The 140,871-nt window shown below is 44.2% G+C and overlaps 10 protein-coding genes, 1 long non-coding RNA gene, 1 other non-coding gene and 4 pseudogenes across 24 annotated transcripts; 7 read left to right on the top strand and 9 right to left on the bottom strand.

Moving 5' to 3' along the window:
• Positions 1-6,515: 6,515 nt before the first annotated feature.
• Positions 6,516-8,936, bottom strand: LOC136471119 (F-box protein At5g03100-like). Its single transcript, XM_066468846.1, has 3 exons — positions 7,725-8,936; positions 7,482-7,643; positions 6,516-7,377 (listed from the first exon to the last, which is right to left on the bottom strand). Exons 1-3 carry the CDS (start codon positions 8,694-8,696, stop codon positions 7,012-7,014), a joined length of 1,500 nt encoding a protein of 499 aa, XP_066324943.1. The 5' UTR covers positions 8,697-8,936; the 3' UTR covers positions 6,516-7,011.
• A 2,503-nt stretch (positions 8,937-11,439) lies between these two features.
• Positions 11,440-13,585, bottom strand: LOC136471120 (myosin-2-like). Of its 6 annotated transcripts, none has more exons than XR_010761928.1 (5): positions 13,155-13,585; positions 12,821-13,042; positions 12,323-12,731; positions 12,041-12,253; positions 11,440-11,956 (listed from the first exon to the last, which is right to left on the bottom strand). XR_010761928.1 is itself a non-coding variant. In XM_066468850.1 (4 exons), exons 1-4 carry the CDS (start codon positions 13,422-13,424, stop codon positions 12,243-12,245), a joined length of 876 nt encoding a protein of 291 aa, XP_066324947.1. In that variant the 5' UTR covers positions 13,425-13,585; the 3' UTR covers positions 11,440-12,242. The 6 variants fall into 6 exon arrangements, 4 of the variants coding, with proteins under 4 accessions (XP_066324947.1, XP_066324946.1, XP_066324945.1 ...); XR_010761929.1 differs by having other exon boundaries at positions 11,440-11,982; XM_066468850.1 differs by having other exon boundaries at positions 11,440-12,253; positions 12,359-12,731.
• Positions 13,586-21,869: 8,284 nt separating this feature from the next.
• On the bottom strand, positions 21,870-24,264 carry LOC136468573 (uncharacterized; annotated as a pseudogene).
• A 1,260-nt stretch (positions 24,265-25,524) lies between these two features.
• LOC136475757 (DExH-box ATP-dependent RNA helicase DExH11-like) lies at positions 25,525-42,231 on the top strand. 2 transcript variants are annotated; one of them, XM_066473346.1, is made up of 22 exons: positions 25,525-25,698; positions 25,795-26,340; positions 26,433-26,513; positions 26,609-26,726; positions 26,904-27,109; positions 27,280-27,387; positions 27,975-28,076; positions 28,425-28,625; positions 28,740-28,850; positions 30,146-30,213; positions 31,149-31,515; positions 31,765-31,914; positions 32,018-32,128; positions 32,507-32,560; positions 33,007-33,264; positions 37,114-37,223; positions 37,994-38,147; positions 38,963-39,425; positions 39,736-39,950; positions 40,404-40,642; positions 40,768-40,894; positions 40,985-42,231. In XM_066473346.1, the coding sequence occupies exons 1-22, from the start codon at positions 25,567-25,569 to the stop codon at positions 41,195-41,197; spliced, it is 4,134 nt and encodes a 1,377-aa protein (XP_066329443.1). In that variant the 5' UTR covers positions 25,525-25,566; the 3' UTR covers positions 41,198-42,231. The 2 variants fall into 2 exon arrangements, with proteins under 2 accessions (XP_066329443.1, XP_066329444.1); XM_066473347.1 differs by having other exon boundaries at positions 26,609-26,711.
• LOC136478642 (U2 spliceosomal RNA) lies at positions 42,010-42,206 on the top strand. Its single transcript, XR_010764362.1, has one exon. It is a non-coding gene; the product is annotated as a U2 spliceosomal RNA (small nuclear RNA).
• A 142-nt stretch (positions 42,232-42,373) lies between the features above and the next one.
• On the top strand, positions 42,374-62,715 carry LOC136475758 (protein SCO1 homolog 1, mitochondrial-like). 3 transcript variants are annotated; one of them, XM_066473351.1, is made up of 6 exons: positions 42,374-42,978; positions 43,160-43,250; positions 45,818-46,030; positions 46,327-46,416; positions 46,554-46,686; positions 62,419-62,715. In XM_066473351.1, the coding sequence occupies exons 1-6, from the start codon at positions 42,631-42,633 to the stop codon at positions 62,426-62,428; spliced, it is 885 nt and encodes a 294-aa protein (XP_066329448.1). In that variant the 5' UTR covers positions 42,374-42,630; the 3' UTR covers positions 62,429-62,715. The 3 variants fall into 3 exon arrangements, with proteins under 3 accessions (XP_066329448.1, XP_066329447.1, XP_066329446.1); XM_066473350.1 differs by lacking the exon at positions 62,419-62,715 and adding an exon at positions 47,084-47,474; XM_066473349.1 differs by lacking the exon at positions 62,419-62,715 and having other exon boundaries at positions 46,554-46,859.
• Positions 62,716-67,247: 4,532 nt separating this feature from the next.
• Positions 67,248-71,529, bottom strand: LOC136471122 (uncharacterized). Its single transcript, XM_066468852.1, has 6 exons — positions 71,309-71,529; positions 70,698-70,830; positions 70,391-70,494; positions 69,501-69,645; positions 69,272-69,412; positions 67,248-69,151 (listed from the first exon to the last, which is right to left on the bottom strand). The coding sequence occupies exons 1-6, from the start codon at positions 71,347-71,349 to the stop codon at positions 67,646-67,648; spliced, it is 2,070 nt and encodes a 689-aa protein (XP_066324949.1). The 5' UTR covers positions 71,350-71,529; the 3' UTR covers positions 67,248-67,645.
• A 756-nt stretch (positions 71,530-72,285) lies between these two features.
• On the bottom strand, positions 72,286-75,571 carry LOC136471123 (protein FAR1-RELATED SEQUENCE 5-like). The gene is made up of 4 exons (XM_066468853.1): positions 75,080-75,571; positions 72,846-74,979; positions 72,549-72,740; positions 72,286-72,459 (listed from the first exon to the last, which is right to left on the bottom strand). Exons 1-4 carry the CDS (start codon positions 75,091-75,093, stop codon positions 72,424-72,426), a joined length of 2,376 nt encoding a protein of 791 aa, XP_066324950.1. The 5' UTR covers positions 75,094-75,571; the 3' UTR covers positions 72,286-72,423.
• A 6,812-nt stretch (positions 75,572-82,383) lies between these two features.
• LOC136471124 (SNF1-related protein kinase regulatory subunit gamma-like PV42a) lies at positions 82,384-84,291 on the bottom strand. The gene is made up of 3 exons (XM_066468854.1): positions 83,721-84,291; positions 83,265-83,613; positions 82,384-83,071 (listed from the first exon to the last, which is right to left on the bottom strand). The coding sequence occupies exons 1-3, from the start codon at positions 84,221-84,223 to the stop codon at positions 82,631-82,633; spliced, it is 1,293 nt and encodes a 430-aa protein (XP_066324951.1). The 5' UTR covers positions 84,224-84,291; the 3' UTR covers positions 82,384-82,630.
• Positions 84,292-85,407: 1,116 nt separating this feature from the next.
• LOC136471125 (protein PECTIC ARABINOGALACTAN SYNTHESIS-RELATED-like) lies at positions 85,408-90,496 on the bottom strand. The gene is made up of 11 exons (XM_066468855.1): positions 90,006-90,496; positions 89,839-89,889; positions 89,660-89,750; positions 89,284-89,360; positions 88,701-88,789; positions 87,652-87,771; positions 86,958-87,074; positions 86,609-86,752; positions 86,339-86,462; positions 86,027-86,218; positions 85,408-85,899 (listed from the first exon to the last, which is right to left on the bottom strand). The coding sequence occupies exons 1-11, from the start codon at positions 90,354-90,356 to the stop codon at positions 85,540-85,542; spliced, it is 1,716 nt and encodes a 571-aa protein (XP_066324952.1). The 5' UTR covers positions 90,357-90,496; the 3' UTR covers positions 85,408-85,539.
• Positions 90,497-92,767: 2,271 nt separating this feature from the next.
• Positions 92,768-96,967, top strand: LOC136471126 (uncharacterized). Of its 2 annotated transcripts, XM_066468856.1 has the most exons (3): positions 92,768-93,097; positions 94,409-94,564; positions 96,350-96,967. In XM_066468856.1, exons 1-3 carry the CDS (start codon positions 92,939-92,941, stop codon positions 96,713-96,715), a joined length of 681 nt encoding a protein of 226 aa, XP_066324953.1. In that variant the 5' UTR covers positions 92,768-92,938; the 3' UTR covers positions 96,716-96,967. The 2 variants fall into 2 exon arrangements, with proteins under 2 accessions (XP_066324953.1, XP_066324954.1); XM_066468857.1 differs by lacking the exon at positions 94,409-94,564 and having other exon boundaries at positions 92,769-93,097; positions 96,350-96,956.
• A 5,041-nt stretch (positions 96,968-102,008) lies between these two features.
• LOC136468574 (uncharacterized) lies at positions 102,009-105,283 on the top strand (annotated as a pseudogene).
• LOC136471127 (uncharacterized) lies at positions 105,105-108,984 on the top strand. Of its 4 annotated transcripts, none has more exons than XR_010761930.1 (11): positions 105,105-105,360; positions 105,457-105,549; positions 105,649-105,762; positions 105,850-105,909; positions 106,191-106,351; positions 106,477-106,527; positions 107,267-107,586; positions 107,662-107,836; positions 107,919-108,037; positions 108,138-108,760; positions 108,832-108,984. XR_010761930.1 is itself a non-coding variant. In XM_066468858.1 (9 exons), exons 1-9 carry the CDS (start codon positions 105,297-105,299, stop codon positions 107,982-107,984), a joined length of 1,104 nt encoding a protein of 367 aa, XP_066324955.1. In that variant the 5' UTR covers positions 105,105-105,296; the 3' UTR covers positions 107,985-108,141. The 4 variants fall into 4 exon arrangements, 1 of the variants encoding a protein (XP_066324955.1); XR_010761931.1 differs by having other exon boundaries at positions 108,704-108,760; XR_010761932.1 differs by having other exon boundaries at positions 105,649-105,705.
• A 3,386-nt stretch (positions 108,985-112,370) lies between these two features.
• On the bottom strand, positions 112,371-113,735 carry LOC136471129 (uncharacterized). Its single transcript, XR_010761933.1, has 3 exons — positions 113,630-113,735; positions 113,401-113,535; positions 112,371-113,300 (listed from the first exon to the last, which is right to left on the bottom strand). It is a non-coding gene; the product is annotated as an uncharacterized lncRNA (long non-coding RNA).
• Positions 113,736-123,308: 9,573 nt separating this feature from the next.
• Positions 123,309-124,022, top strand: LOC136468575 (protein IRX15-LIKE-like; annotated as a pseudogene).
• A 3,519-nt stretch (positions 124,023-127,541) lies between these two features.
• On the bottom strand, positions 127,542-132,797 carry LOC136468577 (uncharacterized; annotated as a pseudogene).
• Positions 132,798-140,871: the final 8,074 nt, after the last annotated feature.

Genomic DNA, 140,871 nt, shown 5'->3' on the forward strand with positions numbered 1-140,871 from the left:
CAGTGTCCGGTGCATCTCAGGTCCAGCGTCCGGTGCAACATCAAAATTGGCGACCTCTCTGCCAGCTCGACCGGACATAGCCTTTCAGCGTCCGGTCGCTGAGTGACCCAGCGTCCGGTCAGTAGACCGACGCCAGCATCATTTCGACCAACTCCATTTCAACTCTAACTTCTTCACCCTTGCTCAAATGTGCCAACCACCAAGAATTTTACATCCGGCGCAATAGAAAATAGACATTTCATTTTTCCAAAAGCGCCGAATCTCAACCCTGCAAACACCTTGTGCACATGTGTTAGCATATTTTCACAAATATTCTCAAGGGTGTTAGCACTCCACTAGATCCTAAATGCATATGCAATGAGTTAGAGCATCTAGTGGCACTTTGATAACCGCATTCCGATACGAGTTACACTCCTCTTAATAGTACGACTATCTATCCTAAATGTGATCACACTCACTAAGTGTCTTGATCACTAAAACAAAATAGCTCCTACATTTTATACCTTTACCTTGAGCCTTTTGTTTTTCTCTTTCTTCTTTTCTAAGTTCAAGCATTTGATCATCACCATGCTATCACTATTGTCATGATCTTCGTCATTGCTTCATCACTTGGAGCAGTGCTACCTATCTCATAATCATCTTGATAAACTAGGTTAGCACTTAGGGTTTCATCAATTAACCAAAACCAAACTAGAGCTTTCACGAGGCCCTCGAAAGTTGGATCCGGAACACGAGCCCGATGACGCCCTACGGCGGGTGGATGGAGCCGAGGAGGCCCGTGAGCCCGTCGGTGATGACCCACGCGTAGCCCTCCGCCATCATCCCGGCCTCCACGGCGGCGGTGAAGACGAGCTCCGCGAGCGCCGGGCGCGCGTGCACCACGAAGGTGCGCGTCTGCTCGGACTCGAGGCGGTACATCGCGATGGCGACGGCGTCCCTGGTCGCCCCGGCGGGCAGCGCGTAGCGGTAGGGCACCTCCGCGCGCGCCGTCGTGAGCGCGTCCATGAGGAACGGCACAAAAAGGTGTCGTAGTCGTCGTCTTGGTAGATGGGCATGACGTGACGCCAGCCGAAGTAGGCGGCGAGCGCGGCGATGGCCTCCGCCGGCCCGACGTCGCTAAGCGCGGCGCGCACGAAGAACCGCGCCTCGGAGTGGGACACCGAGGGGCTAGTCACCGAGAAGGACACGACGGGGACCTCGGCGCGCGTGGCGACGTCCGCGACGAAGGCGGACTCGACGGAGGACTCCGGCCCCAGGATGGCGCGCACGCCCTGGGCTGTCATCAGCTGCAGCGCTACACGCACGCACGCGCAAGCGACGAGCGAGACAACGTCAGAGAATGGAGGCGACGCACTGTTGTTTGCTTGAAATGCGGGGACAAGAAACAGAAAAAGAGAAAGGGAGAGAGGAAGAAGAAAGCGGCAGGGGCAAGAATGTCATTTCACCGCTGTTCTCTCTCCTCAACCGGCTGCAACCGGTCTGCTGTGTCTTATGGCCTAATTTCACCAAACCAGAGTATCTTTTGGCAAAATGCTCCAAAGTGGGTATCCACCAATGAAGTACCATCACTTTGGATGTTCAACAGACAATTGTCCCATATATATTTCAGGGTATCGGTCTCCTATAGGAAAAGGCATTGTTTAATCAATATTTTATTTTCAAATTGTTCAAATTTATTTAGAATTTGGTCTGATCTATTGTATGTATATCCTGTTTATCGGTAACCTCCAATATAACTTTTAGTTTACAGCTATGGCTGAAGGGAACAAATCAAGCGTGAGCAAATAGCCTAAAAGATGGTGTAGCAAGAGGAGTACTGCGGTGACCAGTTGCGGGCAGAGCTGAGTGGCGGCGCTCGCGAGCCTAGGCCACGGTGACTAGTCGCGGGCGGGGGGCGGGAGGCGAGGCCCGACGGCGCACGCGGGATGGGTAAGGAGGAAGATGGGGAGAAGGTGGAAAAGGCTGACGCGTGGGGGCCATCCGTCAGGGATTTCAACCCACATCTTTAATCTCTAGAACAAACAGAAAATATGGGACAACCATATCCCTCAAACCAAATACAGAATGGGTCCAACCCAACCCAACCCACGGTCCCCGGACCAAACACACGCTAAAAAAGCATAGATGGAATCCCATAATTTTTAGTTTACAGCTTCGTATTTATAGCCTCTACTTGTAGCCTGTTTGTTGGTAGCCACACCTTCCCACTCCAGTGCGCCACACTATAGGCATACCTTTGGTTCATGCCATAACTACAGCTTGCCAAACAATTTGTAGCCCCTTGCTACATGCCATTGGCTCATTTTTGTCCCAAACTTGCCACAATGGCTCCGTTCGCTTTGCTGACAAAACAAGTCGAAACACTGTTCCGGCTGATTTGTTGCGAAAGAAAAACACTGTTCCGGCTAAAAAAACAAGGGCCACTCTTTTTGGCAGCCACACTTCATGGCTAATAAGTTAGGCATCAACCAACAATCTATGCTCTAGCGACTGTGGATGGGGTAGGAGTGTAGGACTATTTGCTAATTCAGTAATTATAATAGATTGGTCATGCACTCCATGCTATGCTCGCAACTTTGTGGATGGGGTAGGACTATTTGTTAAATCAGTAATTATAATAAAATGGGCATGTAGTCCTCCAAGACTGTAGCACATAGGCCAAGGACTAGACAATGAAGAATACAAATAAATGCAGCCTTAATTCTGAACACAGACCCCCCACCCCACTAGTATCACAGACCAAAAAGTCTGATTGGCCACACAGATACTGTTACAGTGTAGCGGAATAGAAGGACCAGCGAAAAGCATGTACTAAGAAAGGACAAAAGGAAATTTAAGAGAAGTTCGGAATGCATTAGTGCATACTAAAAATGTGTAACTGATCATGATTTTACCATAGATGCTCTTGGAAAGTTTGGAAGTAGAAGCCACCTGAGCGCCATTGCAGTAGACAACCACGTTGTATCACCATGCTAATAACCCTGTCTAGTAGGTGCATAAAGTCCAAAATAAGGGAAGCCCAAGAGCAGCAGCCTAAACATCCACGATCCATGTCATATGCATTGGCATTTCATCATCCGAGATATGATTGGTTCTCACTACACTCAGACTCTCTAAAAAGTTAGAACTTCCCTTCAGTAAAAATGGAACATTTGTTTACCAAACATTTAAAATAGAGTGCAGGACCATATAAGCATTCATCTGACCACCAAACGTTAGAAACATGAGTGCAGGATCATAAACACATTATGCCGAAATGACAGGAAGGACAAGATAGAACTTGAAGACGGCCGACACACCTGAATACTAGATAGTGCAGACGCAGATTGCCAAACTTTACAGACATCTGAATATATCTCAAGTTTTTTCAATTCTTCATAAAACTGCTATGTAAAAGCTAAATCAGTATGTCCATGTCAAATTCAATGTTTAGGTGTAATAATGTATGTTCATTTACCAAACTGGACCCAATGACCTCTAATTGTGAAAAAGATGCATCATAAAAGTTGGGTTACGGATCTTCTAAAATCTAGAGTTATTCATATCGTATAAATAATGGCATGAAGGTCAACACTCACAATGGGACTATACTTTGGTTATGGTAGTCTCTCACAAAGAATTACATAAAGCTCAAGCCCAAAACTAACACACAGGAAATATATTGAGACTGCAGCAACAATTGTACCACAAAAAATGGAACAAAAAAAGAAATTCATCTCTGAGGTCAAAATAGAACCAGAAGTTGTGTACTAGAAGAGCCCATCACCCATGGAATCCTAAATCGATAAATCCCCCAATCCTCGGAGAACATTTCTTTCATGTTATTCTATAGTTACTGCTAACCCAACTTGTTTGAGACTAAAATGCTTTGCTGCTGTGTTATTCTAGTCACTCTAGGTAGACCAGTTATTCACAGACACCATTACGCCTGTTAGTTAATTACTTAAGCGTACGGGCCCCTTCAATAGAAAATCATTTATGAAGTTGCAAGAAAGTTACTCAAAAGTGCTAAGGGCAGTGTTGCAAATAAGAGTTGTCTCCGCCCTTAAAATAAACAACATATCCTTCAGATTGAATAACACATGTCTTAACAAAGTTTGGAGTGTGGATATACATCTAGTCATCTACAAGGGTTCAATAATAAAATCATGCCCCTCCACTGCAAGGTCAATCCCACTAGCCCCACCACTAATTTACACAAAGTAGGATATACCTTCTTTTCCTCACCAGCATAAGCGATCTTTTCTGAAGCAGCATATGCATATCACTCTCTTTTAAGATATTGTAAGCATCCTCTTATTCCTGTGTTTTACAAGCTGGCAATATAAATAGAGAAAATAGATAGGTAAAGTACTTTTTTCAACAATCTGTTCTATAATGATTGCAGACCACACAATAGCAAATATTAATGAAAAAAGCTGGCATTAATGAAGATACCACAATAGACTAGTGGGTTCCAGTGTCGGTATTTAAAATGTAGTAAAGATGCTTAGTGGTTACTGAACACAGCTTGCTCCGAAGGTATACTTCCAAGTGTGCATTTCTATTGATATTAAAACAAGTCTAAAAGAGTATGCTGACTTACATTTCCACATCTGAAGCAGTACACATAGATGCATTGAGTCAAAAAGCAACGGTATATTGCTCATTAATAGTCAAGTGGTCAACATGTTGCTTACAACAGAACCACATAAATTTTGTCACTTGTAATATATCTTCAAACACTAAGCTGCATAAATAAAAAATCCATTTCCACAACTTCACATCAAGTATGATTCCTTGTACCTGGACATCATTAGGCAGCCTTAAGTTTCAAAAATAATTGACCAAATTCAAAATATGAAGGTTATGCACGAATATCACTGCTTCAAACATGCAAGTGCATAAGAATGCTCAAAGATACTGGACACCTTTACCAACATTATCCATATCATTTCACTATGCTGTGTGGCTCTATAGCTCTGCATGGTTTGAACTTTGAAGGATAAGGCAAAAGTGCAAAGCACTAAGGTGATATGGCTTTCACTTCACAAAAGGAGCACCATAGAATTTCCACAAAGATGGTTTCACCGCCAAGGTACACCCCAGGAAGTACTTCAGTGGCTCCATCCTACAAAGCTAGTTAAGAAAACCACAGCATTTCATCTCGTCTAGCTCCACCACTAAAACTCAATGACCTAAACATTGAACAAAAACAATTACACCTCCTTACCAGTACCAGGTATAGCATTTTAAGGATGTAAACCAATAGTATCAACAACAGACTGTCAACTATATATTATTTTTTTTAACAAAAAAGGCAGGAGCTCTGCCATTCAGTTAAGTAGAAACAGAGGTGTTCCAGGTGTTGCAGGCAAGCGTCAAGCACAAAGGTTGCCCCCAAGCTGCCCACCAAACAGGACAAGAAACTGCCTAAGAGGAAGAAAAATACACACAGCCCCAAAAAAACAGCACTAGGCACAAGGAAATTGACCAACGAGCAAGATAGCATTACTGATTGAAATAATGCAGAACTTCTGGCAGTGCGTCATCTCAAATTTCCAGTAGGCTCAAAAAACATAAATTACTAAGTAGCAAAGCTCACTTACACATCTGCATCTGCACAAAGTCAATACTAAATTATACTGGTTATAGTAGCCACACCAAACCAAACTGGAAGGTAATTTTAAGACAATCAGACACACATGAGCACACACTCACACAAAGGAGGTGGGCCACACAATATACACACACCATTCATCTCGAAGGCATTTGTGTAAAAAGATTAGAAGGGAAAAAACAGAATCATCCAATTATCCCAGACACATCCAGTAACAGCAGGATGCAATTTCTGTTGTTTTGGCATAAATTCATAACAGATGACATCGGCAGGCAAGTCTGTTGTTTTGCCATGAAGGTAAAACAATCAACATATTGCAGTTTTCTTTTTAGTATAATGATACGCAGTCCTCCTGCATGTTCGAGAAAAAATCAACATATTGCAGTGAAATTTTCAAGCTACTCGTGTCAAGCTGTTGCTCTGAACCATGGTCACCTTTATGAGCGTCAACTACAAGAAAAAGAATCATATGTGGTTCCAAATATTACATTTATTTTCTTACAAGACTCCAAGGGAACTGCAGTGTCCATAACAAGATGCTAGATAACAATACAGACAATGCAAGATACACAAGACAAAACCAGGATGCAAGGACCACAAATGATAGTTCCCTTAGAGATGTGCAGTATCATGGATACAATATGGAAGAAAGCTTTAGCGTACAGAAATCCATATGATTGTATCGATTTAAAACACACGCCCCGTGCTGCCACTGCTATCTAAGCAACCATATTTTTACCCATACAACAAACAGAGAAGGCAGATGTAGAGTCCATATATACTAAGTTAATATAATCCTATCCGCCCAAAAAGACAGTCTTACAAGATTCCCCTGATGCATCTTTTTACAGGAATGACTCAAGACAGATGACAAGTTATATGAAACTTAGCTTGGAAACTATACATATTTAGAAGAAACCTGGAAAGAACAATATAATGCAATTCCTAGAATAACCAAGAGACATGCACATGCTCCATATCTATCTGGAACTACATAGCTAACCTACCAATTTAATTGTACGACAAAACTAATCCACCTCACTGGATTAGAAGTCATAATTCCACACAGATTGTAAAGGTGCCAGATAAAATGAAGGTGGTTGTGTTCCAATAGATGGTTAGTTGTGTACAACAGCAACTTATAATAAGCCAACTCCAAAGAGCTCATGAACACAAACAGGGAGAGAAGAGAGGGATGAGAAGAAGAAAATGTGGCAGATCAGAACAGCTCGCATTTCAACCAGTATGCATGACTTCTTTAGTAATAATAATATATGAATTGCAAAGAGAAAACATATATCAAACTCTGTATGCCTTGCAGACACTTTTTCCCCATGTCTGTTATCTAACAGCTAGAAATCTAAAACTATAGGAGCAGAAACTGGACTACAACAACATTTGCTCATTTCAACCTAAAACCTGACAAAGACCTCCGAATGCAATGGCTGGGTCTGAGCATCAGGCTCACTGAAAAATATCTGGGCATTTGCTGAAGCTCTTTCCAGATGCAATATTTCTTTTTTTAAAAGATCAGGCAGCATATCTGACTGAATCTTGTGGAGTCCTTGGGAGTGATCCTCCTTAGGAGCAATCAGAAATAGTTTATTCAGACTACTAGACTTTCTAAGCAGAAATCCTACTAGTTGCATCTCATTACGGTGCCCCTTGAAATTTGTCATCTTGGCTAAGCAAAGGTTTTCTAATCCACCTTTTGGTGGGTCCTCCTCCGCCACCTTCAAGAAATTCTCCGTGAATGCATCACCAGTGTTTGTCGGGAGCTGCATGTCCAGTGGAGCATGTTGAGAAACAGATCAGATATCCATAAACAAACTAAGCAATCGAATGCAGTTTTTCATGAAAATAAGAAGAAAAAAATAGATACCTGCACAAAGAGGCGCTCCAACTGAGGACAAGGGCAGGTCTTGAGGAAGCTATAGATGTCAGCAAGGTTGGAGTTGGCCATCCCGAACATGAGCAAATGGAGCTCCCTCAAGCCATGCAGGTTGCTCTCCATTACAGCCTTGGCTGTGAAAGAAGAAACATACTACAAGGCAAGGCAAACAAGTATAAGCGTAGAGGCAGTGAAATGTGCTGAAAAGAAAATGGCGCAAACGCCTGAGCAAACCTGGAGGGCAATGCTGCAGAGGGTGAGGACAGTGAGGTTCGACAGGCGAGGAACTGCGTAGGGCAAGTTGGTGGTGGGAAGGCCGGTCTCTGGCCCGCCAGAGCAGAGGTACAGATGCTCAAGAGAGCCCTTGGCACCAGAGAGGATGTTGCTGGAGAGGAAGGCGCCGCTGAAGCGGAACGACCGGAGGCGGGGCGCGACAGGGACCCGGAGCTCGGTGGTGCGGGAGCAGTCGACGACGGTGAAGCTCCTGAGGTTGGGCACCCCGACGTTGCTGAAGTCGACGCGGCGCAGGCGGCGGCAGTAACGGAGGTCGAGCTCCCGGAGGCGGGGGCAGGCGGCGACCATCCGGCGCAGCGCGGCGTCGGTGAGGAAGACGGAGTGGAGGTGGATCACCTCGAGCGTGGCGACCATGGCGTTGTTGACGGCCGTGAGGTTGAGCCCGCGCATCGACAGGCGCGCGAGCAGCGGGCTCCCCACGGGGAACTGCACGGTGAGCATGCCGGGGCGGCGCGTGCCCCCGCGCGAGCCCCGGCCGGCGCCCGCGCCGCCGTCGACGCGGAGGTGCAGGTCCTCGGCCTCGCACGCCGCCGTGTAGTGGACGCAGCGGTTGAGGTCCGCCTGCGTGAGCTGCCCGCCATGGAAGGCGAGGGAGAAGCCGTCGACGCGGCGGCGCCCGCGGCGGTCAATCCCCGCGAGCGCCTCCGCGCGCGCCGCCGCCACCGCCACCGCCCCCGCCGCGCCGCCGCCGGGAGGGAGGCGGATGCTCACCGAGGACGGCTCCGGCCAGCGGTACGCCCAGAGGCGGCGCCACCGCGAGGAGAGCGCGCCGGTGCGGATGGCCGATTTGAGCGGCAGCAGGCTGAGAATCTGCAGGCGCAGGACGTCGGGAAGGTCCGAGATGCGGTCCTCCTCCACCGGCTCCTCGTGGGCCCCTCCCGTCCGGCGCCGCTTCTCGCCGTGCCCCGCCATTCCCGCTCCTCCGCCGGCCTCTATCGGCGCCGCATCGGGGGAGGATTCCACGGGGGTAGGGCCGTAGGGGGTTCGGTCAGGCTCCGCTACAGAGGTGTGAGCAGAAACGGAAGGAGAAGGGAAGGAGGGGGAGAGACGTGTGGAGGTGTCTCGCTCGCCGCCTGGCCGCTGCGGTGGCCTCTTGTGCTCGCGTCGGGCCGGGCGGGCTTCCCCCTCTCTCTGTGCTGTGCGTGCCGTGTTGCGTTCTGGCTGGCTGGCTACTTGTTGCTGTTGGTGGTGGACTGGTGGTGCCCTGGTCGTCCGGCTCGCGCTCCTCCGCCCGCTCGCGTCGGAGGTCGGACCCCGCCCGGCAGCCCCTTTGCGTTGCGTTGCCTTGCGCTTGCGGTGGGCTGGCGAGTGGCGACGTTGCTTTACCATCCCGGCTTTTCGCCGGGTAGCCACGCACCACAAGCCCACGCCGGCCATACCCGCGGGACTCGCGCCTCGCCTCCATTTTTCTCTCGCCTGCTGCCGTTCGCACCGCCCCCTTCTCATTTCCCACCCATTTTTGCTCTGCTTGCCTTTCTGCACACTTCTCAATGCCTGCTAGTTTTGAGCCTTCAAATAAAATGCCTGCTACTTCTACGAGAGCAAGAAATACTTGCCTGCTAGTTTTGAGCCAACATATAAAATGCCGGCTAGTTTTGAGCCTTCAAATAAAATGCCTGCTACTTCTGCGAGAGCAAGAAATACTTCTTCCCTTCTTTAGTGCTCCTGCTTGTTTTTTGAGAGGATCTTCCATGTGTTTTTTATGATCCCTTTAGCTAAAATCTACTATATCTATATGCACTTTTGTAGCTCTTCATGACTTAGGCCATGTTTAGTTTCCCCAATTTTCTGAATTTGGCACTATGCAAAAAGAAGATTCTCCGTCACATCAAACTTGCGGTACATGCATGAAGTACTAAATGTAGACGAAATCAAAAACTAATTGCACAGTTTGATTGTACTTTGCGAGACGAACGTTTTGAGCCTAATTAGTCAATATTTGGACAATTATTACCAAATACAAACGAAATGTTACATTGCGCTACAGTGCATCTTGATTTCCGACGGCGCCAACTTTGGCCGGAACTAAACGCGGCCTTATGTATAACTCGTCTAAAGAAAGAGACGGCCTAAAGAGTTGCTGAAGGAGATTAAGGGTCTCTTTGGAGTGTAGGAATTTTACACAAATTGTATAATAAAAAATTACAGAAATCGATTTATTTTCTCATGAAAAAATAAGGAATGGAAAAAATCTGCATTCCAAAGGGGCCGAATTTTAGAGTTTTAGGAATTTATTGGACGTAAAACTTATAAGAAAGGTAGGCCCGACTATGGGTAATGGGTGGTACTGCATTAAGTGGAGGAGTTGACTAGATTAGAATGAAATGGTCATTGTCCGGAGCGGTAACAAGTGGCTATGACGAGGCTCTAGCATTGATGATAGAAAGCAGAGGTGGGATAATTAGCGGAGTTGTGACAAGTCACGGGTGGTACCATTGCTAGGATAGCTTTGAGGCTAAAATAGAGACGCCGGAGAGAAAGAAGACAGTGTGTAGAGAAAAAAAAGATAAAAAAGGTTGCAACCAATATCCTTGTATTTGAAAAAGAGTTGCTTTTTGGTTGATTGTGGTTGTTTTCTACCAAGATATTTATTAAAACAATCAGTGGCTAACCCACTGTAGCATCATCACTAAAAATAGAGCTATTGTATCATTTTTCCTCCATAAATCATGAGTGCTACATTCAAATCACCATAAGATTACGAGTCGTAGGATCTTTTATGTGTCTCTTTTGGTAATATAAAACACAAAATAAATAATTTTTGCTAAAGGAAAAGCTTTTCAACACGAGCTCCAGCACTCCTCGTGTAACAGTTTCTCCTTTTCGTGTCCTTGCCTCCCTCACATGATGACTCATAATTCTGCTCTAGAATAAATATTTATCTCCTCCCCTTTCTATGTCTCTCCTTGTTTTAGAGAGCATCTTCCATAATATTTTCCAGATGATGATCATTTTAGTGAAAATCTAAATATATTTCATGCCCTATGCATCACTTGACCACAGAAAGATGACAGCCAAGGATGCTTGTTGAAGGTAATAAGGTTTAGTGTTTCAAGAGTTTCTTGGACATAGAAGCTATGAGGAAAGTCGGCCTAGCAATGGATGACACTGCAACGAGATGATAGATTGGGGCACATGCATCACGTAGAGCGCTACAGAGGAACAATGGGCAATCACAAGGTGAGGAAAGGTGGTGGGAATGCCACAATGGTGATTGCAGAGGCAGAGTCATTAGCGGCTATGGTAGGTGGTACACCATCGTTAGGCAGGGGGTTATGCTGGCCGGAAAAAGAAGGCGTCCTTGGGAGGAAGAGGTGTGGCATGAAGAAGAGGAGTTGTTTTACCAAAAAAAAAACAATCTGTATATGACCAAGATCCCGGGTCTAAATAGATTCATATAGACTCATTGGTTATCATATGAAAAACAGTTGCACCAATTTAGTTGATTGTGATACTGCATCCTACTAGGATATATTAGAGTGAGGTAATCCCATGTAGCAGCATCTTGACAATCAGGCCATATGATCATAATTGATCTAATGATTGTAATGCAACTATCAACGTTTTCATGTAATCATTTCCTTTTCCTCCCCCTCCACAACTTTATCCTTTGACAAATTCCTCAAAGCACCTATATGAGTCACTTATTTTTCAATCCAACAAGGCAAACACGTCTCATTCTCGTTTATATTCCCCACTACCACAACAATATGCCAAGTAAATACTCAAAGGACAAATGCTGTTTACGTCGATGACGGTAGTACTTCCCATCGCTTTCATTACACCAGAAAATTTTCACTCTCGAGTGAAAGAATCTACGTGCGCCGTCCAAATCCAATAGCCACGCCGATGCCTGCTTTCTTTTCTTGTTAATCTCAAATTCGTTTTAACGACAAAACAAGATCTCAGCAGGGGATGGTGGTATGGTAATGACTTTCAAATATTCTCCACAGTAACACACACACACACATTGCCAAAATGTCCGGGACGAACCTTCCGCCCGGTCTCCTTCATCCCCTCATCCTCTCGCCGTCTTGGATATTTCCCTGACGTGACACCAATAGCTGTGCCACTAACGCTGCGGAGAAAATGGCCGCGTCTTTCGTTGTCCACTGTTCCATTCCATCGGCCACACCGTCACAGGTGGTACAGGGCCGGAAGGCGCCATCAGCCTGTGTTTATCCCCAGCCGTCAAATCCTGCAGCAGCTTTCATCAAACAAGCAGGTACAGTAAACAGACCGGTAAAAATTCTCACCTGAAATCTAAGCCTCATCATGCGCTGGGGTTTAGCTGCTGCATGCTACTCCAGTGGTTGAACAACTAAACTGTGATGAAAGCAACTGCACCTCAGCATCTGCTCGATCTGCGTTCTTGTATGGCATTTGCAAATATCTTATAACGTGCGCATTTCTTTTTTTCTACTCCATCCAAAGGTGATCTGCTTTTATGAAATTCGTTCATGGGAGCTCTGAAAAGGATTTTCGCATCAAAGAAACCCGAACAAGAACTGCACATGTGCGAGATGAGATGTTTTTACATGTGAAAATCGTTCAAATCCAGCAGCTGCCCCTACGCCGTCTGTCCCTGTCGATCTCGGCCTGGGCCCTGCGCAGCCGGGCCTTGTAGTCCTTGGCCCACGCGCGGAACTGCGCCTTGAGCTTCTTGAGGTCGTCGGCGGAGGTGGCGGCCGGGGATGCCGCCGGCTGCCACGGCCCCGGCGGCGGCCGCTCCACGGCGCGATCCAGCGTACGGCTCTGCAGCCGGAACTCCGCGCCGAGGCGGCCCACCGCGCTCCGCCTGGCGCCCACGGACGACAGACGGTCCCGGCCGTGCCACAGCCTCACCACCGGTTCCGCCTCGGCCGCCGTCGTCAACGTATAGGGTTCCGATGATCCGCGGCGATCGTACGCTGTCTCTTCGGCTATTCGTGCAGCGTCCTGAGCCATCTGCATGATGAACACATATAATACGCAAGCGTTCACGGTTTCAGATGCATACAGCTTTTTTTGGCAGAGCGTTCGAGACTCCGGCGAACCTGCAGAGCGGCCATCTGTTCATGGAAGGCTTCCTCCAGTGACTTGGTCCTGATCTCGTACTCCAGCCACCGGATGTGGTAGCTCTCGATCCGCCGCCTCAGCGCGGCGTTCTCCTCCTCCTTCTCCCGCAACCGCGCCTCGATCTCCACCGCCTTCCTCTCCAGCTCCTCCACCACCAAGGCGGAAACATCCTCCGTCGCCGTCCTCGCGTCTTCCGGTTCCTGCGCCATTGATCACAATTCACAAGGCATTGTAACCTCGAACAGAACAGTCACGTGCATTCTTCAAAATTGCCAATGATGGCCGATGCTGAAGTGAATTGAAGGACGGAACCTCAATAGGCGACGGTGAAGGAGACGACGGCAGCGGCGGAGGCTCCGATGGCCCCGCGACCTGGACCCGGACTCTGCGCCGCGGTCGCGAAGGGTGCCGGCCTCGCGGAGTCGGCCGCGCGGGAAGTGGCGGCGGCGGCGAGGCGAGGGTGTCGTCGATGGGCGCGTCGTCGTCATCGCCGCCCCCCGCTCCTCCTCCGCCTCCTCCTCCTGATCCTCGCATCAGAGAGTGGAGCATCGCCTCCAGGGAGCTCAGGGCGGACATCGCCATGGCCGGCGTTCTAGACAACAGCAGAAATGCAAACGAGGCAAGGGCACGGCGGCGCGCGGGTGTAGTCGCGAGCCGATTCTTATATCCTCGTCAGATCGCATCAAGATTTCGTAGCGCCAGCGCGCGATGCGTGACGAGTTTCGGGTGAGGAGAGCCGAATTCGCAACGAGTTGCTGCAGCATCGATAATAGGAAGCCGTTTATTGATCGACGAGCGAGAAGGTGCATGCGCGCATGCATGGAGATGTTTTTTTTTTTAAAAAAAAAGGAAGCCAAAGCGATGGGATTATTGAAGAGAGGAGAGGAGAGGAGAGCATCCGGGAATATAGGATCTCTTTGAGAATAACCACAGTCCACAGACATCGGTGTAGGCCTGGCCTCTTCACACTTCCTCAGCCAAAAGGAAACATGTTTATCATCACTGGTACAGTGCCCGTGTTAACGTTACATCTATATATATTTAATAATGCAAATCAAACAACCAATAAAACTAGAATGATACTCTGCGTGTTACTGGTGGAACTTTCCTAAAAATAAAATTGTTGCATGTATAAATTAAACCTATATGTTCTTACATCCATTCTTACAAAAATTAGCAGGCAATGAAAGAATCCAGTGAAAAACTAACAGAATTAGATCAAATTATAAGATGATGAGATGGCAAAACAAATAACAATATATGAATGTCCTCTTATTTCTTATATATTGAAATTAAATTGTGGTTAGTGGAAATAATGGTGTGAACAATGAAAGAATCCGATAAAAAAACTAACAGAATTTGATCGAATTATAAGACAATGTAATGGCAAAACAAATGGCAATATATGAATGCCCTCTATATTTCTTATATATTAAAATTAAATTACGCTTAGTGAAGATGGTGCGAACAACTTGTATTAAGAGATTGAAAACATGATTATTAATGGAAGGTGATGTGGATAGATAGTGGGAAATGATGTAGATGTCTTGCATGTTGAAAAAAACTTGTAGTGGGGTTTAGCTTTATAAGAGATATAGATAGATATATTGTCAATGGGAAAAAATGCATGGAAAATAAAAATGAGATGACAATAAAATATATTGCCACTGGGAAAAAGAATAGGCCATCTAGAAGATTCCAGAGTATTATGCTCCAAACTTCTGATTGCTTTCACTTGAAGCCGGCGAAACATGAGAGTTCCCAACATAGAACAAACATTTTACCAAATCTCTTGCATGTTTCAAAAAACATTCTGAGGACAAATAATGCAACAAACTAAAAAGTCATGTGCAAAATACACCACTTGTGTTGTGTCTCAATGATCTTGGCAAATCTTAATTTGGGGCTCGCCTGGACTGACACCGGCTTCCTTTACATAAGAATTTGGCATGTTCCACTATCTTGTATTTGGATGAGTGCCAGATGCTGCTGAACCAAGCCTTATGCAACCCAGCATGACGTGTCTTTCTTGCCAATTGGGAGCTGGCGGCCTGATTCCTGCACAAAATAGTATATACTTATCAATGCAAATTAGATTGTATATTAGCACACAAAACTTTATAGTGACCAAACATTTACAGGAAAATGGCAAAGAAATGCTAGGTAAGTTATAACTGAGTTCTTGATGAACTTGATCACTTGGAGACGGTTGCACCCTACATATCAATGTCAACGGCGCGTATAGATTGATTGAGCTCTTTTGTTCTGAATCTTTGGATACAGTCTAGGCTTACACACTATCATTAGTAAAGTGGGAAATTGCAAAAGGTAGTTGTAGAAGTATCGGTTAAGTTTATATTGCTATGCATCTTTTGTTGAAAAGATGTATCCGTTTGTGTTCAGCCTAAAGAAAGCGAACTTAAAATCTTGCAACTTAAATTACTATCCATGTGCATATAGCTAGAGCGATGTTCCTGCTTTGTGGATCGATGGAGGCAGTGTAAGCGAGCGGCAGTGCTGACACGAGAGAGTGGTATATTTTTTGTGAGACTCTGACATGCAGGTCCCACATATCCAAGGGATGATTTTTTCTCGATTAGCTATGATACATCTCTCCTAAAAATCTTATTTTCCTCAATTAATTTAACTGGACATGGCAAGTTTTAGGTATGGACAAAGGCAACATTGTCCATAAAAGTTTTCTCGGTTTGAGCACAACCTAAAACATTATTTTTAAGAGAAATGCTACAGGACACTCGGTTGTTTTGACAGGTTCCGACACCTGATTTTTTCTAGGCCGTGGCACTTCGCTCGACGCCCTTTCGCCTTCGCCCGTGACCTGATCGCGAGTGCTCCTCCGCATTCTCCCCGCTGGTCCCCACACCGACGCTCCCTCCCCCGTCCCCGACGCTCGCCCCCCGCACCGCCGTCGTCATCCCCTCCGGCCCCGACGCCTGTCCTTCTCCCCTCCGCCGTGGCCCCCCAGGTCGCCCCCGCGCCGTCGTCGTCGTCCCCTTCGGCCCCGACGCCCATCCTTCTTCCCTCCGCCGTGACCCCCCAGGTCGCCCCACGCCGCCGCCGTCGGCCCTCCGCCGCCACCACCGCGTCTCCCTCCGCCCCTGCTCGCCTGCTCTCTGTCTGTGCTCTGGTTGGGTGGTTGTCTCCCGTGGAATTTGTGAAGAATTTGATGACATTTGTGCATAATTTGGCATATATTTCTCTGATGTCTGCATTCCATATAAATAATTTATATTTTTTTTGAAAAAATTTACATATATTTGTCTGAGATATGTAATAAGTTATGTTAAATATAGTAATAAAAACAATATAAATACTTCATCCGTTCTAAAATATCTATTGTTTTCACTTTTTGAGAAACAACTTTAACAAAAAAAATATATTAAAAAATATTAATATTTATGATATATAATTAATATCATGGCAAAAATCTTTGAATCTGGTTTCTTCGTAACGAAACCGTTTCTTCAAGAGGCTTTTCCCTTTGTACCATTAAAAAAGATGACCTTTTTCTACAGGTCACTAAAAAGTTTGGACTTACCTAAGTGCCATGACACTTTATTTCTTTGCCCCTCAAGCCATTCCGTCCATTTTCGCTGGTAACGGTGTGTAATAGCGAGGAGAAAAGACCGAAGTATCCTCGGTCAAGAGAGGATGAGTGAAATTGTCGTTTGCCCTGTGTGCCACTCTCTGATCACGCAGGTCAAGACGCTTTTTTTAATCTGATATCTGATGCTGGGGCCGTGTGGGGGCTGGCCGGCTGGGGGAATATGCTGTGCAGCCCTATGCTTGACAGTGTTTTTTTTTTTGTAGAAGTGCTGCACTGCAGTGGAGTGGACGGTGGAAGCTGGAGAAGACAAACCGGATGGCTTTCTTTCTCTTCTATTCTGCCTTTCTTTCTTTTTCCCTGTGATGATGAGTGTGAGAGTACAGCCATACAGGGGATTCAGGGAACGATGGATCTTGCCATCTTGGTACCGAAAGAAACCTAAATAAATAAATATACAGTACCATTTATAAAAACATCTTATAGCTTAGAGTAAAATTGAAAATAGATCACTTACTTTCTATATAGGCCATGTTCGCTTCTCTTCTAATCCATCTTTTTCAGCCGAAACAATGTTTTTCTCTCCCAACAAATCAGCCGGAACAGTATTTCGACTTGTTTTTTTAGCGAAAACTTGATTTCACCATTATATCTTCATGCAAATCAACATCTCCATTGTTTTAGCCCTCCTTATCCCGCATCGTGCATCCGCCACTGCGGAGTAGTATCTCACTCGTTCATGAGTCAAATATTTTTAAATTTATTTAAATATATAGAAAAACACTAGTACATTCGGGAAACAGGTCACGCTTCTCATGAACACTGTTACACGATCATTTGATTTAAGGTGCTGTTTGGTTCGGCCTTCATGGCCTGTAATCAGTTAACAACGGTAATGGGTCTCGTTGCTTGTTGTTTGGTTGCTTCGGCCTGTAACCGATCACGACGTTATCAGATGACGGCCTGTAACCGATCACGACGTTATCGCTTCCCGCCCGGCTGCAAGGCACTAAAAAACTGAACCAAACAAATCTCGGTTTGCCTTCCCGTGCAACAGGTACCACATTACCGTACCTACAACCAATGAAATTAGACCTGGTTATGGGTCACTCGACCGGTCAACTCAACCCATCTCATAAAAACTCGAACCAATCCGGCCAACCCAACTTGTCGGATAAAAACTCGACCCAATCCGATTTGCCGGTACATCGAGTTGAGTTCAGGTCATTATTTTCAACCAATTTACCAATCCAACTAAAAAACCTCAACCTATAAAGTATAAGGGCAATCCCAATGATGCATTGATGATGGTTTCTATCCTCATTAAATGACTTGCCACGTAGGTAAAATGCTGACATGGCAACGTAATTAATGAAGAAAGAGAGCAAAAAATATAGAAATGGTTTCTTCATGAAGAAACCAGGTCTACTCTTGACCCAATGCACCAAGAAACCATGAAATGTCATTAGGGAGAAACCACCAGTTTCTAGGGAGCTCGTGTCGCACTCCCATTGGAGAAAAAGATAGAGTTGAAGAGAGAAAGAGAAAATAGTTATTACTCATAGAAACTATGGGTTGGAAAGCAGTATTTTTTTGTGCGATATCCTATATTATAAAAACTACTAGTTTCTTTCGTTGGGACTGCCCTAAAAACCTGAGAAATAGCCTGATACCACTAGACCTACCCATACGTTAGGTCGGGCTTACATCAAATATTTTAACTCAAGTCGACCTTACCTGGCGTTTGATCAGGTCTAAACAGACGTTTCATGATGTTCGAGGAACTCCAAAAACCTTGTTATATATTTTCGTATTGGTAGAAACATATAATTTTTTGAGGAAAACAGATCCCGCCAATAATTTTTTTCAACAAAATTTTTAAATACTTCCATCCTTTGTTTTTGTTTTCCCGCTCATTGAAGATAAATTCACATTATGTGCATCAAATAGTTAAACTCTTTTAAATTTGACTAGTTATATAGATATTTATAGCTTTAAATAACTTTATTATAAAGGTATATTTCATGATATAAGGAAATTTGACGTTGCGTGGTCAGGGAGTGGCACATAGGGCAAACAGCAATTTCACTCATCCTCCCTTGACTGAGGGCACTTCGGTCTTTTCTCGTCGCCGTTACACACCGTTACCAGTGAAAATGGACGGAATGGCTTGAGGGACAAAGAAATAAAGTGTCATGGCACCTAGGTAAGTTCGAACTTTTTAGTGGCCCGTAGAAAAAGACCATCTTTTTTAATGGTACAGAAGAAAAAGCCTCTTTCTTCAAACGAAACCGAGTGTCTCTTGTACCGATGCGCTAAGAAACGACGGAATCAGCGATGGGAGACTCAGCTCGTTTCTTCCTCTCGTCCGGATCCCTTGCGCCGCTGCCGCCAATTTCCCTCGCGCGCCCCTGCTTGGCTGTTCCCTCCGTCCGCGCACCACCGCTCGACGCCCACTCGCTCGCGGCCGCTCGCGACCCGCCTCGGCCTCGTAGATGCCGGCCGCCGCGCCCGGTCGCTGCTGCCGCAAGCACGCACGCCGTGGAGGACGCCGCTCCTCCTCACGCGCAAGCTGGGTCGGCCTCTCGCCCCTATTCGGCGTCCGCTCGGAAATCGCCGCCACCGCGCAGGATCTGGATCTCCTGCGCGCCTTCCTCCGCATCGTCGATTCCCTCAGAGGCACGGACGTCTTCGCCGCGGAGTGGATCGAGCAGGTTCGCGACACCGCCTTCAAGCTAGAGGACGTCGCGGACGAATGCTGCTACCTCTCCGGCCACGACTGGGGCTGGGTCAATGTCAGGGCCTGGTTCGCTCGCACTCTCGCGGAGACTGCACAAGGCACGGCCGCACGGGAGAGGCTTCGCTAGCTGTCCCCATGAAGGGGGCAGTACGGCATCCGCCAGGCCGATGAGTCCAGCTCTGCTCGGGAGGCTTCGTGTGGTTTCTGCACAAACAATCTTGAGACGAGAGAGGAAGATGGCGGATGATTGGTCATTTTTTTTTCTGGACACTGCAAGAAAATTTTGCATTGTGAATGTTAGTTTCCTAGTACAATGTTCTGTGCTATTGAAATTACTCCAGTTTTTTTTATTAGTATTGTTCTAATAAATTTATTTAAAGATACAAATGTTGTACGTATTTTATACAAATCGAGTTAAACTTATGACACGGAAATCCAAAGCGATAGATAATTTGAGACGAAGAGAGTATAGTTAAAAGGTAGTGTAAATGCATGGCAAAAAATCAAGTGCTAGGAGCTCCCTAAACAGTCAAGGTGTTGGATAGACATGCTCAGCTTTTTGTAGATCTAGACATGAGAGATTGCATTTTTTATCAAACTTAGGCCCCGTTCGATTTACCCCATATTCGGTTTGTTCGGCTTGTTTTTTCAGCTGGAATAGTATTTTTCTCTCACAATAATTCAGCCGAAACAGTATTTTTTAGCCAGTTTCAGCCAAGATTCAGACCAGCGAACGGGCCTTACGTTTGACTCGTTTGGTATAACTCTACTTTTAATGATATTTTTGTTTCAGCTTCACAAGAAGCTCCACTGCTAAAACTAAAATTATTTTAAGAAAATATTTAGTAAAATAACTTTTTATAGTGGAGAGAAATTGATATTTTCCAGCCCCATTAGGCCTTCAGAAACTCTACTCGACAATTGTGAGAGTTGAAGACTGGTACATTTTTATCCGTTTGGTATAAAAAAAATGTGAGAGACAGCTTGGCTGCTGGACAAGCAGACAAGGTCCAGTTTAGTTTACAAAAAATTTTACAAAATTTTTCACATTCCCCGTCACATCGAATCTTTGGACGCATGCATGAAGCATTAAATATAAATAAAAAATAAAACTAATTACACAGTTTAGACGAAATCCACGAGACGAATCTTTTAAGCCTAATTAGACTATGATTGAATACTATTTGTCAAATAACAACGAAAACGCTACAATACTCATTTTGCAAAATTTTTTGCATCTAAACAAGGCCCAAGTTGTGCCATCAATAAAGTGGAACCCCGGTATCCCTCTTAACTCTGAACCAGTTCCGATGAAACGGTAACGTGCCGGCTCACCGCGCGGGCTTTTTGGAATTCGACCATTATGGAAAGTGGGCTTTGGCGATTTGTCATCCCGCAACGGGGCTTCGCCACCTAGCCATTACAAAACGCGACCCATCCGCGAGAATGCTATCCGATGACTTTGGAACCCTTTTCTTCCTCTTATGCGCCTGTCCCTTTCCTCTTTCTTTCATCGGTGCTTGCACGGATGGAACGGAGGGGCGCAGAAATGTATCGAGCTTGGCTGTTGCTGCTTCTCCGAGCACCGAGCGAGCCCCCCCACGGTGAGCACCCCCCACCCACGGTGAGCCCCCCACGCCCCAGCGCCCCCACCCACGGCGAGCAGGCTGCTGCTGCTTCTCCGAGCACCGAGCGAGCACCCCCACGACGAGCACCCCCCATCCACGGCAAGCCCCCCCCCCCCACGGCGAGCACCCACCCCCACCCACGGCGAGCGACCCAACGCCCCTAGCGCCCAGCGCCCCACCCATGGCGAGCGCCCCCAGCGTCCCCACTGCCTGCGCCCCATGGTAGCGCCTCCCCGTCGGCCATGGAGTACAGCACGGCAGCGACGCCTCCAAGGTCGGCCATGGAGAACAGCAGGTACTCAGTACCTCGAAGCCAAAGAATTTCAAACAATGAACTCCCTCTTGTTCATTGCGAGTAATGTAAGTGTCGGTTTCTCAAGGTCTTGACAACGAAGACGGACAAGAACTACGGCCGCCAGTTCTACATTTGTCCAACTCGAACGGTGAGAACACCTAACTGTAAATTTTGTGTGATTTGATAACTGAGTCGATTTGATTGGTTTCCCTTTATTTGGCGACAAAGAGAAGGTGTTGGTTGTCCATCTTAGGAGTGGGAAGAGGGGTATGAGCAATACTTGGTTGACAAAAAATTGGTGCCTTCAGATTATCAATCTGTTTTCGAGTCTACTAAGTTGCCGCAACAAGTCCTAATTGTCGAAAACAAGGCGAACTGTGGAGAATCAAGCCAGGAAGAACAACTTAAGCATTTTAGGGAGATAGTAATGTTGCTGAAATGATTGATTCTTGTTTGTGGACTTGTGTTAGTTAGCAATTTGTATGCAATTGTCAAGAGTGGGTGAATCTTGTGTACTTGTTATCAAAATGTATCAGTTGTGCCAATGTATCAAAATGGCACTAAACACTTCTCTGCTCCTACCATTTGCAGTAGTAGTAACAACATACAATTAAGTTTCAGAAACACACAAGTCTGGTAGCACATATGTTTTCAAATGAAAAAGGTTCACAAACTCATACAGAACACACACAGGTTATGAAAATGACACCGGTTCTTAGATTTTTTTTTTCATTTTCCTTGGGACCAACTTCTTCGGTGTCGTTCTCTTCGTGTTCCTTGAGTAGTGTTGGGCGACCCATCAGTAGGTTGGCCATCTGTGCCTTCTCCCATCAAGAATACCAAGTGGCTGAAAAAAGGAACAAAATTAAGTAACTGAACATTGCAACTTTCAGGAAGTATAGATGGCTGACATTACTGTCTTTACCTTCTTATCAGCCTAATTGGGTTGTCTTGCAAGATTGTTTCATTGGTCGGTTTGGTGGGGTTGGTTACTACAATTGATTTTTTTGAACAAATGGGACTATAGCAGTATCATTCATGGCTTGCACAGTTGCATTTTTAACTTGCACAGTTGCATTTTCAGCGTGCACAATGTCATTCTCAGCTTGCACAGTAGGGTTTTCAGGCTCCTTATCTTGCTTCTTTGCCCTTTTTGTTGGGACTTTAGCATTTGGCCCATATCTAGTAGTGTTTTTCCTGGGCTTCCTTTTCCTGCAGGGAGGAAAATAGTAAAAAAATTTAAAACAACATGGTGCAATCAATAAATAAATAAAATGAAGAAAAAAAAGATGCTACATTTTCTTTGTCCCATTTAGCTTGCACTTTTAGCTAGTTTCTCCATGACCCAATTCACCGCACCACTTGCACTTTCTTTTTCCTGCAATTAGTTGTCTCTTTCCCTTAGCATCTTCCTTAGCTTCTATTTCTGCATCCTTATCGGCCTGATTGGCAGCATCCTTTGTATCTTTTTTGCTCATGCCACCACTTCCCCCCTCCAGACATCCTTTGATTCGCAGTTTTCTAGGCTTTCCAGCAGGTCTTGTAGCTAATGGGGCGTTAACTGCAAAGTCAAGCACAACTTCAGGCCACTGGGTCTTATCTAGAAGTGGCTCTATCAGTCTCTTATAAGCATTCTTGAACCTCTCCACTGAGTAATAATCATAAACAAAGTCTTCCATCTTAACATCAGAACTTTGTTGTGTTGTTACGAGGACCAAGGCATGCTGACAAGGTTTTCCAGTGTGCTGCCACTGAACACAGGTACATTCATGCAAATGTGACTTGACAATATGCCTGTTATGTGTGCTGGTTGTGTCATGTATCTCTACAGCAAAAGCACCTGCCTTCACAACTGTTAGGCTTCCTAAACCTCTAGTCCTTGCTTTTAATTGTTGTAGTACTGCAGGTAGGATCCTACCATAAAGCTTCTCTAAAATTGCACGTCTCTTGTTCTATAGTGTCATTATCATCTCTCTAATCTTGTAAGCAAGCTCAACTATAGGTAGGTCTTTCCAATCTTTGATTCAATTATTGAAACTCTCTTCAAGGTTGTTGGTAACATAGTCATACTTAGATTTCAGGGTTGAAGGCACTTCTCATCCATAACAATTTGTGATGGTTTTAAAGCCATTCCAATACATCAGGGCTAGCTGTTACAATTTGGTTCAAGAAATAACTGAATACTTGAGGCCTATATGTTCTTGCTGCATGATACATCTTTGAAAAAATATCTTCCCCAAATCTTTTAATAAAATTCTGCATTAGATGCCTAAAACATTCTCTATGTTAAGCTTGAGAGAACACATCTTTTACTGCTTTTTCTAACCCTTTGCATGCATCGGTGCAAATAGCAAATACTGGTAGGTGTCCTATGACCTTATGTAGCTGACTCATAAATCATGTCTAATTATCTATTGTCTCACCATCTATGAAACCAAAAGCAAGTGGATACATCCAATTGTGACCATTTATAGTAGTACTGTAGCCATATGCCCATTCCATCTACCATTAAGTGTTGTTGAGTCTATGCTAACATAAGGCCTACAACCCTCCAAAAAACCATCAATGCAAGGACTTAATGCACAAAAAAATCTATGGAAGTAGAATTTCTCATCTACCTGCTTTATGTCAATTTCAATGACACTTCCAGGTGATTGCTGCAGTACCTCTGCCCTTCAATTGAATAACATTTGGAAGTTCTGTTGCCAGCTGCCAAACAACTCCTCCAAGGCAATCTGTCTTCCCTTACATACGGTGTTATAGTGAATCTGACACTTGTGCTCATCTTATAGCAGTTCTGCATGTTTTTGGTGCCTATGGTGGAATCCTTCTTAAGGTGATGAATGACCTTTGATGCCACCCAGGCACTTGATGGAGTGGTGGTCCTCCTCCTTGCGCAGTATGCAGAGCAATCAAAGCTGTAACATGCAACAAGCCAATAGCCAGAATATTAGATATTTACAACCAAAAAAAATGGTGACATACAGTTAGCAAAAGTTATACACCTTGACGATCATCTCATCAGGTTATGTTCGCCCATTAATATGCCAAGGGCAATCATCTGCATTGCAATCAGTAATATATCTCTTCTTATTTGTTTTGACTAAGTGCACTTCAAACTCCTCATTTGTTGCAAATTGTTTCATAGCCGGTCTAAACTCCTTCATGTTTGGATACACGGTGTCAATATCCATACATGGCCTGTTAGGATCATAAGCATAGAGTCTTTCCCCTAGTACGTGATCATTAATAGGAATTGCAACACAAGTTATGTCAATATCAATGTCAGCAGTTCTATTTCCAGCTACGCTGTCCCTCTCAGCAGCAGCATGAGACTCAGCCTCACTAGGCCTATCGTGCTGATCATCATCAGTTCTCAAACCTAAAAGACAGAACAACTGATCCTCTTCAATTATATCTAGCACACCCTCACCCTCTTCATCAACTGTATCAACAATCTGCAGTCTGTCTCAATCAACACCTCCATAACATTCTATAGCCTGTGAACTACCAAGGACATCACATGTTTCCTGTTCTACAGGCTTATCATTGCTACCAACATCTCCAATTTATTCTGCTGCATCTACACTAACCTCAGGCTCCGCATCGAGGCCCGGAGAAATTGATTTTTTTGACAAGGTCACTGTATTGGCTTCCCAAACTAAGTTTGAACAATACAAACACCGAAAGAAAGAGGAATCATACCGAATGAGGTCACTCCATTTGCAGTCCATGGGGATTTTGATTGCTCTTTGTTACCCTAGCAAATTCAACCATGGAAGGCAGGGCGCGCGCACATCTGGAGAGGACGACGCGTAGGGGAGAGGTAGCGCGCGGGGAGAGGCAGGACGTGGGGGAGCTGGCCGTGGGAGAGGTGGGCCACCGTGGGGGAGCTCGTCGTGGTAGAGGGCACCCGCTCGCTCCTCGTTCGACGCTCGGAGAAGAAGCAGCAGCGTGCTCGCCATGGGTGGGGGCGCTGGGTGCTCGGCGCTGGGGGCGTGGGGGGCTCACCGTGTGTGTGTGTGGGGGGGGGGGGGGTGCTCGTCGTGGGGGGGATCGCTCGGTGCTCGGAGAAGAAGCAGCAGCCAAGCTCGATCCGTTTCTGCACCTCTCCGTTCCGTCCGTGCGAGCACCGGTGAAAGAAAGAGGAAGGACACGGACAGAAGAGGAAAAAAAAAGGGTCCAAAGTTTATTGGGGCTTTGTTTAGATTGAGGTTAGGAATCAGTATTTGGCACTGTAGCACTTCCATTTGTATTTGACAATTATTGTTCAATTATGGCCTAACTAGGCTCAAAAGATTCGTCTCGTAATTTACAATCAAACTGTGTAATTAGTTATTTTTTTATCTACATTTAATAATCCGTACACGTGTCATAAGATTCGATACTGATGGAAAGAGAGTGAAAAAACTTCAATCTAGCGCGAAGCCCGTTGCGGGAAGGCGAGTTACGGAAGTCCACTTGGAGTTGCAAAAAGCCCCACCGCGGGTTTCTCCATGTCCATGGACGGCCCTGCCACCTCGCCGGCGAGCGAGGTGCCGTTCCGCATCAGCTTCTCCGGCCACGGCGGCCACCTCCGCCTCGACGCTACCCCGCACACGCCCAGTCCCATTCCGGACTTCGTCCTGGTACGCTTGCGATCCCCGCTTCCGCCCTAAATCACTCACGGCGTTCAATGCAACTTGTAAACCCTAAACCCACCGTTGTGGCGATGACGACCGCAGCCGCCGGCTTACCCGGCCGAGAGCCCGAGCAGCGTGAAGGAGTACCTCGAGAGGAACTACCTCAACCCCGAGCTGCACCTCCCCACCGCGGCCGATAGCGGGAGGGTGTGGGATGTCGATTGGTTCGCCCTGGCCAGGCCGCCCCTGGAGCCCTCCGCCCCCCGCACCACGCTCGCTCCCGCCTGGGTACCGCCTTTCCGGCGCGGCCGGCAGAAGCTGCAGTCCGCGTCGGAGTCCGCGTCGGAGTCGCAAGTGTGGGATCCTGAGTCCGTGCAAATGGATATGGTCGACGTGTTCGATTCGGGGACCGGGGGTATAGCGCCTCGGATGCCTGGTCCGGCGAAGGACTTCGTCAGGGGGAGCATCAACAACAGACCTTTTCGTCCAGGCGGTCTGCAGGATGACACCGCTGAGGCGTCTGCGCTGGAGAAGGCGTTCCCAGAGGGTGCACGGAATGGTGATTGGGTGCGTGAGCTCATGAGTGGTGGCCCAGCGCAGGTTGCTCCTCCAGGGTTCCGTAAGGGATTGGAGCTGGGTCAGTTGAAGGTTTGATCCTTACTTGTGTCTCTTCCGCCATGTAACCACAATCACTGATGTGGATGTGCCAAACTGTACGGTGGCTGGTACTTTTCTTGTAGGAGTATAAAAGCCATTGGAAGTGTTTCCAGAATGGAGAACTTGTAGAGGAGCAACCTGCACCATCATCGAATGACACAATGGTAATCAGAGCACATATTTTGCATTTGAACATTCCACATTTGTGCTTACTTTGCCATTGTAGAGTTGTAGTCTCGATTATCCCTTTGTTCTGCAGGAAAAGTACTCTGTGCAGTTTGATGATCTTTTCAAGATAGCGTGGGAGGAAGATGCTGCCAACAAGTTGTTGCAGGAGGGTGTTGTTGAACAATCTGCTGAAGGTGAAGGAATCAATGGTACTTTATTGTTCTCATACATCATATGTTCAAGTTACATGAGTACACTGTCTTGGCAAATTGTAATAGCTAAAAGATAATGGGACATTATAACCACTGTTGCTACTAGGACATTAGCATTTCAGTTCATTTGCCAAAGCCTGGTTATTTGTTAAGCTTTTCATTTTCCATTGGCAGAAATTGGCGAACAAAAAGTTGATGCATTGCAGGATGCTTCCGAGACTATAACAACTTTAGATGCTGAGAAACAGGAAGTTGATGTCATAAGGGATGTTCCTGAAACTCAAACAGACTTGGATCAAATGTTATCTTCCGAAGTACAGGCTGCTGCAGGCAGAGAACCAGGTGTATCAGGTGATGAGAAGCCAACACAGGATGGCATGGTAAGCACTCTTTATGCCTTTTCTTCTATCTCACTTCCTATGCTGTGCTTCTTGTTCCGTAAGCTTCAGTGGTGGATAGCGTTGCAGAAATGATAAGTGGTCTGGTCTCACAATTCTCTATAGATCATGGATGAAGCAATAATGCCAATGTATCTCTATTTCACCTATAGGTTTGGGCACTTGTTGGTGGGGACGAAGACATAGCGACTAAGTTCTACAAACTCGTTCCAGATATGGCAATCGAGTTTCCATTTGAATTGGATAAGTTCCAGAAGGAGGTAAGGTACTCATATGCATCCTTTTCTGTTTCAATGTATTCTCCATATACTACATCATCCAAGTGCATACACTGCTTTTTTTACTTGGACTTTGATAGGCAAATTCACACTACAATACATGCTTATAATTGTAAATACTTCGTCTATGTTTGGCAGCCTTAGCCTGCAATTTTACTTCACGGTATACACTCGGTCGCGGCTTGATTTGTATTAGGACATACTGACATAGATACTTTCGTAGTATACATTCAGCCTGTGGCCATCTAAACAATTTTACTTCTATTGCGTTGCAATACCACATTAGATATTTCCTTAAAAGAACACAAGTTTGCATATCTCTGTGAGAAGTTTAAAAGCCAGTCCAGTCTAGGGTTGTCCTTCCTGGAATACAAGATTACCAAGGAATTTTAAATGAAAAGAAACATCTAGTGAACCTATATACCCTTTCCTCTATTTCCTGTGGGAACTATTTGTTACAAGGTGTCTTAGTTGGTATCACTACCTATCTGCTTTTGAACTCATAAAATTATGTTTTTAAATGCTTGGTATAGTTGCTAATCTATATTTCTTTTGTCTACCAAGCACAGGCTATATATTATCTCGAGAAGGGTGAATCAGTCTTTGTTGCAGCCCATACTTCGGCTGGAAAGACAGTTGTTGCTGAGTATGCATTCGCATTAGCAACAAAAGTATGATTTCGTTTGCTCTTTCTTACTTTTTGGGTAATTTTGCTCATTTTAAACTGCCTAGCATCTTCCACACTTAATAGCTTCTAAACCCTTGCGTTGAGCCCCCAACTTATGTTAGGAGGGAAATCTTTAACTTAGCATTACATTTTTTAGTTGCCTTGAGAAGTATTCAGTTCTTACTTTCTGATAAGATTCATTTCTGCTTTTCTCAGTAGATTGATCTTTAGATTACATGCTCCAGTGCACTCTCTCAGAGTTCCTCACCGTAATAGTTGATTTAAACCCACACCGTAATAAAAAAGAAAATGTTAGCATTGATCTTATGATGACAGATAATTTTGTTTGCAGCATTGCACTAGGGCTGTCTATACTGCTCCTATTAAAACTATCAGCAACCAGAAATACAGAGATTTTTCTGGGAAGTTTGATGTGGGACTTCTGACAGGAGATGTTAGCATCAGGCCAGAGGCAACTTGCTTAATTATGACTACTGAAATATTGCGTTCAATGCTCTACAGAGGTGCGGACATTATACGTGATATTGAATGGGTAGGCCATCACTTCTGATTTGTTCACTGTGTTTTACTCTGTGCCTTCAAATTTCACTTTTATAATCTTGTAAACGGATCGTGAGTGCTGATGTGTGTTTAATTGTACACTCAGGTAATCTTCGATGAAGTGCATTATGTAAATGATGCTGAAAGAGGTGTAGTCTGGGAGGAGGTTATTATAATGCTCCCGACGCACATTAACATTGTTCTTCTTTCGGCAACGGTACAGATTTAGCGTAAACAGCACTTTTACTCACTATGTTCACTATCAACGAAACATTCTGTGTACTGCCTGTTGAAACAGTTGCTCAATAATAGCTAGGCACAGTATGACATACTAAGGGCACCCACAAGGCCACAACAGTATAGTAAGCTGCCCCCTATAATAGCAGTCCTCATCTACAGACAGGATAAAAGAACACTTGTCCAATAATCTATCTATTGGCACAAACTGCAAGAAATAATAATGCCCACAAGTAAGAATGATAGTTTGTAGAGTGGTTTCTAGAGTGGCATGGCATGGAAACTAGTTAGTGGTGTCTGGGTTAGGGTTGTCCTAATGCCATTTGCAGTTGCTTTTGATCTTTTGAAATAGTTGGCGCATAACTCTGATCTTAGGTGAATTTTGGTAGCAAGTGTGATTGTCCAAGATTTATAGCATGCAATTATGGTCTTATATTGCTATTACCCTGTTTTTGCGTTGGATTTGCGGTCATACAAGAAGGGATCGAGTTCGGAACGATGATATACATGAGAGAGTAGGGGTAGCGCCAATTGAAGAAAAGCTTGTCCAACACTGGTTGAGATGGTTTGGACATGTGCAACGGAGACCTCCAGATGCACCGGTGCGTAGTGGAATCCTAAGTCAGGATAGTAACGTGAAGAGAGGCAAAGGAAGACCGAAGTTGACTTGGGTAGAGGCAATAAAAGGAGACTTGAAAGGATGGAATATACCCAAAGACTTAGCCTTAGATAGGAGTGCTTGGAAGACAGCTATTCACGTGCCTGAACCTTGATTGCTTCTGTGGGGTTTCAACTCTAGCCTACCCCAACTTGTTTGGGACTTAAAGGCTTTGTTGTTGTTGTTGTTGTTGATTGCTATTACCCTGTTTCTTGATATACATGCAATAAAGTGACATGTCTGCTGATGTTAATTGTGCAACTTTTGGCTGGCAGTATCCAACCACAAATAGTACTGCATGAAAACAATATAATTGAAAACTGGTCCTCTAAATATGACTTTATATGATAATTTGATATCAAATTACCATTTGAATGCATTGCAAATAATCAATTTTTTTGTATATTTTTTTATCTAACCCTCAAGAGAATTGCATATCATTTCATTAAGAGAGAAGAGAGTACACAAAGGGAGGGCATCTCCCCCCCCCCCCCTATCGGTTCAAAGAACAGAATGACACCTGGCCTTTTTCTACGAATATCTAAAGTTCGAAAACTTTGTATTGTTTCACTTGTTCAAATTTGCTTTGCAGTTTAACCCTATTTGTTTCTTCTCAGGTCCCAAATACTGTTGAATTTGCTGACTGGATTGGTCGGACAAAGCAGAAGAAAATTTGTGTCACGTCGTAAGTGCACTTAGTATAAATTTTATGCTAATCAATTACACTCCAGGCCCTTTGAACTATATTGTCACTAGGCTGGCTAGAGTCATCCAATTAGCTCTTTTGTTCATGCTAGTGAGTGAAGCCTGGTAACATATCATAGTGCTCCTCTAGTTCCATAATTCTTGTCATTTTGGACAATAATTAAGCTCAAATTTTTAGAATTTGACTATCGATGCCTTTTAAAAAATTACTTTGAAGGCACTGAGGTAGCAATAGCATGTGTAGATTAGTTTTTAAAAGTACATTAATGAAATTTTATATTTATTGATTTTTTATACAACAACAACAACAACAACAACAAAGCCTTTAAGTCTTAAATGGAGATTTATTGATTTTTTATAAATATTTAAAATCATAGTCAAACCTATGTCCGGAGACTGTGTTGCTTCCCAAAATGACAAGGATTATGGAAGTAGATGGGTTTTTTTGGGGGTGGGGTGGGGGTGGCGGGTGTTGGTGAATGTGGGGATTTTACATCAATTTGCATCTTGGTGGCAGTTATCCTAAAAAGCCTAGTGTTCGAACTACATATTAGTTAGGCAGAATTTTGAATTTAAGATGCCAGTCTTGATTGATTCAACATAGTGTTCACACCACTTCGAATATTAGTTAAAAATTTGGACAAAATCTGAATGGAGCAACTGAAAGGGCTACACTTTAATAAAACAAACTCAGTTGAGGGGCAAAAATTAACACACTTAGTTTAAAGGGACTTGCTTATACATATTTGGATAGTATATGGGGTCAGATCAACAAAACTAGAATTTAGGGGGTTTGGTTGCAGGCTGACCATTTAAGTCGATAATAGTTTTGTTTTGCCTTATGTGCACTTTTGAATATACTTGGATACTTGGACTATAATTTTGATCACAGTTTGGTCATCATGTGTTCACCAGGACCAACAAAAGGCCTGTTCCGCTTGAGCATTGCTTGTTCTACTCTGGAGAGGTGTACAAAATATGTGAGAGGGACATGTTTCTTACTCAAGGATGTAAAGAAGCAAAAGATGCTTTCAAAAAGAAAAATTCGAATAAGTTTGGAGTGAAACCTGGTCCAAAGTCAGGAACCCCTGCAGTACGTGCTGGAACTCAAGGCAAAAATCCAGATACATCCAACAAGGGGAGAGATCAGAAGTACCCAAAGCACCACAATTCCAATTCAGGAGCAGCCACAGTTCAACAAAGCTCCTCAGGGCCAAAGAGATTTGAAACTTTATTTTGGATGCCACTTGTGAATAACCTTCTGAAGAAATCCCTTGTGCCTGTATGTGAGATAATAGCTTTTGTGATGTCTCTATCATGCAATTATAAATTTTGTTGGACCTTTTTTTCTTTTCATCGTTTACACTGAATTCGTTTGATCCTTAATTTGAAATCTGAAGCCAGTCTCAATATGTTATAAAATGACAAGTAGTCTCAACATTTTGGGAATGGACTTGTCTCTTTTTATCATAACCATGTCATTTCACATTTGACAAATTCCTTTCTGATCATTTAGATGATCCTTTAACAGGTGGTGATTTTTTGTTTCTCAAAGAACCGCTGTGATAAATCGGCAGATAGTATGTTTGGCGCTGATCTCACCAGTAGTTCGGAGAAAAGTGAAATACGTGTCTTCTGTGACAAGGCGTTTTCACGTAGATCTGATAGGAACCTTCCACAGGTGATCTAGTGACATGTGCAAATTTTAGTCCTGTACACCTCACCTTGTAAACCTATGCTTCTGTTAATCAGTTCAAAGTTTTAAACTTTGACCTCCTCGATAGGTTGTAGGAATACAAAGCCTTCTGCGAAGAGGAATTGGAGTACACCATGCTGGACTTCTCCCTATTGTGAAGGAAGTTGTTGAGATGCTATTCTGTCGTGGTGTAATCAAGGTTATGCTTTGAACATCTGGTATATGTACGGCATTTAATTACATGATAGATGCTGCTGTACCTAGTACGAACCTTGGTGGAAGAATTGTATTGTTGTTTGTCTTAGATTGTAAATGCTAACCAGTGGCCACTGGCTTAGTCCATCCTGTCCAAAGTTATTGCAGTCATGCAGACTCTAACTTTAGCAACCTATACCATACGCAGTTGTTCTTTAACTTGAATGGACAGTCCAACAGAAAAATGATAGTCCTAATAACATCATAGTGCTCCTGAAAAGTTAATTTTGTCCAACGCTCCAGCGACAAATATAGCATGTTCTGGTACATTTGTCTTGTAATTAACAAATGGTGAACTTCTGACTTCTTGAACTCATTGTAGGTACTGTTTTCCACTGAGACATTTGCAATGGGTGTTAATGCACCAGCAAGAACGGTGCGATTCTATTTTTTTTTTTATATTTAGGGTTTCAATGCTTTGGCATCTTGAACAAATCGCTCTAGTATCTATTTCTAGGTTATGTGGTACCTCTTGCATTCTACTGTCTACATATTAATTTTACTTATGTTACTTCAACCATGGGAACAGAATTCCTTTACTTATCTTGTCTCTTTTTCCGCATATTCTGTTGTTTGTTGTTCTTACACTTACACTTACACTTACACTTACACTTGATGCATTGCCCAGTGTTTCTTTGTTGGAAAGAGAGCTCATTTAACATAGATGCTTGAGACGCACAGATGCATGCCTTAATTTCCTTGTTTCTTTCTGCACATTTGGACTGAGCTAACTGTGCATATGTCACACTTGCTTTTCCCATGCCCTTTTAAACTCATGATCATGAAGCTAGCTCTGAGCCTATCTCAGTTTTGACCCAACAGGTTGTGTTTGATTCTCTAAGAAAGTTTGATGGAAAAGAACACCGAAAATTGCTTCCAGGGGAGTATATTCAAATGGCTGGGCGAGCTGGTCGGAGAGGACTTGATAACATTGGTACTGTGATCATTATGTGTCGTGATGAAATTCCTGAAGAAAGCGATTTGAAAAATCTGATCGTTGGAAAACCAACTCGTTTGGAATCTCAATTTCGATTAACATACACTATGATACTACATCTTCTGCGTGTGGAGGAAATGAAGGTATATCATTATGCTTCCCTGGTTAGATATGTTTCTATTTTCAATTCTCAACTTCATATTTTAATGTGGATCTGTACCTGGGCCTGCCTACACATTTGAAACCTTGTTATAAGAATGAAAACAAAATTAGTCAAGACATTTATGTTGCTCCTGCAGCAGTGCTCATGTTCTTTTTAAAAATACTTTGTCTGTGCGTGTGCATTTCTGCAATAAAGGCATCCCCTATTTATTCAGCGCGAATTGTAGTTGTGTAATAGTATTTGTGGCAATACTATTACTGTCCTTGTACAGTTTAGCTCTATATGATAGTCCATTGGGCTCATGGAATGCCACATGGTAGCAGTGCACCAGGTGAAGCCTTATCAGACTACTGCACCACTACCCTCAAGGCCTTAATGTAACTTAGTTCCAAGGCTGTCTTTGATTGACTATCTGCTCAATACTGTATATTCCACTGGTCTTTTGATGTTTACTGTTACAATTGGCACTGATCTTTTATGGGCAAAGGAGGAAAACACAATAGATTCTGCTATAGCAATTTTACTTTCAATTGAAATGTACTCAATACACAACGTTGTTAATTAAATTTAGATCTAAATAAGAACTTGTTAAATTACTATAATACAATCTGACTATTCTAGGTGGATATGGTCGCACTTTTTTATGCTATATAAGTAAGTTTTATGAGCATGTGCACTCCAATAATCAGCTTTTGGAGATCAGGTTTTCAAATCCACAATCTTGAATCAGCATTTTCAAAGCCACAAATTGGAATAAGCTTTTCCAAAATCTGAAGCTCAAACAAAACAGGCCCTTAGTCATGCTCATGTATAATTACTTTCATCTCAAGTGCACAATCTGTATGTTGTAACTAGGTACTTCACCTAAATTCGCAGTGTTCTTATTTCTGAAAAACACTTTTTTTCCTTTTCCACAACGGACAAACCGAATTTCATTACTTATAAGCAACGAAATTACAGGAGTTCAACTTTCTGAAAAAACACTTGAAGGCTACATTGTGTATGTTAGATGTATAGGATATATATGTATTTCCCCTCTGTTTGGAGGGTTTCTTTGCACATTGTACATTGTGTATCTGCCCTTTTGGGCCTGGCAATACAGTTGGTTGGCCTCATTCTAGTCCTTCTAACATGGTGTCAAGCTCGGTTTTCCATCCTTACCTTCTGCTGCTGAGCGACGCCGGCGATTTCTGCCCAACCCCGCCGGCCTCGGCATCCCACCCTCGCGCTGCTCCGCCCCGGCCATCCGCCCGCACGCGCGGCTCCTGCGCCAGCTGCACCTGCGCCGGCCACTTCCGTGTCGGCCCGCGCCGCCTAGCAAGCTGCCCGCCTGCGCCGGTCCACCCCTCGCGCGGCCACCTGCGCTGCCACGCGCGGCCGGCCGTGCCACCTCACGCGCGCCTCTCTGCTCGGTCCGGCTCTGCAGCGTCTCAGTGAGCAATTCTTGATGTCTGATTTGGGTCCTCTTCGTTACTTCCTTGGTCTTGAGACCACCTCTAGCTCTGATGGTATTTTCCTCTCCCAGGAGAAGTACACTCAGGACCACCTTTCTCGTGCTGCCCTCACTGATCACTGAACCGTTGATACTCCTATGGAGCTTGGTGTTCACCTAAGACCCACTGATGGTGCACCACTTGCTAATCCCACTCGCTATTGTCAGCTTGTTGGGAGCCTTGTTTACCTTGGGATCACCCGTCCTGACATTTCTCACCCTGTCCACATCTTGAGTCAGTTTGTCTCGGCTCCTACCCAGCTCCACTATGCTCACCTCCTTCGTGTTCTGCGATATCTTCGTGGAACTATCTCTCGCCGCCTTTTCTTCCCTCACTCTAGTTCTCTTCAGCTTCAGGCGTACTCTGATGCGACCTGGGCGAGTGACCCCACGGATCGCTACTCTCTCTCAGCTTATTGTGTTTTCCTAGGCTCTTGATTGCCTGGAAAACCAAGAAGCAGACTGCTGTTTCCCGCTCGAATGCTGAGGCTGAGCTGTGTGCTATGCGACTATGACTGCAGAGGTGACATGACTCCGATGGCTCCTCGAGGACCTTGGTGTGCCTGTCACTGCACCCACTCCTCTTTCTTCTGACAACACCGGTGCGATCAGTATTGCTCGGGACCCGGTCAAGCATGAGCTCACCAAACACATTGGCGTTGATGCTTCCTACATGAGATCGCAGGTGCATGATCAGGTTGTGACCCTCCACCACGTGCCTTCAGAAGTTCAGCTAGCAGATTTCTTCACCAAGGCACAGACACGGGCCCAACATAGATTCTTGCTCTCCAAACTCAGTGTTGTAGATCCACCATGAGTTTGAGGGGGGTGTTAGATGTATAGGATATATATGTATTTCCCCTCTGTTTGGAGGGTTTCTTTGCACATTGTACATTGTATATCTGCCCTTTTGGGCCTGGCAATACAGTTGGTTGGCCTCATTCTAGTCCTTCTAACATGGTGTCAAGCTCGGTTTTCCATCCTTACCTTCTGCTGCTGAGCGACGCCGGTGATTTCTGCCCAACCCCGCCGGCCTCGGCATCCCACCCTCGCGCTGCTCCGCCCCGGCCATCCGCCCGCACGCGCGGCTCCTGCGCCAGCTGCACCTGCGCCGGCCACTTCCGTGTCGGCCCGCGCCGCCTAGCAAGCTGCCCGCCCGCGCCGGTCCACCCCTCGCGCGGCCACCTGCGCTGCCACGCGCGGCCGGCCGTGCCACCTCACGTGCGCCTCTCTGCTCGGTCCGGCTCTGCAGCGTCTCAGTGAGCAATTCTTGATGTCTGATTTGGGTCCTCTTCGTTACTTCCTTGGTCTTGAGACCACCTCTAGCTCTGATGGTATTTTCCTCTCCCAGGAGAAGTACACTCAGGACCACCTTTCTCGTGCTGCCCTCACTGATCACTGCACCGTTGATACTCCTATGGAGCTTGGTGTTCACCTAAGACCCACTGATGGTGCACCACTTGCTAATCCCACTCGCTATCGTCAGCTTGTTGGGAGCCTTGTTTACCTTGGGATCACCCGTCCTGACATTTCTCACCCTGTCCACATCTTGAGTCAGTTTGTCTCGGCTCCTACCCAGCTCCACTATGCTCACCTCCTTCGTGTTCTGCGATATCTTCGTGGAACTATCTCTCGCCGCCTTTTCTTCCCTCACTCTAGTTCTCTTCAGCTTCAGGCGTACTCTGATGCGACCTGGGCGAGTGACCCCACGGATCGCTACTCTCTCTCAGCTTATTGTGTTTTCCTAGGCTCTTGATTGCCTGGAAAACCAAGAAGCAGACTGCTGTTTCCCGCTCGAATGCTGAGGCTGAGCTGTGTGCTATGCGACTGTGACTGCAAAGGTGACATGACTCCGATGGCTCCTCGAGGACCTTGGTGTGCCTGTCACTGCACCCACTCCTCTTTCTTCTGACAACACCGGTGCGATCAGTATTGCTCGGGACCCGGTCAAGCATGAGCTCACCAAACACATTGGCGTTGATGCTTCCTACATGAGATCGCAGGTGCATGATCAGGTTGTGACCCTCCACCACGTGCCTTCAGAAGTTCAGCTAGCAGATTTCTTCACCAAGGCACAGACACGGGCCCAACATAGATTCTTGCTCTCCAAACTCAGTGTTGTAGATCCACTATGAGTTTGAGGGGGGTGTTAGATGTATAGGATATATATGTATTTCCCCTCTGTTTGGAGGGTTTCTTTGCACATTGTACATTGTATATCTGCCCTTTTGGGCCTGGCAATACAGTTGGTTGGCCTCATTCTAGTCCTCCTAACAGTGTACACCCTTAGTCACGCGTAGGGAAAGTAATATACTGTAACCAAATTTTTTCTCATAGGTCGAGGACATGCTCAAGAGAAGTTTTGCCGAATTCCATGCTCAAAAGAATTTGCCTGAGAAGGAAAAGCTACTTCTGCAAATGCTTCGTCAACCTACAAGGACAATAGAGTGAGACACTGATTTTTACCTGTTGATACAATGGATACCAACACTTGCAGAAATCACAAATTCTGCTTAGAATATAAAACTCAAAGAAGTAAAGTTTCATGGAACTACCACTGCTGTAGCACAATAAAGTGACAGGCAAAAATCAAAATTTTGATAATGGAAAACGCCATTTCTTCCTAGAGTCTAGCCTCTGTACAAATTAACACAAGAAGTAAACTATCTAGTAATCTCGTAGTATTATTGTATAGCGCAGTTTAGGAGTAGTCATGATTATTTGGTTACAAGATTGCAGAAATGTGGATACTGAACCTGGATAGGCTTAGAAGTTAGAACTGCACATTCATTGTACATGTGAAGACTAGCAATTTAGGCATTTTTCCGTCTGCTATAAAGTTGCAACAAGGTTTATTTCGTAATTTCTTTGTCATACGTTTGTCAATGTTTTAGGGCCTGTTTGGATGCACAGGACTAATTGCTAGCGAGCTAATTTTTAGCCTTAGCCCATCCAAACAGGGGGCTAATAGGTGGGCTAATTTTTTAGCCAAGCCTCCAACTAATTGTTAGCCAACTAGCTGGCCAACCCTAACTAATTTGCGCTAATTTTTAGCCCTAGCTAATAACTAGCCCTAGCTAATCCAAACAGGCCCTTATAAGCATTCATTGTACATTTGAAGTGCTGACAAAAGTTTAGTATCCAATATCTCTATATGCACTAATCTTAGCTTTTTCTTAATCTCTTTGCCTTGTATTATATATTCTTTGATTATCAGGTGCATAAAAGGAGAGCCTTCTATTGAGGAATACTATGAGATGGCTTTAGAAGCTGAGGAACATAGGGAATTTATAACAGAATCAATTATGAAGCTGCCTAATTCTCAACAGTTTCTTACGCCTGGGAGATTGGTGGTTGTTAAATCTGATTCTGTATGTATTCATCGTATTTGGTTCTCTTTACACACATTTGCAGTTCCTTTCTGCAATTATTTTTATTTACGTAGTTCTATTACTTTATTAACCACCATTCAACTGCTATAAAGCTCACTAAAAACTGCCTTCCACTTTGGGTCTTTATTAGGCCTTCTGTATGTATTTAGCAAGCATACAGAAGTAGTGCATACAGAATATGGGAAATTAGAAGAAACAAAAGCAATTTAAAGTTGGAAAAGGACCTGTTGATAAACAAGCACCAAATATCTGAGACCAAGCTCCAAAGAGAATTACTAAAAATCATGTGATTTTAGCGTACACCATGATATTAGCTCGATGAAGAATCATTCTTGAGCTTTAAATCAGCCTGATCTTATCGTATTCCTGGTTCAAGCCGAACTAATTTCGAAATATCTCAACTTGTGCTTACCGCCTTAGAGTTTCTTTCTGATAACTAAAATTGACCAGGGAATTTAAGTAAGCTACTTTAGGAGGGCGGGCCTGGTGCAAGCGGTAGAGTCTTACCGCCTATGACCGGAAGGTCCCGGGTTCGAGTCGTGGTCTCCTCGCATTGCACAGGCGAGGGTAAGGCTTGCCACTAACACCCTTCCCCAGACCCCGCACAGAGCGGGAGCTCTCTACACTGGGTACGCCCTTTTACTTTAGGAGGTTCTGGCACCATAACCATATGTACAAAAACCTGATTGTTTTGAACATTATGATGCTCTACTGCTCTCTAAAGGTTACTGTTAATGTGCAATAGTTGCATCTTTTCCACATTTAAACCCTCTTCTATTTGAACATATTGGCAGGATGATGATCATTTGCTTGGTGTTATACTGAAAAATCCATCTACAACGCTAAAGAACTATGTTGTTCTGGTATTGACCGGTGATTGCAGTTCATCTGTACTAGCCCCTGAGTTTAATAAAAATGAAAAGGGACCTGGGGATTTTCAAGGAGGACAATTTATTGCTCTGAAAGGAAAACGTGGCATGGACGATGAATATTACTCTTCTTCTGTTAGTTCACGAAAAAGTTCAGGTGTAATAACTATCAAGCTACCATACAAGGGGGATGCATCTGGAATGGGCTTTGAAGTAAGAGCAATTGAGAATAAAGAAATCATGAGTATATGCACCAGCAAAATAAAGATTGATCAAGTCAGACTCCTTGAGGATCCTAACAAAACTGCATACTCTAGAACTGTCCAACAGCTTATAAAGGAGCAACCAGATGGAACTAAGTATCCTCCTGCTTTAGATGCAATAAAAGGTACAAATTTTCTGCATGGCTAGACTATCCGTCTTGTGCTATTATGTTCCGTCTGTCTAGGAAATTCTTTCCTTAGTATATAGCCTGTGAAGTTCACTAGCCTGCTGACAAAGTATATACTACCCTAGTGAGAGGGAAGGATGGAGGGGCTCTTTAGTAATATAAGCATATATGTTTTATTTACCTTTTTTTGGTTTTGGAATCTGATCATTGTTGTGCACTGGTGCGTCATTTATGCCCTACTCTTGATTTTCTCTAGTTGATTCATATACTTTATAGCTGTTTAATGTGTCCACCCAATGCAATACAGATCTAAAAATGAAAGACATGGATCTTGTTAAAAGCTACCATGCATACCACAGACTACTGCAACAAATGTCTGAAAACAAGTGCCATGGTTGTATAAAACTAAAGGAGCATATATCATTGATGGAGGAGCAAAAGATGTACAAGGATGAGTTGAATAAATTGCAATTCCAAATGTCAGATGAGGCACTTCAACAGATGCCGGAGTTTCAAGGCAGAGTAAGATTTCTTCATGCACATTTTTCCTCGTCTTTTGTCCTATTGTGTGCTTGAAGAGAAAAAAAAAGGGCTAAGGGATTATGGCCATTGTCTCTGCAGCATGGAAAAACAATAAAAATAGTGTCATTTCTTTAATTTCTTTGGGTTGAGTATACATGGGAGATCTTTCTGGTTCCAGCTCTATTGCTGTACTGTACCAGGAGAACAGTTTGGACATGGATTCTGAATGCTGGGCTTAATATGTTAATGAGTTGTATCCATCCAATCCACAAAGGATCAGGAAGCTGCACATTTGTATTTTTGTTGTTAACACATTTTCTTAATTTGCTTAACATGGAATGGTTGTAGGGCTATTATCAGCATTTTCAAGAATGAAATTTTATTCCGTGAACCACATCTGACTTCATTCCTGTACTTCGAAGTACTTTGCTAACACCTTAATTTTTTTTGCAGATTGATGTACTAAAGGTAATCGACTACATTGATTCTGATCTAGTTGTGCAACTTAAGGGTCGAGTAGCATGTGAAATGAACTCCGGTGAGGAGTTAATATCAACAGAATGTCTGTTTGAAAACCAACTGGATGACCTAGAACCTGAAGAAGCTGTGGCTATTATGTCTGCTTTCGTCTTCCAACAGCGGAATGCTTCAGAACCATCTCTTACTCCAAAACTGGCTGAAGCCAAAAAGAGGTTAGACGTTTTTTTGCTCCCCTAGTTTGGTTCCTGCTATGGTTCTCTTGATAACCTCGATTGCATTTTCTGACAAGGGATGTTACAAGCACCTTTTGCTATCGTGTTTTTCTATGTATTATTAGGCTTTATGATACAGCAATCAAATTAGGAAAGCTCCAAGCAGATTTCAAGGTGCCCGTGGACCCTGAAGAGTATGCACGTGATAATCTCAAGTTTGGCCTTGTTGAGGTTGTCTACGAGTGGGCAAAGGTATACTAGTCTTCATCACGTCATGAGAACTCTTCTCCAGTGTACGCATGCTGCAGGATTATAACGCTGCCGCTTGTTACATCAATGCAGGGGACGCCTTTCTCAGACATATGTGAGCTGACTGATGTATCCGAAGGGATAATTGTAAGAACAATCGTCCGTCTGGATGAAACATGCAGGGAATTCAGGAATGCAGCTTCCATCATGGGGAACTCTGCGCTGTTCAAGAAGATGGAGATCGCGTCCAATGCTATTAAGCGTGACATTGTGTTTGCAGCAAGCTTGTATGTCACAGGAATCTAGGCTGTAACCTCGTAGTCTCTTTTGCCTTTTGTTAGAGAAATCCTTGTGGTAGAATGCTGCTAACCTAACCTTAGACAGCACTAATGCAGTGGTCATTTTTTTCAATTCTGGATTCTCGCTTTTGCTAGCTCAAAGTTTTCTGAAGCGGCGATCGGCCAAAAAAAAAAAAAAAACCGAAAGCAGGTGGGATTCATTGAGAATACGTAGGATTATAAGCGAAAGCAAACCGTGCTCGTAGTCAAGACTCCTGGAATCTGTATAGTAAAGCAATACTCTCGTTTGGGAAATACTGAGATGCATGCCTAGCAATAAGGCGTAACTCGAGCTTTGGAACCATCGTTAAGACAAAGTGAGTCGAGTAACTCGAGCTTAGGAACCATGAACCATCGTTAGGATCGTTGCTTCCTCGGTTGATGACAAAGTGAGTCGAGTAACTCGAGCTTAGGAACCATCGTTAGGATCGTCGCTTCCTCGGTTGATGATTATCCTCTCGTTGTGAGCAGATGTGTGCCCGTGCTCGATGAACGCCCACATGTCAGCGAGGTTAGTTCTCATCGGAGCGGAGACAGCCAGCCTGTCCTAGTGCAGAAGGCGACCTGCTGGGCCGTCCGAGCAGCGTGGGCTGCAAATTTTGTAATGGGCCGTAAGCAAACATCCAACTCCGAACGGCTGAGCGCCTGAGCCACAGCGCTGCGCTCCGCAGCTCCGCCCCCGCTTCCGGTTCCCTGCACGTTAGTACCACCTCGCTAGCTGAAGGGCCATGAGACGGTCGAACGCGCTATAAAACAAGGCGCAGGGCTCCGTCCCAACTCATACCTTTCTCGGCCTTTTGGCTAAGATCAAGTGTAGTATCTGTTCTTATCAGTTTAATATCTGATATGTGGGCCATGTGTCCACTTCGATATTAAATTTATTTTTTGTGGGGGAGGGGTCACCACAGTGGCTTGCCACTGGGCCCCTCGAGCGTCGCCCAGCCGTTGCACTGCTGGCAGGGCCTGGCGCACCCCAACCAATACCAAATTAGATTTTCTTTATCTGGACTGAAAGCTCTTTTTCTGGGCTGAAAACAGTGGGATGGATCCAGCAGCAATGTAGATAAACGGGATGGAGAACCAAAAAAAGAACCAAAAAATTTAATCATGGTTTACATGTCTCAAAACAATTTTCTGTGTCGAAGTTCTTGTATTATATATTATGTATTGTATTTATTTCTATAAAAAAATCACGTAACTAACGCCTTTAAACCCTGTGCTGCCTGCGATTATCGGAACGTATCGGAAGCAAAGCAGATCAGCGAAACCAACCACTCGGTAGAAAAGCCCCTCAAAACCCACGGCGCCGCCGCAGCCGCAGCCGCGGTCACGAGCTTGCGGAGACGAGCACCCCACTATTCCCACTCCGGCGACGAGGCGCGAGTGACGACTGAGGAGGCGATGAGAGGCCGCGCGTCCCATCTCCGCGCGCTCCTCTCGCGAGCGCTCTCTCCCAGCCTCCCTTCTCGCGGTCGCGCTCTGCCTCAGGTACTCGGCGGCTCTCCCCCGTCCTTGGCGTGCGTCGAGCGATGGATCTCCGCTCGCCCTTGTGGGAGTGGAGCTGAGATGTTCGGAGCTGGGTTCCTGGGGCGCGCGCGCTTCTTCTCCAGCGACGCCGCGGCTGCGACGCAGGGCGGGTCGAAGCCCCCTGCGCCGGCGGTGGCGGGCAGTGCGGGCGGCGAGGGAGGGGATGATGGTCAGTCTGGGAAATCTGAGCAAGCGGACGCCGGAAAAGCCGTCCGCGGAGGTGTAAGTCATGGATTGCACTAACCCAAAGCTATTGGATCCCCCTTATTCAGGACGATTGCATTGAAATGGTTCATATGGCACGAATTAGTAGTGATCTAGAGCCTAATGAAACAGGACAGTCCTTGTTTCTAGGTCATTTATCTTGCGTGCTAATTCAGAAGCACTTGCTACTTCCTTGCAGCCGGTGTCTTGGCTCAGTTTTCTACTACTGCTCGTGACTGGAGGAGGGATAATTGTGTACTACGACAAAGAAAAGAAGCGTCACATTGAAGGTAGATTACGATGGTGAGTTGTTGTTGTTTGCTGCCATTTAGCGGTGCATGGGAAGATCTTTCAATGTCCGTGTTGTATCAAGGCATATTGGATGTGGAGTAAACATCAACATCAGTTAGCCAAACCGAAAAGTTTATGTTGGAGGCAATCAGTAAACAAATCTTGAGGTGTTTTAGGTGGATAGTTTGCATGGGTTCAGTCCAGTAACTAAGTGTTTCCAAAGTTATATTCAAGTGGTAGTTCAACCTAGTGTTTATCTCCACTTTACCATATATGCTGTTTCATATAACTATTGAACTGTCTAATCCTGAATTCGTATGCTTGAGTACACTCAAAATATCTAGCTACCCTTCTAAAATGTTATGCCATGGCTACTTGGGATGTTGCTCTGGAAACAAAGGTTTCTGTGGCCTGTGGCCTGTGGGTGTGGTTTCGACATGCAACCTTGTGTCTTCAAGTGTCATGCTGGTGGTCAACTGTTAGATGTAAAATGAAATTGAAATTGTAGATGTGTAGTGTATCAGCTTCTCTGTCACTAATTCCCAATGTTAATAGCTTCTGATTTGGCTGCATGAATGTTGCACCTGGCTACATACAACATACCTACTTACTAAAACATGATGCTTCTGGAATGCATTATTCACACCATAGTTTTTAAGTCGTCGCCTAGGCGTCGCCTAGTCGTCCAGGCGCTGAAAAAAGTCTGGGTGTCCTCGACACCACGACCAAAACCAGCAAAATGAGGGGAGCAGGGGAGGGAGGAGACATAGGAAGAACTGGAGGAGGACCAGGCAAGGCTAACCACTAATCTCTGCTCCCATCCCCATCAGCTCTGCTCCCATCCCCGCCAGCTCTGCTCCCCAGCAGATCTGGGAGGGGCTCTTGAAGGGCAACAGCAGGGGATCTCGCACAGGGATCTAGAAGGAGGGCGGCAGCAGCAGTGAGGAAGGGGAGGGGAGATCTAGAAGGGGGCGACAGCAGCAGTGAGGAAGGGTAGAGGAGATCTTGAAGGAGGCGGCTCCAGCAGTGGATACTGAGAAGGTGTTCGAGAGGGAGAAGAAGCACTTGGAGAGGAGCAGTGGCAGCCCTAGATAGTTCAGGATAGTTGGGGAGGGCTTTTATGGGCTGTCTGCTGGACTGGGCCTTTTATGTTCCTTGTCCTTCTTCTTTTACTTTTTCATTTTTCATTTTTATCCCTTCTCCATTCTCCTGCCTTGAACATATGGTGTCGCCTTGCCTCGCCTTATGATCGCCTAGGCGATTGGAAGGGGGTGGCTCGCCACGTCTCGCCTTAGCGCCTTAATAACTATGATTCACACAATCAACACATTGTCTCATGTTTATTGTTATGTCCACTTATTATGAGTGCTGAACTAGGAATTTTAGAGCTTTTATCTATTCTTCAAGAACCTACTTTTCATGTCTAGCATTGTCTATCTCAGCGTTTTCATATAAAAGCATCTCCAGCAGATCCCCTTTCCTTAAAAAAAATGTGAGTTGAGTTTTTCCCTCTTGCTCCAACAGATCCCCCTTCGCATCCCTTTTTAATGGTGACCACCAATATTTCGCGCGAACTCCCCTCAAATAGAGGGAAAGATGGACCTTTCCCAATAGCTCCCCCATTCCCCAATTACCGTATTAGTGATTTGCAAAAGCATCTCCCCAATAAATGTAGAAGACAATATCGGTGCACCCCAATATACAACTCTATTGGGGGAGTTGTATTGGTGATTTGCTAGAAACTCCCTTCCATAAAATCTCTGTTGAGCATATACATCTCTTAGACTGAAAATTCTCTTTTTAGTTTTGTTGAAAAAAGATGGTTACTATCAATGAATGAAATCATTAAAGCAGGAGACACCTTACTGCATTTGTGACCTCCATGATTGAGCAAGCTAAGGACCACTCTATGTTTCATACGTTCCTTGACAATCATCAATTCTTTCTTCATTGCTGTATGCAAAATGGAGAACCATAACTCAGCCAGTTGCCTAAGCTTGCCCTGCCTTACATACTGGCTTGCCTTTTAACAACAAATTTGGCCACAGTCTACACTAATGAGAAAAATAGGTTAGCAATGATTCGTGTGCATTTTCATTTGTAACCACTGCTTGCATTTTCGTACTATTGTTAGCTTTTCTGTAAATATATATGCATAGCTTTTAAGCAGTTATAAAAAAGTTGAACAGAAAACTAAGCTTGTTAAACAAACAATATAAAGGTGTCTGTTCCTCTTTCCATGCTTCCTAATGACATCAGCAAAAAGCCAGAAACCATTATAGGGACGGTGGAACCATTGTCAGAAGACTTTGTGCCAATTGTAATTGTATCTTATATTGTAAACTGTATTTTTGTTTTGACACCATTGCACTATGACAAAATCATTACCCTCTGGTTTAGAAACAGATCGCCATTTACTATTTTAGCGAACATTTCAAACCTTTCCCTACTTTTTTTTCAAATGGACACGTGTCTTTTGGAAGTATTTATCTGAAGTGGGAAGGTATTAGCTCGAATTCTGATAGCTGTTTATCTTGTCATTTTTTTTCTCTTCCATCTTACCCAGAATTGAAGAATAGAACAAGTGCTGTGAGGCCTGGGCAATCAGTAGGCACTGCAGCCATTGGTGGCCCATTCAAGCTTCTGAATCATGATGGAAAACCTGTTACTGAAAAGGATTTCATGGGCAAATGGACTCTGTTTTATTTTGGATTTACACACTGTCCTGACATTTGCCCAGATGAACTCCAGAAAATGGCTGCGGCGATTGACAAAATTAGTAAGTCAATTTGATTCTTTTGATCCTTGGATATAAGTATCCTCATAGATCCTGTTGTGTCTGCTTATTGTCTATCAATAATATGCATTATATTGTCACTTAGAAACTAGAAGGCATATTATTGTACGCAAATAATTGGGTAAATGGGCAAGCCAAAATGAGATGTACATATAAGGTTATGTATTTTTGTTTGACTGGACTTGGTGAAAATTTCCACTGAAGCGCCCAAGTGGACTTAGTAGACAGTTTAAGTTAAGCATATTTTTTCAGTCATTATAATATGTTCTTATATGCAGAGGAAAAGGCAAAACTGGATGTTGTGCCAGTTTTCATTACAGTTGATCCTGAAAGAGATACTGTTGAGCAGGTTCGGGACTATGTTAAAGGTGTGTGCTTGCAATTGTCCCTTAGTTCTTAATGCTTGTAATCATTCAATATTGTAGCCCTTTGATCTCTTATTACTATTTTGCAGTATCTTATTCTTTTGATTGCTCATTGCTGATGAACTATTTGTGATTCACAGAGTTCCATCCAGATCTGATAGGACTCACGGGCACGACAGATGAAGTAAGACAAGTTGCACGTGCTTACCGAGTTTACTATATGAAGACAGAGGAGGAGGGTTCTGACTACCTTGTTGATCACTCAATTGTCATGTATGCTATTTCTAATCTCCTCCATCTTGCACAATGGCTTTGGGCATTAGCTAATTTTGATTTTGATAATGTTCTGCAATTGGGATGGTCTAGTTCAAATCATTTTATTATTTTAAGATATGGCATACCTACAGCATGCAAACTAAAATGAAGAAACCCGCTAATTTGGCTATTGTTTTTTAACCAATTCTGAATATTATCTTGCGAGGCTCGAGTGAGTATCTAGTAGGAATTTTTTATGATATTGGATACTGTAAATTACATGCTTTTACATGCTGGCTGGTAGTTTTATCCTGCTTGAACTCATTGCTGTTACTGCTATGTGCAATCATTATGATAGATTAAATACAAATATTTTCTGTCAAAACACTGACTGATTGGTTCCTCATTTTTTCAGGTACCTGATGAACCCGGAGATGAAGTTTGTCAAGTTTTATGGCAAGAACTATGATACAGATTCCCTTGCTGACGGTATCATTAAGGAAATTAAAGAGCACAAGTAAACAGTAGTTGGAATGCCACTCTGCAGTGTCAGCCTTGTTTCTGAATTTCGACGAGAGTTTTGTCGAAGCAAGCAAAGACCAAACGACACAACGCAAGATCATGTGACGATAACTGCTGCTTGTTAATTTCTGATGATATTTGAATCTCGTTGCAGTTTATTTCAGCAGATTCCGGTGCACGTTTTGCGGTTTTGTGCACGTTTTTGTCATGGCAAACTTCTGTGCTGACAACTTGGAATACTGTTCATTGCTGAATCTTATTTTATTTGAATCTTCATATACCAGCTGAATATGACAAAGAGCCCATCGATTCTGAAAACCCTTTTCTCATTTTTCTTCTGCTCGCGATTTTTTTTAAACCTTTGTCTAAAACAAATTCCAGATCTAACACTATCGCTTTTTTATTTTCAAATCTAACACTTTTGGCCGCGCCAAAGTCCGTGGCGCGGCTAAAACACGCTGCCGCGCCATATGCATTAGCGTGGCACGATCTGCTAGGTCGGACAACGATTTTCACGTGAAAATCGTTGCCGCGCCACTGCCGTTGGCGCACAGCACCGAAGTGCCACGCCATCTAGACTGGCGTGGCGAGGCGTAACCTTAGAAAAATTGTATCTTTTTCATATGATATTGTATGAAGATGATCTTTATATGAAAAGTATAGCTCTCGACGAGATCTGCAACTTTCTAGTTTTGAGTTTTTTTCATTTGAGGTCGGTAAGATGCTTAAAAAAATTAAACAAAATTTCAGCAATATATTAATCACGTAAAAGCGCTTGTCGTCTTGGAAAAATCATATCGTTCTTACATGGTGTCAAATAGAGATACTTTCTCTATGAAAATTATAGCCCTAGATGGGATCTACAAATTTGTAGTTATGAGTTTTTGCATTTGAGATCATTAAGATGCTGAAGAAAAATAATATAAAGTTTCAACACATGCACTTATCGTCTTGCAAAAATGATATCTTTCTTATATGGTATCAAATAGAAATATTTTCTATATGAAAGTTATAACTGTCGGTGGGATCTACAAATTTATAGTTTTTGGTTTTTGCATTTGAGATCAATAAGATGCTTAAAAAATAATAATATAAAGTTTTGGCATCGTATTAATCGCGTACACGTGCTTGTCGTCTTGGAAAAATCATATCTTTCTTATATGGCATCAAATGGATGACTGATTACTAATCGAAAGTCGACTCGGGAATTCGAGTACTACTAAAAAACGGATGAAGATGATTGATTTGTTAGGCTGATGGTAGATAGTTTAGTCACATACTATTACTATCTCGCTACATTTTCGTCATTGCTTCGCATAAAAGTTTTATGCAAAGATGGTGAAAAAAGTTACGCAACAATAGACATCGTTAATTGTAAAATTGGCGAGATCTAATAAACTTAGAAATTAAACCATGATTTTAACATATTCCTTTTATCGCTTAGTGTAACCGTATTCTCGTCATATTTTCTTGTACAAAAAAGAGTATTTTTCTCTTTAACTAATGGTCAAGCATGTGTGGCAGGTACCACAAAAGATTTTTACGAGGAGTTAAGCTCAAATACATAATTAATATACTGCTAAAACTTTATATTATTATTTAGCATCTTAATGACCTCAAATGGAAAAATCAAACTATAAAGTTGTAGATCTTATCGAACTTTGAGGTGGTGAACTAGACTCGCCCTAGGAAGCTCAATAATTTATTTGATCTAAATTTCTTTGGGTAGAATTTGAATTGTGAACTCGAACTTTTCACGTACCGCGGAAGTGCCGCGTGGGAATTTAACACTTGTTCAAGTTTGTTTTAAACATGTATAGTCACGTCGCGCGCCTAAGATAACGACCTCAAATGAAAAAAACTTAAAACTATATATAAAGTTATAGATCTCACCAAGAGCTACAACTTTTATGTAGAAAATATCTCCGTTTGACACCATATAAGAAATATATGATTCGATTAATACGATGCTGAAACTTTCTATTATTTTTTAAGCATCTTAATGATCTCAAATGTAAAACCCCAAAACTATAAATTTGTAGATCCCACCGAGAGCTATAACTTTCATATAGAAAGTATCTTCATTTGACACCATATAAGAAATATATGATTTTTCCTAAACGACAAGTGCTTGTATACGGTTAATACGATGCTGAAACTTTATATTATTTTTTAAGCATCTTAATGATCTCAAATGAAAAACCCCCAAAACTATAAATTTATAGATCTCACCGAGAGCTATAACTTTCCTATAGAAAGTATCTCCATTTTACACCATATAAGAAAGATATGATTTTTTCAAGACGACAAGTGCTTGTACGCGATTAAATGATGCTGAAACTTTATATTATTTTTTTGAGTATCTTAATTATCTTAAATGCAAAAACTCAAAACTAGAAATTTGTAGATCCCATCGAGGGCTACAACTTTGATATAGAAAGTATCATCATTTGACACCATATAAGAACGATATGATTTTTCCAAGACAATAGCGCTAGTACACGATTACTATACTGTTAAAACTTTGTTTAATTTTTTTGAGCATCTTAACGACCTCAAATGAAAAACCTTAAAACTAGAAAGTTGTAGATCTTGTTGAGAGCTATAATTTTTATATAAAGATCATCTTCATCCAAGATCGTATGAAAAAGATACAATTTTTGTAAGGTTGCATCTTGCCGCGCCCAGTGACGCGGTAAAGATTTCCACGTGGAAATCGCTGTCCGACGTGGTGGATCGTGCCGCGCCGATGCATGTGGCGCGGCAGCGTGTTTTGGCCGCGTTACGGACTTTGGCACGGCTAAAAGTGTTAGATTTGAAAATAAAAAAACGTGTTAGATTTAGAATTTGTTTTAAGAAAAGGTTAAAAATAAAAAAGAAATCCTGCCCGCTCGCCATTTGTAACGCATGGCAGGAATTTCACAGGTGGAGTAAACGGGCCTACCCTCGCCTACTGATATCGGCCTAGGTAACATCCGTTGAGGGCCTTTGCCTGAACGGGCCCAGTCGTTTTGTTCGGCTAGCTCTGGCAAATAAAGCGCGGTTCCCCAGATGTTTGTTTGCTATATATATAGTGACTCGTGGATGCGGCACCGACTAAAAAACAATAACTGTAGCTAATTTTTCACTATATTCACATACTCACGATAAAATCTATATATGCACACACATGATAAGCACACCTCCTTCAAATTTGCTTTAGCTCTACCCCGTTGGTGCCCGTGCATGGATGGTGAGATTTTGGGTTCCTCATTCGTTATTGCCTATGGTGGCCAGTGGGATGATTGAGTTGCAGCTTTGGGTTTGGTTAGCCGAACAATGCATGGGGACCCCAGACTTTCAGGCCATTGTCATAAAAACATAAAAGAAAAGATTTACATGAGTTACAAATGCACAGATTTCATTTGTTATAAGAGGTGTGGTCGTGGTCGTGCACCCGACCATCTAGATTCAAACCATCTCTGCTTAAATTTGGAAGCCTATTAATTCTATTTATTTCTCTTTTAACTAATGAAAAACCGTCTAGTTGCTAAGCTACACTTTCATTGTTTTTGTGCACTAAGTTTATATTGCTAATATGATGGCCGATCATAGACCTCATTAGTTAAAAAACTAAAATGGACTTGCTTGTTGGACTAATTAAGATATTCTAAGAGTACTCCTATTCTAAATACATTTATTATTTCATTCATATAGGATCTTGTTCCCTTGCCTCTACTTCTCCTAGAATATTAACCGGTCTGAAATTAGGTGTGGGCTATATCTCACAAGCTTATGTTTTGACAATCTTCACAGGCTAAGATTCATTATGGCTTGTTCGGTTGTCTAAGAACAGTTCACTGGAACGATCGATTCCTAGCTGGAATGATTGACTAATTTGTATATATAACAATAATTTGTATAACAATTGATCAGCTGGAATGGTTCTCGACCCCTAACTCCCATCTTCATAAAAAGCACGTACGGGAAACGAACCAAACTGAAGAAAACTTTCAGCATCAGGACACAAAGACAAGTTTCAATAAGTCACAAAACTCACAATGCGACACCTAGTTCATGTACGTCGACGTCGATCGATCAACTAAACTGCTGGTGCAGATAAAATAAAATCACTGAAGAGAATTACAGTAGCTCGCTAGCTATAGGTATCTCATTTCTTGCCGCTGCTATTCTTGAGCCCGGCGCCTCCGAGCGGGCCCTTCTGCGCCGCCTTTGCCCTCAGCTCCTTGAGCGCCTTCTCCTCCTCCCTCTTCTTCCTCTGGTTCTCCAGATCAGTCTGCACGCGTGACGCGCCCACAAATTAAACGAAAGCCACAACTCTGTCAATGCAAGCTGCATGCTGCTAGTATAGTAGCTAGGGCGACCCGGCACTGGTGAGACCCGGGCATACCTTATCGTACTCCTTCTTGGGTGCCTTGAGGGGCTTCTGCTTGCCGCCCGACATGGCCGCCGGCGCCGGTGTGGTGGATGCCTGGATGGAGATGCTCCCTGCCGGCCTCCGGTCTAGCTAGATGCCACGAGCGTCGACGACGAAGAGCTTGCGCGCGCGATCTGGCTAATTAAGGTGGCGTAGCTAGCTAGGGAGCACCAGATGAGGGCAACTTGTCTGCTACGTATATGTATATATAGAGAGAGAGAGAAGGAGAGATTGTACCGGAGCCGTATGTATACGTAGGCGACTAAAACCCTAGCACCGTAGGAATCCTATCGGATTAGGCCTTCGTTTACTCGGATCGGATCCCAATCCCATGCACATAGCACATGATTATGCATGCATGATCGTTTTTATTTGTCCAGTCGGACGCGTGAGCGAACACAGGAAGGAAAGAAAGGGCTCTAGCTGGACCTGGGCCGTTAGAGATGTCCGGGCCAGCCCACATCATGTACCCCGCAATTGCGGAATAATGCCTGTCTGGCCAAAGTTTCGTTGTACGAATTATGGAAAGCAAATACACACTACTGAAATGCCCAGGTTTGCCGTGTGTTCACGGCACACGGCGCACGGCACACGGCGAAGCCCAAAAAACACTCGGCAAAGCTTTTGCCGAGTGTTACACTCGGCAAACGGCACTCGGTGTACACAGAGTCGGCAAATGTTTCTTTGCCGAGTGTTTTTTATCGGGCACCCGGCAAAGACTTTGTCGAGTCCTAAAACCGACACTCGGCAAAGACTTTTCAAAAAATATAAAAAAACCCATCCCCCCCCCCCCCCCCCCCCCCCCCCCCGCCGCCGCCGCCACCACCACGCCCGCTGCCTGTGGCCGAGGCGAGGAGCCGGCCGGCAGGGCGCGGTCCTGGCCTGCTTGTAGCTTACCCACCGCGGCAGTGGACAACTCGATGTCTGTCCGTGTTCGACGCAGAGGGGGAGGGAGTAGCAGCTTGCGTCGGCGGCTTCTGCAGGTCCGGGAGGAGCGGCGGCTGCCGGACCCAAAGAAGAGAATAGGGAGGAGATGACGGCGCGGCTACGGATCTCCAGGCGCGACGGCGGTTGCTGACGTCGAGGCGGGTTGGCTTCCTGGTGGTGGCGGCGGCTCCGTCCTGGAGCAGACGTGTGCGCTCGCCATAGGGTTTGGGGCAGGCCTGCTCCTGGTCGATGCCGACTCCAACGTGTGTGTCGCGATGTGGGAGGAGGGCGCGCTGCCGCCCGCAAGCTACGCCTCGCCGCGCGTCTCCTCCGCCACCGTGCAGATCCACCCGTCAGCCGCGCTTGGCTGCCCCTAGCCGTGGTCACGCCGACGGGAGAGGGAGGGGGCGCGGGTGGGAGACGGAGGGAGGGGGGCGGCCGGGCGAGTTTATAAGGTCATGAGTTTGCCGAGTGCCAGATCGGGACACTCGGCAATGCCACATCTTTGCCGAGTGTAAGATCGGGGGCACTCGACAAACACTTTTTTTATTTTCCTTCTTTTCCACAACGTGTTTCAATGTCAGAAGAGAAAAAAATAAAATTATTTGTCGAGTGCCAAATAATTACACTCGGCAAACATATTTCTTTGCCGAGTACTAGACAATTACACTCGGCAAACATATTTCTTTGCCTAGTGCCTAGTTTTGCCGAGTGTTTTTTTAGTTTGCCGAGTGTCGAACTTTGCCGAGTGTTTTTTGCCTCGTTTGCCGAGTGCAATTATTTTGCCGAGTGTTTTTTTTTTGCAGCACTCGGCAAAGAGCTTGTTTGCCGAGTGCCCGATGGATTGCACTCGACGAATCCTCTTGCAGTCGGCTTACCTACTGATTCCTGTAGTGACACAAGCTACGACATGTGTTCATCAGGAAACACGGTCCTTATATATGTTTTGTTATAAAACAACAAGTGGTTCGGCCCATGCGATTCCTTTTTTTGGGCCCTTGTTGTGCATGCATATGCCCAATGAAATAAAGGCCCCGAGCAGCCCAGAGATGCGGGAGTTAGATCTTGTATGTTATTATCAACTAGGGCATGTTTGATCCATTAGTTGCTAATAGTTATTAGCTACCTAATATACCACAACTAATATTAGCTGCTATTAGCTAGTTTTGTTCAGCTAGTGAAATAGTTGTTAGTTTGGTATTCAGTTAACAATTAGCTAAACTATTAGTTAGACCTGTTAGGATTTAAGGAGTTAATTATTAGCAGCTAACTATTATCTCTTTGGATCTAAACAGGGTCTAGATAGAAGTTCGGAATATATAGGAGTATCTAAAGTCTACCTAAAATTTGCTCTTAAAATTAGAATTAGAAAAATATATAGTTATTCACTGCCTAAACCTTTGGCGTCCAAGAGCAAAACGAAGTGACGCCTACAATATATTAACCTGCTGTACTGGGCCAGACATTAATATATCCTACTAAAGATGCAACATACCAGACCAGACCAGGTGCAATTTGCGTGGCAAATCCATATATAAGGTGTGACAGTCATATGGTCGGCATTAGTTTCCTGCCAAACAATGCTGCAATGCATAGTAGATTATTGTAGTATAGCACGAATTAATTTCTGCCAATGATGCTCCCTGATGTAGTAGTAATGTTTATCTTATCCCATAAACAATGCAACTAGTGTTGACCATTGACTGTCGAGGGCTGCCTATATAAATAGACGCACATAGTGAGTGACTCCAATAGACATCAGCTCACGATTCAAAAAAAAAAAAGAAAAAGAAAAGACATCAGCTCAGCTCTCTTCCTCCTCATAATGATGATCAATCGGTCTGCAGCCATGGCTCTGTTCCTCCCTCTCTTGTGCTACTCTTGGCCACCGGTAAGCCTGCGAATTATGCATTCGACAATTTAATTAGTAACACTGTTACTGGTTAATTTAACAGATCTGATTACTAGACCACACTACAGACACTCCATTTCACTTGCTCAGTTAACTATGCTATATGTATGTAGGTGGTCAAGCCAACGCCGATGAGCCATCAACATCACATCGCGCTGCTCCAGAGCCGCCGCCGGCGTTGAAGGGCTACGAAACCTCGAGGGGGCCACCGGCAGCAACCGGCGGGAATAAGAACATGGCCATATTACACATTTTTTATAAAGTCGTTGCGCATGTATGCATCTAAATATATAATGCATGTAGCTGGTTCTTGGTCAAGCTTTTTAACTGAAATTCGTTCATCTGTAAAGGTCACCGTCACCGGGAGATCAAGATTGGTCCATGCTTCCCCAGCACAGACGGCAATGCTCTCTCCGACAGAGGCAATGCTCCCTCCTGCCTCAAGCGGTGCACAAGCAAAGGCTATGCCGGCGGGCGCTGTGACACCGTGTCCGCCGGCCTTCCCGGCGACTGCTTCTGCCTCACGCTTGATGGCCGTGCATAGGCTGCTGCCCAATGTCATTCGGTATCACCGTCTCATTTGTGGTTACCCCTCCTAAATTTTAGTCGCTGCCCTATCGAATGCTCATGTATAGAGTATTAAATAATAAATATAAACTAATTATAAAACTAATTACATAGTTTACGACTAATTTGCGAGACGAATCTTTTAAGCCTAATTAGTCTATGATTTGACAATGTGGCGCTACAGTAACTTTAAGCCGACGTTCAACTACTCTATTAAATATACTTGGCCCCGTTCGGCTGGCAGAATTTTGGCTGAAACTGGCTAAAAAACACTGTTCTAGCTAAATTGTTGTGAGAGAAAAATATTATTCCGGCTAAAAAAAGAAACCGATTAAGTTGAATATGGGGTAATGCCGACTCATGGTGATGTACTTCAGGATAGAATATTTTTCCCGTGCATGCCGATAACGAGGGACTGAATAAAGAACCTCAAACCTCATCCACCCCAATTAAGCCACTACGAAACCGCTCATCCCTCGTACAATTTTTTATTCACTTTAACCAATATTGTAATGAATATTTGAACTTCTTTTTTTTTGAGACTCAGTTATAAACGCAGACAATCACATACACGAGTGTCCACTCATCCCTATGAACGTACGCACGCACATCCTACCCCTATGAGCACCTCCGAAGAACAGAGTTGGACCGATAAATCTCAAAATTGATAAAGTCACCACAGACGTCTCGCTGTCGACGGACACGTCACCTACCACTGAAAAAATAGCGCCGTAAATCCTAAAATAAATCCAGAAAATATGAGCCCCCGTGTCAAGTCGGGGCCTTAAACCCGAGTGAGTAGGTTCTAACACACGGAATGACGGAACCCAACCAGCTAAGCTACGCTCACTTCACAAATATTTAAACTTCTAAATGAATTCAGAAAAAAGTTTGATTTGAAAAGTTTTAGATTCCATCGACTACTAGAACTTTAATATATGTTTCTACCTCATCCCATGCATGATTATGCATGATCGTTTTGTCAAGTCAAACGCGTGAGCGAACAGGAAGGAAAAGAAGGCTCTGGACTTTGGCTGCTAGAGATGTGCGCATGACCAGCCCACGTCATGTGCTACTACCACGTCATTGTCTACCCGGTGATATAAAGTTATCACTGCTCATGCGTCTTGGTATCACTGCTCACGCGTCCACGTCCGATATGAATCATCTCTACTCAGAGCTCACGTGCCCACGTCCTATCTGATTCTGATGCGAACATCGGATCATGTGTCCGCGGCCGATACGAAGCTTCAACGGCGCGGATGACCATTGTGTACGGAGTGAAGGGCGTGCGACGACGTCCCGGCGGACAAGGCGGCTATTGTGGTATTATTATTTTTTCGTTGCAACGCACGGGCATGATTCTAGTGGAAATTAATGCATGAATCGCCAAAGTTCTATCCTACGGCAATTATTAGGAAAGTAAATACCCAAGCTAGCTACAACATATGTTCAGGAAACAAAAAAGAAAGATTGCATGGTTACGGTGGGTAAAAGATTTTTTATATATATATATATATATATATATATATATATATATATATATATATATATATATATATATATATATATATATATATATAACAACTAGGGGTTCGGCCCATTCCTTTCCTTTGGGACCTCGTTGCGCAAGCATGATGAATGCTATGCCCAGTTAGAGGCCCAGAGCAGCCTAGAGCAGGAGTTAGATCTTGCATGTTATCAATGGTAAGTTGGTATCTCTCTCTCAAAAAAAGTTGGAAGTTGGTATATATAGGAGTATCTAAAACCTACCTAAAGAGTTACTCTTAAAATTAGAATTAGAAATATATATAGCTATTATATATAGGAGTACCTAAAATCTACCTAAAAGTTGTTCTTAAAATTAGAATTAGAAAAAATATATAGTTATTCACTGCTTCAACAATTGGTGTCCAATGAAATCTTCAAAATCAAGTGACGCCTACTACATATTAACATGTACAGTGTCAACATTAATTTCCTACCAAAGGTGCAAACATTCTAGGTGTAATTTGCATGGCAATACTTAGGCCAAGTTTAGGTGTAATTTGTAATTTGGCAGGCATCGATACTGGTCGCCAGACAACCAAAATCAACGGCCTGAGATCCTTGCCTGCTGACAGGTAAAACTACCTCGTTGGCCGCCAACCAAACAGGTCTTTATTGTCATGCCATTGACGCATCCATACATATGGCAGGTGTGGTATGAGCGTAGGGCAGGCATTATATTAGTTTCCTGTCAACAATGCAGTAATGCACAGTACACTATTGTAATATAGCAGGGATTAATTTTCTGCCAATGATATGCACCCTGGTGTTGTAGTACATACTAATGTTTCCTTGTATTATTCAATAATAACAATGCACCTAGTGTTGACCAATGACCATTGATTGACTGTCGAGGGCTGCCTATATAAATAGACGCACATAGTGACACCAATGGGCATCAGCTCTCTTCCTCCTCAGTGCTCACAGTGATGAATCGGTCTGCAGCCATGGCTCTGTTCGTCCCTCTCTTACTCATGCTACTCTTGGCCTCCGGTAAGCGTACGAATTATGCATTCGACAATTCAACTAGTACCTCACTAACAGATCTAATTACTGGACCGAACTACGTACAGACACTCTATTCCTCACTTGCTTGGTTATGCTGCATATATGTAGGTGGTGGTCAAGCCAACACTGATGAGCTATCAACATCGCGCCGTGCTCCGGGGCCGTCACCGCCGAAGGGTTACGAACCCCCTGAGGGACCACCGGCAGCAACGACCGGCAGTAAGAACATGGCCATATTGCACATTTTTTTTCTTTGGATAAAGTCGTTGCGCATATATGCATCTAAATATATAGTGCATGTAGCTGGTTCTTGGTCGACTCCTTTTTAACTGAAATTCGTTTACCCCAAAGGTCATGGGACGATCAAGATTGGTCCATGCTTCCCCAACAATGGCACTGGCAATGCCCTCTCCTGCCTCGAGCTGTGCACGAGCAAAGGCTATACTGGCGGGCATTGTGATGTCCTGCCTGGCGACCTCCGCGGCGACTGCTACTGCTTCACTTCTTGACAGCCTATATATATATATATATATATATATATATATATATATATATATATATATATATATATAGGCCATAGGCCACCCAATGTCATTCTATATCACCGTCTCGGTTTCACAAGGTTGGAGCTAGCAATCATGGCGAAAAGAATAATTATGGTTTATTTTGATAGCTTCACTAGGGCAGACAGATTCGTCTGCATGGAATGTTGAAGTCATCATGTTTGCCTGACTAGTGTGAAACAAGTGCCTATGTTCAGTTTACTTATTAAAGACTTACTAGTAACATATGCATGACTCGTGATGATGCACTATATAACTATTTTTAGTGACGGTTATAATGGTTTCTCAAAGACAACTGCTATGCCGTGGCTAGAATGGTTTTTCAAAGGTGGTTGCTCCGCTCACTTGTATCTAGAAACTGATTTCTAGAGGTGGCTATCGCGAGAATGATTTTTAGAGGTGGCTATCCAGAGAGCGAATTCTAGAGGTCGGCCGATGTAGCAGCTGCCTCTAGAAATCTTTTATAGAATATACAAATGGAGCTAAAAAAAACAAAAACAACACAAGCTAGGTGATTTTCACGTGTGTGCCAGCCAGGGGGTGATTGAACTCAGAATCTGAAACCTTGCATGCTCCTTCCATACCACTCCACAAAAAAGTAGACCTAATAAAACGTCAGATCGGGTTGAAAAAATGGTCATGTCAAAGTCGTTGGCTCGAGCCTTACCTCACACATTGGCATGTCGACCGGGCTATTTCTTTTTTTTTTTTTTGGATTTTCGCACTTTGGGTTGGGTTTTGTTTGTTTGGGTTAGACCATGGATAAAAATCATAGGCTAAAAATGACCTGACACACTAGTGGATCGGCTTGGGCTTTTTTCGAGCGGGTCAAGTCGGGTTGGTTAGGTCGGGTGGCCCATGAATAGGTCTACTACTCCAAAGCCACTTATAACCAAACAGATGATATAATCTTTTTTTATTCACTTATTAAACAAATGTTATAATGAATATTTGAAATACTAAATGGATTCAAATGAAAAAAGTTTGAACTGCAAAGAGCACTATAACTTTGGTTTATGTCGTTTCTCCATTCGAAAATTCCGAAAATGAATTTTAAAATTTGAAAGCTTAAAACAAAATTTTCGAGCCCTAAATGGTTTCAAATGAAAAATATGTCAACTACAAAGTTGTAGATGCCTTTGAGATCTACATTTTTGATATAAAGTTTGTCTTCATCCCAGTTTATCTAGAAAAGCTATGAATTTTACTGTATTCTACCTATTTTTTTAGAGGCGGCGCAAATTGCTAGCTGCTTCCAAAAATTCATTTCTAGGGAAGAGTAGAATTTAATTCATTTCTAGAGAAGAGTAGAATTTCCAGACGCTTCTGCTGTGAGGTTATGCAGCACGAAGCCATCGCAAAGGCTTAGGGCAGCTCGCTAGAAAAACTATTGTTGGAGAAGCTGGCTACAACTAAATCTAGCCCTGCGCCAAGGTCCAATCGTGTTGGTGAGTGCATTCAATGGCGAAGCTAGAGGAGATCGAATGGGGATGATGCATAGAGACTTTGTCATGGATGGTGCATATATATATGGTGGGATTTTTGCCATTATAACTGATTTTTTCAAAATTTAGGGGTGCATTTGCCCCCTACCCCCTAATCATAGTGCAACTTCGCCTCTGAGTGCGTTAGAGGGCAGTGTCAGGTTTGTTAGCTTGGTGGCGAAATTAATGAACAGCCCCGTGACCGATTTCACCAACAAATCTAATTATTGCAGCTTCAACTCCCCAAATTCCGTGGGATAAAGCTAGTGAAATTGTTGCTAAAGAGGTTCACAATCTCTAGCTCCTTTGTCTTTCTAACCTCGGGTGGAATATTCCCGGTGAAACATATTGCCTTGGACTTGGAATGAGAATAAGTATTCCCGGTGAAACATATTGCCTTGGACTTGGAATGAGAATAAGTCCAGTCAGCTCACAAAGAGAAGCCTCAGGGTATCGTCAATGAGCTTGTTTGATGAAATGTTAAACTCTCGCCTCTTCTTCATCCCTGCAAGCAATGTTGATAAGGTCCCGACGAGCTTGTTCGCGGAAAAGTCGAGGAACTTGAGCTGCCTAAGTTTGCCAAGCTCTAGCGATAGAGCGTCCATCCCTTAATGAAATACACACCTAAGCACGTTCTCTAAAAAAAAGATAGAGTGCTCACAAGCCCTGCGCCCTTGATGTCAAGGCGCTATAGCAGACAGAGCCTACGGCCTAATTTGAAAATAAGGGGAAGGCAAACCCAAAAATGGAAAGCCTCTTATATAGGACTAAGTGGCTAATTAAAATGACATGTCTATGGATTGTCTACTGCGGAAAAAAAAAAAACAGGATCCCGATGGGGTTGAAATTTCCAAACTAGCCACAATGGGGCTCTAGCCAAGCTCTAGTGACCTGAGTTGTGACATAGGGCCCAAGAACTTAGGGCCGCTGCTCGCGAGTGATGTTGGTATGGGCCCAGTGAACGTGTGGGCGGACAGGTTGAGGTGCCAGTCATTAGCGATGCGTCCGGTATCGGCACCATTCTTGTAGTAAAGGTAGAATCTTCGTCTTCGCACGCCATAGGAGCGAAGATATCTCAAGCTTGAAAATTGCCCTGCAAATCTGAACTGTTGGAGTGGTGTTCTTGAAGATTTTGTTGTTTCTGCACATCCAAATTGCCCATGACATCAATACTGTGATTTCCATGAAGAAGGGATTGTTGATCCGAGTCTTCAGCCGTTCCAGGTTTTGCTGTGGGCTTAAGTTTGCAGTGACATGCAGCCCAATTTTTTCCCAACAGGGTGAGGCAAATTTGCAAGTGATGTACAGGTGAGTTGTGGTTTCTGCTGTGTTTGCATTGCATAAGACACAGTTGTAGTCTAGTAGCTCCATGCTTTTCTTCTTCTTAGTAAGTCTCTTGTGCTTATTCTGTCCTTCAGAAGTAGCTAAAAGAAGATCTTGTGTTTATTTTGATAGGAACTTTTCCACAATCACTGGAATGCTGGATCTGAATGGGCCGGCATGCTTCCACTTAAATGATTGTAGGCCCTTTTTGAGGAGAAGTTGCTCGAACCCCAGATGTAAGTCTAGGAATCATGATTGTCCTGCAGTTCTAGGATATTCAGGGTGTCCTTGAATGGGTGTAAATGGAACCGATTGCGAAAATGCTCTGTATTCTTTGCTTCAAAGATGGTGATGGACTTATTTTTGGCAAAGGAGTAAAGGTGTGGGTATTGCCATTTTGCCATTTTGGAATAGAATCATTCCACAAGTTTTCCCACAGCATACTGCCATTTCTTCACTAGCTTCGTGGTAGTGGACCGGCCTTTCTTGTTGCCAGACAGACTCGAGCGAGCCATACCAATTACCAAATGCCAACCCTCGGCAGGTCGCTGTCAACTGTCAGCGTCGGGGCTTTGCGACCCCGACGAGGTAAAACGCAGCCACTCAGGAGAGCAACCAAAACCGAGAGCTGGAGAAGCACAGCGGCGAGACAAACAAGCAACTGCCGGTGCCCAACGCGACAATGGGCGCCCGTCGTTGCCACCGCCGCCTGCTTGCAGCCTCCGCCTCCCAGTAGATGGTTCCGATGCTACCTACTACTTGTATATATATAAACACCGGCGGCGAGCTAGCGCTTGAGATCTCACATGCATCGTCGAACGCAGCCGGGCGGCCACAATCTCGCATGGTGAGCACGTGGTTTCTCACTGCGTTTTGTGCTAGCTCTAGCTAGTTTGCTAACGCGTCGGCGTTGTTGCGTGCGGCACGCGCAGGGCCTCCTGCCGCTGTTCCTCCGGGCGGTCGCGCGGCTGGCGGCGTGCCTGGCCACCAGACCGGTGTCCGAGACGGCGGCGACCGTGCTGTACCACGCCGGGGCGCTGCCGAGGGACCCCGCCCTGGAGCGCCTGGTCTGCGACGACATGCTCGACGGCGGCGGCGACGACTGCATCCTGCATTTCGTCGTCGGCGTCATGAGGTCCTTGGGCTAGCCACACCTGCCCCTGCACGACCCGCCGGAGTTCAGGACATGCGCTGCTGACTTTGCTTCCCCTTCTTTTTTTTCTTCCTCCCTGTATTGACGACAAACTAGTATCTATGACCTACCTAGCAGTTTGGCCTCGGCGTCAATGGTCTCTGAACCCATCAAAATCACATAGGAGGAAAAAAAAAGTACTTCCACGATTTCTTTTATTTTTCTATTTATAAATAGGCTACGGCTCCCGTACTCCCTTTTTAAAAAATAGCACAAATCCCAAAACAGACAATTAAAGAAATTAATTATTTTATATTATTTTGCACCTGGGTCCCGCTTGGGCCCAGCCCGTCCTAGCGCAGCCCAAGGCCAGCACTGATCCATAGTGGAAGTAACGTGTGTGCAAGTCTCCGTGACTCCGTCTTCAGTCTTCACGCCGCTGTTTCTCTCGCGTCCTGCTTCTTCTTCCTTTCTAGAGCAGCGACGGCCGGTGGACAGAGCCAAGTGCCGCGCCTCCTTCCCCCTCCGTCCTTGCCCCCACCGCACCACGGGCCACCGGCCGCCGCGGCGCAGGGCATAGGAATATCAATTCTAAATCCATGCAAACCATAGGAATATCGAAAACCCTTTGACAAATCATGTTGTGTAATAGTCATCAGGATCTACTATGCGACCACATGCCTTGGATAGTCCCATAATGTCTTCAACGTCATCATAAGTAACGTGGATTGCCTTTCCTCGACCAAATCTAAGACATTCGTCCTTAGCATCCTAACTTTGGGGGTGTTCGGCTGGTATGGTTGTGGAAGAATTTGAATGGTTTAAAGGAATTATGGAGGAATTTACGAGAAGAAAATACTGTTTCGGATGAAAAAATAAACGGATCAAGCCGGGTTTAAGAGCACGCGAACGGAGCCTTTATAGTAGAAACTGAATAAGACTCAGACGCATCTTAATGGGTCTAATATACAGCATGCATCCAAGTCCAAAAGCTACAATTTCCCTTTTTTGATCACAGTCTAATTTATCCACTATATGCCAAAAACGCTCAACCGGGCAAGGAATGTCGCCATAATTGTCTGACATTTTTTCTGTTCAAACAAGAGATCAAAGAAGTCTAGATGCAAGAATAAAGAGAGACAAAATAAGTCTACTGTCTAACAGATTTACCATAAAACAGTGTATCGTAAAACTAAGAAAAAATATTATCGGATGTAACTAGTAATGATGATCTTACGGCGTGCACAAAAAATTAGTAATGATTAATCCTGATCTTACGGAATGCAACAGAATTAATAATTGAGCATATCGTGAGCAAGTGAAAAAAATAGATCTTAAGAATCAATCACTAATCTTACGGCACGCACAGAATTAATAATGATTAAAATTAAACTACCATGGAATAATCAATTCAACAATAAATATATCGAGAGCGAGTGAAAAAACAGATCTTAAGAATCGATCACTATCTTATCATCATTTCCTCCCCTCCGTACCCTTCCCCTGTTTCCTCCCCCGAGTTATCCCCTCCATCCCGCCCGCGTCCCTCACCGCTCCTCACCGACGTACCTTTGCACTTTGGATCCGTATCGGCGACGAAGGAAACGGGAGGCGGATCCGGCAGCGACGGCGGAAGCGGCGTCCGACGACACGTGCGGTACGTTTATATTAGGTTGCATGCCGTTAGATATAGATAGGGTTCATCTCAGAGTCCGTGAATGTAATCTTTGCGGATAGGATCGTTTTCGTTAGGATTTTGATTGCACAGGTAGTTGTGATTCTTATGCATGGGGTGAGTCCGGGGAAAAAAAATGTAATCTTTCCTGATAGGATCGTTCTGGTTACGATTGGAGCCGGCGATGTCTGTTTAGATTTCGGATAGGGAAAAAATCAGATACTGCCGTGTTTGTTTGGATTTCTTTTTTTTAAGCAAATGTTTAGATTTATTTTGGATTTTACAGATACTACAGATAGAGCCCATGTCTCTGCAGGCTCGGCAACCGGGCAGGGCAGACTTGTTCATCTATGCCAGTCGCAGTATAACCTGACCGGGTGGTATTTGATTTTCAAGAGCTGAACACCAAGTTGTCATAAATTGATTACTTACAGCAATTTCTGAATCTTCCATTGCACATTTGGACCTGAAGATTTAACTAGCAATACTCTCCTACGTTGCAGCAGCTATCTCCAACGGATAATCCATATATGAACCCAAAGCCCAAAATGGATATTGAATGGTACTGTATCCTCCAACAGAGTATTTAGGTGCGAGACCCATTTTAGGGTCTAGCAGAGTCAATATGAGTATTCTCTCTCTGGAGACTCATTTGCAGAAAGGGTTCTTTTTTAGGTCACGTTGTTAGAGAATAAAAAAATAGATATTGAATATTTTGTGAATAACACTACCAAAACGTAGAATGGGTTTTGTATTTTGGGTGATGTTGTTGGAGACAGTGGGATGCCTTGCATCCATGTATTTTGCAAATATTCAGAACATCATAAACATTAACATGGTTGCCTTTGTATGCAGGTGCTAGACGCTTTCTTAAAGACATGCAAGCTTGTATATCTTAGTACCAAGTGAACCAACAGCTTCGTTGCTGATCTTCTGCAATGCAAGTATCTGCAATGATTGCCAGAAATCTGAAACCAGGTGCAGGACAGAAGATATGTACAGATGGCATTGTGCTCACGTGTACTTGTTTAGTTAGCAGCCTAGGCCTTAGAATAGAATGGCCAGAAACCTGGTTGTAAAATATTTCTTTTATTTTTTTCCACTTTATTCATGATTCTACTCCACAAATTTGGAGGTGTTGTTCTAAGCGATTGTTGAGTATCCGAGTAATGAATTCATGAAACTAATTCCTTCCGGACAGCAACTACTTATAAACAAGTTGTAAACTTTTGTGAAGCCAAGTTGTAAACTTTTGTGCAGCCGTTACTTAGTATAAGTTCATCTTGACCTGCTGATAGTATTGGTTGAAGTACAGGATGAAGCCAAATCATAACTGTAGACATGTTTTCCAAGATACAACCAAATCATAAAGTGTAGAAACGTTTCCAAGATACAAGAATTATTAATCTGGCACCAAATAGCAGCAAAATGGGACATGAAGTTGCAAATGAGCTGGCCCCTCGTAGGAGGCCCCTCGTAGGATCTGTACACGAGCTATTGCTGAATTTCAGTTGGCATCCAACGCAGCATTAGAGCATCTCCAAAAGACTCTCCATATCTTTACTAAGGTCTCGTTTGGCAGGATTTTTTCACCGGCTTCAGGAGCCGTTTTCTACCAAACGGGGTAAAGTAAAATAGCTTTACTTGTGAAGCTCCTAAAAACATGCTCTCACAGTGATTTGGGGTGGGATGGAGCTAAAAAAAAAAGTGGCTTCTCCTAGCTCCTCCTCCAGGTCCCTAAAAACATGCTCTCACAGGGAAGCCATTTTGCTAAACGGTTTACCAAAACCGCTTCAGCTCCACCGGTGGAACTGTTCGTGGAGCTGAAGCCAAAAAAAAAATGGCTTCACTAGTGAAGTGAAGCCCTGCCAAACGGGATCTAAATGTGAAGAATACAGCTTCTCTAAATGGTCATCTAAATATAGTCATCTAAATATAGCTTCTCTAAAAGGTATAAAAACGATTTTTATGTAAATAATTTTTTAAATAATAATTTAAAAAGTAAAATTTAGAAAGGCTCTCGGAGATGCTCCTAGATCGTCCGCAGCTCCTAGTAGATCGTCCGCAGCCTCTCCTCCGGTCCGAGTTTGGAAGATTCATCATCAGTCCCACCCTCGTTGCACCTGAGAAAAAAGAAAAAAAAAACAATGTCACTTTTACCCTATAATTATACAGGCACACACATCACAGATAGCACAGTCTTCAGCACAAGCATGTAAACCATATATATTACATTTAAATTATTTAGGGGCCATTTGGATCCCTTTATTTTGAAGGAAATGAAATCTACTCAATGAATTAGACTATTTGATTTAGAATTTGATATTCCACAACTTTTTCAAGCTCACAAATAAGCCTATCTTAAATTCATAGGGTATGAGATGGAAATGGATTGTATAGACACCATACTATATTTCTACTCTCCAACTTATAACACATTTTTTTAACTCGTTTCCCTACAATAGAAATGCAGCATCTAAGTAATACCCCTTGTATGACAAACAATAATATACAAATATATTTCATATACAACTATATTAGCTTAATTAATCTATGCTTAAATTATAATTATTAGACAATTCCAAAGATCGAAATGGGCACTTACTTGTTTGACATATGTTTTCCTGTTATGGCCCTGCTGCTTGCATACAGTGCACTTATATTGTCGTTTCTCGACAAATGATTTGTACCTCTTCTTGGAGAAACCATCTACATTCGGTGGGGCGCGGGCGCCCAGTGGCGCGTGGTGCGGTGGGGGCAAGGACAGAGGGGGAAGGAGGCGCGGCACTTGGCTAGGTCCACCGGCCGCCGCTGCTCAGGAAAGGAAGAAGAAGCAGAACGCGAGAGAAACGACGTACTCAAGACGGAGTCATGGAGGCTTACACACACGTTACTTCCACTATGGATCAGGGCTGGCCTCGGGCTGGGCCTAGGCAGGATTCAGGTGCGAAATAATATAAAATAATTAGTTTCTTTAATAGCCTGCTTTGAGATTCGTGCTATTTTTTTAAAAGGGAGTACCAGAGCAGTTGCCAAATAAATAATAATGAAACAAGGCCAGCCAGGGGCGGATCAAGGGGGGCTGGAGCCCCTTAGAGCTGGTGCATCAATGAAAATATAGGAAAAGTGAGGGAGAAGAGAGAGAGAGAAAAGAAGAAAAATGGAGAGAGAAAGAAGAAAAAACTAGCCCCCTACAATCCTGTTCTGCATCCGTCACTGGCCAGCGGTTGATTTGGTTGAAAATTCAGTAGCACAGCAGTAATATGATTGGTTCGAAGATCCCAATTGTTTTTTCCTGTATTAATAAATGTAAAAGACTGGTTGGAATATTCAAGAAAGAAGAATATAGTTGGCAGTCATTGCTCGCGAATCCACGACGCAAGAACGTGCCCAGAATGATTTTGCAGCTCTGCTGAGCAGAAGCTTTCGGCGTCGGCACCGCTAGATGCGGCAACCGTCACATGCCCTTCCTCCCCCAGGAGAAATTAAATAAGGAATCAGACAATGCCGCCAGGCTGCGTAATTGTTGCTCAAGAAAATGGCATCTGCTCCAGCCTCATCAACAAATGGAGGAAAAACTATAAAAAAGAAGAAGAATATTTGTTCTATGAGTACAACAATGACAACCACATCCAAATCGTTGTAGCTGACTACTGGTATAGTATGTGGTATCCCTATGAATTGCCACATTTAACTCTTCCTGATGACAATACCCTACCAAGACACACTCCGAGCAACACAACCAAGTATACCACCAAGATAAAATGCTGCAAGAGCAGGCCGATTACATCTCGAGCGTCCTCTTATTCCCATGACTCGCAGGCACCATCAGATTTCAGATTCCATGGTACAAGTTCCTGAAAGAACAGAAGCATTGCAGAAGACAGTCGTGTGGCAGCTCATGCGTTCCTCAGAGCACTGATCCGGGCAGCCAGTTCCTCGAAATCTGGCATACTTGGATGCACATTCCCTCTTGACATTTCTGGCTGCATGGACAAGGACCGAACAGGGGCCTTCGACTTCGGCTTCGCCTTTGGGCTTGCGGATTCTGAAGGTAGAGATACAGCTCTTTCAGGACGATGTGCAGATGCCCCTTCTTTGTTAGACAGTTCTCCAGCTCCATCATCAGCACGTTGATCAGCTCGAGGCCGCGGGATCCGGGATTTGACTCTTTCTTTGTGCTCCTCCCTGTCCAGCCTTTTCTTGCTGTAGTGCATCAGAAGCTTATCCATCATCTTTTCCTCATCATCACGGCCTCCCTTGCGAGGATCAGCACTCCGACTCCTGTGTTTCCTATGTGAACTAGGGGCTCGGGGCAGCAGATTGCCGAAATCAATTGCTGTATTCACATCATCACCGTCTGACTCGTGGTCTTCGCTGGCCCCATTGTAGTCACTGCCACTTGTCGATCCGTTCCGCCTGCTTCTGTGCTTTCTTCGCTCACTAGGAATCCGGTGAAAAGGCCTTGCGTTGTTGATATCATCATCGACCCCCATGCCTTCTATGGGTAGCACATGACCACCTTTATGGTCATAATTGTCATAGGCTCCATTCCTCTTGCTTGAATGTCTTCTTCGGCCATCAGGTGCTTGGTTTGCCATCTTTTCCTCGTTAGCCATTCCAGCATAATCATCAACATGTGCAGGTGGTTTTGGAATCCTACTTCTGACCGAAACAGGGTCATAAATTGGTTCACGCTTCTGGTGGCCTATTTCTTCAGCGCCACTATGCTTGTAAGCATTTGCACCTTGATTTGCATGCTTTTCAAATTTTGGCTTAACATAAGGAGGACGCATATTGGCTGCCTTCTCTGGCACAGGCTGTCTATCTTGCCTATCTTCAGCAACCTTCTCACCCATTGATGCTGTGTAGGGCTTAGAATAAGGAGGAGCCTTGTTCACTGTTTTACCATTCAAGGTGCAAGTTGAATCAATTTCTTCCTTTTCTAGGCCCAGAGTTTTAAGCCCCAAGTCAGCATGTCCCCAACTACGATCAGGTCCACCAGAAAGTTTCACGACACCAACATCCTGTTTTTTTAAGCCATTGAGGTCCAACACCTCCGCATCCATTAGTTCCCTCCGATGGTGACTATCTTTTTTGTCATATTTCTTCATTTCTTTCTGACCATTCTTTTCTTTCATGTCCAAAGGAGGCAAAGGATTATCCATGTGCCTTTTCTCACTAGGTTTATCTGAGTACTTCTTTCTGCTTTTTTCGCCTAGCTGACCAATGCCATCAGGAACAACATGGATATCTTTGGGCTTTAGGTTTTGTTCCTGCTTCTGTTCATAGCCTTCAGGCATAGCTTTAGTTTTTCTTTCATGAACAGCATGCCTATCAACCTTGTGTCTATCTCGTGCTGATGCTTCCATCTCCTGTTTAAGTGAACTCTTCTTTGGAAGATCCTAATGGCAAAAGAATGTGAAGATTAGAATTGAGTGACCCATATATGCTTAGCAAATGATTATTCCTTTGGTAAGTCCTTGCATGTATTTGATAATGCAAAAGGTTTACTAAAACCTTACATGCTTATTTTGAGAGCCACAAGTTATCTTCCATTCCAATGCCCTGCTATCAAATGGAACTGAGAACTCTTCAGCAACACGTTTCATTACTCGCAACTTCTCTTCATTAGTAAATGATTTACTCTGGAGGTTCTGAACAAACTGTTTCACAGAAAAGTTAAGTTAATCCATATGTTCCAAACGATGGAGATCAGCTCAAATATAAGAAAAGTAAAAGCAATTTCAGCACCTCAGAATTAACAAAAGGCTCGACAGAACTCCCATATTTCTCTGTAAATATATGTCTGAGGTCACACAGTTCAGGCAAATCAGGAAATCTAGCAGCAGCAAATATTAGAGTAGACACAGCTTCCAATGCTTCCTGAGGGCATTCACTGTTAAGGAACATCACAGATTCAGTGATCAATTTGGAAGAAAGTCTTATTGTAATATTAATCGAATTGATAAATAAAAGAACTAGATATTTTGATAATGATACAACTAGAAACAACCAAAGTAAAAAAAAATATCTAACATCTGCATATCCCTAAATGTGAAAACAGTGGTATTTTTTTTTGCGGGGGGGGGGGGGGGGGGGGGGGGGGGGGCGGCAGGGGTGAGAGAAATGGCAGTACACATGATTATAGTAAGCAAGGATCTGGTGTATGTAGGAATATCCAAATCTTGTACAATCTTGGGATACTATGGAAATTGCTAAACCAGAAAAAACATCAAGTCGGTGATTAGCTACCTTGACTGAAAGAATTTTCAATCTTAAATGCGACATATGCATGACAACAGGAGTATGGCATGCCTTGAGCACAAATGAACAAGAAAATCAAGTTATAGGCACTGAAGCAATTATCTCCAAACAAGCCACTTAGGGTAGGAATCCATAGAGCACTGATCAAACTGAATATTCAAAAGGGATGATGTCTAAGTCTAAGCCACCTTAATCAGCTACAGCATACTAGAAATCAGAGCTACTGCAACAAAAATTGGATGGATTATGATGTTTCCCTTTTTCTTCCTAGCAAGAACACAAACACATGCAGAGCACATGTGTATGCAGCACTAAAACAGATATTCACAAGATGGAATCAGTGCATCACTTGAAGAAGGGTGGCAACTGACAATTACCTCTCTTTCTGCATGTGGTTGAGCAGCTTCACAATATACTCGCAGTACTGCTCTATCATATCATAGCACGATGCTTGGTTCATCTCAACGATCAGCCCTTCCATCTGCAGTTCAGGGGGAAACAGCTAAGTAACAGCAATCAGGAACATATCACTACAAACACCATCACATGGCTCTGCATTTCGTCATAAATTTCGTGCAATTCAGCTTCGAAGAATATTTCCATTTCGTCAAATTCGCACCAACGCAAATCTGTCCGACACCACTAAACAATTCAAATTCAAGCCTTGAGAAGTGAAGACAGTACCCGTGCGAAGGCGTGCGATTCAAGGCCGTTGGTGAGGAGGTCGGCGACGTCCTTCTTGAGAAACTTGACCATGGCTTGTTTCTTCCGCCGCAGCAGATCCAGCCGAGTTCGGGTGCACTTGATTGCGTGCTTGCTGCACCAAACAACAACGAATTCAGCGGTTAGGAGGGGGAATAGCAGAAATCAAACAAACACAGGTCAAATCGAGAATGCAGGAATCTGGACAAACAGCAGGAAAGCAGAACATAGATCGAGAACAGGACCAGATTCTCTGCTACAAAAAGGAGGGGGGAAAGGCGCTCGCAAGTCCGGGGAACAGTTCCTTGAATTCGCAGATGAAGATGAGAAGTGGAGCTAAACAATTCGGAATCCGAGGAACGCAAGAACCGAGGGACGCAGCTACCCGACTAAGCGACCGAATGCAGCTAAACATTCGACTTCATTTTCTCCGCGCAAATCGGAAGGCTGAACAAATCGTCGGCAAAAGGAAGCTCAAAACAACCGATTTCGAACTCGGCTGTCCAGAAAAACAGGCAACGAACTTCGAGAGCAGCCGGGCCCGAAGCTCCCAATCACGCATCAAACCGAATCAACGGGAAAGATCTCTGTACCATTTGTTGTAGAACTTGGAGTTGAGCAAACTGTCAAACATCTTGCCCGCTCCCTCGGTCCCCCTCTCTTGCGCTTCTCTCTGTTCTCTTCTTCGGTTCTCCTCCTACAGCTCCCCCCCTGCTTTAACCAGTGGCAGAGGAGATGGTGGGAGGCAGGCAGAGGCGGCCAAAGCGGCGAGCTGTGGCGTCAAAGCATCAGAAAGAGAGGAGAAAAAGGAAGAAGAGAGAGAGAGAGAGGTGGTGGTGGTGGTGGCCTGGAACGAGATCGTCTAACTTCACCTCGAATGACTGCGCTGTGCAGTCACGACATCGTAGACGTCGGCTCACGATCGGACGATGGATACGCTAAAGTGTAATGGGCTGCCCAAATGGCAAGGCCCATCTAGCCCAGAAAGGTAATCGCAGTCGTTGTCTTCCGTAGTTTCACTCGAAGGCGTCGTCGACTGCTGCGCCGTCGGAGTCAGGTCGTCCCGTCGCGGTCCTCGCCGAGAGCTGCGCCGCGCCGTCAGCGTCCGGCTGTGCCGCGCCGTCCTCGCCAAGAGCTGTGCCACGCTGCCCTCGCAGACCGCCGCTCGGTTGCCGTCCTTGACGAGCAGCCATCCTCGCCGAGCGTGTCGCCGTCGCTGTTGCCGTCACCGGCCTGCGAAATTTCCATGTCGCCCACCTTCTGCACGTCTTCCGCCTCTGCAGAGCTCCGGACATGGCTGCTGTTCCACGGCCTTTTTTCCCCTTTCTAATTTCTATTGCTAGCTTGCCTGTAAATTGACATTTGTGCAAGAGCTAGTACTGTGTAACTTGTGATTGTATCGAAGGCAACAAATCATGCAAATTGTATAGCTTTCCATTGTGTTGCAAATTGTCCTGGAATTGTAATGCTGATTGTTGCAAGTTTGATGAACAAAAGGCTCTGCTTTTCACAGATGCAATTCCCTGAATGTAGGTTCAGAGATGCACTTGACGCTCTGTTGTTCAGAGATGCAGTTCCCTGAACTTACACTTCAATGACAAATATTTCATGAGGCTATTCTTCAAAAGCTACTCTCCTAAACAATCTATGTTTCAGGAAGCAACAGATTTAAAAAAATATATTCAGATTGCAGCAAATGTCCATGCTACTAGAAATCAGCAATAACATCATCTGTGACTGTCCCCTGCAAAATAAAAGGTTGAGAACATTTGAGAGAATGTATTGACGGCCATGTATGTTTTAGTAGAATGGTGTAATAGTTTGAAATATTACCGTCAGTATCTGAGAGAATGTATTGATAGCCATGTACTGTTCAGACATTTCTTCCATGGGCAAAGAAATACTTGGAGAGATATTTTGCACAGCTACAGTTTCTTGTACTGCTCCTTCTTTTTCTTTTTTCTTACCTCCCTTCTTTACAGTTTGTTGTTCCTTTGAACCATTTTCCTTTTTCTTACCTCCCTTCTTTGCCGTTTCTTGTTCCTTCAAGTAAAAAAAAAACAAAACTGAATATATTTTCTTATTGAACATGCTGAAAGAGAATCAAATGTATTTTGTGTTATCACTTACCTTTGAACCATTTTCCTTTTCCTTACCTCCCTTCTTTGCAAATTTACGTCTTTTGTCAAGCCAATTTCTTTGGCGCCTTGAGGTTTTAGTTTCAATGTCCTTTTTCTTTAGGCTTGCTGTGCTCAGCAAATTAATTGGGGGCGAATCATTTGTAGGAACATTGATAGGCTCCATTGCACTAGAAAAACCTGTGATTTCTTCTTCGACTTGCTTGCTAACCATGTCAAGTGCATTGTTTACTAATAAGACGCACCGTGGATGACTTGCAGCTCGGTGTACCAAATTAAGAAATTTGCGAGTCATATCTTTGTAGCAAAGCATAGTATCTAATTTTGGATCCTCTACTATGTTTCGGCCTTGGTTGTCCTGTACTATCCCACTACGTGCTTCACGAGTCCATCGCTTCAATATATATTGTTCTGGGATTGACTTGATATTCATCAAATCAAGAACTTTCAGAGCATGGGCACACAATATTCCGATTCTATTGAACTGCCCACAGCTGCATGTGCTTGTTTGGTCTGTAGGGTTACCAGTAACTTTGTATTCCTTCTCAAGGGTAGGATTTTCATCAAGACTCCCAATTGCTACAAGATATTCATTTTTGTCTTCCAATGGGGTGGTGTATGCTGCCATGGACCTCTCATATTCACATTGGAAAGCTTCAAATATAATTGGTGTGTACAGCTTGCTAGCTTGTATTAACATATGTGTCCTCATTTTGAGTCTTGGTAATTTTTTCCTTGATTCAAATTCAGCTTGCAATTCATTATTTCTTTTATATTCCACAACCCTTTCAAAATGCTTAAGGAATCGAATGATATCAAAATCTGATTTGAAATGCCGCTTCAAGTCGCTGTTTAGGCTCTCACTCAATTGTGTACTCCTCATCCCTAATGTGTACACATTTGTCATATAACATTCAGCCCACTTTTCTTTTACCTTGTAGATACTATCCAACCAAGTTTGCTTGCTGGCCTTTGTCCTCATGATGTTAAATGCTTCTTGAAATGTTGCTTCATCTTCATACTCATACATACATGCACTAAAATCTGCGAGGATACTTGGTTCTTCCTTGCTATCTTCGGCCTTTCTTTTTGGAGGAGTACATGATTCTTCATCATCAGCTTCAGCTAGATTCTTGACAGCATTTTGCATAATATGAAAAGTGCACAGACCATGCCAAGCTTCTAAAAAGACCTCCTTGACAGCCTTTCCCATTGCTGCATCTTGATCAGTATAGATTGTTTTAGGCTGCTTACTATTATGTGCTTTTAGGAAGGTCTCAAATAGCCATCTAAAGGATTCAAATGTCTCATCATACATGAGAGCAGCACCAAAAACTACAGTTTCTCTAAAATGATTGAACCCAACAAATACTCCAAAAGGCCTACTCTCTTTGTTTGTTCCAAAAGTAGTATCAAAACTGACAACGTCCCCAAAATGTGCATAGTCAGTGAGCATTTTAGCATCAACCCAAAATATGTTCGCTATCTGTTCTTCCCGGTCCATTTGCAATGCATACTGAAATGATGGATTCTCAGCAATTTTTTCTCGAAAATACATGAGCATGCTTCCAGCCTGTCCATACGCCATCTCACGTTGGCGCTTGGCCCTTAAATAATTCTTGTGGTCTCGAAGAGTGTAACTGAGATTAACTGAACCACCAACTTGGATGGATGCCAACTCATGTGCAGCTTTTGGCCCAATTCCTGCATCATCAGCTGTCTCAATTTCAAAACCTTGTATCTCTGAAATTTTCCTCTGAGACACCAACAAATGTGAGGTTTCCGGCAACTGGAGGGTGTGATTGTGTTCTAAAATCACCTCACTGACTTTATAATTTCCCTTCTCCCGATCTAGTACAAGACCCATACGAACTTGGCAATCAGTTCGTGTTTCAGCTCTCGGACACTTTATTAAATGATCCCTTTTATCATTCAATCTGTGACCTTCATTGGCACAAACAAATCTGCATGACGTAATTGTTCCATCTGATTTTCTTTTGTTTGAGTATCTTTTTCTAACCTCAAATCCTTTTTGACCACCATAGCTAACCCAAAACATCCAAGCCTCATCTGTATTGCTGAATTCCATGCCAACTTGAGGTAAGAAAAGAGAAAAAAACCCATCCCTACAGCAAATGAAATATTTTATTTGGTAATGGTATACTAAGCAACTAAAATATATATCTGACCGCATTTGGGAGAAAGAAACAAGTATTGATTACACACCTCTTTTCTTCCATCTCGTATACCCTGATTCTATTCTCTGATGTACGGAAGATGATGTTTCTTTAATCGAGTCTAACGTGAGCTGATGGAGTACGGGAAGGCAAATAAATTACAAAGGATGCAAACGCACGTGAAGAGACAGAACACAGAAATCTATACAGGTAAAGAGATAGAATGCAGACCTGCAAACATGTTGTTGGCGACCGAAACAAGCACCATCCGATGGCCGCCGAAGCCTCACCGCCGCCGCCGATGGCTCACCGCCACCGTCACCGCCACGCAACCGCGGGAAAAGGAGAATGCGCTCGCGCCAAAAAGAAAAATATCGCGGCAAAGAGGAGCAGCAGACTCGGTTTTGGGCAACCACGGGATAGCGGGCGACTTGATTTTGGGCCAAGGCCCAGGTAGCAGACGAGTAAAACAGATGGATATACGGCCAACGGGCACAGGCGTCCGATCGTGAGCCGACGTCTACGATGTCATGACTGCACAGCGCAGTCATTCGAGGTAAAGTTAGACGATCTCGTTCCGGTGGCCTGGTGGGGTGGGGAAGATGGCTGGGCTGGGTGGAGGTAGTGGAGAAGAAAGAAAAATGTGAGCTGTTGCTGAGGAGAAGCCAGGTGGCCATGACTCATGAGGTATATCATTCGGTTGCATTGCATGCACGAGAAATGGTGAAGAAATTTTGGCTGCCAAAATGGATAAAAATAAGCCTTTTTACTGTAGTAGTCGGATTCCAGATTTTATACGGGGTGAAGAAGCAACAGCGGTTACTGTTTCCGGAAATTTAATAAGTTCTTCAATTGCAGTTTGTGGTGCAATTACCACGTGAGTGAGGGGTGGGGTGTAAATTTCTATAACTCTTTCTGGTGGCCGTGGAAAGTGCAGAAAAACCGGGAAACAGAATTCAAGGATCTTTTGTTCAGTCAAGTTTCTTTTTTAAGGCCCACTTTATAACAAAGGATTAATTGCCCTGTTCGCTGGTCGATTTCTGAACTGATAACGGAGGAATTTTGTAGCCTTTGAAACCTATAGAATTTTTTCCCAAATGGTTCTTTGGAAGAAAATATTGGCCATCCTGAAATCCTACCAAATTCCTATAGAATGACTTAAACCATAGAAATTTTGGAGAAAATCTAATATGAGGTCCAATCGGGGTTATAACCCCGGGATGTCTCAAGGCACCGATTAGTTAGCACACTACGCGGCCTGCAACGCAACAGTCAGCAAGGGCCCAAAAACCAAGGCCAAGCAGGAGCCGAGCAGAGCAGGTCAGGCGCTAAAGATGGGGTTAGCCCCGACCCCTTCCACCCGCCTTAGTCACACAACGCTTGCAAGACGCACGCCCTCTCCCCATCACGACCCCCGGGAGGGATGGGGGAGATCGAGCGTAGCTAGGCGCGCCTGCTCTGACAAGAGCAAGCATGGCGCACTGACCCCGTAAGGATCGAGGGGACGGTAGTCACCTCGGCCCGGTCAGACACCATCCCTGTGCCATGCCGCACCAAGGAGACAACACCGCACCACGGTGGCAACGAGTACAATACCCACCGTCCAAATACGGACAGACTAGACGCTTGTACGATCAACTCTAATCCTATGTGTTTTTCTATTCCTATATTTTTGGATATCCTATGTTCTAAAGGGGCCCTAAATGTGTGAGTAGCTGTGAAGTTTGGAAGCATCTAGAATCGAACATGTTATACTACCTCCGTTTTCATTTACTTGTCACCGAATTTTTACTGTAGCAATTTTGACCATACGTTTTTTTTCTGTAAAAGATTTTTAGATACATCAAGTTTTTACATATATGATTCTTTATCGAACATACTTCATTAGTGTTATATACATTGAAGTATCTAAGATTTTTTTAGAAGGAAAAACAGATAGTCAAATTTGCTACAGTAAAAAATTGCTGACAAAGTAAACACAAACGGAGGGAAGTATATAAAAAAATATTAACAATTATCATACTAAATACTCATACTTTAGGAGTTTTACGTGTTGACATTAATTCCATATTATAGATATGAAAGGGTACTCTTATTATGACTATGATATAGAAAAAAGAACTATATAGATATGAAGCTATAGTACTCTTCTCTAGTTGGAGGAGTTAAGGAACCATGGAGCCACCGTCTCTGTTGCTTGATCTATCTCCCTTTTCGCTGAATTAATTCGAGCCACACTTTTCCCTTGCCTTTCTCACGAAGTAAAAGCGCAAAACAAAAGAAATGGAAAAAGAAACTGCATTGAATGTGCTCCCCTTGTACGCTTTGGCACACACACAATGACACGAACACAATTAGTGGTGCACTCACCACCAGAGCGTGGGCCCCACGGGCTAAAAATGAAGGGGGGGGGGGGGGGGGGGGGGGGGGGGGAGAAAAAGGTCCAGCTTAGGCCCCGTTTAGTTTAAATTTTTTTTGGCTTTTGGCTACTGTAGCACTTTCGTTTTTATTTGGCAAAAATTATCTAATTATGGACTAATTAGGCTTAAAAGATTCGTCTCACGATTTCTCGGCTAACTGTGTAATTAGTTTTTTTTGTCTACATTTAATACTCCATGCATGTGCCGCAAGATTTGATGTAACGGGTACTATACAAAAAAAATTTTGGTTTTTGGCTTCAACTAAACGGGGCCTTAGCAGCGCTACGTGCCATCACGGCCAAATGCCCACTCCAACTTCACATGCAACAATGGTTGCAGGTGGAGAATCTTAATCACACTCATGTAGGAGTAGGAGTATAGAGCTCTTAATGATAATAAAGCTGTGACCGGTACTAATAATATACTACTGGCGCAATTGATTACTGTAGAATAGAATGGCACCCACAGAATAGTGTTTTTCTCTCACAACATTTCAGCATAAAGATCAACATAAGCTAAATTTTAGCATAAGCAAATATGACCAACCTGTTCAGTTGGCTGGTTCGTATTGTTGCTAATTCGTGAAGAAGTACTGCTGGCTGGTTTATGTGAGAAAAAATGTTAGAAATTTATTATCGTTTACGACAAGCCGCAGTAAAACGAAAAGGCTGGATATTATCTCCACTCCACCCGACACAATTGCTGACTAAATCTGCTCCACGGTTCACCCATTCATCAGATCAGATGGAATAGTTAACTGACAGTGACAGGAACCAGTGCAGCTCCAGTCACGTAGAGTGAGTACCACACGACGACACGACATCGTCGTAATCCAACCATTAGAAGCTATTGGCACCCTGCACGACGACTGCAACTGTGGTTTGGTTTGTACTGATCTGGATTAGACGAGTATTAGCTGCACACGTGGCAGATGCCCAGATGAGGCACCTCCATGTGAGCCGTCGTCGCTAGCTAATGGAAGCAGGAGTAAAGCTTGTTAAGCTGTTACTCCAAGTTGTGACGTGGGAGATCAAGAGATGGAGCGGCTCGTGGCTGGCTTCAGCGACACACTCAAAAGGGGGGGGGCGGACGACGCTGGACAGCACGAGCAGCTAGTAGGAGGCGCATCGGTCGTACCACTCCGTTAGGCTGGCTTCGATGGGATGGTGGCGACGACCAGGAAGAGGGAGAGGAGAGGCAGGCTGCACTGCAATGTAATGTAAAGATCAGGGACTCATATCCTGTGCAGGACTGGGACTGCAGAGGATCTAAGGACTCGATGGCACGTCACATGTGGGCTAGGGAGAGTGGGCCCACATGTCAACCGCTCTTTAAACGCCTCTCCACAGCTCCACTCCACAGTGCGAGAGGATTTATGAGTGCGTACTCAGAGTGGGAGTAATCGCGCGATCCAAGGTACTGTGATATCTGTACCACTCACTCGATTGCCTAACCATACCGGCTCCGTTCGCTTTACTTGAAAAAAAAAGTTTAGAGTAATGTTCTCAGAGAAAAATATTATTCTAACTAAAAAAATAAATTAAAAAAAAACGAATCACAAGAGAAGCGAAACGGACCGCTTAACAAAACCAACCATGTTACTAGTACTACGATGTTAATGAGCCTCTGCGACGTGCCAGGGCACTGGACACACACAGACAGGGCGGGCGCGTGATGATCAGCAGGAACGCCGCTGCTCACATGCTCTCCGCAGTCGGCGAACCTGCGCCTGCGCCTGCGCCACGTGAATCTTCTAGGGTCCTCCCGTTCGGCTGGGCTGGCTGGCGGGGGCTGGCCAGCCCCTTCACGCCGGCACTGTTCATATAAACAGTGTCTTTTAGCTAGAATAGTATTTTTCTCTCACACAAATTAGCCAGGAGTACTTTCTCACAGATTAGCAACGAACAAACCGGTCCAGCCGAACAGTCTTAAAAGACTGGATTTTGTTTCCTTTCCACTGTTTTGCTTGATCGAGCAAAACTATCGCGACTCTCGACACTGCAGGCTGTAGGAGCAGCGTAGCAGGGCCAGGGTGTGTAAAACAGCAAGTGGGCCCCACCCAACCCAAGCCTGCAGGTGCAACGGACTGACCGCACAACTGCTGTTGCCTGGTGTAGCCGGATTTGGAAGGACAGGACAGGACAGGACAGGAGAAGCTGGAAGCAAAAAGCCAGACTGCCCGCCGGGCGCAACGGTCGACCCGGGCCGGAAACGATAGGCAGCGGGGACGGCACGGACGGGGAAAAAGGACGTGGGCGCGCGCGCGCGCTCTGTCGCCGCCTCTCGCTCTCGGGCTCGGCTTTTTGGTTCTGGGTGGGTCATCTATCCATCCGGTCCAGCGCCACCCTCCAAACTCCAAAGTCCAAATCCAAACGGCCAGACCGCCAGAGCAGAACGGGTCGGGAAAGCCGGAAAGGGACCACCCGCCCACCCGTCGGGTGGCAGTTTGGCGTGCGGCGGTGCGGGACGCGGGGCCGGCGGACCGGATCCTGGCCGCCTGGCCGGGCAACACACATGGGCCATCTATCCAGGCATGGGGAGCTGGCTAGGGCGGCATACAAAACAGACCCTGGCCGCCACGTCTGTACATGAACGAGGGGGGCTGCAGAACAAGGGGCTGCCCGGGGTTCAGAGATGGGTCTGACTGGCGCGATTTTGGGCCAAGGCACCAAGAGAACTAGAATCTGAAGGTGGACGAGGACGAAGGTACTCAGGCAGAGAGCGACGGCGTACGGCTGCGCGCAACGGTTGACCGGAGGACCTCCGGCCCCCAGCCAAGGAAATGATGAATGAGGAGCCATGCGTGCGCCTCTCGGCCCTATCCGATACCATACTATATTCTAGCAGCTTGTTCGGGAGGCCGTAAATGATCATGGATTATTTACTACTGACTGGTTTGGTGTGAGAAAAAACACTATTTTCAACTGAAAATTTATGATCGTTTACGAGCCAGCAAACAGTCTGCAGGCCTCCAGGGGCCCTGCGCGCCGCGTACACGTCGCTGCCGGCCGGGCCGGTGTCTGGTGGCCCCACGCCGACAGACGAGTGGACCAGCACAGCCAATGAGCCAAAGCCACTCACCCCACGTTGGCTTGGCGTGCGGAGGCAGCACTCACCCGCCGTGCCGTCCCTGTCACGCCCCGAGTTGGATCGATTCGATCGGCGGCGCGCCACCACGAGGCGACGAGTCGCCGGTGATCTGCATCGACGTCCTGGGATCCTGTGCCAATCTGCTTCTGCCATAATGCCATGCACGTCTATCATCGCGTCTATCTCTATGATGTTTTCTCGCGACAGGCACCGCCCCCATGCTCGATCGAGCGCCTGCATCTTTCGAGGTCGCGGCTCGTGAGGCATTTCAGGCACATCACCATGACACCGGTTGATCCTGTTCGGCTCGTGAGGCAGCCTATAACCGCATAAATTTGGTTTGACTTATCAGCCAGTTAATAGTATTTTTCTCTCACACTAAACTAGCCAACAGTATTTTTAGTCCATGGCTTATAAGCAAATCCAGCCGAAATGAACAAGCTGCGTGTCGTCTATCACCGAAAATATATGGGTTAATTGGAGAAACACCATTATAATTTTCACGGTTCGGAGAAACACCATTACTATTCATCTATTTTGAAACATGCCATTATAATTCTTCGTTTTCCACAAAATACCACTGAATACGTATGGACATAACCTGGGCTTAGCTTCAGGCATATACGAAGACGTATACTTCATCTCCCCTGTCACTGACACGCGGGCCCCACACGTCATCTTCTTCCTCCTCTCTCTCTCCATCTCGACGAGCAGCAACAGCACGCCGAGCAGCACGCCGGCAGCAACACGCGGCCGAGCAGCAGCAGCACGCCGCGGGCGAGCAACCTGCGTCGGGGACGAGCTCGCCATGGCCGGAGCGAGCTCCCCATGGCCACCGGCGCCGAGCTCGCCATGGCAGCTGGGGCCGAGCTCACCGGGGCAGTCTACGTCGCTCCCCATGGTCGCCAGGGCCAAGCTTGCCCGCGGCAGTGCTGCGCTCGCCATGGCCGCCAGGACCGAGCTCGCCTGCGCCTTGGACACTTGGGCTGACCTCGCTGGGGCAGTCTGTGCCGGGGACGAGCTCGCCGGGGCAGCCTGCGTCTGTCGGGGGACAAGTTCGCCATGACCGGGGCCGAGCTCCCCATGGCCACCGGCGTCGAGCTCGCCATGGCCGTCTGCGTCGGCGCTGAGCTCGCCATGGCCGCCGAGGCCGAGCTCGCCTGCGGCCGTGCTGCGCTCGCCGTGGCCGCCAGGGCCGAGCTTGCCCCTCCCCCATGGCTGGAGCTCGAGTAGAGGTCGTGCTCGCCTCTGCCAAGGCCTTGCGTGCGCGTACAGCGCGAGTAGAGCTCGCCCTCGCTGTCGGTGCCGAGCACGCCCGCGGCGGCAAGCTCCCGTTCGGTCTCGAGCGGCCACTGTGTCCCGAGCCGGAGAGATGAGAGGAGGAAGAAGATGACATGTGGGGCCCACGTGCCGCTGACAAGGGAGATGAAGTATACGTTTTCGTATACGCTTGCAGCTGCACCCAGGCTGTGTCCATACGTATTCAGTGATATTTTTATGGGAAACAAAGAATTATAATGACATGCTTCAAAATGGACAAAGGCCTTGTCTAGTTCGGCCGATTCGGCGCCGACGAAATCACTGTAGCTGCAGTGACGTTTTGTTTTTATTTGGTAATAATTACCCAATCGTTGACTAATTAGGCTCAAGACTACAACCAAACTATACAATTAGTTTTTGATTTCGTCAATATTTAGTACTCCATACATATACCGCAAGTTTGATGTGACAAAGAATCTTCTTTTTGTATAGTATCAAAGTTGGGAATGGCCGGATAGTAATGACGTTTTTTCGGACCGCGAAAATTATAACAGTGTTTCTCCGATTAACCCATCATATATTTATGGTTGATCAGTAAAAAAACGATGCAAAAACAGACGTGACGATGAAGGCCTGTCAACGCCTGGATCGGAGACAAGGGCCCAACAAGCAACAAGGCAAAACAAGCTCGCCGGCCGGCCGGCCGTCGCGAACACGTCTCCATCGCCCTTTGCCCCCTCCTCTGCAGCAGCACGACACGACAGGCGGACGGACACGTACTACGGACAGATGAGACAGCTACCAGCTTCGTCTTAGGACAGTGCCACGACTCACGACACGATGCTGTTCAGCTCCCTGTCTTCGCCGAGCGCGGCCTCACGCACCGCCCGGAGGATGTCGGTGAGCGACACGACGCCGCAGAGGAGCCCTTCCTCGTCGACCACCCACAGCCGGTGCACGTGACTCGACGCCGCCGCCTCGATCGCCTCGCCGAGGGTGCTGTCCGGGGAGCACGTCACCAGCGCCGACTCCTGCTGCTGCTCGCTCTGCTCGTCGTCCGTGGCGACGGCGGCAGCCGCGGGGGTGTCGGCCGGGGTGCCGGTGTCCGTGGCGTCGGCACCGGGGACCACGGGCCTGTTGCTCGCCCGGTACTCGGCCACCTTCCTCTTGAACTCCGTCACGCTGATCCCCAGCCACGGCTGCAGCCGCGCCACTGGGCAGTCCCGCAGGTCCGTCGCCGAGAACGTCTCGATCGCCCTTTGCCCGTTCCCCTGCAGCAGCACAACAGGCGACACGGAGTTTCATTTCAGACAGGAGACTCAGCAAGTCAGCAAGAAATGAAACATGAGGCTGACCTCGCTAAACATGAGGCTGACCTCGCTCCCGTTCCCCTGCAGCACCAGCCAGCCCAGCCAGCCAGTCAGACATGAGGCTGTTCGGATCGGAGGTGCGTGCGGTACTCACGTATTGAAGGGTCTCTGTACCGCTACCAACGGCGGCGGCGTCCACGACGGGCACGGCGGTTAGCGACGCCGCCCGCATCGCCCTGATGGCGTCGATTACCTTGGTGCCGCCGGCGACCGCGAACACGGCGTCGTTCACGGCGCCGAGCTCGCAAACGGTGCGCGACAGCACGCCCCCGCGCTCCGCGCCGTGCGCCCTGAGGAACCTCACCACGTCCATCTGGGTGAGCATCCGGTACTCCGGCGCCGACTCCACCAGCTCCACCGCCACCACGTTGTCCGCCGAGCTCTCCAGCGGCACCAGCGCGCGGTGCACCCCCTTGCTGAACGTCTCCATGCAGTCCAGCACGCTGGCGCATGCAACAAACATGTCGCACCGCGCAGAATTCTACCAGTCGTTCGTTGCATACGATGCGAGGGGAAAAAAAGTGTGTGCACTGGAGATGGGCCGGCGTACCTGGTGGTCGGGTGGAGCGTCCACAGAGTGAGGCCCTCGAGGGAGTGGCCGATGACGGAGGACACCGGCACGGCCATCCGGCGGTCGAGGTCGACCCCCTTGCCGTCGGCCTCGGCGTCGTCGCTGGCCTCGGCGATGTGGGCGAGGATGTCGAGCATGTTCACCATGCCGATGTAGTGCTTGCGGACGGCGCCCGTGGCCGGGTCGGACTCGAGGATCATGGACCCGCCGGCGCCGATCCAGTGGCCCGGCGGCGCGGCCACGGCCACGCCCGAGACGCGCGCGGCCAGGAGCGCGTTCGCCGTGTGCGCCAGCGTCGCGGTGTAGGGGACCTCCACCAGCCGCCGCTTGGCGCGCGCCAGCTCCACCACCTTGCGCTCGCGGAGCACGCCGCAGAGCCCCGCGCGGGGCTTCTTGTTGCTGCTCTCGTTCCCGCCGACGGCGACGCCGTGCAGCGCCTCCTGCTGCCGCTGCTCGTCGGCGGGTGCTCTAAGCTGCGCCATTGCTGATCACTCCTTTCTAGCTGCTCTGCTACTTCTCCTTTCTCTCGTCTGTTCTTGTTCGAGAACCAATCCAGTTCTTAGGCCTGGGTTAGGAATCAGCGGGTGGTATTGTAGTATTTTTTTTTTTTTGTTTGTATTTGATAATTATTGTCTAATCATAATTCATTAGGCTTAAAAGATTCGTCTTATAATTTACAATTAAATTATATAATTAATTATTTTTTTATCTATATTTAATATTCTATGTGTCTAAAGATTTGATGAGATAAAGAGAGAGTGAAAAAACTTATAATTTAAACGAGGCCTTAATAGCTTTTGAGTACTTCGAGAGTCGAGTTGCAGGAGAACGTTGCGAGCAGAGAGGCGGCATGGCTCTGCGGAGCTGCCGCGTGGAAGAAACGTCACGACTAGCGAGTTCACGGTATCCCACGTCATGTCGGCAGCCAAATCTCAGGTGAGTCATTTCTTGGCTCAGTTTGGGCCCAGTTTAGATTGCAAAAAATTTGGCAAAATGATATTGTAGCGTTTTCATTGTTATTTAGCAATTAGTGTCCAATCATAGTTTAATTAGGCTTAAAAGATTCGTCTCGTAGATTTCGTCTAAACTGTGTAATTAGTTTTATTTTTTTATTTATATTTAATGCTTCATACATGCGTCCAAAGATTTGATGTGACGGGGAATGTGAAAAATTTGACGTTTTGGGAGGAACTAAACAGGGCCTTGATAAATCCAAAAGGTGTTTTGGAAAAGCAGGTTACCAGGGCCTATTTGGTTCATTCACTGAATTTTAGTTCCCGTCTCATCGAATATTTAGACATATGTATGGAGTATTAAATATAGATTAAAAAATAACTAATTACATATATTGTGACTAATTTACGAGACGAATTTTTTAAGCCTAATTTGTCCATGATTTAACAATGTGTGCTACAGTAAATATGTGTTAATGATAGGTTAATTAGGCTTAATAAATTCGTCTCGTAAATTAGTCTCCATCTGTATAATTAGTTTTATAATTAACTCATGTTTAGTCCTCCTAATTAGCATCCGAACGTCCGATATAACATGGACTAAAATTTAGTCGTGAAACCAAACACCTTCTGATATTATCTTCATTCACTGGTTTGTCCAAGACATTTTCAGCAAGAATTGATCTATGTGAAACTATAGATTAGGCCAGCAAATACATAGAAATCGTAGGTGCTTAACTAATAGAAGTATACTTGCTGAAATGCTGATGGGAGTGACTGCGGACTACTCCTAGTCCTAGGGGAAGAAGAAGGCTCGAGAAGACAAGGACTCAGGGAGGGCCCTCTCAGGCCCTGCACATGCAAGGCGTGAGCGGGTTCTCCCAGAGATCGTAGCTGGGGAAGGTGGGCTCGGGGAGGCCCGTCCGCGTGCGGTGCATGACGACGACGTCCTCCACGAAGGAGGCCCAGCCCATGTCGGGGTCGCCCAGGGACTTGGACATGAGGCCCTTGTCGGGCTTCACCGACTTGAGGCGGTGCCCCGCGTAGCGGCGCGCGCCGATGATGAGCTTGGCGAAGTTGCCGCCGTGCGTCATCACGAACACGTCCGACCGCAGGCACACCAGGAAGTCCAGCGCCGCCAGGCTCGTCACGTGCCGCCGGAACGGCGCCAGCTCCTCCGCGCTCGCCAGCTCCTCCTTCGTCACCTGCAAATGCACGGCAATGGCTTACTGGTTTCAGCTTGATGCTACAATAGAGTGTCCATTTGGTTTCATGGGTTCAGTTCAAGCAAACAATGTGTTGCCACTGAGCTGTGGATTTGAGCCTGCCTACCAAGTTGGGGAACATGTTCCTGAGGGGAGCCATCCGGTTCTTGCCGCCGTACACTTGCCCTGACGCGACGTATATCTGCGTTCCGCTCGTGTACCCCAGTGCTCGCAGGATCACAGCAATCTCACCGGGCTCAAGAGGGCAACGGCCTTCTTTTCTCTTCTGCAGCGCCAGTGGCCACAGATGGGATCCATTCTGCATGCAGATACAAAGAGAAATTCGTCAGGATGGCATGATAATGTCCGTGCTTCATTTCTCCCGGGTCTTCTTGCTCTGTCCAATGTAACAGATAAATCTAGTCCAGATTCACGTCACCTTGTAGCGCCTTGGCCATTCTTTCTGCCTGTAAGCGGCCATCATCGCCTTCTCCTCCCGTGTGCCGGCAAAATCACAGAAAGAAAGCCCCACCATTCCCTTCTCAAATCTCAGGTGAAGAGCCCTTTAATTAAGAAAAAAAATGTCAATATTTGATTGTGAAACAAAACTTGGAGGGTGTCAACTTCAACTGCGTCCGATAATGTCTTGGATAGATACAAGCTGTACACAATATCATCCAACAAAAAGGATATATAGTTAATAACGTACATGTATGGATTTATGTTGCCAGTTCTGTTCCTCATTCTTGCTGCAAGCTTATCGGCCATTTCCTCAATATCAGGTAGGAACTTTAATGCATGATAGTTAACTCTGCATCTTAGCCGGTTAATCTCCATTGGTACATTATCATACCTGAACATTGAAGTTTCACATTAGCTTCAGATTGTTCCATTGAGAGCATATCAATGCAAAAAGAATGGCCATTGCATAAAACAAAGAACAAAAGAAAAGAATAATGCTCCCTTTACCACAGCATTTAGCCGACCAGATGTTCTGAATCACAAAATTAAAATGAACAGGAAAAACACCAAAATGTTGCACTCAAAAGTTTACTTACCCCAACCTGTCGACAAATGGCTTGATAGACATTATCTTTTTCTCTTTGATCCTTGGAAGTACATTATCAATATAAAACTGTGCTGAAGCATACTTTGGGATGTTCTTCACAGTACGCCTGTTACAGACCCGTAATTCAATACATATCATGCAAATATTGATTCAGTCAAACATAAATAAATTTCCAGTAATATAAGGATGAGTGCAGAGAGCATATTTTTTAGAACAGGGAACATAAGATAAAGGCAGCAGAGCATCTAATGCGAAGAAAAGATATTTGAACAGAACCTTTTTGTCTTCACTTTGATTTCACAAGAAGTTCACAAAAAAATGTCTTAATATAGTAGAATGTTGGATAAGCTGTATATAACCAAAAAAAATTATTGGCATATATGTCATGATATAACCAAACAGTTGTGTCATAACTCATCGAGATTTTATTTGGTGAAAAGAAAACAAGGAAAGACTGGTTCAAAACAACAGCTAAGAATGCATGGGCAGTTGTCATATATAGGGACATGAAGGTTCTTTAAATTTCCCACCCTATTGAGATAATACCAGCAAAATCATAAACTTTCCTGATGATATAAAGTACCCAAATATTAATACATCCTTCATTGCCAACAGTATCTTGCATGTTGTAATATCAATTTCTGAAAGCTTCAGGTAATTAAAACAGAGTAAAAAACACCTACTTTATACTGGTAAACAGCTCATCCTTCTCTGTGAACCAGTCAGGGATATCTCGGATAATCCGTACATCATCCTTCAAATAATTTATAAAATGATCAACATCAAAGATGTCTTCAAATTTCCTGCAGAGAAGATATACGTTCTAAGAACCAAGACAATCTGGCAGAAAGCAAATAGTGTATTTAAGTAGGTGATATCATGTGAAAGTGCTCAAGGGAATTTAATTCAGTACACGATGGTCAGTATGAGACCAAGAAACATTCATACCAAATATGCGTGATATTGGGAATTCCTGTCCTTGAAAGTTTTGTGGCTATATGAACTAGTTCAAATATGCCAAATGATTCAATTATCTGTTGATTCTCATCAGTATAATCCGTAAAGTGGTTTGGATGCATTTCCATCCAAAATTAACATAGTTTATTACCTTTCTTGTTTGTTTATCAACTACAAATTAAACTATATAAGAACGGTGATGGATTTTCAGGTGAAATTACATTGATCTGCATTTGGTCCGATCAACTAGCACTTTTTTTTTTGTTTGTTGTCCCAGTAATCACTAGTTCACTACCAAAGCACTGAAGCATCATAGCAGATTTCCTCATCGAAGGACATTATATGACAGGACAATACTACAATCAAAGGAGAACATGAGAAATGAAGCACTGACTTCCAGTTCTAGAAGCATACTTTGATGTGTCAGTCGGTAATAGAATGACAGATACAATCATCAGATGATAGTATGCAAAATCATTCGGTGTTGCAAGGCTTTTAAGCTAACAAAATTCCATTACACATATTTGGAGCAAATGTTTCAATGAAAGTAAGACCTAAAATAGTCGTCTTAGTTTTGACAACCCAAACAAGATTGCAGGTTTGATGAAAGACAGATCTGTTCATTTTTAACATTCTAGTCAAAAGTTATGTTCAGTTTATGGAAAGCTTAAGTTTTAGTTAACAAGATTTTATATGATACAATTACCTATTAAATATCGGCGAGGAAATAGACAAGAAGTATACATTAGAATCTGTAACAGGAAATAATACTTACGACTGGTCTTTCCAAATTTGGTCCTGCTTCAGAACAGGCAAAATAAGTGTTGCTCTCATTATTTTAGCAATTGCAACAGCATTACATATCTGCAAAAACAACAGATAACTGAAATTCGAATTGTTTCCTTTTGAGAGAAGTGACTAAAACCCTATTCCATTTAGAAAGCTAATGGACAAGCTCAAGAAACTGGCAAGGTCTGCTAAGGGAGAACCAGACTCTGTATTTAAAAACAGAGATTTCATCTGAAACCAGCTTTAGCAGGTCACAGAAAACACACATTATCAAAAGAAATAGCAAGCCTATATTGAAGGGTTATTATATGCGAGTGTTCGGCTGGGATGAAATAAAGCACTGTTCATGCTGGAAACACTGTTTATGTTGAAATTTTGTGAGAGAAAAACACTGCTCCGGCTGGAAAAAACAAGCCGAACTTGCTCAGCCGAACAAGCCAATAGTTATGCTCGAGCAATGAGCAGCAACCACGCTAACAGGAAAAGAAGCAAACCTAGGCTTGTATATTGCAATTAGCACTCACACACAACTAGGTGAGCAAGGCTGAGGGACAGAAGTGCATACATACAGCTATGCGTTGCTGGTTTAGTCCTCCCTCGGCATGGATAAAAATATACCCAGAGGTTTCATTCACTGATGGAACATCTGCATGATATAGAAATTTATGATATCATCACTTAGCAGGACCCAGTCATGAAAGGAAACAGATGTTAGATGTGTTGTCTCATAAATCTATCATTTAACATGAAACTACACAACAATTGGGCGAGTTCCTGAGACATAGAAATTCAGTTTTTGCACCAGATCAATAAACACTAAGCTCTGGGAGATTGAAATTTGCACAATGTAAGTTACTGACCTTAAAGTGATCGGGTTGATGTATAAAGTAGGGATGCAATATATGCTACATTGCTATCTTTAAGAAGCATGAAAGGTATACTCGCCTGAGGGCTCATTGCTGCGTCGCTCTGCACAGGGCTTCCAAGATGTAGTGGCAGCACGTGGATTCTCCCATAGAGATGGGGGTTCCTTCGTCTGCACCCAAAGCAGAAATTCTTCAGACCAAATGTTCCTGAAGCGAGAACGAGTCCCAAAACCCTTGGAGCAATGAAGCACACTTCACCTCAGGGCAGTGGAGCGTGATCCCCTCCTTGTGGCACAGGTACGGCGTGTTCTAGGATCAGACGGGCAACAACAACATCAACAGAATGTCAGTGGCAAGTCGGAATCCTGACGAGTCCCAATTTGATGAATGGCATTGGGAAGACACGGGAGGGGCCAGGAGCTCACGAGGCGGGACCAGAGCAAGGGCGCGCAGAAGATCCCGGCGGCGAGAAGGAGCGCGAGGAGGGCAAGCAGGATCCGGTAGGAGGACGAGGCGGCGGCGGACCTGGGGTCCTCGAGTGCGAGGAGGGAGCGGAACGGGGACGTCAGCAGGTGGACGCGCTTGTGGTGGTGGTGCGGGAGGAGAGGGGACGAGCGGTGGGCGTCCTTGCCGTCGTCGTCGCCGCCGCCACCGCCCCGACTGCCGCGGGTGGAGGGGGAGGCGAGGAAAGGGGACGACGCGGCGGAGGCGTCGGAGTCGCGCTTGGCGGGGGAGTTGGACGCGCGCGCCGCCGTCGAGTGCCGCAGCTCCGCCATGGCCGCCGCCGCCGCCACCGGCCGCGGCGCGCGGGAGTGGGAGTGTGCACTGTCGCTCTCGCCGCTCGCGGCCGTGGCGAGCTGTGGCAGACCAGAGCCGGCGGCAGGCTGTCAGTGAGTGAGCAGCATGGCCAGGCGGCGGAGATGGGCTGAGTAAGGGCCTGTTTTCTTTGGGCTTCTTTTTTGTGAAAGTGCTGGGCTTACTTTTGTAAAACCTCCTGATTGTAACCGGATACACTGGGCGTGTTTGAGACCGCACGGTGCGGTATGCGTATCCCGTATCACAGTCCACAGCCGCTTGTGGATTTTTCTATCATGCACTTGGGTGAAAGATTTCTCCTTGCTGTGTGCGTTTGATAAAGGAATATAGGGGGTGGGATAGGGATAGGGATAGGAAAATAGATGAACGGTCAAAATTAAATGAGGCGTAAAGAATGGATGATTATGATATAATATTACTCTTTCGAGTGTGGAATATCCCTATCCTGTCTGGTCTAAATCCAAACGCCACCTGGATGTATAAGACGAGCAACGTGATCAACTTTCCATTCATATCTCCTCCTACACCGCCTTTGCTTTTCAATTTCTGACAGTCCTAAATTAAAAAAAACCGACAGTCCTTTTTTCTCGAGCACACTCCCCTGCCGCCATTGGCGGATCTTGCTCCAGCCCACACTTTCCAAAATTAAACGGTTTTCACTCACCTCTCAAACTTAATGGCTTTTTTTGCCCCCACCAATGCCATGTCGGTCTTGGGCGGATCTCATCACTAGACTACCGCCATCATCACCCCTCCAAAACAAATTGTGTGGTGGTCAAGACGGTAAAGACATCAATCGTGATGGCTAGTTGTGAATCTAGCGTGAGGGCTTTTTGGACGGGTGGTGAGGGGGAGGCGGAGTTAAAGCCCTCCTTCCCCTATGTGAAATAATGAGCATCCTCCAAAGACAGCCTCCCTCTCCACACACAACCACGCACAAAACAACTTCTATGTATGGATAAAAAAAGGCCGAAGAGAAAAAAAAGAGGAATATGAACAGGGGGAATAAAAGATCAAGTAGAAGTACCGAATTGTCCGAACCGGTCATCATATATTTGATACCCATAGTTGTCGCTACCTTTCCACCTTCCAACCGAATCTCCATCATCGCCTGTGGCAGGAAACATCCTTGCCACCTTGTTGTCTCATTTTACCACCGCCATGTGTAATCGTCTGTGACGAGCAACGTTCCGCGCCACCTTGATGTCTCATTTACCACCACCACGTGTTACTCACCAGTGGTGGGCAACGTCCCCGCCACCTAGTTGTTTCAATTACCACTTTCATGTGTTACTCTATTGTCCCGAACCTCCGCTCAAGTTTACTAGAGATAGTTACACCGCCTCCTTTTATTTACATCTTAAACCCTAAATCCCTAACCTATCCTTGAAAGTTCTATGGAGGACAATACAACATTTTTTTAGAAAAGAGATCAATCTTGTTCGGGTGTAATATATAGCTAATCTGATCTTTTTTGGATGGTGGTGCTCAAGACATCAATCGTGGTGCCCAGTTGCAAATCCAGCGTGAGGGCTTTTTGGATGGGTGTGGAGGTAGGTTGGGGGACTCAAGCCCTCCTTACCTGCGTGAAACAGTGATCCTCCTCCACAGCTAGCCTCCATCTCTACACACAAGCACACACGAAACAATTTCTATGTATGGATAAAAAATGGCAAAGAGAAAAAAGAGAAATATGATGAGGAGGCAAAAGAAAAGGTCAAAGAGAAGTATCGAACTATCCTAACCTGTCATCATATAGAGCGTGCTCTTGGTTCTAGTGACGCATTGCCTTGCCTCGCCTTGCCATGCTCGGCGCAACCGTCAAGGAAACGAGGACCTTGCCCGCTCGGGCAAGCCGATCAGGCTCTCCCACGTGAGCGAGACAAACCTTGGCAACGGATTCCGCGAGGAGCCTGAGCGAGGGAAGCAAACACTCGTTATCCTTGCTCGGCAAGGTGCCATAGTGCTGGGCGAAGGATCCAAGCACGTCCATATTTGCAGCCAGTCGTTGTACCCTTTCACCACCCAACTGGATATCCATTATTGCAAGTGACGAGTAACTGTCCTGCCACCTTGTTGCCTTATTTACTCGCTTGTGGCGGGCAACGCTCCCGCCACTTTCTTGTTTCTATTACCACTGTTATGTGTTACTCTACTCTCCCGAAGCCCCGTTCAGCTCTACTAGAGATGTAACACGCCCGCTTCACGTCTTAAACCATAAATTCCTGTTTAGGTGTAATATATAGCTAATCTGATTTTTTTTTATTGTCGTGCACATTAAGCGCGAAATATGTCAATGTCATCAAAGTACTGTTACGTAGGCGTCTTATCAAGGAAAACGGGAGGTAGCTTCCTTTGTTTCTCTAGAGTTTGGAATCTGGAGACCAAAGACTAGACAAACCATAAAAGCCGCCACGCACACCTGGAAGCATCTGGAGGCGTGGCCCTGGCACCGCAGCCGCAGCACCGCAGCCATCGCCCGCCAGCAGCGAACTGTTCCCCGCGGCGGCGAAGCACAGGAGAGTGGCGGCGAGCGAGATAGATGGCGCCACCGATGGACCCGCCCGACGTCGACATGGAGGTGGACCCCGCGCCCCAGCCTCCGGCTCCGGCGGTCGCTGCTGTTGGGGAGGGGTGGAGCATGCTGTCCCGCGCCCGCGGTCTGCTCGAGGAGGGCAAGCCGTCCCTCGCTCTGCAGGCGGTGAGACCCCTCCCCCCTCTCCCCTTCTCCGTTCGGTCTCCATTTCACGTGCTGTCGTCTTGCGTTCGTCTCCACCGTCTCTCAATTGAATGTTACCAACTTGTCCATTAATAGTAAGGAACCCAGGGATATCGGGACGGGAACTTATCGATACCGATACGCTCAAAGTCTTGATTTGTCTAATACGGATATTGAACGGTATTCAGCGAGGGCTGCTGTCATTTCATTTCTATCACGTAATGCAAGAGAGGCAGTTTGTGTAGCTGTCTCCAATCAACATATCAACATATGAAATGGGGAATCCGTGGGTTTTTTTTCCCGTCACGTATCGTACGTATTGGAAGCTGATCAATCGCGTGGTTAGACGATCGCGGATTCGCGGTGAGCTTCCCCTGGTTTGATCTCGTTTTGGGCCGTGCTCCCGATGGCGTTATCCATCCGGCTTGAGGTTTGGCGCGGAGAGGCCAAAGGGAGATTTAGGTGTGATCCGTTCTAGGTCTTAGGGTTTGGGATTGGTTAGGCACGATTCGTTCTAGAGGATGATGCTACGGGTAGGTGCTTAGGTGCCTTGCTACTTTTGCAGCTATCCCTTTCGAATCTGTTGTCTACCTGTTTCTTGGCAAACGAAAGCAGTATTCGCCTGGTTCTGCTCAAGAAGGGAAGAAAGGAAATCGTGGCTTTATGCACACACATCTTAACTACCGCCTTTCCCCGTTGTCTGGAACTCTTGTAACTTATCCTTACCAAAATGTGTGTTTCCAGAATCCTCACTTGCAGTGTGCTGTTTGCTCGTGGTCTTTTAAGCGCATCATGTACCTCACCATTTCAATATGTGATTCACCTTCAAATTTCCAGTGGCACAGCGAGTAAGAACCAAAGGCATTGCTGAATGTTGATAGACACATGTAGTTGCCAAGTAATGAAAAGCTGTCGTTTTGATCATTGTCAACTCATGTATCGTATCCCTCGCTATACTGTTGATTTATGTGCTCTCGCTAATTAGACCGTGCAATTGCGCCTAGCTCTGTTGGCATTGCATGCATGGCTGATTTGGGACGTTAGGCGGGTTTCAAATACAGTCCAAGCCCTTTCCGTTAGAGTTTTATCCGTTTTTTGTTTTTTTTTTCCAATTCTGAACATGAACGGTCTGGAAAATTCAATGACTACCATCTGTAATCCTGTTGTCCATATGGCTTTAATTAAATACAGACGATATTTGGTTGCCTGGCTTCTTCTCGGCTTTCGCACTGCCATAAGGTTAACCTTTTTTTAAGGTCCCAATGTTAATTCTATCTGTCTTCATAAAAAAAGGGCATACCCAGTGCAGAGAGCTCCCGCTCTGTGCGGGGTCTGGGGAAGGGTGTTAGTGGCAAGCCTTACCCTCACCAGTGCAATGCGAGGAGACCGCGACTCGAACCCGGGACCTTCCGGTCACAGGCGTTAAGACTCTACCGCTTGCACCAGGCGGTAAGACTCTATCTGTCTCCATGTGTACTACTTTTGGGTCTTATGAGGATATATGACACTCCTCTAAAACTTAAGAATAAGGCATTGTCACTTCCATATCCCACTGAATTGGCCCTTTTCGGTATGACAATGAGGTATGGAGTAGCATATCCTGAAACTTTTGGGGTGGTGGCATATTGTGAAAGTACACTTTTCCTTCCCCTATATAACATGGAAATTCATTTACTTTTCTTTTTAGCTTACTGTTGGATTTTAAATGTTCTTGCAACTCTGGGTATGGTCTGTGTTTTATCTGTAGAAGTTTGTAGACTGAAATTTTGTTTGTGATGGAGAGTTTAAGGCGGCAATGCATTATCTAACCATTGATGGTGTCCCATGTAAGGGCCTGCTACTTAAGCTCAAGCAGCCAAGTCAAATCGAGATTTAAGAGGTCTTATTTCCCTCTTTTTTTTTCTTTCACAAGGAAGGCCAACGTAGGGGCCTCCGGGTGCCAGTGATGAAGCCAGAAAAAAATTTAGGAGGGGCTGAACAAAAGAATAGAGGCTTTTTTATCTTCTCTTAACCTCAGCCCCTTCTACCTAATACATGTATGCATAAAATTTTAAAGGAGAACTTAGAGGAACTCCACATGCTCAGGATGGGTAGGGGGGGCTGAAGCCCCACTAGCCCCACCGCTGGCTTCGTCCCTGCCGGGTGCCAATGCCGGGGATCGAACCCGGGTCACCGGCTTGAGGGCTGGCTCAAGGAGCCACTCAGACTAACCAGCCCTATGTGGTGAACTTTACTAGTTAGCAAATTTATGTTCCTGTTGGTTGAACATTAAGAGTTCATCAGAGACCTTATTGATTTGGATAAAATGCTTAACACAGCGGAATGTGATCTGGACTCAACGACAGCTTGGGTACACCTTAGCGTGCTGCGTGATCTTATATTTGTGTAAAACTGGTGGTGTCCTATCCCATATGTGCAGGACACAGTTGATAATGTTTGTTCTTCCATTCGGTATCAATCATTTTGGATTTGACCTGTTAAAAATGACTGTCAAGCCCTTATATTGGTGAGTAAGGGTAAAAGTAGAAGGTTGGTTTGGGAAAAGTTGAAGAAGAAAGCCACAGCCCACAATTAGTGTTTGGTACCCTCATAAAATTATTTGAGTACTGTACTAATTTTACACAGGAGTACAGGGCAATATAGGCCTAAACAAATCTTACTCTATATGTATTAGTGTGCGATGGTTAAATTGGAATTACCGTATCTTGTTTGGATTAGACATGTATAGCATATTACCTGATGCATCACATGGATCGAATGAAATGCACGTCTTCTCTGTGGATTGGAGTAGTAGGCTAATTACTTCTCAACTGCAACACCACACTCTGTCATTAGTGCTTCCTGGCTGCACCCTAGCTATGTGCCTATGTTAGTGGAACTGATTTTTTTAGACCAACATTTACGCAATATAAGATTATGCCTTAGCTGTTTCCTGTGGGATCCTATGATTGCGGTGATGTGTCCCTCATAATAACACTGTAGGATTTGTTCTGGTAATGAATCAAACATTGGTAATGTGACAAGCATTCTGGTTTATTGAAATGCATAATTTCCATTTTGATTCCTTCTGGAAGGCTTCTGTTTCAATTTTGTTCGTATAGATCCCAATGATGAGCCTTGTGGTAATTATTAGCCTTTTGAACTTTATCTTGTTTCGTTGAGACTCATTTGTCTCATTTCATGACCATTCATCTGTATCTGTTATATTGATTCTCACCTTATGAAACTGTGCAGGTTCTCCTGGCCATAAGATCTCAAGGTGGTGAACAAGCGCTCATGCAGACAATGAACCGTGCGCGTGAACTCTATGCGCAGAGATTGCAGGCCACTCCTAGTGTTGATGAGCTTGCCTCTTTGCTTGCCCAATGTGCCATAGCAGAGGCTCAGTCAACAAATACTAACCCTTCACAAGGACCTGGATCAGACCCTGTCAATATGCTGAATTCTGATGAGGCCTGCATTCTTGCTGAGAGTGGAAGGAAGCAGATCATCCTGGATGCGTTTGCCGATGGGAGCAGCTTCATCTGCCTGAAATGTGGTGGGCTCTTTGGCACATCTCGCAAGGACGAGCACTTAACCTACTGGTGCGGGACTGCATGATCCTGGCTACATCTTGCTGTGGTATATCTATGGTCACACCTGGCAATGAACCGATGATCATGATACCCGTGAGATTTTGTAAAAACTTTGTTCTGTTCCTATTACTGCTTCTTTACTGCAGGGTTGTCAGAGATGCATCTGTTAAGTCGTAGTAAATACATTGCCGATGCCAAACTTTATGAACGAAAGTTTCCATCTCTATCCGTTGCATTGTACTTGTGTTTTTTGCTGATGGAAGATGTTGAGATGTTTGGCATGGTCATCAAATTCCAATAGTTGAATGTAGCAAAAGAATGTTCTTGTGGTTAGCTTCGACCCCGCAAATACTGAAACTGGATAGCAGTGATATTGTGGCATTTTAGTAATCTTAAGATCTCCGTTAGCATATTTTCGTGGCTTCATCAACCCACACCAAGAGAACATCATCGGTCAATCTTATCACCCTCCCCGTTCTTCTCGCACGATTCCAGGAAAACGTCCCCATTTAATTTATTTGGCCCATGCAAAGAGACGTCGGATATCTTTTAGGAAACATATCAGAGGAGAGAGTAGAAACATATTGATGGTGGACGTGAAAGTGGATGAGCAACTCGGCCAATAAATTATACAATCAATTCGACCATACAGCTTCCCATCCAACGTCTGAGTTCTGACTTCCTATCTGATGGCAGCACCCGATCCAGTCGTGGCCAATATAAGAGACATCCATGATAAGCGTCTTGGACTGCAGACACACGCAGGATCTCTGATCCAAATCCTTTGCATCCTCCGGCTCCATTGGTGCTACCGCGTTAACGTCACCGGCGATGATGCGTTGGAGCCGCTACCTCACCATCAGCCCCACGACGGACACTGAGGCGACACCTCCGATCCGTGGTCACCTTGGGACATTCCAGAACGCCTCCTCCCATGTCATGTCTTTGTTGGCCACGTCATACAGGAAGTATACAGTCATAAGGTAGCAAGTGTCCACGTCGTACGGTGAGTATTCGTGTCGCCTTTCCTGCTTTCTAATTACTCCATTTCATAACGTGTTGAGGACACTAATGTTTTTTTCTCCTACCACATGCAGAACATCATCAACAATAATGTATGCAACCTTGCCACCACTAATAATACATAAAATTAGAAATATCATTGTTATTCCTATCATTGTGATCAAGTGATGTACGTATCTTTATGGCTATGACTTATCCCTTTTTGGATGGATTTGGTTTATTTCCAAACCTAAAACCATTATTATATTTTTTCTATATACTCACTATGAATTTAGTTAAATTGTAATTGCTGAGACTTCTACATCAATCCAGAAAAACTATCCACAAATACCTCTATGAAATTTTCGCAACAACGCACGGGGTATCATCTAGTATATTAAAAAGTATGGTCTCTTTTGAAAAAAAATGCATAGTAAGATTTGAAGTATCTTAAATTGAGTATATAAACATACTCAAACTGATAAATTAGTATGCACACATACGTAATGTGGTTTATTGAAGATGGGAGTAACTACTCCCGGGAGTAGAAAAAATACACCCTATATGTATATATATGTATACACACACACATATATATTACAGTAGTAGTGGATTATTACTATTCATGGTGGATGATTCTCACAGGACTTCTGAGATCATGGTCTTCATGGTGTATGTGAGTGGAGAGATGGTGGAGTGGAGTGGAGTGGATGAGCTGGTGATTGTGTATGAGAGTGCGGTGTCAAATGCCGGTGGTCGCTCCACTGCTTCTTCCCTCTCTACTGAATTCTCTCTTTATAGCATAAAGGGAGTGTCCTTCATGCTTATCTTCTAAAGTGCCTTAGAGGAGAAGTCTTCAATTCTTTGTCTGAGGAGCCTTCGTGCTTAAGGAAGCATCTAGCGTCTTCAATTATCATCCTTTATTGTTGCCTAGACAGCTGGACGATGTTGCGTGCTTCAATAATTGTCCTGGCTATAGTAGAATGACTGTATATTTCTTTTGCGTTGTCCTCCGTCGCGCACGATCTTATCATTCTGGATATTTCTGGGTATGATCTTCCACGCTCGAATGATTGATCTAATAATTCTGGCATGTAGTATTAATTATCTCTTCGATACCACTATTACACAATTATGTTAAACTGCTGCAACAAACTCGAACTCAAAATTCAAATTTAAAATTCTCGAGTTACTATTCATAGCACTATTCAAATTCAGCGGTTACTATTTAAATTCATGGCACTATTCAAAATACTCACTACTATTCAAATTCAGAATATGAACAGTGCACGGGCACTCGCTCGGGAGTGGCTCAGGCACCCAAACTCTTTTGTAACTATTTGGAGCACTTGTATTTGCTTTATGGATGGTGGATGCAGGATGCATGCGTGATTAGTGAATATACGTGTAATTCTCAGGATCTTTTGCAGGCTGGCGAGACCAACGTTTCAGCCAGTCGTGCGACTACGCTTGTGTTAGTCCTACTCGATACTCACCGTATGCATCACTAGCGCGCTTCAGAACCAGGCTAACCCGGTCTTCTCCCTGGCTACACCTAGCCACGCACACACATGACTCAGGCTCTATCGTCTTCCCAGGCAGTTCCACCCAAAGGGAACACTTCTATACGCACACAGGGTTCTCTACAAACGTCGCTACCAGGACTAACATGAGAACAACACACGCAGAGATTTCTCCTCTAGGGTCCCTAGCATAGAGACATCGCCCCATATGAACGAGCTTAAAGAAAGTAAGAGATTAAAACAGGAAAGCTTAACTCATTTTCACAGAGCAAGCTTATATACGGCTTTCTCTTTCGAAAAACCCTAAGCACTTAGCACAAACCTTAGGGATTACCTTACAAGTGCAGAAAGGTCATGGTACTTCCTTTATTCTCTAATTTATAAAGGTGGTGGAATAATACAAAGGTAGTGGAGTATTACTATTCGTGGTGGACGATCTTCAGAGGACTTCTGAGATCGTGGTCTTCATGGTGTATGTGGGAAAGTGGGGCAGTGGTGGAGTGTGTCTACAGTGGATGTGTTGGTGGTGCATGAGAGTGCGGTGTCAAATGTCGGTCTTCGCTTCTGCTTCTTCGCTCTCTACCGAATGAATGCGCCCATGACCTTCCTGTGCTTATAAGGTAATCCCTAAGGTTTGTGCTAAGTGCTTGGGGTTCCTCGAAAGGGAAAGCCATATGTAAGCTTGCTCTGTGGAAATGAATTAAGCTTTCATGTTTTAATCCCTTACTTTCTTTAAGCTCGTTCATATGGGGCGATGTCTCTATGCTAGGGACCCTAGAGGAGAAACCTTTGCGTGTGTTGTTCTCGTGTTAGCCCTGGTAGCGGCATTTGTATAGAACCATGTGTGCGCAGAGAAGTGTTTCATTTGGATGGAACTGCCTAGGGAGACGATAGAGCATGAGTCTTGTGTGTGCATGTCTGGGGATAGCGATGGAGAAGACCGGGTTAGCCTGGTTCTGAAGCGAGCTAGTGATGCATACAGTGAGTACTGAGTAGGACTGACACAAGCATAGTCGCACGACCGGCTGAAACGTTGGTCTCGCCAGCCTACAAAAGATCATGAGAATTACACACATATTCACTAATCACGCGCGCATCCTGCATCTACCATCCATAAAGCAAATACAAGTGCTCCAAATAGTTGCAAAAGAGTTTGGGTGCCTGAGCCACTCCCGGGTGAGTGCTCGTGCACTGTTCATATTCCGAATTTAAATAGTAGCGAGTATTTTGAATAGTCCCACGAATTTAAATAGTAACCGCTGAATTTGAATAGTGCTGTGAATAGTAACTTGAGAATTTTAAATTTTAATTTTGAGTTCAAGTTTGTTGCAGCAGTTTAGCATAATTGTAACCGCTGAATTTGAGTGCTCGTGCACGGTTCCCTAGCGCTCCACCGTGCCATTCTCGGCCGGCATGCCCCGGCATCCCGCCCCCCCTCGCCGCTCCCCAGCGTTGTGCGCCATTATGCAGACGTCGCAGATGCAGCGCGCTGCCCTTCGGCGCCCTCGCCGTACCACTGGTGCTGTTTCACCGTCTTGCGACTGCCGCTCCTAGACGAGCGCACGGGTGCCGTTGTCCGTGATCTCCTTCGCCGCCTGCAACTTTCTGAAACATTTGAAGCTGTTCTGGTGAGTTAAGCCATTCTCTGAACCTCTGCAACTTTCTTCAACTTCTAGAAACTGCAGGGTTCAGCCACTGAATCCCCAAATAAATAAAGCATGGCCTGTGAAATTTCAGTTCTTCTGTGACCATTGAATCCATCACTGTCAAAATTTATGTTGATCTGAAAAAGGTTGAACCGATGTAGTTTTTGGTTGTTATGAAAAGAGTTCAATTTTGAGACCTCTGCATATCCATCATCAAGACCACAGAAGCAAAACTGAATCCACCCATGTCGTTTCATTTTGTTTGTCATTAAAGATGTGTACGTATGAATTACTTTCCTTCATAGAACATTAGAACATTTTTGCCAACTAAATGTATTTACCTTTGGTTGCCCATACAATTGTGATTCTGTCTGATTATGATCAACTGACCCCGGCAACCTTGTGCTACCCTACTCATGATATATTTCAACTTACCTTATATTTTTGCTTTATATTCTCTGTTTGTGGACACGCAGTGCCCGGGTGCAGGACTGACACATCTTGCCTACACACACGTTGATCGCCAAGCTTGCATCGTCCTGGATGGAGTCGTCCGGTCCCTCAGGTTTCCTTTACCCTCCTTATTCCATTATTCATGCATCTCGTTTTGATGTCTCATTAAGGTAGTGTCAAATTGATTTTACTATTAGTTTCCATGATATGAGTACTGTTTGTATGCTTAAAGAATGATTATTCTGTTTCCACTTCATTTTCTATTTTTTTCCTTTTATTTTAGTTTTAATATGCATTATTCACATATAATGCTTTTAGATCTTTTTAACTTCATTAATTCATTACACGTTCATGTAATTTTTTTCAGATAACCATAGCTATTGATTCAACTTTTCATTGATTTTTTTTTTTCAGATCATAAGTGTATGTTCTTACATATGGCGTTATTATAGTTTCATAAAACAATTCTATTTTATTCTATGTTTGCGGCATTGCCACCAGAGGATGCCCATGCTAGAAAAGGCCCTGCTTCCTCAACTAAAAGGTTCTTTGTTTCATATTCCCATTACGTTATATTTATCTTATTGTTCTGTTGAGTGAGTTTTTAAATTTAAGTTGTAGAGTATACAAATGCGGTATTATAAATAGATTCTCACTCAATGTCTTTAGATTCCGGTTGGAGCTGGTTGATAAGATGCCTGACAATCCAAAAAGGCTTGTATTTGAGAGCACACAACAACGGTCAGTACATTTTTTTTTATTTTAGTGTCCTTTTTCATGTGTTGCAGCTGCTTTTTCTCTCTATGATGATGTTCATGTGATTATTCCTCATTTAGATATGAGATCCCTCTGCGACAAGACGAGAGGCTGCCCTCCTCACCAGGTACAACTTCTGCATCGGCTCCACGAAATAGAGCTGCAAAGGGGATTGGCTGTACTATAATGTTAATATATGTTGTAATATGGAGTTAGTATTTTCTTAATGGCTAGACAAAATTAGACACATCCATTTACAGCTTATCTAATCTTGGTTATGATTCCTTTTTAAAAAAATCTATATGTATATTACCTGATGCATGGACACATAATTAGAGAACAATTTAATATTCATTGATTTTAAATTTTTCTATCACAAATTACCAGTATTCTTTCATTATTCTTCGGCTTGTCCTTTTCACACTTAACACTGTTCATCTTGCTCTCAAAGCTCACTAGATTTTCAAATCTTTTAACGTCTACCTATCCCACAGCCAATATTTCCATCTTTGTTGTTTATTATTTTTCCTGTTTCTTCCTTCCCGTATGCAGATGCAAGGCGTTCCCCTTCTAAGCACCCGGACCTAGCAGCTACTTCCCGGGACCACTCAAAGAAAAGGTGCTGTTTCCGCACAAGCTTGCTTACTACATTTCCCACCAATCACAATCTTCTGTGCCATATTAGTGTACTCTTCTAGTTCATATATTCTGTCCAAACATGCTGTACAAAAATCTGGTTCTTGTATCCTCTATGTAATTGTAGCGGAGGTTTTTTTGTGTTCCCCAAAAGTTCATGGATCATTTTTCCTATTCGTTTGTAGGACTCATGCTCCTCAGCGTCTTGTGGATACGATACCTAGTAACCTGAAGAGGGTGGTTTTTGAGAGCTCGTAGGAGAGGTCAGTACATGTTTCAGTTAATACTATACTATTAATTTCTGTGTATCGATGATTACTGTTAATTCTTATGCTGTTGATAAAGTTCATCTTTTTCTGGCCTTTTTTAGGTTCGAGCATCCTATTCGACGAGAGCATGTGTTCCCTTCTGCATCCTATCCCGCGGCTTCTTCCGGTCCTTCCCAGAAGCGTAATGTTCCTGATGACAACAGTGATGATGACTTCATGCCCTTTCCCAACCCCGTTCATCCCCGTACGTCATTAAATCTAAGAATTTTGGTCCAAGTCTAGGCAAACACGAGCAGGATCGTCGAACGGTGAATGTATACAGGTGTATACCATTTATTTACTTCTGCATTTTCCTTTATTAAGAGTATTCATTCTAAACCTCCTCTTCGTATGGATCAGCATTTTTCCCCTCATTGTACCACAAATCTACTCTCATGTTTTTATTATCAAATCCTTACTTTTTTTTATTTCTGTCTTTGCTCTCGAGTAATCCTTCATTTTTTGACACGTACACCACCCCTGCATTTGCTTATCATTCATACATCCCTTTCCACCATTCTTAGTTTTTGACTTCCCCTGCATCAGTTTCTTATTTCTATAGCACTTCCATTGTGAAATCTGAGCCTCTCTTCTTTTTTATTAATTCATGGCCTTACTGTATCTAAATTTCTTGTTATTTGTCCCAGTCAAGACAAAGGAAAAAGAGAGCTACCAGCCGTTCTTCCATTGTAAATGTTAGGTGCAATCCCGGAGATGTTATTTTCACCACTCAATTGTTGAACCCACAGCAACATGCTGCTATCGAAGCTGATGGATTCGGCCATTTGTTGAGAATGAAGATCGATGCTGTAGAGAACAAGAATCTTCTAACCTGGCTATTGGACCATACTGATCCTGATCGAATGCTAATTAAGATTGGTGCAGGAAAGGTCCTTCCGATCACACCACAAATAATTAGCATGGTTCTTGGTTTGCCTATAGGTGGTGAAAACTTAAAGCTACTCTCGTGGAAGGAAGGTGTTATATTTCGCCAGCAGCTTATATCTGATCTAAACCAAGATCTCACAGAAGATTGTGACATACATATATCAAATTTGCAACAAGAGATCTTAAAGGGAAATGTGAACCCCCTCATGAAGAGATGCTTCTTCATGATACTCTGCAACAGGCTTCTATTTCCTAGCTGCAGTAACGCTATTGGATCACTTGACATCAAGAGGACAATGGACCATCGATTGTATGGAGTTGTTGACTGGTCCCAGGCTGTATTCAATGATCTCCAGCTTGCTGTTCACAGATGGCACGATCGGGACAAAAATCATCTCACTCAAACTATCTATGGCTGTGCCATTTTCCTAATTGTAAAATTCTTCTCTTCCCTATGATTATTTAATTCAGCTACCTCGATGTGTTCTCATGTTTTTTTAGGATGTTTAAATGACTAGTCAATTTATAATTTATAATGATGATATTTTCCATGTTCCTGTATGCATCCCTTTGTTATTCACCTACCTCACTGTCAATTCACCTTTCACCTACTAATTTTTCCTTTCACTTCTTGTTTTGATTCTCCATAATTCATCCCGTTCACAGTATCATATATCCTAACTCAGTATTTTGATTTCTTTCTCTTATTAACTGCTAAGTCCTTTATTTGAAGTTCAACTCATACCTTATTAATTTATATCTCTTACCTATTTATATACCTATTTTTTATCAACAGGTGTACTATCTCGACAACATTGACCACACCCTCTCCCCGGTCGACCGGACTTCCACTCCACGCATCACATTTTTTGATAATGCTCTATTAGAGCGATTAACGGTTGCTGATACAATTGTATCTAGCGCTGGTGCACAGACTTTTGGTTTCCAACATGTGAGACAACTATCTCATTCGTAATATTATTCATCACTTCCTTCAACCATATTAATAGGATTCATGTTTTCGTCACTGACTTTATCTCTTACAGTTCAAGAGCCGGAATACCACCTGCTATGCTACTGCAGATGTCCGTAGTGTTCCCTTGCAACCCACAAATGTTGCTACGCCAGGAATGCCCCACTTTGACATCCCACGCCTCCAGGATTTGCTGTCTCAGCCGATAGATGGTCTTACTGGCCTGCGTAAAGAGAGAGTACAGGGTTTCTTTGCTCAGTTTGATGATACGCTCTCTCAGAACACAAGGTCCATTGAGCAATCGGTGGGAAACATTGTGAGGGCCCAGACTAAGCTAGACGAACAATGCCGTCCAATCTTACATGAACTCGTTGCATCACAATCTGGGGACAACAACATTCCAGGTGACACTTCCAGCACGATGCATACACACAGTGATCATGATACCCGTGATCCTGTCCTTCGTACCTCGCCACCATCGCCAGGCAAACTCTTCCTATATTTGTTAATTAAGTCATCTTACCCTATGTCTGATTGTTATGCATCAATTTTACTGACAAAATTTGTCCATTTATCCCCAGGACATGAGATTTACCGTCATTGCAGCTTTGTTTCTGCTCAAACTTTACTTTCGAGACAGATGCCTGACCATGCAACCATTTGCAACACTCCAGGTTTACTCTACTCATGCTGTTGCATGTTTGCAACACCCCAGCTTTGTATTTCTTTTCATATGTCATTTTCATAATGTTTCATGCCTTCTACATTAGCAGGTCCTAGCTCACTTAACACGACGCCACCGACTGGCCCGTTTGGCTCACCTGTTCACGGTGTAGTTTCATCCCATCACATTTCCGATCATTTACCTGTTGATGGTGTATCTTCTGGTTCGCCCCACATAGTTTGTTTTCCTCATATTCTCCGTTACTTTTCCACTGTTCGAACGACGTGACATTTCATTTCCTTTTACACAGGAAATTCGTCTAGGCATACAGCAGATTTCTATCATGGCCCTAATTTATTTGTCACCTCAGGTATGGACATCCATAGTTACAATTCAGTTTTTCAAACTTCAAACTGAAACCATAAATGATATTCCCAATCCGTCCACACAGCTTTCTTCTTTCTCCCAGCTGATCATACTATTCTTTCAGAAACTCCAGTTTAGACGCCGATTATTGCCCCATTAGCAAACGCCACTATGGAAGACCGCAGCCCAAACACTTCCACAGAGGGTTACCATGCGTTTCTTTTTGGCTTCATAGTTTTTATGTATAATTTTTTTCTCGAATTTTTCATCCAACTGTATTTTCAGCATGTGGGTTACAAAATTCTTCACTTATGCCGTCAATTGACCCATCAATCCATCGTCAATCCTCCGCTGCGAACAGGAGTATAGATGTCATATCTGATGCTCATGTGGATACATCCACGAGTGCTAAACTAATTCCACTTGGACATGATAGTTCGTCTAAGGTTGTCTCACAACTTATACCACCCTTCTTTCTTAACAACTCATAAAATTATCTTATGATTTTCTTATTTCTAATATGCATTTACTAAGCTCTATTACTAGTTTTCTTAGTTTGCTCTTTTTTCAGGATCAGTTAGTGCAAAAGGTGCCACTTTATCATGCAAACATAGGTAATCATGTAAGTACAGCTACCACTTTCTCTCCTGCGTTTTCAAAAAAAAAAAAAAAGCTATCAACATACACAATAGATGCAGTACTAACCACAAGCACAGTCAATAATAAATAGATCAAAACCATGGCACCTATAAAAGGTTTTTACATGATCAGATCCATTGCTTAGTTGTCTGCATCTTATAGTTGGCTTCAGACACAAGCTCGCCGACCAAAACTAATGATGCAATTTGTATTGTGATATGCATTCGCTATAAATAATAACTCAAAATCCTGTATTAAACTTTTACCTGTCTATCACTGCCACTGACTGAAGTAGCTGCAGGCAGTGAAGCATCCTTCATTGTTGCGCCCAAAATCTTAGATTTCAGATACCAGCACTCTTGAATTCCAACTTGACTTAGCTGATCCTTTTTGTGTACCAAAATGGAAAGAAAAGGTGGAAACTAGCATCTTGCTGCAACTTATAGGCCATAAAGGGGCTTTTTAAAATAAAATTAAAGATGTTTAAATTATTTAGACCGAAAATAACTCTTTAATCCAAATTATTTGAGTGCTGAAGCACCCTTTATTTGATTTTAAATTTGTAAACCAATTTTGTTATGTTTTTCTACTGTTTTTCTTTGAACGTTCAATTATTTGTCCACCATACCCTATTTCATATTGTTATTTCTTATTCAGTTTTTATTTCAAGCATTAAATTATACTATTTAACCATCTTATATTTTCCTTATTTATTCCTTTAGCCACAGGGCTTATCTTCTGTTCTATGTAACCCTTCTTCATCTGCCTCCCTCCATCCCTGTCGCGACTATACCTCTCCCCCTGGTCCAAATGCCGAGGAAAGCTGTAACCCAACCATCGGAGAGGACAACACTTGTGTCTTCAAGTTACAGGTTCTAGATGATGTGCCTTTGTTGAAGCTTCCAGGAACGAGATTAACCAAGAAACCATTCAAATTTTGTTCACCATTCAAATATGGAATTATGTCTCGTCCTCCACCTTTTTTAGAGCTTTCATTGTGGATGCATGCCTTCCTGTGTGCAGATGACTCTCCATTGAAAAGGTTCCTTCTCATTCCATTTTCAATATATCGTACTCTTGCTTCCATTTTTGTTAATTCTTAGTGAACTCCATTCAGTAAAACTTTAATGCACTTTGGGACACAATCACTGACTGGTCAAGATATTGCACTTTCCTTTGCTGATGGGAAGTTCATAGACTTTGTGTTCATGGATGGATTCATAAAATGCATAACCGAAGATGACCTAATTGTTCGGCCTGATTGCCATGGGTACCGAATATTTCATGTTTCGGTATGTCCATACATTTTCAAATTATTCATTTCACTTTTCTATTTATTATTACAATATTACAGCATGCCAATCATCCATACAGGATATTATAGAGTCAGAGCCATCAATACTGACAACTCTCAGCCTCCGCGCAGCCAGGCTGCTGTAGTAGAAGCTATAAAGCGATGTCTCCCCACTACAGACTTAAAAAAGGCAAATATGGTATGTATCATGTGCACAAAATCTTTATTTCTTTCCACCTTTCAGCCTAGTACTTTACATTGCTCAAAATCTTTTTTTCTTTTGGATACACATCTTTCAGATATTCCTTCTAGTCTTACATCTTCGTCACTGGTCTGTATACTGTATCAATCTTGGCCAAGCTCGTGTCGATGTTCTGGACTCAATGAATTATAGTTGCAACACTGAGTCCACATGGGATACACACCATTCACCAATGGGTCGATTACTTATGCAACACCTTAGTGTTGCACTGTCTAAAGCTGCTCCCCGCAAATTCCCTCACTTTGAAAATTGGAGACACTACGTCAGAATAGCACTTCACTGCCGGTTTAAAATACCCCATCACTGTCGGATTTTAAACCGGCACAACCATACCGGCAGTGATGAGGGTAAGGTATCACTGTCGGTTCCTACAAACCGGCAGTGTTCTTCAACTTCACTGCCGGTTCTTTACACAACTGGCAGAGTTCAGTTCCACCAACACTGCCGGTTCATAAGACCATCCGGTAGAGTTCAGTTCTACCAACACTGTCGGTTTGTGTTTCAACCGGCAGTGTTGTCGTAAGAATCACTACCGACAGACATGTCCCTATCCGGGTTCCATTTGAAAAGAACATTAATGACTCCGGTTTATTCTCTATGAAGTTCATTGAATTCTATGACGGTGAGGGCCATGGTTCCCTGCATACTACCATACATGCGGTATGAAACATATTCCTTGTTAACATACCCCTCATTTTTTACATGTTTCTAACCACTTTTGTCCATTGCAGGATCGATCAATGGAGTTGAGGGCAGAAATGCTACAATATATGGCCTTCCATACTGCGAACAATGTCCACCCTCCCAATGAGCTTCTTCAATTCCATCTTGGAGAGTTCCATCCTGCCTACCACCCTATGTTTTATTAATGTAATGCAGTCCAATTCCCGAAGGCGGTCGATGTCCTTTGGTGTGTTGATCATTATTGCTGTTAGTCTTATATGGTGTTCCAACATAGGCTAAGTAAGCTGTGTTGTAACACCCAAAATTTTGCAACATCTTAAAAACAGGTGAATTGGATTTATTTATGCATTAGTGTGTGCATATAACATAGAAAAATAATAAATTTTATCAAATTAAAATCAAATATAAAGTCTACATGCATGCTTGTGCATACATGCCGCTGCATATTTATTTTTGTGCTGAGTTGATTGATTCAAAATTCAAAAGGAATTCAAAATCCAATTCAAAATTGCTTTGGAAATTAGAAAATGAAAATAAAAAGGTTTTCTCCCTCCCTTCTCGTTTTCGGGCCTGCTGGCGCAGACGGCCCCGTTTCCACCCCGCGCGGCCTGCCTCTCTTCTTCATTCCGCGCGACCCGCTTAGCTCGGCCTAGCAGCCAGCGCAACCGCCTCTTCTCTCCCCTCTCTCCTCTCATTGACAGCTTGGGCCCGCGTGTCAGGGTTATCCCCTTCCTCCGGCTCGTGTTCGAGCCGGACACTAAGCTCGTCTCCGCCTCTACCACGACCGCGTCTTGGCGTGCTGCCCACGTTGCTCCGCCCTCATAAATAGCGCCGTGCCGTGCCGCTCTCCTACCTAATCTTAGAGCCAGCGCCGCCCTCGCTTATGCTCCACGCCGACGCCAAACCCTAGCAGCTCGAGTCGCCGCCATCGCCGTCCGCCTCACCGAGTGACCCGCCGCCGTAGTCCCGCCCTCGCTGACGAAAAGTCCCTTGGTGAGTTCGCCTTGATCTCCTCTCTCTCTCCCCGTGCCCTTGCTTCGCTCAGTGGTGGTCCATATGCCCTAAACCACGAACGCCGGCGAGCTCCTCGTCGTCGTCCATGAAGGTACGCCGTGCCCGGCCCTATTTCGGCTACCGCGCTCTCTCTCTCCCCCTCCCGATCTGATCTCCACCCTCCATTTAAGATCCGACGGCCCAGATTCAAAGATACCTCTTCGGTTGGCAAACTTTTAAAAGAGCCCTCAGCTTTATTGAAATAGAACCCGCACTCCACAGCGTATTCCCATAATATATTTTCTCTTTCTGAAAGTGTAGTTTCCCTCTGTTAGATTCAAAAATACGTTTTCATCTATTTATAGTTTTGCCACTAATTTTGTTTTAGTCATAAATTTTTTGTTTTAACTCCGATTTGATCTGTTCAAGTTGCATTAGGTTCGTAATTGAGTAATCTACATGTTCATACAATTTTTAAGTATATTTTCAACTTTTAAAATTTGAGGTTAGATTTAATCTATTATTTTATTAAAGGAAATCTTGTTTAATTCGTAACTTCTTCGTTTAGCTCTGATTTTTGTGATCATCGCGTTTGTGTGTTTATAGCGAGATGTAGATTTGTTTTACAAACTTTTTATCTTGACTTTATGCTGATTGATGTACTGTTCTAATCTATAGCTTTTGTTTGCTTTGTATGATTGCTTCTGGATGCTTGTATGTTGTTGTGGTTATCGAGTATAGACGGTGAGCAATTCGTGGGTGATCAAGAGTACTACTTTGACGAGCAGGGTCAACAGGAGCACTTTGTTCAAGACAAGTATAGCATGGGATTATCCTTGTTTCCTATTAATTTTAACACATTTAATTCATGTTGTATGTGTCACCTTGATAGGGATTCCCTGGAATTGAACTTATACCTTGTCTCCTATGGGATTTGCATTGGGTAGCTTTGCTAGCGCTTAATTAAACCATGATTTTATAACTTGACTAATGGTATATGCAATAAATATTAAAATATGACCTTTTAGCGACTTGGAAACAAGGGTTGGAGTGTTTAGCTACTTTCTAAATGCTTCAGATTCCTCTCTCTAAGGACTTATCTATAAGTAATCATCCGGGATTTACAGTACAGCTACGAGGGCTACATGGCTCTGGCTTTAGCTCAGTATGAGGATCTTTTCTAGCTTGTTAGTGGTTACCTTTATGACGTAAAAATGGCTTGATGAATCAGGTATATGACAGCCTCTACTCTTATGTGTATAGCCGTGATGGAATTGTGCCATTCGACAGGGGGTTCCTATATCTGTTTGTCGAGTGAATCTAATGACCCTAACTTGTTAGACGAACCTTTGAAAAGCTTCATAGTGAACCTTGCCTGCTCACCTTGGGAGTGTTTTGGGAGTAATTAACCCAGGCATATGGGTATCACGACTCACAGTGAAAGTGTATAACCTCTGCATAATATAAAACTGGTATATCAGTCGTACTCACGGTCACGAGCGGTCTTGAAACCCTTATAGAATAGATGATCACTAAGAATTATATGTTTATGCTATTCATTATTCTTGTTTACATTGATTATGTGTTTACTATGGAATTAAAACAACTTGTTGCTACTTTTATGCTAAAACTGTGACAACTAAAAACTAAATGTTGTTAAACCTGTGTCTAGCCTTGAGCCTCATGAACCCTATGTTACACTTATTGATTACGACACGTACTTACGCTTGTTTATTTTTATTATTTGGATAAAAATCCCGGATGGGTAACAGATGGCTATGGTAATGACGACTTTCTTGAGGATTACTAGACTTGTGGTCAATCCGTTGACGTCCCTGTGATATGGAGCTTCCGCGAGAGATTTTTCTTTATACTTCCGCTACATTTATGTGAAAACTTTGTCTTATTATTCGTGATGTAATAAACACTTGTGATGATACTATTTATAATTTATCGACTTATGTGTGTGACTGATCTCTGGGCGCACATAAGATTATGCATCTCATTTTATCCTTAAAATCGGGTGTGACATGTGTTCTAATCTTGCATGAAAAATGCTTGCGTTTTTTTTGGTTGGTTCACAGGACAGTCCAGCTGCCTGGTACCTCCCTACTTATTATAATGTTGCACAACGTTTCATATTTCCTCTCTGAAAATAGCTAGGTTCCAATTAGTTTGTGATTTCGATTGCACCTAGTGTTCAAATTGCTTTGAAAACATCCGTCGCATGTACCACCAACAGCTTAATCTTTATTAATAATATATCTTTTTGCTATCTCCTGTTGATGGATTAACTGTTTTATTTCTTCTGGTTCCCCAAAGAGATGATGGATCAAGCCATCTGGTTCACATGTAAAATTAGCATGACAGGTGTAACATCTTTTTTTTTGTTTATTATATATGAGGCCTTCAAGAAGGACACGGTTTGAGTCATGATATTACAATAGACTTTTTTCATCTTTGAATCTATTGACATATGTTGTTACGTCAATCTATATCAAATGAACATATCATACTATCTTGCATCCATCATATCAAGGACTCAAGTGTATAGTATTAACGAGGATCTCACAATATTAATTTAGTGTGTAAATTGTACGTATAAACTCGACCAGAAGATCATTAGCACACCCACGATGATGGATAACTAGCACATCGAGAATCTATCTGATGTATTTTACAGTTCCTTAATTTCTGTACACCACACACGCTTTTTACTGTACCAGTTCTGTTGTTTCCTGCGTCCACCCCGCAGTGTGCCCCCAAGAGTCAATACCTTTCATGTGTCCACCCCAACTCGTGTCCTAGGATAGAATCAGTCAAAACGAATCAGTCAAATCAACGATCCAGGATCAATTTTAGCCTCTCGCACCACGGCAAGAAGAGTGGTGCCGTGGACCAGCTTGATCGCCGGCTGGCAGCGTACGTCTCACATCCGTCCTTGGAGCTGACAACAACGTTTTGATTGGGGTGGATTCTTTGCACAAAAGAAGAGGATTTGGATGGAGGAATTGTTGAGGATGGGAAGGTGAGGAGTCATCTACCGCGTTCATTGATCACGTTCAAGGAATTGATCAGAATTCGAGCAGGAACTCTGTCAAGGTCATCATGCAGGAAATGGTCAATGTTTGTTTGGTATGTACCAATCTGAAATCTGAATCCTTTGCGGTGTAGTGCTTGCATGGGCATTTCCTCGAAGTATGTAGCCTCATTTTGAAACCGTTGCATTACTATGTGATAAAAAAAATATAATAGCTCTCTCTCTCTCTCTACATGAACCTTAATATCTTATTCTATGCTTGAATACCAACATATGTATTGCCACGGGACCAGGTAACAAGTCAGGGCCGGGTCGACCCATTCCCATTCCTAAATTATTGTTCGTTATTCCAATTCACCATGACCATTAATCTCTTTCAATACATCGATGCCTTATTGCTCCAATTCACAGGCCTCTTACATTTTTTCACCCATTCTTCCTTATTTTGCTTGTAACCTCTTCCCCTTGGTTATTTTCCTCACCCTGCATTATTTCATTGAACGTATAATGTTAACTCTTCTAACCTTATATACTTGATGTATATGCTATTTAAATAACTAAAGCCGTGTGCATCGACACTCACCGTACTTATCTCACCCTCAGTTGACCCATTCTTCGCCAGTATCGGTGGTAACTCTCCATCAACCATATGGCATAGCCCCTCATAATATTCTATTTTATACCAGTTATTTCCATCTTCATGCCATTTGTAATCCTCCTTTGTGATTAGCAACTTTGTTTGTATACTCATTACTAAACTCTTAATCAAAACATAACAAATTGAATTCATGCAAGCTTTAACCTTACCATACCTTTCCCTTTTTGATGCCCACTCCATTTTGGCTTTTCTCCTTCTCTTCCTCTTTCTTGCTAGATGCCTTGTTTGTTCCCCCCATATTTCCTTGTCTCTGGTTCTACTGTGCAACCAGGAAGTACTATGATCGTGTTATGGTGAGTACTCATTTATAACCAACATTATGGTCCGTATACTTTTGCATGAATGGCTCTACAAAAATCCCATATCCACTTGTTTTGGTTCTAAAAATAGACATGTTGTTTTGATTGCAGTCACTTGTGGTTTAACTACACACACCCATTCATTTATATCTTAGCATATCAATCAATTGAGTCGCTTGTGGTTTAACTACATGCACGCATTCATTTAAATCTTAGCATATTAATCAATTGACCTAGCCCTCACCATAGTTTTTGATGACTAGTTTTGTCAGATTGCAATCTTCGCATTTTTGTTTTCTTTTGAGTTCCCTATTGCAGGGTTTCTTCCTTGCTGCCTTCCTATGATATAGTTGGTCATTTCTAGGATATGATGTTATGACAATATAGTAAGCTTCATTTGAATGTTGACTTGCTTAAATCAACTTGTTATTCAATGTTTATTCTACGTGCCTATTTCGATACTCTTAAATCATATTTTATATTTAATTAAACGAAAATCCCACCCAATCGTTTAATTAAGCGATTGTTCAGACCGCCTGTGGCAAGAGTGACTGGCCTTTCTACTGCACATGCACAATCATGCAATACATACGTCCTACCCTATGTTAAATCCACATACCATGACCATTGCTCTATTTGTTTAGTTTATGGTTTTATATGAATTAGTTATTAATGAAACATACTTTTTATTGAATAAACACCCTAAAAATTAGTATCACAATTGTCTTATTCTTATTTTCAGTTAGTAAATAAGATATATTTGATGTTAGTTTATACTCAGGACACAGTGGATTTATGAGAAATAACCAGGAATGCCAAATGCCGATTATGATTATACAGACAACAGATTCATTACCCTACAACTTATTACAAAATCTTGATCAAAGTAAATTCGATTATCAAACTAGTGTATCCAAACATAGCCTAATTTCATCAACGTCTTCATTGGAGACTGACAATTTGCTGGCTTTTCGTCAATGTTTCATCTCCAACTGTGATTTCTTCATCTCGTTTTGTTATTTCAAATCCTGCAATTATGATACAAAGTTAATACTTGTGCACCAAATTTACTGGCGACCGCATCAAAGATGTAATAAACGTTTCAAATTGCACCACTTAATAATATACGTTTCAAGTAATCAACCCACCTTTCCATCCTTGTTTGCATCCTCGTCTTCATACTCAACCAAGGAAGTGATCTTTTGTAGCTCACCCTTGCATTTCCTATATTTTGTTTTGGGCTTACCTCTTTCTTTGACGATTTTCATTGCTTCTCTCATGAGCTTCTCTGCACGACTATCCTTCGTGCCAACTTGACTCTCCCCATCATTGTAAGCTTCTTCTTTTCCTTTGCCCCCCTTGCTTCTACTCGCTTCTCTTTTTTCTGATCGATACGCTTCACATAGGAACACAACCTTCTATTATTTAAACATACACATTTTTGAAGATGCCATGTGCTGCCGCTTGCACCAGCGAAGGAGCCGCGCCAAAGACGCGCAGCAGTGCATAGGAGCCACGCGATCAACCGCGCATGTCCGCATGAACGCAGTCAGCCCCGCTGCTGGCCGCAGGAAGCAGCCCAGCCGCTGCCCTTCACCGTTGCACAACCACTCGTGGCTCCCCGCCTATTTTAAGCAATCTACACCTGGTAAGCATACACGCAGCCACTCGTTTTCTTTATTGGGTAATAAGTGATCATCGTAGCTCTCAGAATAACCACCTCTTCTCTTTTTAAGCACAACTCTCTTCCATTACCAGTTTGTCTTCACTGCATTACCTCGTAACACTTATACCGAGTGTTAGTCATACTACATCCATATATTCCTTTTTGCTTTTCTAACACTCCTTTCATCCATATCTTTTTCCGCTTCATCCTATTCCACTATGCCAAAGCCCCAGGGGCGAATCTAGACTATGTTACCGGGGTCGACCTCGATGACTTCGGTAAAATTAGTGGAGAATTACTGTTTATCACAATCCATCTACGACGATGACCCCACTGTATAAATGTGATGACCCCGGTGAACTTCATGGCTGGATTCGCCCCTGCAAAGCCCCCTGGTCTGTCTTTTGAGGGGAACATCGAGTACTATCGCAACCATGCAATGTTACATCATGTTTCCGATACATGCTCAAGCAACACCACTTACATTTTGCGGGCCAAAAACAATCAAACTCATCCAAGACCAGCCAAATCCTTCTCACACAGAGGAAAATAGTAAGCCTCTAGTCACCTCCAATGAGAAAAATATCGTTCCTCCGGTCGTTGACAAGTTGCTCAACAAACCCCAAAGGATCCACGATGATCCTTACGGTGACAGTTCTGATGATGATGAACCGAGCCCTGAAGTGTCAGAAGATGACTCTTCTGGCACTGAAGATGAAGGTCAAGGCTCAAACAGAGTTAAGGGTCCGGTCCTGAATGAGCCTAAAAATGCCTCGCATGAAGACGATGATGAACCCAAAGCCAAGAGGAAGTTGTTTATATAATTTAGTTTTCTATATTTATGTTTTTTTATCTAAATTTATAATTATAGATATATGTAATATTCTATTTATTTAAGCATCTGGTTGTTAATTGTTTTATTCTTTACCAGTTTTATGTCCTTATTATTCTTTCGCGTCACATCATATGTGCATCAGTAATTCCCCTTTTAAATATGATCCTATTTACATTGTGGTTATAGACTAATGTTTTTAGTACATACTCCTTTCTGTATGTTTTCTTAGTCGTTTTGGACTTTGCACAAAATTCTAGTATGTTTGTCGTACAAGGTTTCCAATGAACCTTAAAGAAAGTCATTCTTGTCGCTCCTCAAAAAGAAAAAAGTTACTCTTTCTTTTTCTCATTAGAGTATTATCACCAGGTTCTGAATTCTAACGTTTTAATTTTTTTATGTAAAAGCATTGCCCCCCATATCACTGGCTGAAACTTTAACACATTTGTTAAGTTAATTAAATCTCAGAATTTCTAGGAGGCCTGCGAATTTTAGATTTGGGTAGCTGAAGAGAGATAGGGAGGGAGGTATGATGGATGGAGCGACCAAACTTGGCGCTGCTGCAAACTGAACTCGAGGTGCAGTTAGCCTTATACCTTTCATATCTCATACTATATACATGTGCAGCACTTCACTTCAGCCTGGACGTTCGGTTTTAACCGATGGCTCGGTTCGGTTTCTTCGGTTTTCCAAAATTTCGGTTTCCAGAAAATGACCCCCGATCGGTTTGCTAAAATTCCAAAAACCACCAATTTCGGTTCGGTTTTTTAGTTCGGTTTTTCGGTTAAAACCGAATAAACCGATGCAAGAAAACATCAGACATGATTTAGAATTGACAGCACAGCACAGTACAAACTTGCACAGCATAGTATATTATTTGAAGACTCAAGACTGTTACAAACTTAACAATTCAATGCTCAAATCAAATATTACAAATTTGCAGTTCATTCTTGATAATAAACCACAGTACTCCATCAGTTTTGATAAATAACAGGAAAAAATAGGGTTCGGTTCGGTTTCTCGGTACTTCGGTTCGGTATGGCATAGAAACCGAACCCGAAACCGAACACCAAACTTCACAGAACTGAAAACCGAAACCGAACTACCGACTATTCGGTTCGGTTCGGTTTTCGGTGAAAAAGCGTCCATGGTGAACTTCACTAATGTCTATCAGTATCAACTATCCTACTGCCAATTGTTCCAACTAACTGTTAGATAATCTACTGCTACCTTGTGTGAACACAGCAAGGGAAGGTGGCGTCGAAAAGGCCCCCTGCTGTGATACTGTAGCCGCTGCAGGTGCAGGCGCCGCACGGCTCACCTGCAGCACTGTAGCCACATGCAGAGGCCGGCGCAGAGTTAGCTTTGTATGTTATCTAGTCACTGTTGCAGCAGAGCAGCTGTATTGAGACTAGATGGATAGAGTTGTATAAATAGACTACCACAGCAACTCAATAAAGAGAGTTCAGATTTACCATCTCCCATACAAGGCTTCGGCCAACGCTGGTGTCTTGTACTATGTGTGTATGCTCTGTTCTCCCTTCTTCTTCTAGCTCTAGCCATAGTGCGTGGGGATGGACAACGCTTGTTCGTGGTCGGCACAGCTAGTGGGTGCTCGGCAACACTAGCGGGTGCTCGGCAAGACCGGTGGGTGGTTCACTCACCTGGGTCGGTGATCCTGTGGGCCAACAAGTGGTATCAGAACCGTACAAGCGTTGTCGCCAGACTAACCGCTGGCGATAACGGGCGGCTCAAAAATGGGCGACAGCAGTGGCACTGCTGTGGTTGCCCAGCCATGATCGGAGGTCGTTGTTCGCACGATGCGGGAGATCAGCGGCACCAATTGGCTGATGCTGACTCGTACCAACTATGAAGAGTGGTCGGTGACCATGAAGGTCAAGCTCAAAGCCCGATGGCTCTGGAATGCTGTTGACAAGGGCACCGACAATAAAGAAGATGACATGTCAGCGTTGGAGGCTATCCTCACTGCTATACCGGTGGAGTATAGGGAGCTGTTGGGGCGAAGAGCTTGGCTAAGGAGGCATGGGAGGCTATTGCGGCGATGCACGTCGGTTCCGACCATACAAAGAAGGCGATGGCCCAGCTTCTGAAGCAGGAATACACCAACCTCAAGTTCAAGGATGGTGAAATGGTGGAGGACTTCTCCCTCCGCCTGCAGACGCTCATCAGCAAGCTGAAGAGCCATGGCGTCACCATCGATGAAGAGGAGGCGGTATCCAAGTACCTGCACTCCATGCTGGCAAAGTACATCTAGATCGCTCTCTCCATAGAGATAATGCTGGACTTGTCCACCCTCACTATTGAGGATGTGACATGCCGTCTATGAGCGGTGGACGAGCGCCTGGAGCAGGCGATAGCAATGAAGGACAGCGGGAAACTCCTGCTGACGGAAGAGGAGTGGGCTGCTCAGAGGAACTCCGGGAAGGCAGCCTCCTCCAGCCATGGTGGCGATGGCAAGCGCTGCGGCAAGGCTTCTTCGGAGATGAACAAGCAGGTCGACCCCAACGCCTACAGGCGTTGTGGGAAGATGGGCCATTAGGCATAGGAGTGCCTAAATCACAAGTAGGAGAAGAAGGCTGAGGCTCATTTGGCGCAAGCCGATGATGAGGATAAGGCCACTATCCTGATGGCGACGTTTTGTGCACAACACGACATTGAGGCCAAGGAGAGGGAAGAGGCGACGACGGTGGAAGGGCCTAGGAAGGCCCTGAAGACTATCAACCTCGATAAACCACGCACCCAAGTCCACCTCAGAAGTGTGGGCGCCAACCAGGAGTAATGGTGGTATCTGGACTCTGGTGCCAGCAACCACATGACGGGCTCCAAGGCATCCTTCTCCGAGCTCGACAATGATGTTACCGATACGGTGAAGTTTGGTGATGGCTCAAGGGTGGCAATCCAAGGGCGTGGCACCATCATCTTTAGGTGCCAAAATGGGGAGCTGGCGGAGACGGTCTTCGTCAGGCAACCTCTAGGTTTCACCATCAAGGGAGAGGAGCACAGGGTGCTCCGACTGCACAAGGCGCTCTACGGGCTACGGCAGGCCCCACGAGCATAGAACGCTAAGCTTGATGTCACACTGGGCGAGCTTGGGTTTCAGCGGTGTGCAACCAAGCACACGCTCTACACGCGACGACGGAGGAAGGAGGAGCTCATCGACGGCGTGTATGTGGATGACTTGATCGTCACTGGCGCGTGCACAGAGTACATCAATAGCTTCAAGCATGAGATGGCATCTCATTTTTGTATGAGCGATCTCAGCACACTCCTACTACCTCAGCATCGAGGTGAGACAGGGGAAGGAGGAATTCACACTCAGTCAGAGCATGTATGCCTCCAAACTGTTGGAGAGGAGCGGCATGGCTGAGTGCAAGCCATGCGTGACTCCGATGGAGGAGCGGCTGAAGCTGATGAAGGCCAGTACCGTGGTGAAGGTGGATGCAACACTCTACTGAAGCATCATTGGTGGTCTGCGCTACCTAGTCCACATAAGGCTGGACATTACATTCGTCGTGGGCTACGTCAGTCGCTTCATGGAGGATCCCAAAGAGGATCACTAGGCTGTGGTGAAGCGGCTACTGCGCTATGTCAAAGGGACGGTGTATCAGGGGATCATCTTTCCCAAGACTGGTGAGAGTAGGCTGCAGCTCACTGTGTTCAGCAATGCAGACATGGTGGGGGGACATCGACGAATGACGAAGCACCTCTAGCGTGCTCGTCTTCCTCGGGTTGGCTCCAATTTTATGGCTATCGCTGAAATAGAAGGTGATGGCGCTATCTATGTGCGAGGCAGAGTACATAGCAGCGGCCACAGCGGTGTGCCAAGTTGTGTGGCTGCGCCGGCTGCTAGGTGAGCTGACCGGCGTGGAAGCTCACCCACTAGTACTGATGGTGGACAACCAGCCCGCCATTGCCCTCGCGAAGAATCTGGTTCTACACGACCGGAGCAAACACATCGATGTAAAGTTCCACTTCCTCAGGGACTGTGTTGATAGAGGGTAGATCATCATCGAGTTCGTCGAAACTGGTCAGTAACTCACGGACGTCCTCACCAAGCCGCTCGGACGTCTTCGACTCACGGAGCTGAGGGAGATGATTGGCATGGAGGGGGTACAAGGGTTAGCAGTAGGATTTGGGGAAGATTGTTAGATAATCTACTGCTACCTTGTGTGAACACAGCAAGGGAAGGCGGCACCAAAAAGGCCCTCAGCTGTGATACTGTAGCCGTTGCAGGTGCAGGCATCGCATGGCTCACCTGCAGCACTGTAGCCACATGCAGAGGCTGGCGTAGAGTCAACCCTGTATGTTATCTAGTTATTGTTGCAGCAGAGCAGCTATACTGGGACTAGATGGATAAAGTTGTATAAATAGACTACCACGGTAACTCAGTAAAGAGAGTTTAGATTTACCATCTCCCATATAGGGCTTCGGCCAACGCTGGTGTCTTGTACTGTGTGTGTATGCTCTGTTCTCCATTCTTCTTCTAGCTCTAGCCATAGTGCGTGGGGACGGACAATGCTTATTTGTGGTCGGCACGGCTAGTGGGTGCTCGGTAACACTAGCGGGTGCTCGACAAGACCGGTGAATGGTTCACTCACCTGAACTGGTGATCCTATGGGCCAACACTAACAACTACTAGGTCATAAATCCTATAGCTACTACAACATGCACCTTACCAAGGTTATTTCCGAAAGAATGGAGCACAATATGCTCATGACACAAGCAACATTTAAAAAACATGACAGCAAGGGCTACCCAAATTTCCAACAGCAAGGCTGAAGTTCAGACATCATTTAACCAATAATTGTTATTGTTCATATTGTAACAAAGTTTCAAACTAGGTCAGGTTCAACAACATATTCATCACCGTCCTCTGAACTGCTATGAATTTCTATATAAGAACGGTCGTCCAACAGTCTCCTCCTTTCCATCGGCCTCTCCTCCATCTTCCTATCATTTCCATGCACAACCTTGTTTTGCTTGTTCTTTAATCCTGCAGGTATGCCCCTCTTTTTATTCTTTATCACTTCAAGGCGTTCTTGATTCTTTTCCAACGTTGGGCATGTCACTACAAACGCTGCATTTTCTATTTCTCTTCTTCTCGCCTTGTGCTCCAAGAGGTGGTAGATTCATTCTTTTCTAATGAGGTCTTGCAACATCCCTTTGTCTTAGCTCGAGGTGGTAGATCCATGCTAATCTCGGTGTCCTCTGTTACGCCCACCTATACATGTTTTTTTCCTATAAATTTACTCAACCATAAATTACAAAATGTAAAGTGACTGCCCATATTATCTCACATTGTGTGCTCCTGTAGTGTTCTGGTCACCGTACTCCCCATCGCCTCTCTCATCCCATCTTCCTTTTTCAACTACCTATAGTGCAATATTTAGTTTCCCATTGTCAGCTAAGATTTGACACATAAACATGTCATTTGCACTTAAATTTCATAAAATATTCATCCAATTTAAATTTACCTGTGCCATTGTCCTATCAACATGATCATGACATGGATTTATTATCCTGTCATGTTCATCATTTGTTTGCCTCATCCCCTACCATCCAAGCAAATAATATTCATTTATCAGCATCGTTATGGTCACAATGCCACCTTGTTGAATGGCCCAAATAAAAATCAATTACCTGTGTACCCTCTGAAAGCCCTAGTTTGATTTTGGCTACTTGATGAAACCTTGTGTACGAACCTTTGGACTCTAAGTGTGATTATGAGCTAGGTTAAGTACACACCAAGATGGAGCTCGATGGCATGCCATGGTGGAGATGGTGAAGGCCACAAGGTGATGATCATGGTGATCAAGTGCTCCAAACTTGGAAAAAAAGAAAGAGAAAAACAAAAGGGCTCAAGGCAAAGGTATAAACCATAGGAGCCATTTTGTTTTGGTGATCAAGACACCATAGAAGGTGTGATCACATTTAGGTTAGATAGCCGTACTATGAAGAGGGGAATTTCATCGCTTACGGTTGTCTAAGTGCCTCTAGATCAAGTGACAAGTTGCATATGCATGTAGGATCTAGAGAGCGATGTGAAAAACCCTTAAAAATGTTTGAAAAAGTCTAACACAAGTGCACAAGTGATAGATCATTTAGGTGTTAGCACATGAGATCAAGGGGCGAAGAAACAAGACAAATCAAAGTCACTAGGGGTGACCGGACTCTGGTCCCTGAGGGACCAGACACTGGCCATGGTGTCCGATCAATTCGGTGCAGCAGCAGCTCGAACCGAACGCTGGTGAGCGTAGAGGACCGGACGCGCCGGCTCTACTGTTCATGCATCAGGTCCTAGGGTTGGAGGCATGGCCCTGTGAGCACCGAACACTGACTGTGTCTGGTTGGCTATAGTGGATGCGTCCGATCATGCGGCCAGGGCTCGGGGAGCTCTCTGGTCGGCGCTGGACTTGCCCGGCGCGAGCGTCCAATCAGCGGACAACGCGTCCAGTGCGTGTGTCCGGTGCATCATGAGAAGGCGCGGGATCGTCCTAGCCATTGAAATCCAATGGCCATGGTTAAACGGGGACTGCCACGTGGATGGCCAGGAGCGACTAGACGCTGTGCGCGCATCCAGTTAGGCTCGACCGGTGCGTCCGGTGCAGTCAGGCAGAGCCCAAATGAAAGAGCCAACGGTTCTATTCTTTGGAGCTGCCTATATAAGTGTGGTGGCCGGTTGAGGGAGCTCTCTCTTGCACATTTTGATGATCATAAGCATACATTGAGTGAAGCTACTCCCTCCTACTCCTTCTCTCTTGCTTGATTGTGAATTTCTTGAGAGATTGAGTGATCCAAGTGCATTGCTTTCTGTTCTTGCATTCTAGAGGCACTTGGGTGATCCAAGCTGTGAATTTCTTGTTACTCTTGGCACTTGCCGGTGCCTAGATGGCTTGGTGGTGGATTGTAGGTGCTGGCGGAGTTGGTGTTTGTCTCCGGCCTCACCCTAGGTGATTGTGAGGGGCTATTATGTTCATCCCCGCTAGAGTGGCGAAGAACAACTCTAGTGAAGAAGATGAAGGCAATGGTCGGGCCGAAGCTGCTCGTCGTCCACACGTCGTCGAACAAGGCCCTGAACGGGATGGTGCTGACGTCGCCCATGCCGTTCCATGGTTGGTCCCGGTGCATGTGGCTAGTGGTCTTCCTAGCCTTGTTCACCGGCGTGTCCCTCCTCACTATGTTCTCCACGATGCGTGCCTTGGCCGGGGCAGCGTACCAGGCAACGCCCTTCATGGTCAGCATCACCAGCGCTGTGGAGGCTGGCCTGCCACGGTACAAGTTCGATGCGCTAGTGCATTACACGGCGGCGACGAGGAACTCGTCGTTGAGCATGCCAGAGCCAGACCTGTGTGTGATCGCATCGGTGCTCCGGCAGCATGCGCTGTGCAACCTACTGGTGTTCGGGCCAAGCGTGGAGACGCCACTGTGGCACGCGCTGAACCACGGTAGGCGCACGGTGTTCTTGGACGAGAACCCAAACTATGTGGCGCACCTGGAGGGCAAGCACCCAGAGCTGGAGGTCCACAACGTGGCCTATGCCACGGTGGTGTGCGAGCTCCCTGACCTCCTCGACGTCGCCTGCGCCGCACACGCCGCCGAGTGCCGCCTCACCATCAATGACCTCCCCAACCAGCTTTACGATGTCACCTAGGACGTCATCCTCATCGACGGCCCACGCGGGTACGTGCCAATGCACCATTGCATTGCATGCGGGATGCATGCAATATAAGATTATGCCTTAGCTGTTTCATGTGGGATCCTATGATTGCGGTGATGTGTCCCTCATAATAACACTATAGGATTTGTTCTGGTAATGAATCAAACATTGGTAATGTGACAAGCATTCTGGTCTATTGAAATGCATAATTTATTTTTCTTGAATACACAAAAGGTTTGCGCATCTTTGTATTAAGATCAAGAAATAGTGAAAGTTACAACGACGCGCCACAAAAATGGCACACTAGGGGGTGTTAGGGTTATACAATTGTCTCTACCCTTCCTAGCATAAGGGGATCATGAGCTATTACTCGCTAATCATACTACCTATCATTCATCGGTGATCAGACGTGCTTGCTTGCATGGCTCCTTGGACGCTCTTCTTATGGGTCACGTCCGCTTTAGCCTCTTGGTGGCGGAGCTCCCGTGTTTAGCTGTCCCAAGAGGGGTGGTCATGTCCGTGGCTTGGGGGATGATGTTGGGGCTTTGAAGGCACGCCTCGTCAACCACGACGCCAGGTTGTCCCCCTCATGTCGGTGGGGTAGGGGTGGCCACGTCCACGCCTGGGGGGATGACCTCAGACTCCACAACATGTCCCACCCTCGGTGGCATGACTAGTGGCTATGACTGCACATGCAATAGCATAGGCGAGCCGGTCGTCTAAGCCTTCACCGGAGAGTTGGTGTCCACCAGAGATGCTTCCTCCCTCTAAGGGGCAGACAGCGTGGTGGGCGGACACCCAGGCGCTGGTGCTTCTGGTGGCTAGCTCACGACGAGCTAGGCAGCAAACTCCTCCAGCATTGGGTTGACCCACTCATGAGGTCCCGTGCTCACGTACAGCTCTAGCACTAGCAGATCTGGCATGTGGAGGTAGTGAGCAGCAACAGTGGTAGTAGTGTTGTCGGTGAAATCATTGCCGATGGAATTGGAGGGCGTGTCTGTAACACCTCTGGTGTTACGAGCTTGCTTAGCACCTAGGTTAATGCCTAAAAGAAATTAGCCAAACAAGTTTTTGGGTCTTAAAAATTTTAAAACCCACATGCAATGATAGTCAACTTGTAGGTCTCATCCCTTGAGAAGAGGAATCAAATGGATATGGTGAGTTAGTAGTTTATGTGAAAACATGCTAACGAGATCCTAATAAGAAAAATGGGAAAGTTGTTTTAATTGTTTTGGTATGAAAACAATTTCTATAACAACAACCAAATATAAGTGGAGTGCAGAGCTTCGATAGAATTTGAGAGCAAGTTATGTAGATAGATATGTAATTTTGAATTTCGAAGAATAGTGTGGTTGGCTAGTGTTCTTGGGAGCTTTGAAATCAAATCTGTAATTCAAACTAGAACATTTCATTCATTTGGCGGGGCAATGAACTTTTGTTGTGGATGCCATTTTTGGTAGAGTATTTTGGCCAAAATAGCTAAAGGGTGCTTAAGTATCCCACTTCGATGTGTAAGTATGTAGTGCGGGCTAATGAGTGAAATATTCATTGGGCGAAATTAATAATGTTTGGGCATCCCAAAAATTATGATAAAAGTGGTAGTAGCTATTAGTCTAAAACTGAGCCTTAACTTTGAAATGTTGGTAGACAATGTCGTTTTGGCATTTAAATTTCGACAAAAATGATTAAGCGATCCATATATGTTTTTGCACTATTGGATGCATCAAGGTGAGCACTTGAGCAGGGTGCAGGTTATAGTTGTGTTGGATGGCCCGTGGTCCTCCTAAAAATTTTCAAATTTCATTGAAACACGTTGTAGTTATGTCATTGGCGCTCTGTTCGTGAACCGTCATTCAGCGTGATGAACCCTTGTTGGAACCCTTGCACCTCTACACCTAGGTACTCCTTGGTCATGATGGTTGTTTGGTTTGATAGACGGTAGTGTGGACTTCTGATTTGAGGATTTGCTTGGGCCTCAATCGCGATCAATCGTAGCACTTACTTAGCTTTAAAATTCATGCGCATCACTACTCACCGTCGAACGGCTCGACCTGCAGTCACCGCGTGCACTGTCTGCTAGTTGTCTGGCCAATATGGTGCTCCGCCCACCGCATGACCCACCTAACCACGGAGGAGCTGGCTGCCTTCGCTGTCCCATCACGCTGCGGCCGTTGATTCTGTGTTACTGCTCCTCTCTTCGCGTCGCGGTGCGTCGGTCCCACATGGTGACTCGGTGTGCGCTCGCTGTTCCGCTGCCACCGAGAGCGTCCTGCCAAGTTTGAGTTGTCCCATCACACTAATGTCCTTGTCGCAGTGCCATTGTCTGCCCTCACGTCGTTTGCTGTCTCGGTCCCGCGCCATAGTTTGATGCGCGAATGTTGTTCCGCTGTCACGGCCACGCCCATCACGATGCCAACTCCATTCATGCTGTATGCGATAAAGCGTTGGATGCTTGGCACCATGGACATGCGTCGATGCCCTTCTTAGCCACTGCTTGGCCATTACCATGCTTAGACGCCCAGCTCGACCCAAGCACCCTTTGAGTTCAATAATAGAGCTACCTCCGTCTTCCAATTTCGCACAGCTCGGGCAATTACAATCCAATTCCTTGCACCTACGGCTCGCTAGGGAAGTTACCTAGCTGCACCACTAACATCGAGCAGCAGGCGTGCACCATAGGAGGCGAAGTTTGGAGTTTCCCCATCACTGGTCGTTTTCTAGCTAGAGCTCTGGTCAGTTGAGGGGTGAGCTCCAATCCTTGGGATTAGCTCAAATCCTTGCACCTGTTGACTTCTCTTGACGTCCCAATGCTGATGCTTCCCTAGGTTTGGTCAGCGACCTCTCCATCGATGACGTGACACGGTGGTGCCAAGTCAGAGCACGCGCACTACTAAATTTTGACCCTGTTGCACCGATCAATTTTTGATGTTATAGGTCTAAAATAGATGCAATAGTTCGGTTTCGCATCAATTTCTTGTTTGATGCCAGTCGATGCAAGTGGTCTTGATGCAATAGCCTTTCGCATCGGTTACTTGTGGTTGATGCGAGAAGCAGCTATTGCATCGTCCATCCGTTGTCTCTTGCATCAAAATTGAGAGATGCAATAGCTTATTGCATCCAAATCATGTTGATGCAATACATCTATTGCAACGGCTATCATTCGATGCAATAGACTATATTGCATCCATATTAGGTTTGATGCTATATAATCTGTTGCATCACCATTTTGATTCGATGCAAGAGGTTCTATTGCATCATCATTTTGGTTCGATGCAATAGGAACTATTGCATCGACGTTATGTTCGATGCAATTCAAACTATTGCATCGACATGAGGTTAGATGCAATACAAACTATCACATCGACATGAGCTTGGATGCAATACAAACTATTGCATCGACATGAGATTTGAAGGGCAACCAATTATTGCATCAAATTCATTGCACAGAAATTCATAAAATTATAAAATTCAATGGCACAAAAAGGCAATCATATTAATAACTCGGATCATAAGCATTCAATAGTTTGTACAATGTAAGGAAGTAAAATGCCTTCCTATTTCCAAATAGGTAATTGCAAAGTTGAACTGCATTACAAACCACTAACTTATGCTACAAATAGGCAATCATAAACAAAAATACATGTCTCTTAGCACAAATCAACATGACATCTTTCTCGTTGCACAATATTTGATTCATTTCAGCTTGCCAAGACTCCCTCAAGGTTGATCTTCCTGAAAAAGTCAAAATGACATGCATTAGTAATATATATAGTTGATCACACAGTTGGAATCAAACATAGACAACACATGATAGACAACAATATTTTTGGGTTTAACAAATAGAATGGATACTGAAGCCGAACTATAAACACATAAGGCATGAACTCCTGATTGCTCATGTTAAGTGAACAAACATACATGTATAAGTGAACAAAGTTCATGTTAATAATCTAGACAACAACTTAAAATGACACCTGATTGCTCATACCTTTCCTCCTTTCTTTCTGCATTGTAGCTTTTTATTTGCAGCAGTATTCCTTAGTGTTTGTGATGTAATAAATGTCACTGTCTCATTACTATCTTTATCATTTGGGAAAAGTGATATGTTGGCGCTGCAAGTAAGGCGACTAGGTTGGATACTCTTCTGTTTGCTCAACAATACACTGTCTGGTACAGTCTGTAAAAACCAGAAGATTTGAAGGAGCAATCACCACTTAGCAATTCTAAGAATCTGTTCAACTGCAGGTGATAATTTTGAAGTATATTACCTGTTGCACATGTTCTGATCCTTGGATGGGAGTTGGAACAACAGCAGGTTCATTATGTGTGGGCAGGGCAGATTCTGTACCAGCCTTCATATTTTTAAAAAAAAGATTCACACATTATGTCAGATTAAATGTAGGTATCACAGTTTGCATTTATCAAAAAATAATACCTGTGCTAAATCTGCACCTTCATTTCCACTAACCATATTTTCTACAGGCTGAGGGGCTGTTGTGGTTGGTGCAGCATTCTTGCATTGGAGTTATAAGGAGAAACATTAGCAATCAAGCTTTACCAAAATCAATGATGTTGGTAACAATTAAGAAGTAGTATTATTACCAAAGGCGGTGCTTGATTGTGTTGTTTGATTAGTGAAAAAAACTCTTGCCTTAGTTCTTCTCTAATCTTGCTACTTGTACTCTCCAGTTGATGTTGCAACTACTGAATTTTTTCCTTGTCGCTCTCCCTCTCAGCGGCTTGAACGGTAAGCTTTTCTTTTAACTTCTCTACCTCAGCTTGCATCTCACTATTCTTCTGTTGGGCTGCTGCTGCTAATGCAGATGCACGAGCTTGCTCTTCAATTCGTTCGTTCATAAGTTGGCTTCGGGTCGGATACTTTGCCAAGTATCCATGTCTAGGACCTTTCCTGCTCCTGCATCTAGTGGTTTCCTTGTAGGTTTCATGAAGAATGTGCCTTTCTTGTTCTTTTGAAATCACAGAAGCTTCCAACTCAATTCTCTCTGCAATTTTGGAGAAGGTGCTTTCCTAAATTTAAGAACACAATTAGTGTTTTCAACTTTAGCAAGTAGCAACAGCAGTTCCAGTTCAAGTATAATAAGAATTAGGTAAAATGGATACTTTGGAAATCAAACTGTATTAGTTAGATTCATGTACTGATTACTTCCTCAAAAAATCCAAGTCCATGTTAATCATGCAAATATGATTCCTAGCAAAGCATGTTGAGAGGTAAAAAGCAATGGACAGTTGAACTCTAGCATTTCAGAGATATGTATGACATTGGAGATAAATGAATAAAACATGTTATGAGAACATACATCACTGGGCACTCATTTACCGAGTAGTCCAGCTCTATTCAAATCACTTTAAAGAACATAATTAACTACATAAAGCATCTAACATAAGCAACTTGCTTTCCAGCAAGTTCCCAGAAATCTGGGCATGCAACGGCTGTATAGAAAATAAATCATATCTGGAGATATACAAGTCCAAATGACTTGCAAGAGGACATTCTGGAAAGTTTATAAAATTCTCGAGATTTCATCTTCATACATCAAAGCACGATTCAAAACTTAAGTACTTTGAAATAGTAGAATTACAGAAACTACTCAGCTGAAACAGAGAGCACCAAAAAAACTGGGAGGTAACTTCAAACAGCTGTAACTTTCAAACAACTAGGCCAAATGACCTCAAATTTGAACAGCAGCTAGATATGACAATTATCTTCAACTTTGGTATTCACAAGTTTCCCAGGAAACCAACTTATCAAGGTGAACTTCTCTAAGTCCCCAGATCTGTCTAGATGGGACCAACATCTCACTTAAAGAATTAACGATGTTCCAAACTTACATTTGGACTATACCAACCATATCATGGCAACATACATAACTCATGGACACTTGAAAATACGATGGCCATCATAAAATAAAATTATTTGATGCTTTTCTAAATTTAAATAGATACAAGGATGCATAAAAGACCATATACAAGACTTGCATAGAAAATTCTACAAAAATTACAGCAGCTACCATATGCTATCAGGAGACCACAGAAAAAGTTTGGAAGAATTTGGCTCATCCAAACTTGCTATACCAAAAAGAACAGGTGGCACAGCTGAAAATAGCATAAATAAGAAACTAAAGATAGGATTGCCAAACCCAACACAAGGACAAGGAGATGATGACCTTTTATCACCCAATCAGGGCATGTACAACCATCAATATAATAATTATGTTATATATAATTGCAACATCACTAAGTACTAATGAACAAAGTAGCACTTACATATATTTCCTTAGCAGCATCAGAAGACCATCAGCCCTCCTTGGTGCGTGTACTCCTCCAAAACATCAAACCATCTGGCTCTTCACCAGTCTCCAGGTTTCTCTAAGATGTGAAAATTGAACATTGTTACTGTTTAGGTAAAAAATAAAAAGAAGAAGATTAGGTTCCATATCATTACCTGCTCATAACTAACTTGTGAAAAAGGTTTTGGTCCTGTAAGATGTATTGTCTGTCGATGCTGCGAATTGCTAGAGTTTGTGGTGCTTATTCGCTAATATAAACACAGATATGTTAGTTGCACTACAAAAATACAGACAATAAACACATATATGTCAGAGGCTTGGAACCTGAAATTTGTCACTTCCAAAATACAACACCAAGTAGTGCCACTCCACAATGTCCAAATCATCTGGCTTATGTCTCATTCTTTCATGATAACTGTTGTATGCCTTGTATGTGGCACTCAATTGAGCTTGCCATCCTTTGTAACGATACTTTGCAATCTTCCATATCCTAGCCTTCTCATCATCATTGTTCTCAATGTTCCACCTAACCTGTAGAAAAGGGATACCAACAAATTGTGAACAAATAAGATATTACAAAGAATTAATTTATCATATGCGGGAGCAAGACTATAACATACCATTATATCTCGTGCTATTTTATCTTTAACAATCTGCTTGACATCTCCCCACTTTTTAACTCCAATAAGTGGAGTCCTTTTTCTTGTAAACCGAACTATTTCATCAACAAACCCGCGATAGTTATCTCCTATAGGACCGCCTTTCGTGGATGAGAAATCTATACTAAGTTTCTCAGTGCCAAGTTTAAATCTCTTAGCTTCGACCGATAAACCTTTCAAGGTTCCACACCCAATCTTTCTCTTGTCACCAACCCCTACTGTAAAATTGATGTTATAAAATGGAACGCATGTTAACATATAAATCAACATTTTTATGTTATAGTAATGTATGAACACTCTGAACCATTGCATACCTTTCTGAGAGGCCTTTGGCCTACGAGCATGAGCTGGAAACTGCATTGGTGTTGCGCTATTGTCACCACTTCCGTCTTCTTCAATGGTTTCATCATCTAAATATGTGTCTGCACATACAAAAAAGTGAAAGTACACAGTTACAATGGAGTTGGAAATATATATATATATTAATGCTTCCACTAATGCCAAGAGATAAAACAAAATCAGATTACATATATCTTGAAGAAGCCCTTCCCTCCTCAACCATTCTTTATATGTTGCAACAGTATTCAGCCGGGTGTCATCCTTAAATTCTGCGAGATGCATATATAGATGTTATTTATATAGTGTCAGTTTTAGATCAGTAACTAAAAATCATTGAGATGTATTTTTCTAGTACATTAGTACCTGGGTTGTTTTCATCCTGTGGCAGCTTATTGAGCCACACCTTGTACGCATCAATGTCTTCATCCTGAATTCCTTTTCCACTAACTTCCTCATGTGTACTACGTTGCTTAATCAGTGTGATTGCATATTCTCCTTCCCGATCTACCTGAGTTGTTGAAACTACTATCCTAATTGTCTTCTCTTCTGTACAAACTTCTATCATTGTCAATGCATCTTCTTCGTAATCTATACGCTGCATCAAAGCTCTATCGTTGCCACATCTCTTCATATAGTACATGAAGTCCCTCGCAGAATAACCCAACTTAACTTTGTACTTTAATAAGTTGGCAAAGGTAATTCTAGCACGGTCAATGTCCAATATGGCACGTTGCTGGTCCTTGGGTCCCCCCGAGAAATCAATAAATACTTTCCATCTATCTCCCGTTTTCTCGTGTGTTTTCCTACAAAATATTTTAACTTCATTCAACAAATTTATCTTATGATTGTAAAATCAATTAATGACTGCAATATGGCAAATTCCTAACAATTTTGGGAACAAACCACATAAAATTATTCACTGCAATATGGTCAATTTATGTATGGTCAGTACCTCAATTTTCAAATTTACCCAATATCTAAAGTGTTCTTTCAATAGAAACAGTAGTGTTATAACATCATGTGTGCACTTATCCTATCTCTTCCTAGGAAACACAAGCATACCCCAGTTGTATCACATCCAACCAATTATAATTGAAAGCTTAAAACTACAAAGATTTTTAAATCATCAACTCAGCCACCACAATTTCTTGAAAATAATGACGGATAATTGAATTTTTTTAAACAGAGTTCAATTAATTAATTAATTGACCAACCAATTAATTGACGGAAATTCTCCAACCAGCACATAAACTACATATCGACAGGTACCTGGGTTGGTCATCTTTTTGCTTCTCGGGTCCATCTTGTCGACGATGAGGTGTGTCTATGACACCTTCAGGGCTGGACCGCGTGGAGAACCTCCTGCTGGACGTAGGAGATGGCGAGCTCATGGAGGGAGGAGACGGCAACCTCTTGAACAGAGTAGACGGTGACCTCCTGGTAGGCGGCGGCGACGGCGACCTCCTGGTACACGGCCTCCGCGGAGGCGGCGGCAACCTACCGGTAGTAGACGACGACGGCGCGCGTTTGGTCTTCTCCATTGCGCCTCGGAGTGGAGAAGATGCGATGGAAAGAACCGCTAGGTTGGGGGCATCGGCTCCTCTTCTACCGTGATGCAGATTAGTAGGAATATAAACCGTGTATTAGGGAGGGAGAGTAATTAGTGGCCCAGGTTGTTTTTTCACGGGAGGAGGGCGCGCGCTGTGGAAATTTTCGCGGTTTTGGGAATTTTGAGCGCCAGGTTTCGCAGACGTGATGCGGACTATAATAAAAACTAATAAATAAAAAACAGTTCCTGATGTGAAATAAATAAAGAGAAAATATAGAAAATTGTAAATAGGTTTTAAAATAGTTTTAATAATTATATTTAGATTTGTAAAAATAATTAACAAATATACTAATCTAATTACATGATTTATTTTTGTATTTGTGTGATTTATTTTGTACTTTTTCTAATACTTGTGTGATTTATTTTTTTACATTCTATAATTTTAAGATAATTACATCATATTTAGAAAAATAATAAAAAGATAGTACATGATTTTGTATTGGAACAATAAACTATTTTCGAATTCACTTAGGCCTTTTTCTCTTTGTATCATTGTTCGTGGTGGGGCGCCCTCGGCTGCAAGTGTCGTCATGGTGGTCTTCGTCGCTATATTTGAGTTCCATGATGAGAACCTAGCTCACTCCAAGTCTTGGTGCGTCGGTAGCGGCAGCATCCAGGGCTGGGGATGAAGCACCGGTAACAGGGCACCAACATAGTCTTGCTGCCGAGTCAACTAGGGGTGTTGCTGTTATATGCTTAGGTGCTTGTCGCCTCGCTCATGTTTCGAGATCCACTGTGGTAGGGGCCATAGTTGGCATGTCAGGGGTATGACACCAATGTTGTGAGATCTGATGTTGTTGTTGGGTGCGATTTGGCGGCGGCTTTGCTGCGAGGTTGTGCTCGAATGTTGGTGCGTCTTTGATGAGAATAAGAGCAACGTTAAAGGATGCGCTCTTGCGCACGAGGATCAAATCACTATGTTTCCATAATTGGTGTCTAGGCTGGGCTCGATTGATGGTATGCCGCCCATGTAGTGAGATCTCGAAGGATGCATCAAGTTCACTGCACGATTGGAAACTCGGTGACATATGACAATTAGGTACTAGCTGGACATGATCGGAAACTTGGTGACACATGACGTGGTAGTACATGAGATGAGTCTACATATTAGGTTGTTGGAAATGACAGGGCAAGTAAATGGATGACGACAACAATAGTAACCACGATAGAAATTGTTTTCAAAATTTTATAAATGTTGTTGGAATGTTGAATTTAAAAAGATAAACATAAATTGTTAAAAAACACGTTGAATTTGAAAAATTAAACAAAAATTGTTAAAAAAACACATTGATTTTGAAAAGGTAAACAAAAATTGTAGGTGAAAAGCACAAAAATATTAGTGCTGGACACAAGCCAGTGGCCTCACCAGGTTGAACCCTAGAACTGGCCCAACAAAGTACAGCTTAGTCATGGTAATATTACAGGTAGTGAGTTCGACCGAGCTTGCAGCATTGAACTTTTAAGCAGCTCTTTACATCGCTGAATTTGCGATGTGGGACTAATGCGCATGCTCAGTTGGAGAATAGGCAAACAATATCCTAACTGGGTCGGCCCAGTGATTCCTGAATACGGAGAGTAACACCTCAGCGATCCACCGTGTCTCGCACCCCCCGTGACCCACCATTGACTCTCCCATGACTCCCCCACCCGTTTAATCAGTAATATTCTCCTTTACTTTTTTTTGCTAAATGGTTAGTAATATTCTCCTTTACTAGTAATATATTCATGATTAGTAATATTCATGATTAGTAATATTTATGTCCATTTTTATTAGGCGCTGTGGACTGGGCCCTGCCCCATATGTTTCTTTGTCTGTTTTCTTGTCCTCAGGAAAACATGTAAAGTGGTTGAGTGTTTCCAGGTTGGTGTAAAAATGATGTGTCGTTGCAAACCTGCATGGTTAGTAACCATTTGTCCAGAAGTGTAAGCGCTCGTGTTTCTGTTGCATGTTTGAGCTGTTCCAGTGACTTACCTCTTGATCCGGCCATGATTTGTGGCTCGCCGTCTTAGGCAAAGTAGTGCTAGTAGCTGGGAATCTAGAAAATGAGTCACACAAGTATTTAGACATGCTAGTAGCTGGGAATCCAGAAAATAATCCTTCACAAAAATTCAAACCTGCTAGTTGCTGCTCACACACACACACACAAACGCACGTTTTAACATAAGCATGCTGTTGATCAGCTAAGAACATCCAAACTTCATTCAAGAAAAATTGTGAATACTTAAACAACAAAAATCATCATCAGCTTCGTCATCTGTCGCAACGGCAGGTGCGACAACTCCATCGTCAATATATGCGTCTACATCATCTTCACCCTCATCACTAAAATCTTCATCATTTGGTTCTGGTACAGACTGAGCAATTGCTTTTTGAATAACAGAAGTATCAATTGCTTCCCCTTCCATGTCCGTTCGTCGCCAATTCATCAAGTCCCCCTGATCGCTTCTAACAGTCATGTCCTCCACCCCAACAAGCAATGAGTCAACATCAATTTCTGCTTCCTCTTCAACACTAGCTGATTCCGGCATGGAGAAAAGGTTTCTTGGTTTGATTCGAATAACGCTACACCAATTTGATTTCTTTGCGTGTTTGACATAAAACACCTGCTCTGCTTGTGTCGCCAGAATATAGGGATCATCTGAATATCTGAGACGGGTAGTATCAATATCTATAATTCCATATTGATCTTTGTTGTACCCTTTACCTTTGTTCTTTGTTGGAGCGGGGACATCGAACCAATCACACTAAAACATCATCACTTCCTTTCCACCAGTGAATTGTAGAGAGATAATTTTCTTAATAACTCCATACCAGTCCATATTACCTGTACTTTCATCACCCTTGACACGGACACCACTATTTTGTGTGATCAAGCTCGTCTTTGCCGACACCGTCCAAAATAGGAAGCCATTGATGAAACATCTATTGAATACACGAGCACGATCATCTGGTCCCTGAGAAAGGTTGTACATCTCCTCACTAGCTTTTCCTTGGTCATATTCTTGTTTGGTCTGTACTTCCATTTAACAAAAATTAATAAGATGCTTTCATTACGTGCATCATAATATGAACAAAAAAATTCTGGTGACTCACTTTGTCCTCAAACCAACCAACAAATTGCTGCTTGTGTCTTCTCTCAACATTATGTGGATTATATTCCTTTAGTGAAGCCTTATGTGCACTGCAATGGGCAGACCAAACAAAATGCAAAGAATTAGTAATATATCATGTGAACAAAAAAATAGCATGCTAAAATGTTAAATTTAACTCACTCAGGCAAAGTAGCACACTCCTCGGTATTTGTGAGTATGTAGTGCCTTATTCTCAGCATCTCGGATTCGTCCAAGACCTCGAAACTATAGCCTTTCCTACTATAGTCAAGGTCACCAAAAACGCTCAAACCAGATGGTGGTTCAGGCGCTGCGACGCTTTTATGACGCTCTGGGCGAGTTGGCATGTCTTTGAAGAACAAAGAACAAAATGTCATGCACTCTTCTGTGATATATCCCTCCGCTATTGAACCTTCAAGATGTGCTTTGTTCCTCACATAACCTTTTACCGTACGTAGATATCTCTCCATGGAATACATCCATCTATAGCATATAGGTCCACCAAGTGAAGCCTCTTCAGCTAGATGAACTGGCAAATGTACCATGATGTCAAAAAAAGTAGGTGGGAATATCATCTCAAGCCGACATAGAGTCTCCCTAATCGAAGCACTCATGTTAGCAAGCTCCTTTTCATCCAGCTCCTTTGAACAAAGCGAACTGAAGAACCTACTCAAGTCAATCAATGGGACAACTTCTTGAGGCAGAATGTTGCGTAGTACTAATGGTAAAAGTTTCTGGAATATAATATGATAATCGTGAGTTTTCAGACCAGACAGCTGACACCGATTTTCATCCACACATCTTCGAATATTGGACGCGTACCCATCAGGCAACTTAACTTCATGTAGAAATTTGCATAAAAGTTTCTTGTCATCTTTCTCTAATTTGTACAAAGCAGGTGGTAAGGTGAACTTACCATTCTCATGCTCTGGATGCTGATCCATCCTTATCCCGAGATGTTGCATGTCAAGCCGAGCTTCCTCATTATCCTTACTTTTACCTTCTATGTCTAGCAAAGTGCCCAATATGCTCTCACATATATTTTTCTCGATATGCATCACATCCAAGTTGTGCCTAATAAGCAATTTTTTCCAGTACGGAAGCTGGAAGAAAATACTCTTCTTCCTCCAGTTGTGCCATCTCTTTTCTTCGTCACGCTGCTTCCTTTTTCTTGATTCAGGGCCGAATGTGACTTGGTCAAAACTATCATAGTGTTGCAACACATGTTCTCTAGTCAGTGGTTGTGAAACCTCCCTATATTCTGTCTTGTTGTTGAAACTGACCTTGTTTTTGTGCCACTTGTGGTCCATAGGCAAAAAGCGACGATGCCCCATGTAGCAGCGCTTCTTCCCATGCTTCAACCATAAGTAGTCTATTTCTGTATGGCAGTATGGGCATGCAAACTTGCCTTTCGTACTCCATCCAGAAAGCATCGCATATGCTGGAAAGTCATTGATTGTCCACAGTAGAATTGCATGCAAATCAAAATCCTTCCTCTCCTTTGCGTCCTAGGCTTTGACACCCTCTTCCCAGAGAACTTTGAGCTCATCAATTAGAGGCTACAAGTACACATCAATGCTAACACCAGGCAATCTTGCTCCTGGGATCATCATCGATAACATCCAATACGACTGTTTCAAACACAACCATGGCAGAAGATTGTAAGGAATTAAAATCATAGGCCAACAACTGTATGACACATTCAACATACCAAACGGATTGAATCCATCAGATGCTAGACCAAGCCTGACATTATGAGGATCCTCTGCAAACCATTCATAGGTTGCATCCACATGTTTCCATGCTTTGGAGTCCGCAGGATGTCGCATTTTTCCATCAACCACCAATTCTTCCTTATGCCAACGCATATATGATGCTCTAGTCTCTGACATATATATCCTTTGGAGCCGTGGAATCGGTGGGAAGTACCGTAGGATTTTACATGGAACACGCTTTTTTGAGCCACAACTACTGCCAACATCCTGTACCTCTTTAGACTGCTTCCACCTTGTCTCACCACATTTTGGGTAATTATCCAGGCCCTCATATTCTTTCCCTCTAAATAACACACAATCATTATAGCATGCATCTATCTTTTCATAATTTAGACCAAGATCTCTAACAACCTTTTTGATCTTCTCCATACTATCTAGGAGGCAGTGTCCTTTAGGAAGAATAAGTAAGAATAGCCTAAGTACGTACTCCATGCAAGCATTACTACAACCAAACATGCACTTCATCTGAAACATTTTGACAATGAAAGACACCTGGGTAGCTTCCGTGCAGCCTGGAAACAACTCCTTCTTGGCCTCTTGTAGCAATTTAAAGAACTTCTTTGCCATCTCATTTGGCTGTTCCTCATCGATTTCTCCACGTATAGTACCCCTGATCAAAGAATGTAACAATTCTGTGGTACCAGCCCTATCATCAACATCATCATCATCATCAATAGCTGAACCTTCACATATACTTTCCTACTCTCGGATGAAGCTTTCATTAAAACCTTTCCGAAGCAAATGATTCTGAACATCCGACCGCTTTCTAAATGACATGGAACGACATGCTGAACATGGACATGGTGTCGTTCCTCCTTTAGAGCTGCCTCCAAAGGTGCTATCAAGATAATCTGTTAATCCTTGTTGCCGCTCTGCAGATGCCTTATCCAGTCGCATCCAACTTCTACCTTGGTGTGACATTGATTTGAACACCTGACAAACACACACAAAGATAAATAAGAACATGCTACATATTGGAAACAAAGCAGTGGCGAATCTAGGATTTTAGGTCAGGGTATGCACCACAAAAAAATTCATACACAATTCGATAAATCCATTTACCAATTCGGTAATAAGGTTTAAATTCATGAATTAAGTGGAAGCCATATCTACTAAATACAATTTAAATAATTTCAAAACTAAAATTATACTACCTGTAGCCTCTCAGTTGTTTTGTCCCTATATGGCTTGATGAATTCAATTAAATTAATGGATCAACTATTAGCTTCAGTCGCTTGATGCTAGTATGGATTGAATTGCAAAGTAAAAAAATTACAAATACTGCAACAGAAGCCAATGAGACTGTACTACTGATTAGTGATTACTAAAACCACTTACCGCAGCCACAGGAGTCACGAGTCAGGGACGGAGGGATTGTAGATCGATCTGCAGTGACCATGTTAGCGCCTAGCGTCCGCACTTTGGGATCACGAGATTAGCTTACGGGAATTGGGAACTCCAATCCGAAACCACGCGCGGAACGGCCGCGCAGCGGCACAGCAGCATGACGTCATGCGATGCCGCGGAGTCGCGATTCGCGAATAGGAAGGGTTGCCGGATAGACTGAACTAGAATCAGGGGCAGATTTGGGCCTAGGGCCATGGCCCTAGGCGTGGCCCAAAGAACCCTTTATAGTATATGTTGTTCTCTGGGGTGGCCCTAGGAGGTTGGGCCAAATATTGTAGCCTCACAGCCCAGCCCAGAGAGGAAAGCTGAGAGGCACGTGATTTGCGAGCTGATAGGCACGAGCATGGCGCCTGTCTGTCTCACTTATTAGGTAGCCACAAGGTGTTTTCACGTTAGTCAATTTTCTTTCAAAAAATACCGGTTGCATCAAACACAAATCCGTTGCAATAGTACTTCCTAATTGCATCCATATTCTAATCCGGTGCAATACCACCTACATATTCATAAAAAATTCAATACTAACGCAATCAAATGTGTCTGATGCAATAATTTCTACCTATTGCATCCCTTGTTCCAAATGATGCGATAGATCATACCTATTGCATCGACATGAATTACTATCGCATCCAACTCTTTTTCGATGTAATAACGACCACATATTGCATTAGATTCCAAAAATTGATGCAATAGCAGCCACCTATTGTATCAGATTTTTGTTTGATGCAAGGGGACGTGATGCAATAGGGTCAAAATTTCGTAGTGGCGAAGCCTGTCGGCTCGCTCATGGCCGGCTTTGCTCTGTCTTCCTCCGCCTCCACTAACACCATACGTGTATCCATGGTAACTCCCTTATGCTTCCCCGCTTTTCGTTGGTATATCTATAGCCCTGGTTCATCAGAGCGTCCACGCCACTACCTTGGACCGAACGACCATGGCCGTCGCTGTGGCTAACAATGTCGCGGCATACCGCGCCCCATGCCTTCGCCCCTTTGCTTGCGCCTATAGGTGGGATAGGCCATCAGTTCTTGCGCAGCCATGGACGAGCCTTCCTCGGCCAAGCTTGGTCGCCGAGCAGCCGCCGCACGCCGACGTGCTCTGCTCTGGTGCTCACGAGGTCTGGGGAATGGAGAAGCCAAACATTTCCAGGGTGCTTGATACAAATTGGATGACTCATATAAATAATGCCCTGGATCTAAGGATGGCAACGGGGCGGTTTTGGGTTGGATATCCATGGGTTTCGGGTCATGTGGGTTTGGGTTCGGGGATGATTTCTCACCCATGGTTTTCGGGTTCGGGGCCCCCAAACCAATCGGGTTCGGTTTCGGGTTTGGTTTTTCACCCGTGGATATCCAATGGATATCCGAAATAAATCATTTGGAATTAAAACTCATGTTTTATAATATGCTAATAATAACTTGTTTACTTATATTATTAAATTTATTCTAAGTTGACTCATGAAAATATTTATTATTTGTTGCCTCTTGTTTATACATGTGAATATGTGTATATATATCATGCATATCTTTATAGAAAGTCCTTATTTCTGTTACTATGTTGTCATACAAAGTGGGTTTTGGGTATCCGCGGGTTAGGTTTTGGGGACAGATTATCACCTGAATCGGTGTTCGGTGTGGTTTTGGGTTTCGAGTTCGGGTGCACAGAGACTCCACCTAATCCGAATCCACCCCGTTGCCATCCCTACATGGATCTCGG

Source organism: Miscanthus floridulus, chromosome 8 (assembly GCF_019320115.1).
Source record: "Miscanthus floridulus cultivar M001 chromosome 8, ASM1932011v1, whole genome shotgun sequence".
NCBI classification, from domain to species: Eukaryota; Viridiplantae; Streptophyta; class Magnoliopsida; order Poales; family Poaceae; genus Miscanthus; species Miscanthus floridulus.

Coding starts and splice junctions, on each gene's coding strand:
- LOC136471119 (XM_066468846.1), bottom strand. CDS start 8,696: ATGGCGGGGCACGGCGAGAAGCGGCGCCGGACGGGAGGGGCCCACGAG. Junction 7,644..7,724: donor TCTGCAGCATTGCCCTCCAG/GTTTGCTCAGGC, acceptor CTTGCCTTGTAG/TATGTTTCTTCTTTCACAGC. Junction 7,378..7,481: donor TGGAGCGCCTCTTTGTGCAG/GTATCTATTTTT, acceptor CTGGACATGCAG/CTCCCGACAAACACTGGTGA.
- LOC136471120 (XM_066468849.1), bottom strand. CDS start 13,424: ATGGCGATGTCCGCCCTGAGCTCCCTGGAGGCGATGCTCCACTCTCTG. Junction 13,043..13,154: donor CTTCACCGTCGCCTATTGAG/GTTCCGTCCTTC, acceptor TCAATGGCGCAG/GAACCGGAAGACGCGAGGAC. Junction 12,732..12,820: donor AACAGATGGCCGCTCTGCAG/GTTCGCCGGAGT, acceptor TTCATCATGCAG/ATGGCTCAGGACGCTGCACG.
- LOC136475757 (XM_066473346.1), top strand. CDS start 25,567: ATGTCCATGGACGGCCCTGCCACCTCGCCGGCGAGCGAGGTGCCGTTC. Junction 26,514..26,608: donor CATCATCGAATGACACAATG/GTAATCAGAGCA, acceptor TTTGTTCTGCAG/GAAAAGTACTCTGTGCAGTT. Junction 28,077..28,424: donor CATTCGCATTAGCAACAAAA/GTATGATTTCGT, acceptor TTTTGTTTGCAG/CATTGCACTAGGGCTGTCTA.
- LOC136475758 (XM_066473349.1), top strand. CDS start 42,631: ATGAGAGGCCGCGCGTCCCATCTCCGCGCGCTCCTCTCGCGAGCGCTC. Junction 42,979..43,159: donor GAAAAGCCGTCCGCGGAGGT/GTAAGTCATGGA, acceptor ACTTCCTTGCAG/CCGGTGTCTTGGCTCAGTTT. Junction 46,417..46,553: donor GGTTCGGGACTATGTTAAAG/GTGTGTGCTTGC, acceptor TGTGATTCACAG/AGTTCCATCCAGATCTGATA.
- LOC136471122 (XM_066468852.1), bottom strand. CDS start 71,349: ATGTTTGACAGTTTGCTCAACTCCAAGTTCTACAACAAATG. Junction 70,831..71,308: donor TCCAAGTTCTACAACAAATG/GTACAGAGATCT, acceptor TGTTTGGTGCAG/CAAGCACGCAATCAAGTGCA. Junction 70,495..70,697: donor AATCGCACGCCTTCGCACGG/GTACTGTCTTCA, acceptor CCTGAACTGCAG/ATGGAAGGGCTGATCGTTGA.
- LOC136471123 (XM_066468853.1), bottom strand. Junction 72,741..72,845: donor AAAAGGAAAATGGTTCAAAG/GTAAGTGATAAC, acceptor GAAACGGCAAAG/AAGGGAGGTAAGAAAAAGGA. Junction 72,460..72,548: donor CATTCTCTCAGATACTGACG/GTAATATTTCAA, acceptor TTTATTTTGCAG/GGGACAGTCACAGATGATGT.
- LOC136471124 (XM_066468854.1), bottom strand. CDS start 84,223: ATGGCGCAGCTTAGAGCACCCGCCGACGAGCAGCGGCAGCAGGAGGCG. Junction 83,614..83,720: donor ACGCTCCACCCGACCACCAG/GTACGCCGGCCC, acceptor TGCATGCGCCAG/CGTGCTGGACTGCATGGAGA. Junction 83,072..83,264: donor GTACAGAGACCCTTCAATAC/GTGAGTACCGCA, acceptor GTGCTGCTGCAG/GGGAACGGGCAAAGGGCGAT.
- LOC136471125 (XM_066468855.1), bottom strand. CDS start 90,356: ATGGCGGAGCTGCGGCACTCGACGGCGGCGCGCGCGTCCAACTCCCCC. Junction 87,772..88,700: donor CAAATTTGGAAAGACCAGTC/GTAAGTATTATT, acceptor TCTTCTCTGCAG/GAAATTTGAAGACATCTTTG. Junction 86,753..86,957: donor CCATTTGTCGACAGGTTGGG/GTAAGTAAACTT, acceptor TTCAATGTTCAG/GTATGATAATGTACCAATGG.
- LOC136471126 (XM_066468856.1), top strand. CDS start 92,939: ATGGCGCCACCGATGGACCCGCCCGACGTCGACATGGAGGTGGACCCC. Junction 93,098..94,408: donor CGTCCCTCGCTCTGCAGGCG/GTGAGACCCCTC, acceptor TCATAAAAAAAG/GGCATACCCAGTGCAGAGAG. Junction 94,565..96,349: donor TCTACCGCTTGCACCAGGCG/GTAAGACTCTAT, acceptor GAAACTGTGCAG/GTTCTCCTGGCCATAAGATC.
- LOC136471127 (XM_066468858.1), top strand. CDS start 105,297: ATGCATACACACAGTGATCATGATACCCGTGATCCTGTCCTTCGTACC. Junction 107,587..107,661: donor GATGACTCTCCATTGAAAAG/GTTCCTTCTCAT, acceptor AACTCCATTCAG/TAAAACTTTAATGCACTTTG. Junction 107,837..107,918: donor ACCGAATATTTCATGTTTCG/GTATGTCCATAC, acceptor TCATCCATACAG/GATATTATAGAGTCAGAGCC.